The sequence below is a fragment of the Pimephales promelas genome, chromosome 10, assembly GCF_988280905.1.
Source record: "Pimephales promelas chromosome 10, fPimPro1.hap1.1, whole genome shotgun sequence".
Lineage (NCBI taxonomy): Eukaryota > Metazoa > Chordata > Actinopteri > Cypriniformes > Leuciscidae > Pimephales > Pimephales promelas.
In genome coordinates, this window is record NC_142778.1 from 9,686,789 (window position 1) to 9,808,684 (window position 121,896).

The 121,896-nt window shown below is 37.1% G+C and overlaps 2 protein-coding genes across 5 annotated transcripts; one reads left to right on the forward strand and one right to left on the reverse strand.

The window, feature by feature from the left end:
* Window positions 1–13,155: 13,155 nt before the first annotated feature.
* drc9 (dynein regulatory complex subunit 9) lies at window positions 13,156–35,280 on the reverse strand. 3 transcript variants are annotated; one of them, XM_039681651.2, is made up of 10 exons: window positions 35,177–35,280; window positions 34,994–35,099; window positions 26,807–26,961; window positions 26,491–26,619; window positions 26,315–26,396; window positions 24,256–24,417; window positions 20,498–20,572; window positions 18,040–18,171; window positions 17,817–17,918; window positions 13,157–14,230 (listed from the first exon to the last, which is right to left on the reverse strand). In XM_039681651.2, the coding sequence occupies exons 2-10, from the start codon at window positions 35,087–35,089 to the stop codon at window positions 14,120–14,122; spliced, it is 1,044 nt and encodes a 347-aa protein (XP_039537585.2). In that variant the 5' UTR covers window positions 35,090–35,099; window positions 35,177–35,280; the 3' UTR covers window positions 13,157–14,119. The 3 variants fall into 3 exon arrangements, with proteins under 3 accessions (XP_039537582.2, XP_039537580.2, XP_039537585.2); XM_039681648.2 differs by lacking the exon at window positions 35,177–35,280 and having other exon boundaries at window positions 13,156–14,230; window positions 26,807–26,958; window positions 34,994–35,170; XM_039681646.2 differs by lacking the exon at window positions 35,177–35,280 and having other exon boundaries at window positions 13,156–14,230; window positions 34,994–35,170.
* A 5,628-nt stretch (window positions 35,281–40,908) lies between these two features.
* hipk3b (homeodomain interacting protein kinase 3b) lies at window positions 40,909–121,214 on the forward strand. 2 transcript variants are annotated; one of them, XM_039681652.2, is made up of 16 exons: window positions 40,909–41,242; window positions 53,831–55,094; window positions 77,340–77,463; window positions 90,500–90,619; window positions 93,898–93,984; window positions 94,585–94,769; window positions 94,875–95,037; window positions 103,518–103,635; window positions 103,968–104,089; window positions 104,925–105,043; window positions 105,195–105,359; window positions 106,501–106,794; window positions 107,423–107,569; window positions 113,619–113,848; window positions 115,780–115,925; window positions 119,251–121,214. In XM_039681652.2, the coding sequence occupies exons 2-16, from the start codon at window positions 53,833–53,835 to the stop codon at window positions 119,725–119,727; spliced, it is 3,759 nt and encodes a 1,252-aa protein (XP_039537586.2). In that variant the 5' UTR covers window positions 40,909–41,242; window positions 53,831–53,832; the 3' UTR covers window positions 119,728–121,214. The 2 variants fall into 2 exon arrangements, with proteins under 2 accessions (XP_039537586.2, XP_039537587.2); XM_039681653.2 differs by having other exon boundaries at window positions 104,928–105,043.
* Window positions 121,215–121,896: the final 682 nt, after the last annotated feature.

Consider the following 121,896-nt stretch of genomic DNA (forward strand, 5'->3'; position numbering starts at 1 on the left):
CTTGACCAATTTCATATTCTGAAACCCACGTTAACTAAATGGCAGAATAAATGTACCCCAATAGTAATTTTATAAGATTTATAAACATCAGTTATTGTGTAATCTGTAAAGAATAGACTATAACATTCATGTTATAACCTGTTTATACTGGCACACACCTTAAGGCACGCCACTTTAGAGTTAAACGTGCGCGCACACACACACACAATCATTGTACAACAGCTGGTGGGCTCAGAATGGGACTGATATGAAATCTCTGCAAACAAGTGGTTGGACTGTGTTATTTAGCAAATGATCCTTAAACAATACAAACACATATATTAACCATTAGGGCCTCTCAGAGGCTCCTTCACACTTAATAGGCTTGCTTCATTTAGTGCTTATCATATTAGGATTTCCAGGTTATGTTCACCAGGCCTTGAGATAACAGGCATGAAGCATGAGCACTATGTCAACAAGCTCATAGTGGCCTTATCATTACAGCTTAGTGGCACCTTAATAGGGACAGTAAATGATCAGGTACTTCAGCGTTGCATTGAAACACCAAATCTGTAGTAGAATGAAGGGGCTTTTCCAATAGTGGTGTGAATGGAGCTATTGGGCAGTCTCATGTGGGTTAGATTCCTGCTCATATCATTCTTCTCGACATCCTTTTCTGTCCATTATCTAAAAGGCCAAAAAATAAAATAAAATCAATATAATTTTCAGAATTACCGGTATTTGGATTGTTTTGCATAACCATTTGCTCTTGGTATCATACATTTACCTGATAGATTAAGCACAATTATTTCACTTCCAATGTCTAGATTAGTCCATCTTCTTCCAAGTGCACTGGATGAGTAAGGATCACATGCACATGTTCACCGTCTGGGGTCCGTTTCATCAAAAATAAAATGAATGGAACTGCGAGAAGGAGACCTGGTGACAGCGGCTCGTAAATTAGGAGTCCAGACCAGGACAGCGTGACCTGAGAATCTGTCACCAAGAGGGACGGATGGCAAGAGGTGCACATATATTCTGCTGAAGGCCTTGTTTAGGTTCTCACTGACCTTGTGTTTGTGTTTGGGTCTGACACTTTTATTGATTAGTGCATGGCACTGAGGTTCTGCTCAAAAGACCCTTACAAACAAATCGTGGAATAGATTCCCTTTAGAATGAGTGGCGTTATATGTACAGTACCATTTTCACAGACTGTGATGACACGTTTTCACAGTTAAATAAAGCAAAACATTTCATATTTTCACTTTTACAAAAGAAAGTTTACAACTCCGTACTATTCTACCTTTCTACTTTTTTACCTTTTAGAAAACCAAAAAAAAATAAAAAATAAAAAATACTGATATAGTGATGATAAATTTGGCATATTTCTCTTTTCTGACCAATGTAATCAGTCTCTCTATATGTTTTCATCTTTTGGAAAGTCTATCATGGATTTCTTTTCTTTTTTTTTTTTTTTTTTTTTGCTACTGGAGAAAATAGGAACACAATATGGACAAAAGTATTGGGACACCTGACCATTGCATTATAAATACATAGATATAAATATAAAAAATTTTCTCTATCAATTTGACACATTGGTGACACTTTACAATAAGGTTCATTAGTTAACATTTGATAATGAATTAACTAACATGAACTAACCATGAGAAATAAATCTGTTGCAGTATTTATTAATCTTTGTAATAGGTTACGCATAGGTTACGACTATCAGCTGCGCCAACACAGTCTCATGAAGATGCGTATCTATACCACGAGTGTCATTTCTCGTGGCATTTATACGCCAAAAATGTTTTTTTCGTGTATATGGTACGCACTAAAAAACCTTGGGTTAGGTTTAGTGGGGAGGGGGTGGGGAGTTTGTGCATATTGTACGCGAAAATCGCGTGCCATATATACGCAAAAACTGTTTTTGGCGTATAAATGCCACGAGAAATGACATTCGTGCCATAGATATGAACTTTCATGAGATCGGGCTGGCTGCGCGCGCGCCCTTCCGAGAGAAGTGCCCTTAGGACCATATAAGGAAATTCCGGCGTATCTGACGTCATACGAGCCCATACTCTAAAAAAACGACGACCAGGAAGGAGTATTTTGAGAACAGAAATACTCAATCAAACGTGCAACTTAATTTTTGAAACTTTGTCCATGTTTAGCATGGAAATCCAACTCTTTAACATTGTAAAAAAAACTCACTATGCATGAAATAGCACCCCCCCCCCCCAAACCACCGCCGCCACCTGATTTTTAAACAGCTTTATTACAAAAAAATAATAACAATAAAAAACAATAAAAACAATCAAAAATACAAACTTCCCTGGGAAAAAAACAAACAAACAAAAAACAACAATGAAGTAATCAGTGTGTCAATTAGCTCAAAAAATGCCTTTAAATTAGAAAGCTAACAACCTGTCACATTTATTCAGAGATATGTGTGCTCACTTAGATAGAGAAGTGGTGGGGGTGCTAAGAAATAAAATAAGAGGAGGACAGATGGTTTTGCTTCCTGTGGTCAGAGAACACTGGATCACTGAACAGAACACAGGTCACATGTTCCCATTATGGCACTCTGGCACATGCCTGACATAATGGAACTAACTAACAGTTTGGCTTTGGTAAAGAAGACAAAATGGCAAAGACAGCCTCAGTGAGTACGGCCGTTGTGAAATGTGACCCTGGATCACAAAACCAGTCACAAGTAGCACAGGTATATTTGTGGCAATAGCCAACAATACATTGCATGAGTCAAAATGATTGATTTTTCTTTTATGGCAAAAATCATTAGGATCTGCATAAATCATGTTCAATGAAGATATTTAGTAAATTTACTATCATAAATATATGAAGAGTTCAGATGCAAAAGCCTCTAAGTGCCATTTGAAATTTTCTTCTAAAATGATCATTTTTATCAAGCTTGTATATTTAAGTTCAGTAATTTCACTTAAATGACAATTAATAGGTAATCTTCATTGCCATTTAAGTGAAATCACTGAACCTAAATATACAAGCTTGATAAAAAATGACCATTCTAGAAGAAAATTTCAAATGGCATTTAGAGGCTTTTGCATCTGAACTCTTCATATAAAACCTTTATTTTTGTGAATGAATGCAGTACAATCGAGAACATACTGTAAATGGACAAATTTAAAGGCGATTTTCCTCAATGTTTTGATTTTTTTGCACCCTCAGATTCCAGATTTTTAAATAGTTGTATCTCGGATATTGTCATATCCTAACAAATCAGTCATCAGTGGAAAGCTTATTTATTCAACTTTCAGATTAAAAAAAAATTGACCCACGTGACTGGTTTTGTCCAGGGTCACAAAAAGATAAATAATTCCAGCCCATTCTCACCCCCAAGGCGTCACTTAACTGACGCCTTGGGAAGCATTTGGACATGCTTCAATATCTGACGCTTTAGGCGCCCTTTAGCGTCAGTAAATGACGCCCTAGGATCGCGTGTACCCTACCCCCACCCCACACCTAAACCTAACCGCGTCCTCTAACTGACGCTTTCCTTTAGTAAGTGACGCTAAAGGGCGCCTAAAACGTCAAATATTGAAGCATGGTCAAAGGTGACGCCTTGGGGTGAGAATGCGTTGATAATTCTAAAAAAGTAAAAAAACAAAACAAAAAGTCATTATTTTACACATACCGTACATTATTGTTGTTCCTCTTTGCCCCGTCTTTCTGAAACGCATCGATTTTTACAAAGCTCATCGTTCTGAAAAGTGTGGTGTGCTCTGATTGGCCAGCGATCCAACGCATTGTGATTGGCCCGAATACCTGTGTCATGCCCCTTACCATATCTGGAACTTCAGCTCCAAAAGCCATAATGGCAGGTGATAATGTCGGTAATACATCTATCAATTCGAGCCCAAATCTGATCAGGAAAATGCAAATGACCAAGCTGATCGACCAGAACATATCAGATTGGTAAGATATTAATTCATTCATTACGCGTTCCGTAAAAAGACAGTATGAGTACTAAAAAAATCCATAATAAAAATTACAAGCAGACTCAACAACAAAAAACACATTTTTGTTGTTGATTCTGCTTGTAATTTTTATTTAGTTTTTTGTTTATTTTGTTTTTGTTGTTATTTTGTTTGTTGTAATCTTTGTATTTTTTGTTATTTGTCTAGGGACTACGGATGTAAATTAGCCCTGTGGCTATAATCCGGCATGTTTACGTCTGTTTTGTTGTCTCAATTCAGAAGTTCATTAATGTGCATTGTACCTATCAAATAAATAAAAAAAAGAAAAATAAATAAATTTTCATCATAGGGACACTTTAACTATGAGAGACAAAATTAGGGGAGAAAAAATCCAGGAAATCACATTGTAGGATTTTTAAAGAATTTTTTTGTAAATTATGGTGGGAAATAAGTATTTGGTCAAAAACAAAAGTTCAACTCAATACTTTGTAACATAACCTTTGTTGGCAATGACAGAGGCCAAACGTTTCCTGTAAGTCTTCACCAGGTTTGCACACATTGTAGCTGGTATTTTGGCCCATTCCTCCATGCAGATCTCCTCTAGAGCAATGATTTTTCTGGGCTGTCACTGGCCAACATTCTTCCCTCAACACGGATCAGTTTTCCTGTCCCCTTTGCAGAAAAACAGCCCCAAAGCATGATGTTTCCACCCCCATGCTTCACAGTAGGTATGGTGTTCTTGGGATGCAACTCTGCATTCTTCTTCCTCCAAACACGACGAGTTCTCCAAAAAGTTCTAATTTAATTTTCATCTGACCACATGATATTCTCCCAATCCTCTTCTGGATCATCCATATGCTCTCTGGCAAACTTCAGACGGGCCTGGACATGTGCTGGCTTAAGCAGGGGGACACGCCTGGCACTGCAGGATTTGAGTCCCTCTCGGTGTAGTGTGTTACTTATGGTAGCCTTTGTTACTTGGTCCCAGCTCTCTGTAGGTCATTCATCAGGTCGCTCCATGTAGTTCTGGGATTTTTGCTCACCGTTCTGAGAATCATTTTGACCCCATGGGATGAGATCTTGCGTGGAGCCCCAGATCGAGGGAGATTATCAGTGATCTTGTATGTCTTCCATTTTCTTACAATTGCTCCCACAGTTGATTTTTTCGCACCAAGCTGCTTGCCTATTCACTCTTCCCAGCCTGATGCAGGTCTACAATTTTCTTCCTGTTGTCCTTCGACAGCTCTTTGGTCTTTGCCATGGTTGGGTTTGGAGTGTGACTGTTTGAGGCTGTGAACAGGTGTCTTTTATACAGATAACGGGTTCAAACAGGCGCCAATAATACAGGTAACGGGTGGAGGACAGAAGAGCTTCTTAAAGAAGAAGTTACAGGTCTGTGAAAGCCAGAAATTTTGCTGGTTTGTGGGTGACCAAATACTTATTTTCCACCATAATTTACAAATAAATTCTTTAAAAATCCTACAATGTGATTTCCTGGATTTTTTTTTTCTCATTTTGTCTCTCATAGTTGAAGTGATGAAAATTACAAACCTCTCTCATTATTCTAAGTATGAGAACTTGCACAATCAGTGGCTGACTAAATACTTTTTGGCCCCACAGTACTTACAAAATCAGGTCCAAAATGTTTGTACGCATTTGACACACGAAATAGCATAACTAAGTGGCTACTGAAGCCAGCAATTGTTTACGTCCTTAATAAAACTAAAACATTACGTCTGAAATTATACATGCAAATACATTTAAAAGATTAAGCTACTTACAGGTTCTGGCCCAACAACTGCTGCCTCTGGTTTTAAAGTTGGAACTGCTTCATGTTTTGCAGTTTCTTGTTGAATCCGGCATTGAATTCATGGAGATTCCGGAAGCTGTCTTCCGTAAAATGCGCAGCACTAACACAGTCTCATCCCAAAAAGTCATATAACTGACGTCTTGGGACGTTTTTTGACCGTACGTCAATATCCGCCTTTTTAGGGCCCCCTTAAACGTCGGTAGATGGCGATCCCGGGCCGTCATACAACTGACGCTTTACCTTTAAAGGAGAACTCCGGCGCAAAATGAACCTTTGGTCTAATTACACATTGTTACCTAGTCAACCGTTATCTGAGATTTGTTTTCATGATTGCCGAATGTAAATAGTTTTATCTCTAAAAACAGTTTAGCCTATAACACTAGTATAATGCTAGTATATAGGGCATAGAGTAATGACAAATAAAAATCGCTTGTTATTACCACCAACAAGGCTCAAAATAGCCCCATACCAACACGACAGCATAACAAGGGTCCGTACATTCAAACCGAAGCATTGAGAACTTTGTCAGTGTCCAAACAGTTTAATAAGAAGATATTTTATACACACAGTCAACTTCGCGAATACAGGAAGAAGCCATCTTTGAAAAATAGTCTCTACCAGTCGATCTACGAGCGCCGATCCAAGTGCGCTGAACTGTGCAGAATCTCATATGGTCCGTTGTTTCCAGAAGAAACACAAACACAAACCGTTTATTTGTCTTCAATATGTACACGTAGCCTACTGTTCGCGCTCACTTTATCACCTTATTCACATCTCACCAGCGCACTTGGATCGGCGTTTGTAGATCTACTGGTAGAGACTATTTTTCCAAGATGGCTTCTTCCTGTATTCGCGAAATTTACTGTGTGTATAAAATATCTTCTTATTAAACTGTATGGACACTGACAAAGTTCTCAATGCTTCGTTTTGAATGTAGGGACCCTTATTATGGTGTCGTGTTGGTATGGGGCTATTTTGAGCCTTTTTAGGGGTAATAACAAGCGATTTTTATTTGTCATTACTCTATGCCCTATATACTAGCATTATACTAGCGTTATAGGCTAAACTGTTTTTAGAGATAAAACTATTTACATTCGGCAATCATGAAAACAAATCTCAGATAACGGTTGACTAGGTAACAATGTGTAATTAGACTAAAGGTTCATTTTGCGCCGGAGTTGTCCTTTAACGTCAGTTAGGTGACGGGTTAGGTTTAGGGTTAAGTTTAGGTCTGGGGTAGAGTTAGGATCCCATAACCTCATCTACCGACGTTTAAGGGGGCCCTAAAAAGGCGAATATTGACGTATGGTCAAAAGACGTCCCAAAACGTCAGTTATATGACGTCTTGGGATGAGACCGGGTTGGCAGCACAGAGAGCTAAATTACAACATAATCAAACAGCTGGGTAAAAATAACACATTTTCGACGGCATACAGCTCTCCACTATAACTCTTCCTCTTCGATAAAGCTGCAGAAATATGGCCATGCCCCCTTTTTGCATATTCCGGTAAATTTATTGGGTTAGTTACGTATGAAACCCAGGAAGTATCTCATTGTAGTTCCATTCGCGTTCATTCGTTTTTGTAGGCAAATTTCAATCAATCAATCAATCAATCAAATATCTTTTTAATCAGTCATGATGTTATTATAGACACAACAATAATCTCCACAACAACAAAATAATAACATTCATTACTGAATAGGAGCATAAAGAAGACATAGTCTTATAAATTAATGCCCCTTTTTTCAATAATCTAAGCTTATACAGAACAGATGGCTCGCCATTTTTTCCCCTTCCTTTATATATATATATATATATATATTACTTCAGTATTACTTCACATCTAAGGAATTAAATTCCTGATTTTTTTAAAGACGATATGTCTGCTTACGTTGAACTTTCAGCGCAGCAACTTTGCAAATACTGTTCATCCACCAACAGCAACATTACACTATTTAAAATGGAAAAAGTGAAATCGCAATTAACCCCCCCTTTAAAATAGTACCAAAGCGAATAAATAAACTGTATTAATACAAAATCTATTGGACATTTTCAGTCTAATGAACAATCCACACCAGCGGTTTTCAAAGTCAAAGACAGTGGGCCTCACTTCTGACAAAACACACACAATGGCACCATCCCCCCTGCCCCCTGCACAGTTCAAACTGCATAGATTATTAATAAAGCTATTACAGATATACAGTCAAAGAGAAGTGAATGATTTTATCTTTCTTTTGTTTTGTTTCGTTTGATTAACGTTAACGGCAGGCCTATATGAGGCTGCTGTCACTTTAAGACCTTATGCATGGATCCAATATAATGATAATATAGTCTACTACTTTAACTTTAGACATAACTGATTGTGTTTAGGTGACTACTCAATAGTGCAACACTATGAAACACTAAACCGCGGGTTTAAGTGATGATGGACCGAAACAGAACAGGTGTGTAAGACTAATTAAAGAGTAACTAAACACTTAACCAACTTTTTTTAGTTAATTATCTGTAAGAATGGATCTTCATTAATACCAGTCATTGATTCGAAGAACTTTTTTGGCATTTGTTTATAAAGTGTTCTATTTTTACAATATATGGTGTAAAAACGTCTTAGTGCTGCCCTCTTCAGGTTGAACGGTGGCTACTGCAGTTGAATTTTCCTATTGGATGTTTGCGGTGGTACGTGACACAGCGGTTGTTGGTGACATAGGCAAGTTTCATACAAAGAGATGGGTCTCAGGTGCACGCCCCCCTCCGCTGGGCTCTGCCCACTTTTCCAGCATTTTTCAAATATTGCCAGTGGGTGGAGTCAGGCTCTGACCAGGGGTTTAGTTACCCTTCAATATAACTGTCACATGTTTTGTTTTTGTTTTCTCTGTGTTCTGTTTCTTTTTTGCCTGCCTGGTTTAGTTTTCTTGTTTGTTAAAGGGTAACTAAACCCCTGGTCAGAGCCTGACTCCACCCACTGGCAATATTTGAAAAATGCTGGAAAAGTGGGCAGAGCCCAGCGGAGGGGGGCGTGCACCTGAGACCCATCTCTTTGTATGAAACTTGCCTATGTCACCAACAACCGCTGTGTCACTTACCACCGCAAACATCCAATAGGAAAATTATCCTGCAGTAGCCACCGTTCAACCTGAAGAGGGCAGCACTAAGACGTTTTTACACCATATATTGTAAAAATAGAACACTTTATAAACAAATGCCAAAAAAGTTCCTCGAATCAATGACTGGTATTAATAAAGATCCATTCTTACAGATAATTAACTAAAAAAAGTTGGTTAAGTGTTTAGTTACTCTTTAACATTTAAATTGATTCAACTGCTGATTTCCCTGATTCTCACATGTAACCCCAAATCAAGAAAAGTAGGGAAATAGCATTTCAAATACCTTGCATTCACGTGCTATGGTATTTATGGTAAATACCAAAATCTGATGTGGAAAATGCACATTGATGCTGCGTTCACGTGCTATGGAAAAGATGATATTTTCTACTTGTGAACTGGTATTTACCAGTGTGTTGCGTTCAAGTGCTTTTGTTGCCGTTATGTGGTAAAAAGATGGAGATCCAGACCTGTTAAAACTATTTTAAATTGCTTAAGTCATCTGCAACAGCAAGAAAGTGATTTATCAAAACTCAAAACGTAAATAATATGCTGTATATTTTCTAGATCATGAATAGTATATATATTTTTTTACCATTCACGACTCTCGCGGTGATCTCCGCCATTTTGAAATGGTCAAAGGTTATCTCATCTCGGCAACTCGGCCATCAAAATATTCTACGAGTTGCCCAGTGGAAAATACCACATGAGGGGGTGTTCATGTGCATTTTCCACGTCGGCTTTTGGTATTTACCATAATTACCATAGCACATGAACGCACCAGAACACTCCCTCATGGTATTTTCCACTGGGCAGCTTGTAGAATATTTTGATGCACGAGTTGCCGAGATGAGATAACCTTTGACCTTTTCAAAATGGCAACGCGAGAGTCGTGAATGGTAAAAATACGTACTGTTCATGATCTAGAAAATATATACAGCATAGTTTTGAGTTTGAGTTTTGATAAATCATTTTCATGCTTTAGCAGAGGACTTAAGCAATCTAAAATAGTTTTAGACCTTTTTTCTAAAAAAGTTTTAGACCTTTAGATCTAAAACAACAGGTCTGGATCTCCATCTTATTACCACATTACAACAACAAAAGCCCTTGAACACAACACTGGTAAATACCAGTTCACAGGTGGAAAATATCATATTTTTCATATCACGTGAACGCACCATTATTTCCACACTGCTGTTGTAAAACACAATAGACTCTAAGGTAAAGTGTTAGCAGGGGTTTTCAAAGTGTGGAGTGCGCCTCCCCTGACACGTCTATTGTATTTTACAACAGCAGTGTGGAGACAAGTCAAAAGGTATCTGAAATCTGTGATGTAGGATGGTGTTTGTGTGCCACCTAGTGACACAGTGCATCTGGCGTCTTTCCCAATACACAAATAAAAAGTTTTGACATTTTGTAAAATGCAATAAAGCTTGTTTATATTTACAAAATACAATTTGCCCAGTAAAGAAAAGTCCCCTAATATGGGACTTTTCTTCCCATATTAGACTATGGTGACTTGATATATGAATGCTTCTGCCCAATGTTTGAGAAAACTGGATGTAGTGTATCATTGTGCATTACGATTTTTCACTGGTTGTGGTTATAGGACACATCATTGTATTCTTTATTATAAAGCTAAATGGCTCTCTCTTTATGCAAGAAGGTACACTCACTGGCTGTTTCATTTACAGTATAAGGTACTTCTTGGTCTAGCTCCTACCTATTTGAGTGTCCTTTTAACAAAAAATCACAGCCATTATGGATTACGTTTAAATGATGTATTACACTTGGTGGTCCCCCGTGTCAAAACTGAATTAGGCAAAAAAGCCTTTATGTTTGCAGCACCTTCAGCCTGGAACCTTCTTCAGAAATCATTAAAAATGACTACTTTTACTTCTTATAAACAGTTTGTTTCAAGTTTTTTCAGCACAGGGTCTTTGTGATATTTATGTGTATTTGATGTGTTTTTATTTGTTTTTATATATATGTTGAAATGTGTCTTTTTATGTATTTTATGCTGCATCTTGGCCAGGTCTCTCTTGTAAAAGTTTTTACCTGGTTAAATAAAAGATAAATAAAAAATAAATAAACTGTTCTGCGTTTTCCCCCATCCACAAATCAAGAAAAGTTGGAAAATTTTGTAAAATGCAATAAAGTTGGTTTATATTTACAAGTTGTTCGGTGAAATAATTGGAAACTTTTTTTTTTGTTGTACTTTTGACAGTTGAATACATTTGTAAGAGAATTTACAAATCACAGGAATTTCTGTGATTTGTATTGCATTTTACAAAAATGTCCCAACTTTTCTTTATTTGGGGTTACAGGGAAATCAGCAGTTGAAATAATTTTTAGAAATGATGCTACAATATAACTGTCACATGTTTTGTTTTTGTTTTCTCTGCATTCTGTTTCTGTTTTGCCTGCCTGATTCAGTTTCCTCATTTGTAAATTAGTCTTACACACCTCTCCTGTTTCAGTCAATCATTTAGTGTTTCACTGTTGTTCGACCTCGTCGATGTTTAGTGGTACCACTATTAACTTTGAGAAGTCTGTTTATAGTATGAAAGAGATGACTAGGATTACTTTGATTGTTATCTACTGTATATTCTGAGAAAAATAAACAGATCTGGCAGACTCAATTGCAGAACTATATACCCCCAGGTGGTCTTTCCAAGCTTGATAATTCAGACCTGAGTCACATCACTTGTGCTACAGTACACAAGCTACTTTCCTAAAGCTCAGGTCACAAGTATACCAAGGGGCAGAACGAGTAAAAGAGACGGAAGGGAGAAAAATAATCTAAATTAGAGCAAGAACAGTATTCAAGTGTAAAATCCTATATTCAAGAGCTGATGGAATCTGATGGATCGATTGATTTACATTTACGGAAATTAACAGTGCGTGAGGAAGATACGGAAGAGGCTGTTCCAGGTTAACCCTCTTGGGTCGGTGGTCATGACGGCGATACCAGCTGGCTTTTTTTTCTTATCAGTGTAAAATAGACTCAAAATTCTCTGTTGATTTTGATCTTACATATAAGTGTTATACATCATTCAAAATTGTTAAATTTGGTTTGTGGTTTTGTTAGCTAATAAAATATTAAAACTCAAATCAATATTTTGTTTACAGTTATTTAATTATGTCATCAGGTATTGCGTACTTGCTCTCTACTTTCATACAAATGTATCTTCTGCTGCCATTTTTTTGAAAGTTGTTTTGTAAACTGATGAATTAAGATAAATAACAGAGGGTTATTTTAACCCTCTGGGGTTGTTCGTTTTAGAGTCACACTCGGGGTGGGATTCATTATCATTTTATATTTAAAAAAAAAATCATGATTTTTTTTTCTACTCGTTTTTTTATAATATTTTTTCTTTTCTTTTTTGGTGTTTTGAGAAAATTTCAAAAATAAAACAAATTTATAATTAGTATTAATGCAATAATTATGACAAAATTTCCCCCCATTGAACATAATACAAAAAAAATATTGAAAAAAAAAAATATTAAAAAAAAAAAAAAATTTTAAAGCTGTATTTCATTTTAGAGTCAAGCCTAGGCCTCATAAAAGCAATTTTTGAAATGAGATGGATACCATCTGGTGGACAAACTGAGCATTTTAAAAATGCAAAACACATGTATAGTCTGAATTTTTGGTGCGTTTGTGTGTGTGTCTGTGTGTCTGGATGTGTCTGTTTTGCACTCTTGATGTTTTATAGATTCACCCTTTCACTGTTGTGTGCTTTTTTTTAAGATCGTGGATGATTTGTAGATCATACGCACAAAAAAGCTCAGTATTTTCACATTTTTGCCAATTTCCCATTCATTTTCCATGGACCCGAACAGCCCAAGTGTGACTATTTTTTTTACAACCACTTAGACTATTCACATCCTGTCCCAAATTTTTTTGGGTGTTCAAATACCAAATACCAACAAAGTCACCAAATTTCGGACCATTCTGAGGAAGCTGTGATTTAAAAAAAAAAAAAAAATTAAATTCTTCGGGTCCATTTGGGCCGAACAGGACCGAACCCCAAAGGGTTAAAACAGTTTCTTTTCAAATCAGTATTATATTATTACTATATTATCCCCATAGGCTGCTTTATTAATGTGGTGAAATACTGTGTAATAAGTGGTATGACGGTACTGTATCTCTGTATTGTAAATGTCTGTCTAGTTTGGACTCTGCGCTTGCTAGCAACTGCTTTCTCTGTGGAAGCTTTGTGTTTAAATAGCTGATAAAATATTTCAGATCAATATTTTATGTCTAATTATTTACTTATGCGGCAAGTAGAGCATGATGACAATTTTGCGATAGCAACCGGCTGAATGTACATTATCCCTTACAAAAATAAGGGGGTTCATGTTTTCTATAATGTATAGCCTATATCTAAATGTAAATAGTTAAATTTAATATATTTTCATAGTAATTGTGATGTTCATAAAACAAAACTAAATAGTCCATACTTTATTTATTGTTTCAGTTTTCTGCAAATATTTTGCTGTATATGATTGTGAGCACCACAGCCAAAATAATGCTGTTGAAGCATGACATTCTGACCACCAGATGTCGCCATTCAGATAGCAATTCCCAAACACTAATTACAGAACATTTAAAGTTTAGAATTTAGAATGGAATCAGGTCAGTGTGCATCCACAATATAGACTGTGTGTAAGATGCAACAGTAGGCGATAAAACTGAGCATACTGGATCAGGGTTTGTTTGTTAGGGTGGACCAAGCTCATTATAAGACTGGCCTTGATTCAAGTACTATCATCATTCAACTAGCATCATTCTGCACCCTTTGTGTATTTAACTAGTCTGACCATCTCATTGTAATCCTGATTTGATCCACTTTTTATTTTCTATAAAGGCCATCTCACACAAGTTTACAGGTTCCAGATAATTTCATCAATTTTATTTTCATTGTTTGTCTTCTTAATAAAGATATTTTTTTATTATTTTAAACTCACATCTCTCTTCGGAACACACCGAGGAAACTTAGTTGGCCGATGCACAAAAAGTGCCCCATGGGCCGACCGTCGGCTTGGTGTGTTTCGGGCTTAACTGTTTGTACTAATATGCTTGACTTTTTAGTGTTAGTTTTCACCTATAATCCGGTTAGAATTCCCATTTCTCATAAACCGTCTCTCAGAACATGACGTAAAAATCTTAAAATTACATTTCTGATCATCAAATTGTCACTCTGCTGATTCTCTAGCAATCACTTCAATTGTCTATTGTTTGTTTAAATGTATTTTGTGACAGTCATCATTTCTTCTTCTTTTTGCCTTTTTTGCCACCTTTAGACTTGGATTTGGTTGCTTTCTTAGGTGATCCCAGTCCTCTGCGTACGAGAGTCCCCCGCCACCAGGCCTGGATCTGAAAAGAGATACATGAAACAAAAGAGAATTAAGTATATTAGGGATTAGACATACCTATGTTTTAAAATTTTGTGTGGATGATTCTGTTTTTAGCTTGCACCAAAAGTGAGTAGGCAACTATTGTGGCAAAGGTTTTTTTTTCTTTATTGTTATTAGTTTTCTGATTGAAGTATAAATGCTTTTTGAAATGTTAAAAGCATTGTTGAGTAACATGTCAACAGCTTAATGTGCTGACATGAAATTTAATATCTTTACTTATCACAAAAGGATTTGACTGAATTCAGAATTTACAAAAAAAGAAAGCCTTAAAAATGAGCTGAAATCTGAGTGTCAAATATAGGAAATAATAAAAATAGAAAAATGTTTTACTGAAGTAAGGAAATAAATACCACAATAAGGCAATAAAAAAAAAGATTTCTTAGTCTAAAGGCTTGTTTACACCATGAACGATAATGATAATCATAACCATAACCATAAAGTTTTAAAAACAAACAGCCTAACTCTAAGGCCGTGCCCACCAAAAAAATTTTTTTTCACGCGGCTGTTATATTTTTTCAATTGTTTTCAATGGGAGTGCCGCGTTTTTAAAACACCACGAGCATAACGAGGTGCTGAGCATTTTTTTCAATAAAAAAAAAATTAATGTTGAAGGTGCAAAATGCAAGTCTCTGATTTTTTGGAGAACTACGCCCCCTCTGGCAACAAGCGAAACTGCAACCAGAGGTGTGCACGCTCATGGATCACACACGCACGCTTGCATGAGCTGTTCATAACCAAAGGAGCATCAGCCGCACACATCTTTTGTTACAGTCATAATGAGGTAATAAAGTTATAAATCTGCAAGTCATTTAAATGATATGAAAGGAAAGGCATTTGAGTAAATTACACACTTATGTGTGTGTGAGGGCAAAACGGGGGTAGTAGAAAACTTTAGGATGGATAGTATGCACATTACGACACAGCTAGAGTGTGACTTTTATTTTAACTTATATAAACGAATATAATTTATTTTACAGGACAGTTTAAAGCTCATAACCATATTGTGTTGTTACTTGAAGTACTTAGAGTGCAGTGTTATGTTGCATCATGCAGTATTTGTCATTTTAAGAGTAAATGCATATTTTATTTGTGTACATTTTAATCATTAACATTAAAAGCAACATTAAAAGCTCTTTTTACAACTAAAATAACAGTAAAAGGTAAAAAAAAAAAAATGAATTCCCAAAAATTAAAACGGAAAAAAACGGAATTTGCAAAAATTAAAACGGAAAAAACGGAATTTGGGAAAAAATAAAACGGATTTTATAGGGCCCTATTAAATGAATAACTTCAGCTAAGCTTTAATAAGCATAAATCTATCTATCTATCTTTTGATTACTTTATTATAATTCTTTTTAGGCCATACATGAATAATGTTAGTAGACCTTCCTGAAATTAAAGCACTGTGTAGGCCTGTATAATGTGTATCTTTGTTTAATTGTCTATCTATTGTTTTTATAGTATATATATATATATATATATATATATTGACATACATATGTACATATCATCCTTGCCTGTAGAGACGAGTTTATTTCAGCATCATATAAAATCAACAATAACGATAAATAATATTAAAGCAAAAACAGCTCTGGTATCGGAAAAGTATCGGTATCGGTCGATATCCAAAGACAGGTATCGGATTAGAAGTGAAAAAATGTGGATCGGTGCATCCCTAATATATATATATATATATATATATATATATATACATACATATATATATATATATATATATATATATATATATATATATATTAGGGTTGTGCAAAGCAGCCGGTATTTGTATCTGTATTTGTATTTGTTGAGGGGGGACAAGTATTTGTATTCGAGTATGGCCACGCCCCCTTGTTGGGTTCTGACATGTAATGACATAGGGCTAGCTCATTGGTCGCACGTCAGAGGCGCCCAGCCAGATGCTCAATGTGCTAGCTGTGCAGCTGCAAATGCATTTTACATAAAAGCTTCCTTTTCCTCGATTTACAGAAGCCTAAGGAGTTCAGAGTTTACTGAAAAGCCGTGTGTCCACCAAAGCGTTTTTCCACGCGCCTGGCGTACGTTTTCAATTGTTTTCAATGGGAGCGCCGCGTTTTTTAAACGCCATGTCCGCAACGAGGCACTGAGCGTTTTTGTCACGCTGAAGCGGCAAGCGCCGGGCATTTTTTTACTGGTCGCCGAGTGTTGAAAAATGTTCAACTTTGGATAAAACGCAGCGCTCATCACTGTCACTTCTTACCCAGCCGTCCAATCACAGTGGAGGAGGGGCGGGACTAATACCACACCGACCAACTGTCACAGCATTCTTTCAGTACAACGACATCAACCAACAGAGCTAACCCAACAAAATGGATGAAAAATAAATTTTTGGTATGAAACAAATTATCTGCGAAATCAGTTACAAGTAAACTGTGCTGCGGATATTCTGTATCATAGTAACGACATGTCTCAATGGAAAAAAAAACAGCAGAGCAGTCTTCAGCGGAGCGTCTGGTGTTTTCAGCTGGCTAAAAACACTTTGGTGGACACATGGCCTAAGTGTAAAACACATTTGCAGCTGCACAGCTAGCACATTGGGGCACCTCTGACATGCGAACATGGAATAATCTCCCGATCAAACTCCGCTTCCCAAAAGTTATAAACTGCCTCCGGAACCCATTTAAGGTACAAAAATCTATTCAACAAAAATAGTGATGCAGTTAAGTGTTTTTTTTTGTTTGTTTGTTTTTTTCGCTCAGCCAAGCCCTCTCTGTTGCTATGTAGTCACTTCTTCCTGAACGTCACTCACTTACGCACTGCGGTCTTGTGAGGAAACACAGATTTTTTAAATAAAGTTGTTCTTGTTTACGAATATAAGTATTTTTAAAGTACTTTGTATTTGTTCTAAATAAGTATTTGTAAAAAAAAAAAAGTTATATATATATATATAGAGAGAGAGAGATATTGTCTATGTGTGTGTGTGTGTATATATATATTGTGATCGGTTCATGAGCAGCTTTAACTGAGCGAATCTGTCATGGCACATTAAAGAGCCACAAAACGGTATTTATTGTTAAAATTTCTATATAAAATTAAACAATTGAGACTTTGTTTCATATCAAAAGTAACCTGCTCTGTCCTGTCTGACAGTGCATTTTTAGTGTCCTATTTGCTCTGCGATGTATTTTTTCATGTGTGAGAACATGGTTTGGCATGAGAGCTGCGTGGCCTGTTAGGCACAGCTTGCAACAGTAAATAAAGGGGGCGGGTCTTTGCGAATGGTCAATTGTGTTTGCTCTTACCCATACCTATACCTCAATTCAAATTAAACTCAAATTCAGGGATTAAAATTGGAATTCTCGTTTAAACTCTGAATTATACTCATTGAAGTTGCACAAAAAAAAAAAAACCACAAAAAAAACACCAAACACAAAGTGCATTTAAGTATCAGTTCCATTAAGGCCCTGAAAATAAAAGCCCCTGCTTCAAAAGTAATGAGTTAATAAAATTATACATCTTCTCATAGTTATCATTTTACCTACTTTTCCTAGAATGAAGCTATACGTTACCTTAGTTGCTGCATCTATCTCCTTCTGCTCTTTCTCCAGCTGTGCACGCAAACGTTCCTTCTCCATCCTGTCCTCAGTGATAACCTCTTCCATGTTTCTGCACTGAGGTATAACAAGTTTTTTGCAGCTTATTGATATTGACTCTCTCAAAAGGAATTTTAAAAGGAATGCAAATCAGGTTACAGTTAACATGTAATGTAATGGTAACTTTTCATATAAAAACCTTTTTGGACAGCTCGTCAATTCGTGCCAGGCAGTTGTTTCTTTTATTCTTTAGAGCAGTGATCTCTTGCTCCTTCTCCTTCATGTCTTTTTCATACCGCTGGATCCAAAACTGGAACTTTTCCCCTAAGTTCTTTTAGGCACACAGTTTAGTGACAGCAATTAATCCTGATGTATTTGCATCAGAATAGGCTTAAACAAAACATTTTTTTGATGAACATCGTACATCTTCTTTTAAAAGTGACACATATCTGAAATCTGCATTTACACCCCACATAGCAACATTGTTTCGGCCCAGATCCGGCCCACATCTAGCACTTTTGGCATGCAGATCTGGTCCACATGCAGCAATGACTGACGGCGCTTGGGTGGCCCAATCCTGTTTGCCAGATCTGGGCCACAAGCAGGCCATAGCAATGCCACATGTCACCCAAGAGCAAGCCAAGAGCCAGAACTGGACTTAATCTGAGCCACAAAATCGGTGTATATTAAACATGGAGTAATCTCAACCTTAATAAGCCTGTTAACAAACAGAATCACTGAAGGAAAGAACAGAATGGAAAAAGAGACGAGCAGAACAACTACTAATGACTTTAGACACAGTCTTAGATTAAATCACCTGAAGAGAAAAGAAGACATTAAATCTGAAGATCTCAGCAGAGGAGGATTAAACAACTCCACAAACAGCATTACTTATTACTAACCAGACTGCCTTTTTTTCTGTCAGACTTCTACAGAAGATTTTATTGAGAATTAACAGAGGTTAATTAACTCTGAAGTCACCATAACATCAGAATCACTGAAGGAGAAAATCGTAATTGGTTACCATTATGGAGATCAGTGTTTGCTTTAGTTGGGCTCTTGAGCCTTAAGTCATTTAATTTCGAATTTGTTCGGCTATTGTACTTCTGTTATAACAGCCAAATGAACAAAGAGAAAAGGTGATTTGATGGTGTTGAGTGTGTTATAACATAATCAATAATTGGCCTGAGTCACTGAGTGTATAATTTCAGAGTTAAGCTTTGTATCTTATGGATATTATTGCAGCACTGTTGTGGATGCCTTTTCTATTAAATCCAAATGATCAAATCAATTGCAAAAAAACCCTTAAAAATATTTCAGATAGGCACATACAGACATCAAGAATTAGCCTATGAATCTCAACAATGGTGACAAAAAGATTAACTCTGAACATAAGCTCATTAATTATTCATACATCAATGCATGATGGGAGCCATGAATGAGGTTTGATTGGTGGCATCCAGAATACACTGCAAAATGCTTTATAATTGTCACCATTATTGAGATTCACTGCGAACACCATCAAATTACCTTTTCTCTTTGTTCAATTGGCTGTTATAACAGAAGTACAATAGCCGAACAAATTCTAAAATAAATGACTTAAGGCTCAAGAGCCCAACTAAAGCAAACACTGATCTCCATAATGGCAACCAATTATGATTTTCTCCTTCAGAGATTCTGATGTTATGGTGACTTCAAATGAAACACAGAATTAAACCTCTGTTAATTCTCAATAAAATCTTCTGTAGAAGTCTGACAGAAATAAAGTCAGTCTGGTTAGTAATAAGTGAAGCTGGTAATGCTGTTTGTGGAGTTGTTTAATCCTCCTCTGCTGAGATCTTCATAGATTTAATGTCTTCTTTTCTCTTCAGGTGATTTAATCTAAGACTGTGTCTAAAGTCAGTTGTAGTTGTTCTGCTCGTGTCTTTTTCTATTCTCTTCTTTCCTTCAGTGATTCTGTTTGTTAACAGACTTATTAAGGTTGAGATGACTCCATGTTTAATATACACAGATTTTGTGGCTCAGATAAAGTCCAGTTGTGGTTTATTTCTTTGCTCTTGGCTGACATGTGGCATTGCTATGGCCTGCTTGTGGCCCAGATCTGGCAAATAGGAGTGGGCCACCCAAGCGCCGTCAGTCATTGCTGCATGTGGGCCAGATCTGCATGCCAAAAGAGCCAGATGTGGACCGGATCTGGGCCGAAACAATGTTGCTATGTGGGACAATATACTGGTGAAACAACCCAAGGTAGACATTCTGATCCAGAAAAAGGAAGTAAAAACGGTGTGATTTGCAATGAATATAATGGATATTTTAACATCTTTAAAAATCATCAATACATTGAGTTGAGCCTTCATTCTGCATTGTGCCATTGAAAAGTTTCATGTGATCGTAAGTTGACGTCATTTGCCATCATCGCTTTTTCATTTATGTATGACTCGCATTTACGGGAATATCCTGAAGACCTTGATTTACTTGATTAGGCTTGGAGCTAAACTCTGCAGGACAGTGGCCCTCCAGGAGCAAGACTGGACACCCTACTCTATACCAATTGGGGCACAATCAGTTCTTAGAGGTGCACATCCCTGCAAGTACAAATCTAGTTTGTTTTACACAGCTTTATGAATAAAGTTACAATTAAGTTGTGCTTCACTCACTGTATGTTGTCTTTTTAGGAAGATCTCCATCTCCATGTGAACATTCTTTTCCTCCTCAATTCTCTCTTGCAGCATCTGGGAGTGCAACCAAAAGTGGAAGATATAAATCAAAATAATGGTATGCTTTTTACAGTATGTTTGGGTGGTTTTACAGTATGCTTGGATATCAGAATTATTGGAATTCAAAAGGGGGGGGGGTACAATGGTGTTTCATGTATTCAGAGTTGTTTACAGTGCTAAAGAGATGGATTATCATGCTAAACATGGTCAAAGTTATATATATTTTGGACGAATAATGGTGAATTTTTGTGCCGAAAATCTTACTTCCAGATTGGTACAAGTTTGTGCTGTTTTATTTTATTTTATTTTAATCGTGAATCTAATGACGTAGACGAGAGTGGAACGGAAAAGTGCTCCCGCGCACACATTGACCAGAGGAGAGCGAGACCGCGCACATCAACGCACTTCAACAGGGAATCATCGGCAGCGCTGCATAGGATTTGTTAAAGAATGTCTTTAAATACATTTGTTTAGCTGACCACTGTAGGTGAGCCGGTCGGCCATGATGGTAGGAGACGCTATCGGTTGCCAGAGGCAACGCCTTCACAGAGGATACAGAATCAGAATCCTACCAACATGGCGGAGAGGGGAGGGCTCTGTACCATGACGTCAACTTCTCAATCTCAATACAGTTCCAGTACACACCACAGAGACATCCTGCTGTAGTCGTTGCTGCTGCTCGTCTTCAATTTCAGCCGCGGCATCTGATCGAATCGGGATCAAAAATGTATGGCTAAATCTGATTGTTAGCCAAGGTTTGTTTTGGGATGTCCAGACGCTCTCAACGCAAAAGCTTTGTGCGCTCGTGATTATTTAGCTCCGCCCACACAGCACGCCTCCAACCGTTCGTTTTTTTATTTTATTTTTTCGGAAAGACTCGGTCCTTTCTTTTATAAATATAATACAACTAAAGACTTTTGGAGATATGAGCAATAGGTACTCAAGATTAACACGAAATTGACTGAAATTGCGTGTTCGATCTGTCATTAGACAGTATTGACGTAAAAATGATCAAAATGGCAGTGGCAGTTAAAATAGTTGGGTAGCTACCGAAAACGGCATTGTTCCTAAATGAACTTTCTTTGTTCCTCAATATTTAGTAAAAGCATAAAGAGGAGTAGCTCAAATGCACTACATTCAACCACACAACCCTGCATAAACATTATTAATTAAATGTTGGCTTGTCTGAAAGTCTAAAAAATTACATTGGTAGCACTTTATTTTACAGTCCTGTTACGCATATTATAGCAATTACAATTACAACTGGGTTAACTAGCTCTGAACCTATCCATAAACCTAACCTTAAAGGGGTACTTCACGTTTTTTTTTTTTTTTTTTTTTTTTGGAAATAGGCTCACTTTACAACTCCCCCAGAGTTAAACTGTTGAGTTTTACCGCTTTTGAATCCATTCAGCCGATCTCCAGTTCTGGCGGTACTACTTTTAGCATAGTTTAGCATACATCATTGAAGTTCACAAGACCATTTCTAAAAAAAAAAATGACCAAAGTGTTTCGATATTTTTCCTATTTAAAACTTGACTCTTCTGTAGTTATATCATGCATTAAAGGGTTAGTTCACCCAAAAATGAAAATTCTGCCAGTATTTACTCACCCTCAGTGGGGAATGAGATCTGTTTGATTAAAACATTCTTCCAAATATCTTCCTTTGTGTTCAGTAGAACAAATAAACACATAGAGGTTTGGAAAAACATAAGGGTGAGTAAATACTGACAGAATTTTCATTTTTGGGTGAACTAACCCTTTAAGACCGATGGAAAATGTAAAGTCGATTTTCTAGGCTAATATGACTAGGAACCATTCTCTCATTCCTGTGTAATAATCAGGAAACTTCACTGCCGTACAATGAGTGCAGCAGGCGCAATGTTATGACACAGCGCCTGAAAATAGTGCCCAGCTTCCAACGTGACCGGGACTAAGTTTGTGTAGTCATCGCGTCTGCTGCACTTATGGTAAGGCAGTAAAGTTTCTTGATTATTACGCAGGAATGAGAGTATAGTTCCCTGCATATCAGCCTAGAAAATCGCAACTTTACATTTTCCGTCTGTCTTAGTGCACGATGTAACAACAGAAGAGTCAAGTTTTAAATAGGAAAAATATCGAAACACTTTGGTAATTTTTTACGGAGAACTGCTAATGGTCTTGTGCACTTCAATGATGTATGCTAAGCTATGCTAAAAGTGCTGGAGTTGTAAAATGGGGGAGTTGTAAAATGAAAAAAAAAAGTGGAGTATCCCTTTAACAGGTGTAGTTAGCCTACCTTATAATACCAGTACACATACTGTAAAATAAAGTGTAGATGTTTAGAAAGTGTGATATTTTATATTCTAAAGGGATAGTTAACTTTAAAATTAAGACGTTCTAAAAAATACCTGTGCTTTTTGTCCATAAAATTAAAGTAAGTGGGGTCAGATGTTGTCTGTACACCAACATTCTTCATTTGTGTTACAACTTAAAGGGTACATATCATGCTTTTAAATCAATCATTTTTACTTATAAATCATACATTTGTGGTCTATATAAAGCATAACTGCAATGCTTGGGTCTGAATTCCTCATTATTATAGCTCCACAGGCCCATTTTCTACCCCTTTACTGATGTGCGTCTGTGAGCGACTCGTTTCAAAGCGGCCCCTTTAAATAAAATGGAGTTGCGTCTTTCCCCGCCCACTCTCCAGGTCGCTGAGTTCACACTCGGTTCAACTCCCCGCGTTCGGCCATTATTGTAGTTTGATAAGAGATATACGATTATATAGCTTCAAAGAACATTTTTAGTCACTCGTTAACAAAATGTCAACAACGGAAGACTTGTCCATCAAGCCTTACATATTCAAGCCAGAGCGAGCGATTTGAAAAAGACGACGACGAAAAAGATGACGACGAACCTGTAGAATGTCTTCATATGGATGCAGGGGTATGTAACGTTAAGTTAACTATGTTGTGTTATTAGTGAAAGTCGACTATTTCTCTTGTTAAAACAAGCACACTGACAAGATAAATGACTACGGTCCAATCTTACCACTAAAAATCTGTATTAATAATAATATAATAACTTACGTGTAGAAAAGCATAAGAAAACACAGCAGCTAAATGATAGAAGGAATTTACCCCTCATTCAGACGGAGTCGATCGGCAAACCCTTCTTTATACTGGCGGAGGTTGTTGGGAATCCTTGAAGTGCTTCAGGTCTCTACATCCAAGAACCGAACATTTTGACTTGCCCTCTTGTAACTTCTGCATCATTGAGCTTGGACTACAAAATCGGAGCGAGAAATAATAATGGCGGATTGCTCGAAGTGTTGGGCCGGTAGTCAATGTCCTTACTTGTCAGTTCCGCTGCAAATACGGTGACGTGATAGTTCAAAAAACGTCATAGAGAACAGAAAAATCTGAACAGGTTGAAAAATATGACCAAAACAGAATATAAAGATCTAAACGAAGCACCTGAAGAGAATAATTCCATTCTTTTCTGTACTTATAAACACTCCAAATATACAACAAAATGCATTTAAGGGCTAAAAAAAGTGGATTTTGCATGATATGTCCCCTTTAAAATGATGGATAAATATTCTGGTTTATCACTAGGACTTTGATAAGTAGTTGCCTGCTAGTGGTATGTGGATTCTAGTATGTAAAAATGATGCAACAAAGTGGTTGCAGAACAAGTTGTCAAACACACACCCCAATTTCATCTTCCAGTTCTTTCTCTTTGTGACTGTTGAGATTCAGCCCTTGGCAGACTAGCTGTTCGGCACATCTCTTCACAAATTTCTCTTGTCGGTTTGTCCTCACCCTCATGTTCTCTACCTGCATCCTCAGGTATTCCAACAACTCATTAAGCTTCTGGGAAGAAAATATATATATATTTTTTTTTAGCCAGACTGCAAGTCACATGTGTATTTGTCCAACATTTCAGACCAAAGTTCCAAAGTAAAGATGACACAGTACTTTTGTGTAACAATTAAGATTCTTTGCATTGTGACATTAGCTATGTTTCCATCCAAAGGTTGTGAATTTAACTTAAATTGGAATATTGCATAAAACATTTGCTTTTGCTGATAAACTGGCAAAAAAATGTCATTACCTAGCTGCGGCTCAACATTCAAATAAATACCGGTAGTGTTGCTGATAGCAGTCTGCAGCGCGCTTTCAGAATGCATCTGGAATCAACATTTAAAGGTGGGATAGGTAAAAATTTTCTAAAAAAAACTATTCCCAAATTTGTTTAAACTGTCTATGTATACCAATACATAATTACAATTTAAGTACTCTGAAAAAGAAAGTATAGAAATTGAGTGTCTGTAGTCCTCTCAGTGCTGCAATAAACACAGCTCATTATTTCCACAGCACATCATTATCTACAAAGCACAGCTGATTGGTTGTTGTTGCATCAGTGGCCAATGAGCTGCGACTCAACATTCAAACAAATATCGGTAGTATTGCTGTTAGAAATCTGCAGCGCACTTTCAAAAACCACCCACCTTTCCCAGCTCCACCTGTATAGTCAAGATCTGCTATGAGGTTAAACATTGTATGTTACATATGCAGCAGCAGCATGAGCATTTTTAGTATTTATGCGCATCTTGGCGTTTTCATCCAGCAGTTTTGGATACAATATCCCAAAATGTGCATTAAAAATAGGTGGATGGAAACATAGCTTTTGTTGTCATGAAACTTAAAGGACAACTCCGGCGCAAAATGAACCTTTGGTCTAATTGCATTGTTACCTATTCAACCGTTATCTGAGATTTTTTTTCATGATTGCCAAATCTAAATAGTTTTATCTATTAAAACAGTTTAGCCTATAATGCTAGTATAACGCTAGTCCATAGGGCATAGAGTAATGACAAATAAAAATCGCTTTTTATTACCACTAACAAGGCTCAAAATAGCCCCACAGTAACACGGTAGCACAATAAGGATCCCTACATGCAAAACCGAAGCATTGGGAACTTTGTCAGTGTCCATACAGTTTAATGAGAAGATATTTTATACACACAGTCAACTTCACGAATACAGGAAGAAGCCATCTTTAAAATATAGTCTCTACCAGTCGATCTACGAACGCTGATCCAAGTGCGCTGAACTGTGCAGAATCTTATATGGTCCATTGTTTCCGGAAGAAACACAAACACGAACCATTTTCTTCTCTTTAATATGTACATGTTGCCTATACTGTTCGCGCTCACATTATCACTTTATTCACATCTCACCAGCGCACTTGGATCGGCGTTCGTAGATCGACTGGTAGAGACTATTTTTCAAAGATGGCTTCTTCCTGTATTCGCAAAGTTGACTGTGTGTATAAAATATCTTCTTATTAAACGGTATGGACACTGGCAAAGTTCTCAATGCTTCGGTTTGAATGTATGGATCCTTATTGTGCTACCGTGTTACTGTGGGGCTATTTTGAGCCTTGTTAGTGGTAATAAAAAGCGATTTTTATTTGTCATTACTCTATGCCCTATAGACTAGCGTTATACTAGCATTATAGGCTAAACTGTTTTTATAGATAAAACTATTTACATTCGGCAATCATGAAAAAAAATCTCAGATAACGGTTGACTAGGTAACAATGTGTAATTAGACCAAAGGTTCATTTTGCGCCGGAGTTGTCCTTTAAGCACACTTCATGCTTTACAAACACCAGTGAAATATGCACAGTAAAATCAAAACTTGAGTAAAATTAAATATGAATTAATAAAAAAAACATTCTATGGAAAATGACACAGATGATTACCTCGCACTCCTCTATTTTTTGCTTGCGAATGTCAAGTAACTGTTTTTGCAGTGCTTTATTCCTGAGACGACCCTCTTCCTCCCTACAGGTGTAGTGTAAAATGTGGTGTATGTTCACTGTTTGAGGTACAGTACATGATATTTTAGGGAAAATAATTTGTCAGTTCCTGTTAAGACCTGTTTATTATGTCCAGAAGTTGGACTTTCTTCTTCCGGTCCTCTCCTACTGCTGACAAGAGACTTTGAAAAGTGTTTTTCTTCTGCAGCTCGACCATTAACTCATTATTCACGTCTGACATAAACTGCCTATGGGATCAAACATGATGTTGAAATGGTTTATGAAACATTAAGAAATGCTCAAATCAGTAAAGCAATATACAATGATACATTTACAATTTTTAAAACTAGCTAAAACTGTTAATTTCATATAATACATCCCTGTAACATTTATAACAAATAACATCCTATACTTTAGAGAAGTGTGCATGCATACCTGTCTCTCTGCACTTTGGCCAAGATATCAGAAGTAAGTAGACTGTTCTGAATACTTATTTGCTTTTGGGATTTGTGTAATTTTCCTGTGAAATCAGACAAACTGCTCCCAACCATCTGTTGAGCTGTTTTTAGGTGCAGTTCGGTCCTTTGCTGCTAAAAACGGAGAAAAACATGATTGGAAGATAAAACAGCAATGATGGCATGCGGACAATGAAGTGTTTTAACTATCGTGTGGTGATCTGACAATAAAACCATACAAGGAACTCCATACTCCATTGATCAAGTCAAGTGATCAATACACTTGACTTCAAATTGCACAAGGTGAAATGTGCAACAAGTTGGGTAAATCTCATGAAACATCTCAAGAACATGTCTAGGTTAACATCATATTAAATAAATAATTTCCATGACAATTTAACACATTTTACCACCAATAGTTGCAGTATTGTTTGCTGTAATTTTGATATATTAAATGCATTACTTTATTATCTATGGGGTAAAATGTGACCTGGACATATTTTTTTAAAATGTAACCAGTCAGTTATACAACTATTATAAAAAGTCTTACCAAAAGTATGTACAACAAGTTGAAATCTAATTCAAAGTTTAAACTAACAATTATGTTACAACTTTAACAACTTTGCTGTTTAAAAATAAGCAGACTAAAATTTTAAAGACAATTTTGATTTGTTGCTACTTTAAACCAGTGGCGGGGGCAGAATTGCAAAGTGAGTGGACCTTGGTGAAATAGGGTGGACCAATGCCTATACTTTCAAATCATTTTAAAAATACATGGGATACAAATACTTTGACAATTTAGATTAGTTTAATTGTGATTTATTGTCAGCCAACAGTTTCATTAAAACAAAAAAATAAATTAATATAAATAATCATATGTGAAGCATGTGTTGGGCTGGGCGAGGCTTAGCCTTCACCTCACTTGAGACAAGCGTTGAATTGACCTATGGCTAAGCCACACCCCCAAACGCGATGAGCCAATCACAGTGCGCATAGCTAACCCAATACACTCGGAAATTCTCGGCTTCACGTCCATTGGAATGCATTGCAGTTAGTCAGTTTTCATTCGTTTTTCTTGTCATTTTAAGTTTAAAATGGTCAAACGGTGTGCATGGGGTACATACAACTCCGACACTAGGTTCCCTAGAGGCTGGGCGACAGTGTGTATTTTTTTACCCTTTCCCAAACCGCATCTCAAGCGAGATAAGTGTCTGCTCTAGATTAAGTAATGCGATTAAGCTATACAGTTGACCACAACACCAACAAGGATGTCTACATCTGTTCTAAGTTAAGTCAACAACACATTTGAACGTTACCTTTAACATCTCTAATGTAACGTTAGGCTAACGTTAGCCCACATTACAAAATGTTAACGTTAGCTTCTAGCTGCGTTGTACATCATGTCACTTAGCTTCATTAACGAATCAGTTGAGATAACTAAATGTTATCAATGTTGTGCTGAATGATTCATGTAAATACTGTAGCACCAAACGGTGATGGCAATGATATGCGGTTTATCACGTTTACACTGTGACCTGTAAATTCTTGCCTGGAACTGAAGCTTTTCATCTGCCTTCTCAACAATAAAATTATTAATATAACCCCCCAATGCATAGTTAAGGCCCTTTAGGTGACTTGGAGATGATATATAATCTTTCTATCTCCAAAAATCATTGATTGCCTCCTGTAAAATATCTCCTACTGTGACAGCTGCCATAGCGCCTGTGCCCGAATATTGACTGTGTGTCCGAGTGAGTGGAGGGGGCGTGGCTTAGCCATAGGTCAATAGCTTGTTTTCATATGACGTCACGCCACTGCATTGCCATGGCGCGAAATACAAATGGAGGGTAGGAAGTGATTTGCTGCATTTAGAAAGCACTATATCAAACTCAAAATGCCTGTTTTGCGTCGTTTATGGTTACTTGAATCGATCAAACCATAAGGAGTTTTTATCGTGTACCAAAAGTTGTTGTAAGAAAAACGCAAGAAATTGACCGAAAATCTCTGAAAAAATAACACAGTCTCATCCCAAAAAGTCATATAACTGACGTTTTGGGACGTCTTTTGACCATACGTCAATATCCGCCTTTTTAGGGCCCCCTTAAACGTCGGTAGATGGCGATCCCGGGCCGTCATACAACTGACGCTTTACCTTTAACGTCAGTTAGGTGACGGGTTAGGTTTAGGTCTGGGGTAGAGTTAGGATCCCATAACCTCATCTACCGACGTTTAAGGGGGCCCTAAAAAGGCGAATATTGACGTATGGTCAAAAGACGTCCCAAAACGTCAGTTATATGACGTCTTGGGATGAGACCGGGTTGGAAAAAACGGCTTGCAAACATACGTCTGTGGTCGGGAGGGGCCGAATGGGAAAATGCTCGTGTGTGCAGTGATCACATCGTAAAAGATGAGTTAATACAACTTAAGTGGCTATGTTTGTGTAACGTGTAACATTTCCAAACTTTGTAAAGTCAAAGTATGCCTGTAAAACGAGGTAGTTACTGATATCTACCGCCTCAATGGCAGGAAAATATTTATTCAGTTGAAAAATCGCTCCTCTTCATAACGTAAGAATCACGTCCAACATATGTTTGATTTTTTGTTTATATCTTTCTCTAATAGCGTGTAAAGTAGTACAGAACGAACTTTCCTCCATCTCATCCATTGCGCTCTTCACTCCCTGCCCTCCATCTGAATTCCGTGCGTCAGACTGAAACCCAGCTATTGTCTCAGTCAAATCACTGTCTGCTGCTGCTTTGGATTGTTTTTTAGAGGAAAAAGTGTTATAATAGCATATTGGCGGTTTGGCAAAAGGTCCTGTCCGTATATGTGTTTGTGCTCTGAAGAACGTCAAAGGTTTCCATGTACAATGGTGTTTTTACAATGTTGAGCAAATCTCTTGAACGCAATTGCCGATCAGGGGTGTTTAAGTTAGAACCTACTCACCGCTCAAAACGCCAGAGTTTTATGTTCAGTGCTGAGTTCTGCATGCTCACAGCAGTGTAGACAGCTTCACTGATTATAATGGAACTTGCTGAGATCGCGATATTTGGTTACTCAGTTTGGTTAATTATTTGTATTATAAGAACACAACACCTTTCTTTTTTTATCACAGGTACATCAGGTGTGCCATTTTGTGTTCTCAAGTTCAATGTGGCAGTCCAAAACAGTGGAATCTAATAACTATGCAATGAGATCCAGGCAAGCAATGATTAATGTCAAAGATCGAATTTGAATAAGGAATAGCACATCTATTAAAGTCCCCGTGAAATCAAAATTGAACCTATTTACTTTGTTAGCGCATATTACTAGTCTTGTGGTGAACAATTAATCCGTGCAAGTAAAAATATATTAAAAAAATGTTTTACCGTAGTAATCTTTAATCAAAATCTGAAAAGTTACTTCCGGTCTGGAACGGTTTCTTTTTCTGATGACGTAGGTTTCACAGTTTGGGTGGGGAAACGCTTAACCACTCCCCTCAAACCGTTAGTTTGCTATGAGGGAGAGATGGAGAGGAGGAGCGCTAGAGTCAAACCCTGCCCTCTGTTCAATATTCCGTTTCACTTGGAAATACGTCACAGCACTGGAGAAAAATCGTTTGCAACTTCCGGTTCACGGGGACTTTAAGCAAAAATATAAAATTACAAAGACAACAAATGAATAAGGCCAAGCCAATATGAAAACTGTAATGGCAAATAGGTTTAAACAAAAATATATTTATCGTATTCAATACTTTATAAATAAATCCAAAGTATTGTATCTAAAAGATGAATATTGGGATTGTGGACCCAAAAGAAATAAGATATGAAATTTGAGGTAAAAGACAAATGCAGACGAATAATAAGAAGTAAAGAGCAAAATAAGAGCAACGAATATGCTACATGTACAATAGAGCACACTTCCTCCTAAACTAATGTAGGTCTGATAAGAAAAGGTCAAACTGACTTATCTATTGTGTCATAGTTGGTGTAACGGCTAGGTCCGTATAACCAGTTAGATGTCGAAAATAGATTATAATAGATACGAGGTGTGGTTTTGACACCTTTAGAACAAAGACAGTGACGTAAGCACTTTCAGATATCATATCTTGTCGTAAAACACTGTTTCTGGAAGTACACAAGTACTGTAACTAAGATATTAATGTACATGAACATGTGAAGGCCTACAATCTTGGACACACAAGACAAACAGGGGGTCAGGTTGCCATTACAGCAGAAGCAATGTGGAAGGGAGGGAAGCCAAACCAGTGTAGGGACAGTACAGGGATCTCTGATTAGTCCACATGAATTTAAAAAAGAAAAAGAAAAAAAAAACACAATAATAATGTAATCTTACATGCTACTTTATCTCCAACACGTTCTCATCCTAGAGCATCATATGGCGACGCTTTTGAAATTGCATCTAAATCCAACACACATGGCACCCATTAACGTCAATTTAACACGTACAGAGCTTTGTTCGGTTATGGGTAGGTTTAGTTCTGGGGTAGGGTTAGGGTTAGACCACTAGGAGGCGCCTTCTGGCCCATATATATCTCCGTCTGAAACGTCAAAAGCGTCAGTATATGACGCCTTGAGATGAGAATGGGCTGTTTATCTCTGTGTCTGATTGAAAGCAGACAGAATGCTAAATCTAACAAACCCTGACTGATGAAAATAACCATCAATGTTACCCTCCCGGTCAAATATTGCAGGGCAAACATCAATTTGTCAATTGTCAATGCTGGCAAATGACCATGGTATAATTGGGATAATCCACAGCTAGCTGTGCATTAAACGATTTTAACGCACGAACATGCATTAAAATCGTATCATTCACAGCTAGCCATGGATTATCCCTTACGCATGTGCCAAATTCAAAAAGGGATTGTATTGAAATAGAAACATATCGGATGATGGTGCAAGTACTGGCCTCCCTGGGACCACATGAACAGTGACTCAAACGAATGAGCCATCACTTTTAAGATTTATCTAGCCTCTGCTTTTTGATTTGAATAAATTATTGGATATTGAGTTCTTGAGCTTCTTTTTCTCATGTTGAAACAAGATGGCATTTCATAAGTGTTTGCCGCTGTGTCCTCATTTTATTACAAAACATAAGTGTGTCATGTGCATAGGAATTAACTGCTCATCAAATTGGCCTCAATAACCATTTTAAAATGAAAGTGCTTTGCTCAAGAATTACTTTAAAGAAAAGGCCTCCAACACTCTTGTATTCTGGTTGCTGGGGTGCTTCATGAGCCAATATCTTGGGAATTCAATGTGGAGCTTTAAGCTATGGAGAGCGAGCAGATGGATTTCTCCCTTTCTTTTCTCGTTCTATCTCAAAAGAGCTCATGAAGTGGAGTCCCCAAAGCTCATAATGCGATCTCACTTGATGATGTTTTCTCCACTGGCCAGAGCCAGTTCAGTCACACATGCATTCTAAATGAGTTGCTTGTTGCACCATCTTCCTTGGAAGTTGTGGCCTATATTGCCATCTAAGGCCTGCAGGATAACATTCAGCAGTCAACAGTTGATTCCCAGATGGGTATATGTTTAAATCAAGGACACTGGCGAGTCCGTCTTCTTATTAATCTGCAATGTGTTTGTATCAGTCTAATGTTTGTGCAATGAAGTCTTCTGTTGCATGAAGCACTTTTTAACAAAGGTTAGTGCTTGCAGCTGAGCTGTACCCTCACTAACACGGCGGGATTTAATAAGATCCCCATAGAGTCAGCTACTGATGCAATGTCGAGTGAACCAAATTCAAAAGAGAAAATCTCTGGTTACCAAACGTAACCTCGGTACCGAAGGGCATGAGACATTGTGTAAGCTACTGTGTTACAAAGATCAGAGACGTTGCCAGCTGCTTAAGTCCAAAGAGTCTGAGGGAATGACGTTCAGCACAACCTTATAGGCGAATTCTTGTCTGCGAGAATAAATAGGTCTTCAGTATTCTCTGAAAAAAGGTGTTTACACATTTTGTCAGACACAATGTCTCGTTCGCTCCACTCAGGGAACCAAGGTTACATGAGGTAACCAGAGATCATTTCTACTCTGAGTCATCTTCTTTGTGCGTGCATGTTGGCTAGCAACCACACCACCAAACATGTGTGGGGCCAGGGTAAATTAAGTGCAATTTGCTTTGACATCACAATTGTGTTGCATAGTGGTATATTGAGCTGCCTGAAGTGTAAATGAGTAGACTCAAACCCTTAGTCAAAAAGGAGGGGTCGAGGGTCTGTCCATATGAACTTTTCCTAGTCCACTTACAAACACACTTCAAACTGGTGATGGAGATTCTGCCGAGGGGAAGGGGGGGCAGCCCTGTTTGTGTGATATTACTTAACTATTGTGTTATGAATATAAACAGCAACTCATTTTTGGGGTGTTTTTGCCCCATAGCATATTTTGGGAGCATGTTTTGTTAATTTGCTGACATTTATGCCACAAGCCATTAATTTCAGACCCTTGCATGTGCTATTTAAGATCCAATAGAAATTAAATAAAAGAAAACCATGTAAAATACAAAATTTTAACAATTTAATGAGAGCATTTAATTTAAAAACCTGTTCTGCACCACTAGCTACATCATTCACTCTTGTCATCATGCAAAACAAAAATGCTCATCACCAACACACACATGTGGCACATGATGTGGCCCTGCTATGTACGGTATGTGACCTGCCTGTGAACACCAGGACATCAAGCAACCAAACACAATCTAGGAATACTTAGCCTACAATTACCACACTTAACACACTCCGGAGACCCTGACGATTATCCAATAATGTTAATGTTACAGTCTTAATTACAAGCTTTTTTTCATTGTTTGGTTGTGTACTTTATTTTATAGCCAGATGAACATTTATAGTTAAAAGTTGATGATGATATCTAGCAATGCACGTACTTCAGAAAATATAACGAATAAAGGAGGCATAACTACTTATTATAATTTTTCATGTTTTTCACAGTCATTAAATGAGTAGTTCACTTTTAAAACAACTTTTGCTGATAATTGACTCACGCCCATGTCATTCTTTCTTCAGTCAAAAAGAAATTAAGGTTTTTGATGAAAATATTCCAGGATTTTTCTCCATATAGCCTAATGCACTTTACTAGTAACCAGACAGTTCAAGGTCCAAAAGACAGTTTCAGTGCAAACTGCAAACTGTTCAAAGGGCTTTAAACGATTCCAGACTATGAATAAGGCTCTTATCAAGCAAAACGATTGCTCATTTAAAAAAAAAAAAGTTTAAGTTTTATAAGCTCAATGGTCGCCTCGCCTTGCTATGTTCTGTGCTCTGTTCGAACCCGTTCATCAAAATTAACAAATCTTTTTCCGAGTCAATTCGTTCATTTCGTTTGTTGAATGAACCAAATGACACGAAAAAAGATTTGTTAATTTTGATAAACGAGTTCAAACAGGAGAATCACAAACGCAATTTGTTTGTTCTACATTTGTTTGTTCGTTGTGTCAAGTTGCTGTTCATTTAAATAACAAACCTGTTCACCTTAAGTAACACCCGACGAAGTGCTATCAGAAGACATCCTGTCATAATGGCTACATAGGTGCAACACGCATTTGAAAAAGCGAGGCGCTGGAGAGCACAATTCGTTTGAATCCAAAATACATTTTCAACACTAGATCTGAGAAATTCTTACACATTGTCCCTTTAACACAACACAAATTAAAATAACACCTTGGTCAATAAATCCTTGATTACCCATAAACTGCTTAATTGGTACAATTCACCTAAAATATAGGTAAATAAACTGACCATACTGCAGCAAGATAAGAATTACGCCTATCAAACAAACTAACTTACACTGTAAGAAATAAAATGTGCAATAATAACTGTAAGGGTACAACAGCATCAACTGGGGCCGCAACTTTGTTCCCCTAAAAGGTGCGTTTTAGTACCATAGTAATATGTACTTTTGAGTTACTACTAGTATGACTTTTTTTAGGTAAATAAGATACAAATGTCCCTTAAGGGTAACATTACTGCAGCGACAAGCTGATTGTATCACGCTACTTTTGCCTTTTCATGCAGGTATTAAACATAGCAACAAATACATTTAACACAAACACAAATTATACAGTAGTAACATTACAAATGATGTGTCTGAAAACTGAAAACAATTCTGAGATTTCAATAACTGAAGATGTTAACGTTACTCACAGTCTCCGCTCCCGTTATAATGTTTCCTAACACTGACAGCTGATCAGCGTGGTCCTGCAGCACAGCACATGCTACGAGCACATCCAAAGACATCATACTGCTTATTCTGACGAAACATATGGGGAAATTAAGACAATAACAAGTAACTTTGGAGAACTCGACCATTAAAAAAAGGACTCTTACAGGTGCTGCCGTTGGAAAGGGCATCCGTTGTCATGACAGCACGTCTTGTACACAGATCCTTTCCTTTTGCTGGCTATTTTTATTTATTTATTCATTTATTTATTATGTTATACCAGATTTAATTAATTTTAGCGTTAATGCACAGCATCTGTAATACTATAGCCTATGGTAAAAACTGTATGTTTCTCTCACAGGTAACGTCATGCGGTGACGTCATCGACTAGTATTTTTATGGAAATGTACATTATGTAACTTGTACAAAATACATTTGACATTATTAAAATTGTGTTATATGTAATTTATGTTAATTGTTTTCAGCCTTATTACGACTCTATTATATAATGCTATTTATTCATGTTTTCAATGCTAGGGTATTAGCCTATTTTTGTTATCTATTTTTTTCTGTTTTTCTTTATATTATATGATTTCATGTAAAGAGTAATTTACAGCTTTTTAGAGGGCCTATTTTCTCACTCAACTCAACTCAACTTTATTTATAGAGCACTTTCAAGACCACAAGTGGAACCAAAGTGCTGTACAAAATGAATAAAATAGAAAGTAAAATAAAGAAATAAAAAACAATACAAACACATGACATAAAAAATATATATATATATATATATATATATATATATTTTATTCCTTTATTTTATTTTATTTTTAATTTATTTAATTTTCTCATTCTCATTTCCATCATTTTTGCATTCTCAATTTAGAACCAAAAAAATAAAAAGTGACTAAAGAGCTGTGGGAAATTGTAAGGGATCTGGGAGCTTTAAACAACTTTTTTTTCTTCCTTTTTTTTTTTTTAATGAATAAGGTCGGTCGTAAATATCAGAACAGTTTTCATGACTCTTCCTTTTTCGAACAGCAGAGGGCAGCAGATCGCGCAATAAAGGTCCGCCCATGTCAGGCTGTACTAAAAGAACCCAGAGTTCCTCAGAAGACGAGCAGTAGCACGTGTGGCTGGCTGGGTTGAAAACTGCACACCAAATAATTGGATGAAAACAAGTGTACTCTAAGCAAGTTGAGCTCTTAATTATTGTGAATAAACTACTTTCTTCCAATTCTTAAAATTGTCCTCTAAATTTGATTGGATGATGTGTTTAATCACCATGCTGTCCAAGTTTCTGACAGGCTAGACCAGAACCCTAGCCTAGGCCACCACAGTCGAATCACAGCTGTGCTGATACTGAACAGAACTCTTGTGCCTCTTCAAATGCAAATGCCTCTAACATCTTTACAATTTGCAAAGCTGCCAGAACACCTAACAAACCATTTATAGGTTAAATACCACTCACCTGTTAAAAGCAGATATATCCATTTCCTCACCACAGGAACCTGGTTAACAGCATGAGGCTAAATAGTAAATTAATCCTGACTACCAGTTTTGATCATTGCAGAAGTTTAAGAAGGGGGTTAGAATATCCCGGTTAAGAGAATATGGGAATAGCCGGCTTTGACAGCAACATAGTGTCGGCTAAGATCCGATACATGTGGATTCCACCCGTACCAGATGTGGGCCGCATCTGGGCCATATAGCTGGCTATGAGGTCACTGCACCGGTCATTTTTTTTTTTTTTTTTTTTTACATTCACCTCTGAATGATCTCTGGATGATTAATTAGCCATTTAAACCAACTCATATAAGTGTTTGCAATTCATGTTGCTGAGAGAAGCTAGCACAGTGAACAGGGCTTGAGAGCGCATTGTGAATGAAGGCGCAGGTACAGCCTCGGTGTTGCCAGATCCACCTAATGGAAGGTGGCAGTTGTAGTCTTTTGGACCTGTTTTTCAGGTTTAATGTGACACTTTAGAAAGTTATCAAAGTGGAAAGTTGCATGTTGGATTAGTGATATATCTTACTTCCAAAACACAAGCTTTGAACTTATTTTGTGTTACTTGCCAAATCAGAAAGTCATCATAAAAACATTAAAGCAGTGTTTATCAACTAGCAATCTATTCAGTCAGCATATTTGTGTCTGTTCTGTGTGAATTATGGAAATATAAGAGTTGCTAGACCTACTTTATTTCAATATTTCTTTACACAAAACTCTCCTGAAAGTGCCATTTAATATATTTTTTGTTAACAGTGTAGGCTACAATTAGGCCTTGTAGTACTTCAAATCTTAAAAAGAATGGACTATATTTAAATAACACTTTTCTTGAGGCTATAATATTAATGAAAAAACCCAATGAGTTTTCTTAATTAATCACTTGTGTTCAATAAGCTCGGAACACGGGCCCAGGTATCCTTTCTTTAAATTCCTCTCTATCGGCTTTGTCTCTCGCTTACGGCCATACCACCCTGAACACGCCCGATCTCGTCGGATCTCGGAAGCCAAGCAGGGTCGGGCCTGGTTAGTACTTGGATGGGAGACGGCCTGGGAATGGCCCATGACCCCTCCAAGTCCTTGTCCTGGGTCCTGATCACCTTGGGAAAAAAAAATCAAAACAGATAGAGAGGGGAGGAGACCAATGTTTTCACACTTCAGGACATCAAGTCTTGTTTACTGTTCTTTTTTATGTTTTTGTGAATAAGACCATTAAGACTAGAATCTCTGACTTTATCTTTTATTAAGTATAATATGTCTGTCACGTAATGTAACAAACATAATGCTTCAATTAAAGCAATAAAAAACAAGTAATGTAACAAATGTGTTTGCTCTTATCTGTTTGAAGTATGAATGGATGCACTTTACAAATAAACTTGAGACTTTTAGTTACAGTGTTTACAAGATCACTGAAAAAATCTAAGAAACTATATTAAGCTTCTTGAACAAAGTGTAATTTGCGGGAATACCAGGTGCTGTAAGCTTTTGCTTTATCTTCAATAATTTACTTCTAGCTCGAAAACACGTTTGTTCCTTTATCCTTTTATATTCAATTGTTTTAAATGTTTTTTTTTTAGCTTTTTCTCTGGCTTTTGTGTGCTTATGCTGTGGCGAAGGACAGCTCAACCCCATCATTCGTTCTTTCTCCTCCAGGGGGCGATCGACAGGCTTCTATGTCTACAAGCAACAGAACTCTGAGCGCTTGCTTGTTCTTTTGTTACCCGTTTTTGTTTTTGTCAACCGAACGATAATGTTTTTCTGAAGTTGGGTATATAACATAAACAAGTCATTCAATGCATATGGCAGTATTGTACAATTTCAACCGAGTGATTTAGATACCACCTCCATACCCCATGTTACATCCAGAGACAAGCCAGCATGCACTACAGGAGGGAAAGACATCCCAGTAGCCAGCTGATCAAACATGACTGGCCAAACTGTTCTTACACACACACACACACACACACACACACACACACACACACACACACACACACACACACACACACACACACACACACACACAGAAGAAGAAGCTGCTTATGTCATCTCACTGATACTAAAAGCAAATTGAAGTAGGCCCTACCCTTATAAAAGAATTGCAGCTGTTCTGTTTCTCTTCGGCTGCTTTAAACGTATACAAATACTGTGTCAGCAACAGGTTTAAACCAATTAGTGTCTTTTGTGAAAGCATGAAAACACTATCCAGTGTGATTCATAATTTCAGGTCATCAACAATCATTCAAACAGCTTCTCTGCAGTGGGCGGCTGTCATTTTGAAACAACAAACAAGCATTCAGGCAGACAAGGCATTTGCTTAATTCAGCTTGAACCACTTAACATAGGTTACAGTGTTTTATTTTTTGAAGATTATAATTTTAAAATCTCCCATAAACTGGAAAATTCACTGTACAACAGACACTGAACAATATTCATTGTGCACAATAAACTGTGCACAAAGAGTTGACTGCTGCCTTTTATGTCACAGCTCAGGATAGTGAGATTTAAAGTATTCATTTATTGTCTGTATTCAACATGCTTCAAAAAAGCATTTCATTGAAATGTGAACTTAACTACAGTCACTATACCAAATAAATAAATACACATTTAAAAAAAAAATATTAGACACTTTTTGTGGAAACTTGATATATTAGCCATTGCTGTCTTGTGATAAAGGACTAGCATCATTAAAAAAAAAAGAAAGTAGCAAATTACTGCAAAAATAATATAGGTCTACTTTACTGTAAGCGCAAATTAAATGTAATGTTTTCAGACACTTAACTGCATGTTATTTACAATTAAATAAAAACATATTATAGTTTAAATATTAAATATAATTAGTCAAACTTGAGTGCTTTTCGATCCACTTAAATAGGACTTAAAGGGTTAGTTCACCAAAATGTCATTAATGACTCACCCTCATGTTGTTCCAAGCCCGTAAGATCTCGGTTCATCTTCGGAACACAGTTTAAGATATTTTAGATTTAGTCCGAAAGTTTTCTATCCCTCCATTAAAAATGTGTACGTTTTACTGTCCTTGTCCAGAAAGGAAATGAAGACATCATCAAAGTAGTCCATGTGACATCAGTGGGTTAGTTAGAATGTTTTGCATAAAAAATACATTTTGGTTCAAAAAATAACAAAAACTACAACTTTATTGTCTTCTGGTTCTGTCCGCAGTTAACCAGAAACCATAGAACACCTCAGTAGTGTCTTACATCATCAGCGTTGTCTGTATTCAATTTTATTAAAAATGCTTTTTTGAAGCGTGTTGAATGCAGACAAATGAATAATTTTAAATCATACTATCCTGAGCTGTGACATAAAAGGCAGCAGTCAACTCTTTGTGCACAGTTAGTGCACAATGAATATTATACAGTGTCTGTTGTACAGTGAATTTTCCAGTCTATGGGAGATTTTAAAATTATAATCTTAAAAAAAAAAAAAAAAAAAAGGTCTTACGGGCTTGTAACGACATGACATGAGGGTGAGTCATTAATTACATAATTTTCATTTTTTGGGTGAACTAACTCTTTAAGTTCATCTTTATTTGTAATTTTATAATCTTCATGGAAATATTATTTCTTTGAAATACGGTGTACTGCCGAATGTACTGACAAGCATGTTAAAATATATATGAAGCCTAATTTATGGAAACTTGTGTAAAGTATTTAATATTTATATATTTGTAATTACACATTGGTTATGATAATGTCCCAATTTAAAATATTAACTTTAAAATGTGTCAAACAAATAGCTACCACTGTCTAATTCCACTTTGACGCTTCAAAAAGTTCATTTAAAGAGATTGTAAAACAAATCCAAATAAATTGAGCGGTTTAGTCTGAAGACTCAATCGTTTTATACTATAATGAACAGATTTAAAAACTTTTATTCAAACATTAATCAAAGCACACACCAGTTGTAGTAAATGGAAGCTCAAGCATGTTAACTTTTTTTTTTAACCATAACTAATAAGGCATATTATATTCTTGTGTGGTACATTCTCGTTACGCTGCACGTTTGAGCTTCCGCAAGAACCAACAAGGTTTGTTATTGCACGTCAAGCAGTTTGTAGGCCAAGGCCTAGCATTTAAATAAAATAAGACTTTTAAGAATTGAAGTACACATCCAGTTAAGCACCTTTCTTTTATAGACGTGTTTCAGATCAGAATTACTCTAAAAGTCATAATTAGGCTATTTGCGTAAATGGAGATTATTCTAATTATTAGAATAATTAATGGTAATTATTCTAAGGAGATATGTTATATTTTTACATCAGCAACAAGGTTACAGTTGGGTTTTAATGTTGTTATTTTTTTTAAACAGCATTGCCGTCATGTCTACATCGAGTGTTTTGTTTCTTTCCTCGCTCGATTAGTTCGGCCTGACGCAGTGACATAAGCAGCAAACATTCCTCGCGCAGCCAGCTGAGAGTGTGGAGGGACATGATATCGACTGTCAGTGCTGCTCTTCCCCGCACACAACATGGGCTCCACCGCCCATACCACCAAACCCAGAGCTCGAGCATCACCGCAATGCCCCGGACTTGGTTTTGTGTCGTGGATCGCGTGTATTGTTGAGATTTTTGAGGTGTAAAATGTGGGTGATGGTGCTGTGGACAAGATGGCAGCAGTATGAGACACACACATCTACATGCTGTGAGTTCAGTTGAAGTGTGTAAAATGATCGGAGAAGAACTGGATTATATCTTTTGTTACTTCGTGTGAAAGGTGAGTCTTTTTTTAATCGGACTGTTTTTCTTTTTTTTATTCTATTGATCGTGAACTAACTCGGGTTGTTTGTTTATGGAGCACAATCAAACGAAAACGGATGATCGCATCGTTTTGTGTCAAATCCTACTGAGTTGCCTACATAGACAGCATTTCTGGTTTCATAGGCGGTTTGGGCATTCTCGATTCTGTCTGATTAGTAACAGGAACGTTTTTGTTTGTTTGTTTGTTTGTTTATTCGATTTTAATTATAGGTATCATTCATGTGTCTACGTAGACGGCTCACTAGGATTTGACACATAGCCTAGTCAACTGATGTTCGTTCTAACTCTTGAATGTGACTATTAAAAAATGAACATCAGCTAATTTATCTCTTGCTTTAATTATTGATGTTAATTAGTATGGTATGGTCCTCTACGTCATAGAATAAGTAAAACCTCCAATTAAGTTGGATAAACTTAAGAAAGAGAGATTTATTTGTGTACATTTTTTTGAGAGAGAGAGAGATGGTCGATAGATCTGTGGATATTAATCAGTTGCGAATGTTTTTTTAATGGTTTGATTTGTGCATTTTGCGGATTTTAAACAAGTATAACTTTAAGTAAACAGTGCTATGTTAACTTGAATGTAAATACGTTTCAGTAGAGAGCAACTGTTCCAGCAGTTTAACCTTTACACACACACACACACACACACACGTTGTCGACCAATTAGACCCAAACCAGTCTGCAACGTGATTTACTTAAGATGTATACTTTGTGCATACAATGGAAATAAATATATACAACCAAACAAGGAGGGAAGCTAATTGAGTTCCTGAGATAAAGCCTACAACAGGAGGCATGATATTTTTTAAAAGGGCTAATTGAGGTTGTTTTTAGGCAGCATGCTGCTGTGGTATAGGTCAAGTGTTAAATAAAAATAGACTCATTTACTATGCATGAGAAAAAAAAACTCTTGTGGGGTGTTGCTAATATTACCCACAGTGCTTTGCCAGATACTTTTAAGATCTGATTAAAGTGAGGGCTGTTTGTCTTGTCCAAATAAAACAAAAGATGATATGATAATGCTTATTTTGACACAAGAAATAAAGCAATAGACCACCCTAAAAGGAAAAACTTATGTAATTCATGTCATATACCAAAACCAAATGACACTAACACAAACATGGAATATTTGAAAAATTTTCTATTTATTTATTTTTTGTAATGAAAGTGAGTAAGGATGGGGGACATTTAAAGGGATATCACCCCCCTGAAATGGAAGCAATTTACTCAACCTCAAGTTAAATTAAATTAATTTCTATATTCTGTTGAGAACACAACAAATTATTTTGAAAAATGTTGGTAAACAAACAGTTGATGGGGCCCCTATTTTTTTCCCTACTATGGAAACCATCAGAAAAGTCACAACATCAGATTTAGAAGTCTGGGGCTGTATCCTGAAACATTTTATCTTACCACTAAGTTCTCCTAAATGGCAGTCAAAGTTCTTCGTTAAAAGTTTTCTCTTAAATCCTGTTCACAAAGCACTGCTGAGACCAACTTTCACAGAGGAATAGTAGAGAGTATATATATATATATATATATATATATATATATATATATATATATAAGTCAATACTCACTAAGCATGACCGCAGTGATTGGCTGATGGGGGAGGAGTCTCTGTCAGTGATTTAACCATAGAAATATTGTAGAATTCTAATAGAAGTTTTAAAATGAAAATGCTGCCATATTCAAATAAAGATTTTTAAATAAAAATGTTTTTATATTCAAATAAAAGTTTTAAAAAGTAGGCTAAGTAACTAGTTTTACTAGTATATGTTCAGCTAATTCTCAGCCTCTTACATGTCTGCATCTCAAAACAAATGAGCACGTACCTGAAGTACAACTATGCAATGTGAAAATAATTCTGTAACCGGTGCCCACTACTCTTCAAAATGCACATTAAAGTCCCCGTGAACCGGAAGTTGCAAACGATATTTCTCCAGTGCTGTGACGTATTTCCAAGTGAAACGGAATATTGAACAGAGGGCAGGGTTTTACTCTAGCGCTCCTCCTCTCCATCTCTCGCTCATAGCAAACTAAAGGTTTGAGGGGAGTGGTTAAGCGTTTCCCCACCCAAACTGTGAAACCTACGTCATCAGAAAAAGAAACCGTTCCAGACCGGAAGTAACTTTTCAGATTTTGATTAAAGATTACTAAGGTAAAACATTTTTTTAATATATATTCACTTGCACGTATTAATTGTTCACCACAAGACTAGTAATATGCGCTAACAAAGTAAATAGGTTCAATTTTGATTTCACGGGGACTTTAAACTCGTCGTGAAGCTGATCACATGCTGATCCCGTGAGTGAAGTGCATGCTTCTCTTTGCGCAGGTCAAACAGTCTTTTGATACGGACAAAGCCCGTTTGGATTTTAGTTTGTTTGCAAGCAATGGCGCAAAACATGTCATTTAAAGAGCATGTTATGCTTTTATGAGAGGTTTAAATATGTTTGGACCGCTACAGTCCAGTTAATGAATGGGAAGCACTGAAATCATTTGTGGGGGTAAATGTTGATCTTGTGGTGGGCCGTCCCATACATTTTACATTGTATGGGAAACACTCGATTACCATGACTTTTTTTTTTTTTTTTTACTTTTTTTTGCATATTAACTTGCACAGATTAATTGTTCACCACAAGACTAGTAATTTGCTCTAATTAAATAGGGTCAATTTTGATTTCACAAGGAATTTTAAAAAATGACTCATAGACACAAAAGTTGAAGAGACAGTTTACCCAAAAATAAAAATGATGTCATCATTTACTCATCCTCGCATCGTCACAAGACTTTCTTCCGTGTTCCACAAAAGAACGAAAAAGTACAGGTTTGGAATGTAAATGATGACAGAATTTTCATTTTTGTGTGAACTATGTATAACAGCCCAATTTACTAATAACTTTATGGGTTAGTTCACCCAAAAATGAAAATTAAGTCATTCATTACTCACCCCCATGCTGTTCCAACCCCGTAAGACCTTCGTTCATCTTCGGAACACAAATAAAGATATTTTTGATTGAATCTGCGAGCTGGATCAGTCCTACATAGACTGCCTAAGGGACTGGCTCTTGACGGCTCATAAAGTCATTAAAGAAAAGGTTTAAATATTCCATGTGCCTACAGCGGCTCAATTATAAGTTTATCAAGCGACGAGACTACTTTTTGTGCGAAAAAAAACATAAATAACGACTTAATTCGACTATTCTGTTACTTCCTTATGGGTGCATGCGCGAGAACTGAGACGAGGACGTTCTCATTCGTCTACTTCTTGTTACCGGCTGCTCACCGCTTAGGAGTTTTACCGCCCCCTACCGTATAAGATGATGTGCTGATATATCTTTCTGTTTACAAGCAGAGGAAGATGCGCGCTGTACATACGCTTTTCAATTAGCGTATTTTCCGCACTATAAGGTGCACTTAAAAGCCTTTAATCTTCTCAAAAAACGACAGTGTTCCTTATTATCCGGAGCGTCTTATATATGGATCATCATTTTATACGGTAGGTGGTGGTAATACTCCTAAGCGGTGAGCAGCCGGTAACAAGAAGTAGACGAAGGAGAACGTCCTCGTCTCAGTTCTCGCGCATGCACCCATAAGGAAGTAATGGAATAGTCGAATAAAGTCGTTATTTATGTTTTTTTCACACAAAAAGTAGTCTCGTCGCTTGATAATCTTATAATTGAGCCGCTGTAGGCACATGGAATATTTAAACCTTTTCTTTAATGACTTTATGAGCCGTCAAGAGCCAGTCCCTTAGGCAGTCTATGTAGGACTGATCCAGCTCTCAGATTCAATCAAAAATATCTTTATTTGTGTTCCGAAGATGAACGAAGGTCTTACGGGGTTGGAACAGCATGGGGGTGAGTAATTAATGACTTAATTTTCATTTTTGGGTGAACTAACCCTTTAAGAGGCTACCTGGTGCTTGACAACATCAGTGCTGCGTATGTTCCACAGATGAAAGGAATATCAGTTTAAAACGACATGACTATAAATAAATAATGACATTTTAGGGGTGAATTACGCCTGAGTTTTTGTGTTCAGATATTTTTTGTTTTAAGGCAACTCCAGGTGATAGAGCAAGTGTTGTATGTTCCTTGTTGTATTGTGGGTAAGGCTGTTTTCATCAGCAGGGCTTTGCTTTTTCTGAAAAATGAGCTCATTTAGTGGCAGGGGAAGTTCAATAGAGGAGTCACACGATAGCCTGACTGCCATTTGAGTTCTGCTGAGTGCAGAGACATGTCCACACCAAACGGCCCACTCCGGCCTGTGTTACTCACTGTGGTGAAGCTTGCGACCAAAATAGACCTGACTACAGTACATGCAATGATTTCATGGAATTTACATTTCAAGGGATGTTTCAGAAATTACCTTCTTTGTTGTTTGTCTCCAGGCCCATCTATACTGTATTGTTTTGTTTTTTTTGTTTTTTTTAAATGAAAGTATGGGGAAAGATGTTGTTTTATGGCCTTGCATTCTTATGTGTTCAGTTTAGATTACTGATCGCCTTGCTTTTTGACCCTTGGTATGGGATTCAGCCCCTCCCACTATACAGTTACAAACATGGTGTTAGCAGAGTTTCTTGTCTGATATTAAAGGAATAGTTCACACAAAAATTACAATTCTTTCATCATTTACACACCCTCATGTTGATCCAAACCTGGATTACTTTCTCTTTCCTGTGGAAAACATGTTTCATCTTTTTTGACCCTGCAATGGTTTCAATGGGCTGCAAACAGACTGACTTTAATTGTAGAGAAAAAAGCACTAAACGTTTTTCATTTTCAGATATCTGTTATCTACAGGACTCCCTTCAAGTTTTAGCCCTAAACTTTCAGACTTCTTAATCCCGCCCCAACGTTTCTGATTGGTGCCACGATTTCTGCGGACTGGAAATGAATATGAATGAGCTCTTTGCCAGACTAACTTTTAGAGCAAATCTAAATCTGCCGGAAGTTGTCTGGGTTTTCCCAGGCTAGGTTATGGATAGAAATGTAGTGGAGTTTCTCTCTCAAATGTACTTGAGTAAAGTAATGAGTACTCCCCAAAAACGATACTCCAGTAAAGTGCAGATTCCTCAAAATTGTAAGTACTGTACTGTCTGGCTCTGCTTATACTTAGGGTGAGGAATTTGAAGAAAGCCCCTAATATTATCCATGATAAAGTAGTTATGCTGTGGACTTTTAGTGATTTAAAGAAAAAAAATTTCATGAAATGAAAAATCGTGAAGCTTGAGGAGAGATGTGCCATTATTCTGACCAATTGGATGATGATTCACCTGTTAGGTGATATAAAACATATTTAGCTTACACGTTTTAAATATGTATTTGTCTACTAGTATTATAATCATTAAAATGATTATTTTTTTATTATTAATCATTAAAAATGAACTATAATGCAAAAGGTAATATAAGAAAGAAAAATCTTAAAGGTTCTCTAAGCGATCCTGGGTGTTGACGTTCGGAATATTTTCAAACAAATCGGAGGCTAGCTAGACCCTCCCTCCGCCGCATCTCATCTCCTCCCCCTCCCTTCCGTGCTTCTTGAAATAATTGTGAACGTGCATTTCTAGCAAATTATATCCTTGTGTGGGTTTGGCGAACATAAGCGTCAATTTAGAAGAAAAAAACAATTTAACGTTACCCACCTGTCCAGCAAAAACAGAGCAACCTGAATGTCGGACTGGAAGCCTTTCTGCCGCCGGAGTTCTCGCCATCGTTCAAAAGCTTTGCTACCGATGTAAATTCGGAACTTCGCACGTTCTTTATCCGACTCCTTCTTTTTAATTTGTTCTTCAGAACGACGTCTCTTTGGTCGTGTCGGCCATTTTTCAAACTTCCCTCTGATGCTTCTATCTCCTTCACACACACACCCCCTTCATGTGCACGCGCACTAACCCCCCAGACCCACCCTCAAATACTTCTTGCCAGTGATTGGCTGGAAAACTGTTTGTTAGGTTTCGTCGTCCGGGTGAGACATGATTGTTTTTGTTGCCGTTTTCGGAGCCTGTGGTGTCTACAGAGACCGCGTTTTTTTACAGTGTGTTTAGGGGACAGGCAGCTAGCCAATAGTGAGGAGACGTTTGATGTATGTGACAAAAAATGTTTTGGCCCCACATCGCTTAGAGAACCTTTCAAGGGGAAGTTCACCTGAAAAGGAAAATAACCACTGTCTGGGACATTTCTTTTATGAACATATGGGCTATATTCAGTTTAAAGCCTGGCATTCACAATCGTGATGTTCCTCTGTATTCTCCGAACTCTCATAAAAAAGTCTTTAACAGAGTTGATCATGTGTCAAGTTAAATTGTAAACATTTAGTTGATTATTGTTTAGTAAGTGTTTGGAACAGACCTACAGAAGTACTGTACAGGTGGGAATTGTAAATTATTGTCAAAGGAACAACTAGTGATTGGTTACACAGTATCCTAACCAGGCGCACTGTGACGCAAGATGAAAGATTTTTTTTTTTTTTTTCTGTGCTAATCAGAGTTTTTGTCCTAAACAACCATGGCAGCGATAAGTGACGTGCGACAGGGGATTCTATTTTTAGAATGATTTCTATTCAAGAGCGTACAAACCATGTCTCCAGTGTCACTGATAATCTCAGGTTCTGATTATTGTTTTGTGTATCATCTTTGACCGGTTCAAGACTTTACGTTTTCTTTCATTCCACTGCTTCTCATGTTTTTAAAAACAAAAAGTATTGGCGCTTCAGCTCTTTGTGTAAAACTATACATAAATACATGATATTGTTTTGTTCATCCAGCCAGTCACCCAGCCCTCCTCCTCACTTATTTTTCCCAAATAACTTGTTTACTTGAATTGTGGAGTTTTGTCCTGCGTTTTTGGACTTCCTTGAAAACAGGGGACTTCAATATAACTTCCTCTTCCCTTTTCTGTGGCATTTTTTTTTGTTTCAAGTAGGAATCTCCCCTCCCCCATACTGAAAGGCCATCAACAAATAAGATGCATTTCCTTACTACTAAGTACGCACTTGACGGCTGTCGCCACCATAATCAAAACCTTCTTTACAAGTGATCACATAGGCCTACTTTATTATCATTGTTAAAAACATGAACGTATCTAGACTATGAGATTTTATTATTTGTATTTTTTTCTTTGTTCCACTGTCCTGCATCTCCTGCTTATAACAGCTTAAACACGTTCTGTGTGAACCGGCCCTAAAACATGCATTTTATTTCTTAACTATTTACGTTTCACTTAAGACATTACCGACTATGTTTACGAGGATACCGGATATAGGCATTTTAACAATTTTGTGTGAATGTGTCCATTCAAGCTCAAAATCACGTGAAAGCTTAATTCAGTATTTTTGCGCTGTCTGAGACGTGGCTTTCTGGACGCTCTTCGGATGTGTGTTGCGCACATAATTTCTCAAACTGCGAGTACCGAATTTACTACTCTTTTGTGTGTTTATTTTATGCTGTCCAACTGCATAGACCTGTTAAACCAATAGGCCTAGGTTTCTTCTTCTGTATTTTTTACAGTAAAAACTCCAAAATCCCTTCCTCACATGGTACAAAAAAATAAAGACAATAGAAAACATGGTATTTCCATGGTACTTTTTGCAATGCGTCATTCTTCCTAAAAAATTCCAGTATCGTTGTATGTTTAATAAATATAAACCAGGATCCTGATCAGTTCATAATTCTGTAATTAAAAGTATAGCCAACATAAATTAGATTGAAACTAACTAAGTTAACAATATGATGATTGTCAAATAAATAATAGCTAGAAATTATAGTTGAATTAGTGTATTTTAGACGACTGAAACTAAAAACATTCAGTGATCATCTATATGATGTGTTAACCGCAAGATTCATTTTGGATAATATTTGTTTTTGTTTTGATTTTCTCACATTACCCAGACAGCAAACTGACATTGAATCAACGTGGAAACGACGTCTCTCATGACATTGAAACAACGTTGATTTTGCTCATCGAATTAACGTTGAACCAACGTCAGACGCGGCATTCTTCAAAGCTAAATGAAAATCGAAAATTGGTTTGCTTTCATAACGTTGAAACAACGCGTTGATTTCAAGTTCATTTTCCGTTAGTTTTGAAAGAATGACGCGTCTGACGTTGGTTCAACGTTAATTCGATGAGCAAAACAATGTCAGATCAACGTTGTTTCGATGTCATATTTCCACGTTGATTCAATGTCAGTTTGCTATCTGGGTACACTTTTGAACCTTGCTACGCCTCTGTTAGCTGATTGCACTCTATAGAAAAGTTGCTTTTTAAAGAAAAGTTGCAATTACGTAAAATCACTGGCAGTCTGAATGAACCAAAATCAAACAATCCCGGGACAAATTATCAGTGTATTTTCTAGAATCTACAGTATGTGTTGCCACAAATAGATTTCAGTGCTCCCCATTCATTAACTGGACTCTTAATTTTGAACTCTCAAAGTGCACTAGATTGATTAATTTAAATTTAAAAAGAACAAAATGGGACTAAGGTCCACCAACCACAGTTTCACACAATCCTGTGGGAAGCACTGGAATTGGACAAGCCACAAAGTTTGCACAGGATGTCAGCCAAATGAATGTGAAATTGGCAATGTCTTTTCAAAATTGTGGTCATGTTTTGGTATGCTGCTGAAAATACTCTTATCTTGTTCCCTTTTCTTAACATTAAGTACAATTCAAAGGTAGGTTTGACCCCAGAGCAGAATTCAGCATAAACAGAGTTTGAATAGTATACCACAACTTTTGACTTAAAGACAGTAGTTAGCTTTGCGTAATGCGTTTTTGCATTGGCATTAAGTCAAAGTGGATAACTTATTATTGGTGTTTGTTTGCTAAGGAAAGCATCATTATTACTGTTTGGACCTTTATAGGACAGTAGGCTGCTTCCTAAATTTGTCATTTATTGAGAATAGCCAAGACATGGAAGCACAGATGACGCTGTTCAGTGTCTCTTTCCCCCCCCTCTAAGTAATGCTCATTTAGAAACAGCTGTTGCCTAGAGACCTTGATACATGGAAATCGATATGAAACGTCATTTGAACCTGTAAAGAGTTAGTTGTTTCCCTTTACAGTGTTAATGTAAAGAATTTTGGTGGGTGTTGGTTGGATGCAGGAACTCAACTCTTTTTGTATATTGTTTTATTGTGTATTATTATGTAAGTTGAAAACTGTCCTAGTAACTATATGCTTAAATTCTAGACTATAATTTGGGGACGGGTTTTGAAATGAACAAAGATTTATTAAAGGGGTCATAACCTGTAATTTTCACTTTTCCACGAGAATCAATGTATGTTATGATTTCCTAAAGATTATACATTGGCCGGGAAGCCGATATTCAAAAGTGAAGCGTTTGTTTACCCCAGGGTTCGTAAACCAGCCCACGTGCAAGTGCACTCAAATACTACTTTTTAATTTCTCCCCCGACTTGACGTCAAGACGGGGCAGGGTATACCATATATGGACACCGCAGACATATGCTGCAGGAAGCCCGCCCTGCCCCTTTCCCCCTCACACCGTGTCCTAACTACACGCGACGCCGCGACACGACACGCGATAAAAGGTATCTTTTCCATGTTAATCAGAGTTTTTGTCCTAACCAGACGCGACGGCGACACACGAAGTTTCTAATTTAGAAACGGTTCCTATTTCTGCAACGTCGCGGCTGACAGAATGAAGAAATTACACTGGTTATGAGTACACATTATTTATTTTTAGTTAAAAATAGGTCACTTTGCCACAAGCGATAACGGATAATTTACCTCAGATTTTAAAAGCATGTAATATAACGTTCAAAATGAATTCTATGCAAACATACAACTGTACTTCATAACAAAATTAGTCAATGAGTATACAGTATTTTGTTAATGTTTTGATTTTTAATAATGCTATTTCTTAATTTGATTATGTCCTTATCCATTTCCAATGCAAGTGTGGGCCAACAGTGCGCTTTCACAGAGAGACTCCAGTCCGCTCACACGCTGTTCTGAATGTGTGGCATCTCACAGTCGCGTCGCGTCTAGTGTGGACAGACACACGTGCTGTCGCTGGAATTTTATCGCGTCGCGTGTAGTTAGGACACGGTATCATATTCAGTCAAGAAAGATGCAGAAATGTAGTGCACACGTGAGTTGCTCTGTAGTTGACTGCCAGAATCAACATTCAAATGTGTTTTCTCTACCAAAAACGGACCAAACTACCAGGGACCAGTCGATGAAATTCATTTTTAATGACGCTGTTCCAACAACCCTATCAATTGGCTCAACGTTAGGTGTATATTGAATGTCTAAAAAAACCACAACGTGAAACAAGGTAAAAACAAACAACACATGACAGCAAACGTTGATCTCTATAACCACTGTAAGCTGATAAAAAAGGACTACATCTCCGTTAATGTAATCTACATTAAATAAAAGGTAAACCTATGTGGGAGAAAATATTAGCAACAAACTTTTTAGCTCGTTACTGATGTTAATGTATGTCTCAGTCAAAATGATTGTTACCATTCAGAGACATGTTGATGTAGACGTCCTTCCATTGACTCTATGACCCCATTTACACCTGGTATTAAAATGCGATCTGTATCCAGATAAGTTATCCGGATAATAAAAAACGCATGTTAATGCAAGGTATATGTTGTGATTGGATCTGCCTGACCACATCTGGAGGTAGTCTGGCATTGTGTTTGGATCTTTAGGTGTTAACGCAATCTGGTTGTTGAAACCACATATGTATATTTTACTCCTCCCAAAAATGCTAAAAAATAAACGAGTGAGAGCGTGTTATATAGGCTATATGTCATGTTACAGTCAGATAGGACTGTATTAATTTAATTTTTTATTGTCAATTCTTACTCCATGTACAGAACATAAAGAAGATTGAAATGCTGTTTCCCTCAGACCCATGGTGTTAAGATCCCCCAACACAAACACTAGACAATTAATAAAAAATAAAATATAAAATCACAATAAAAAAACATTCGGCACATAAATGTTTCAATAAATTATAAGTATAAAAGCAGCAAAATGTTTGCATGCGTGTGTGCATTCAAATGCAATCGGTAAGATCACTTATTATCCGGATAACTTATCTGGATACAGATCTCATTTTAATACCAGGTGTAAATGGGGTCTCTATATCTTCAGTTTCCAGCTCTGGTTCAGAGTCTGGCTCATATATGACACTAGGGCTGCAGCTATCGATTCTTTTTGTAATCGATTAATCTAGCACTTGATCGATCGATTAATCGAGTAATCGGATAATTTGTTTATGTGTGTTTTTAAGCAACCAAAACAAATAATGTATTATGAAAATGATAAGGTGTTTGGCTTAAAAAAAATTTTTAGGTATTTATTCCAACTCCAACATTTGGCTCCACAGTTAATTATTGCACTTTTACCCATTTAGTGTTTATAAGTGCCAGTGCCAACAATTATATTACAATACAGTTAAACCAATTTACTGTAAAACCTGTTACATGTAGCCCATAACATGTAAAATTTTGAATACAAACTTAAATAGTAAAGCCCATTTGGCCTTATTTTTGTCTTCTTAATACAACATTACAAAAAAAGGATTGCACCTTCTGCAAATTACCCACCTGGAAACAAAAATAAATTAATATAAAATATCAACCCAAACAGGTACACAAATGTATACAATTTATAAAAAAAAAATGGAAATAAAACAATTATAAATAAGAATCAGACTTTTTCAACTGTAATCTCAAGACAAACATCAGAGTGAGTGTGTGTGTCTCACAATATTTGTTCCTCCATCACGTCCTGGTGAATGTATGTTAAAATTTTTGTTGAGTGACTACATAAAAGTTTTAAGCATATGATATGATGAATTGCCGCAATTGGTCTGACTGGCGCATGAGAGAGACATGGGTGCACGCGGTCGCTTACCTCTCTGCCGTCGTGCGCGAGCCGCAGTTAGGAGCTCAACATCTTGCATGCGCGCTCGCACTAGATTTAGACTTGCTAATTAATATGCAGCGGTAAAACTAGTCGATCACGAGTGGCTCAACAGGTAGATCTATAGACAAACTCATCTTTCAGGCATTTGACCGAAGGGATTGACACTTCAGCGTGAGAAATCGAATTGCGCGAGTCTCACGCTGAATGCGTGAGAGTTGGCAGCCCTGCCAGGTATACTTTGCAGTCACATTGCATCTTGTTCTCTCCCTTTATAAACATATAATGATTCCAAACTTTAGACATTGTCTGCCATTTATGAAGTCAAATGTATCATGTGCTATGGTGTGCTTCCTGAACAACGGTCCGTGTGAAACAATCAGATCCCTGCATGCGCGTAAAGTGCGCGTCATAGGAATTTAACGAGGCTTCGAGGCAGATTTTTTGCCTCGAGGAATTTTTGTAATCGAGTAACTCGAGGAATCGTTTCAGCCCTAGTCTCACACATCCCTCCCACGGCATTCTAAAAACACGGCGCTCAAGTTAAAGCAGCAGAAATGCATTCTGTGTGAACCCAGTCCTAAAACTGTAGCATGATCTGTATCTGGTTTTCTTGTGTTCACAGGTATGGCCTCACAAGTCTTGGTCTACCCACCACATGTTTTTCAAACTCAGACAAGTGCCTTTTGTAGTGTGAAGAAACTCAAAGTCGAGCCCAGGAACTGTGTTTACCATGAGAGGGCCTACCCACAGACTTACTTGAATGGTAGAACCGTTGGCATTGCTTACCCGACAAAACTCACCGGTTCTCTGAAGACACAAGATTCTGTGATTGGCAGACACCACGGGCAGGATTTCCCATTGCAGACGGCTGCAGTACGCGGCGTGCGACGTCAGCATACAACCACAGCGACCCAGCAGCAAAAAGGGGGCATCTCCTCTCAGGAAAAAGGGCCAGAGCACAAGGACAAAGGAAGGGGTTGCAGCAGTGGAGCTACAGGGGCAGTTGGAAGGGGTAGGGGAGAGGGAAGCGGCAGTCAAGAAGGAAGTGGAGGACAGGGTGGAGGTGACGGTAAAGGTGGTGGAGGAGAGGACAAGGGTGAACAGAAAGACTGTGGAGGTTTTAACTTGCAAGACAGCTCCCACAGATGCGGGCTGAAACGTAAGAGTGGGGAGCTTGAGAACTTGGGCAGCGCCATGCAGATTGTAGAGGACCTGTCAATGTTACCTGCTATGTTGCAATCAAACGTGGGAAACCCACCGGTTGCTGTGCCAGCGGCGGCCGGTGGAGGGCCTTCAAAGCAAGGTGGAAATTCCAGAAATGGGGATGGAGACTACCAGTTGGTGCAGCATGAGTTGCTTTGCTCGTTGAAGAACACCTATGAGGTATTGGACTTCCTCGGCCGTGGTACTTTCGGCCAGGTTGTGAAATGCTGGAAACGAGGCACCAACGATATTGTGGCAGTGAAGATCCTGAAAAATCATCCATCATATGCACGACAGGGCCAGATTGAGGTGGGCATTCTGGCCCGTCTCAGCAGTGAGAATGCAGACGAGCATAATCTTGTGCGAGCTTTCGAGTGTTTCCAGCACCGCAGCCACACCTGCCTTGTGTTTGAGATGCTGGAGCAGAACCTGTACGACTTCCTCAAGCAAAACAAATTCAGCCCGCTACCTCTGAAGGTAATCCGTCCCATTCTTCAGCAGGTGGCCACGGCACTAAAAAAACTGAAGGCCATGGGACTGATTCACGCGGACCTAAAGCCTGAGAACATAATGCTGGTGGACCCTGTACGGCAGCCCTACCGAGTGAAAGTCATAGACTTTGGCTCAGCCAGTCATGTCTCCAAAGCAGTCTGCTCAACGTACCTCCAGTCACGGTACTACAGGTATGTACAAACAAAAGACTCAAATAGTCCTCAGCTTGAATTTATGATGGTTGCCTCACAATGGCCAATTAATTGCACTTATTGCATTAATATTTTGGTCACTATACTGAATGTTATGTGTCTTGTGTTTGGCGGAGTTGTTCTGTTTGGGCATTGATCTGTATTTTCTGTAAAAAAATATTTGTATTCTGAAGCACATCCTTCTTTCTCACCAATAGATCATTGAAAGCATTCTAAAATCTCTAGCTGTCTGTGTATGTTATACAACTGAAGTCCTTGTGGAATTGCCAGTCAGGAAACACCACTGATGTAAAACAATTTCCCTTGTGTTCTAAAGCTACGCTGACCCTGTAGAACTATTTGACCCCACAATGCAATAGGCAGAGACTAAACCATTCTTCTCACATCGCCATGGGAAAGGAAGTGATGTTTTTAAAGTAGGCTGGTTTGTACAATAGGATAAAAACAACTGGTAATAGCTAGATGTATTTTTTTCCTAGAGCCCTGTTGCATATGTAATCAAATAATACCTTTTGAATGCAAGGAACCTTTGTAAATATTGTCAACCTCAGTTTGAATGTTAAAATAATGGTAAAATTTGTTTATTTTTATTGTAAGATCATCATGCTCCATCTTGTTTCCTGACTGTATCAAAGGAAATGCCTTGAATGTCACATTGATGTACTGGCAAAATTAAAAACCATTTTTCAATAATTATTATAATAAAATAATAATAATATAACACAATAACAATTCATAAAAATAATTAATTTTGTCTAACTAAAACAAAATATTTGTAAATGCTTGTAGTGGATAAAAAATCTGCTATAATATTAAGTCAAGTCACCTTCATTTATAATGCGCTTTTAACAGATGGCTTTACAGGTATAATTGAAATTACCGTAACAGATTCTTTAGGCTTTACAACAGCATTAGGATGAAGTAATTGTCCAGCTAAAGTTATTTTTGATTGATTCACTACCGTTGCGAATATCATTAGTTATTAACTTAGGGGCCGCTTTGATGCGTTATTGATGTGAATCGAAATTATCCCAACAACGTGTTATCTGTAGAAGTAAAGGGAGCGTGGCCTTCACAGGGGAGAGACTAGTTGACTCTTCTGGACTGCGTTGCCGTCGTGTCCAGGCACTGGTCCTTTATCAGATCTGGATACAGTGGACTGCGGTAAAACCTCGGGATAAACAGAGAGACTAATATTAGTGCAGACACCATGCTTCTTATGATTTACCAAGTATATCAGGGTTTATGGGAAGTGTTCCCTATTCTGGCTGATCTAAACTATGCAGCCTAACATTGAATTATAGAAGTCTATTATGTGCTGTGTATGCTAGGCCAAAGAGATGTGTTATTAGTCTAGATTTGAACCGACAGACTGTGTCTGCATCCCAGACAATGTTAGGAAGATTGTTCCAAAGTTTTGGTGCTAAATAGGAAAGAATCTACCACCAGCAGTCGATTTTGATATTCTAGGTATTTTCAACTGACCGAAATTTTAAGGTCGCAATCGAAGTGAAGGACTATATTGCGTTAAGAGCTCACTCAAGTAATGGAGAGCTAAATCATTTAGTGCTATGTAAGTAATCAGCAATATTTCAAAATACATTTATTAGGTAACCAATGCAGTTTTGACAGAACTGGGCTAATATGGTCATACTTCCTGGTTCTGGTAAGAACTATAGCGGCTGCATTTTGGGTAATATATTTATTTATTTTGTTATGAGGAAACCTCCTGTCACAAACTTCAATCAATGTAAATTTTTGTCCTCCATTAGATCTGTTTGTTTCTTCACCTTATTTATTCGACTATCCTGCGCTTTAAATAAAGAACAAACGCTGGAACGTACATCTAGAGGTTTAAAGTATTGCTGCTGCTACTAGGAGTACATTCTGCAAGTAGTGTGAATTTATCATCTCAAAATTGAAACATTTTTGTGTAGAAGCATTCAGCACTACTGTTATGGCAGGGAAAACTTTTCATGTTTCTGATGAGCCATTCTCATTTTAATCAGTACACAGAAGCTAGTGCTTTGAGAATGCGCATTTGATTAGCTGTCGGTTCGGCCTGTGTCCTGCTTGATGACTGGTGTAATCGCATAGGTGTGGTTTACTAATGCACTCAAGCCTCTGCTATTGCCTGGCGGATTACATCTTAAATCACAATCTGTGAGGCAGTTTACTTCACCCCCACAGCTGACTACGACCAAGTGAATTGTGAATTTTACACTCCCACCTCCTTTTTAGTAACTTATGCTCTTATAAGTGTTATCTTTGAGTCAATATTAGAATGCCTAATGGAAATTGACTTAAACTGTATTCGCATCTGGAGACTAGTATAAAGCCACTGTATGATTGCATCACATTCTGCTATCTTGGTGTAGGTTGCCATCTTTGGAATCTTATTTTCAGCCATTTTTCCAAGTGTAAACATGCCATGCTTCTGGAAATCATGTCCATCTCAGATGTTTGATTAAACTCTCACACATTTGTGTGAGATTTCATGTGTACGTTTGTTCTTCATGCAGTTATTTGCTCCAAATTAATTTTACATTGTAACTTTTCCATGGAAATCAACAAAATATAGAGAAAATCACTCACTGCTCTTGACTGACTCATTTCAGTAGCTTTTAGAATCAATATATGTTTAATTCCTTTAGTAAAATCTATCTATATATATATATTTTTTCCATTCCCCCCACCCCAAGCCAAAAGTACTATATTTTATTGGTATCTGCTTATTGCAGTTAAATTAGGCCAAATATTTTATTTATGATCAGGGTTCCAATCATATTCCAAGTTGGCTACCAAATTAAGTAAACGCCCGTTCAGAAGTTATATTAGCCAAAACAAAAATATCAGGTGCAACTTAGATTTAAATCTATATGAAATCTGATTATGAATCATTGAATCAATTTTAGATTTATTTAATCACTGCAGATAACATTAAAATAAAATGGAAAACAAAATAAAAACAAAATTCTCTTTGACTTTTCTTAAAAGTGTACCAGTTTTTTATTTGATTTTTATTTGTTTTTTAAATCTAAATATAGCTCTAATACATTAGCTGAACTGTCTATTTTACACTTTATTTTCAACAAACCATAATATAGATGTCGTCAGATTTAAGGTGTACCGCAGAGCAAGTGCGTGGCAAACCATTAAAAATGAGAACTATTTGGATAGGATTATAAATATAATATAAACATGAAATTGCCAAAACACAAGTTCAATACATTTTCTCCACTCTCTAAACCCAAACCTGCTACCCATGTCACGTGAAAGTGATCCAATCTCACCCCCGGTTCTACTGCTCTAGGGAGAGTTCTCTCAAACTCACTGCGGGGGCTGCACTCTGGAAACTACTACCTAAAATTAGCTGATGGGAGGATGGCCAACACAGTTTGACTTCTATAGATGGTGAAGTTTGCTGGCAGTCAAAGTGAAAGGAGGCAGAGCAAAATACTAGTGATCACTTTAGCGCTCAGTCAAGGTCACTGTCTTCCAGCGTCAGCTGTTTTGTTGCTTTTAGAAGCGGGAATATAGATAGACAGGAATTTAAAAAGGGGGTTCCATCAATGTTCCATCAATCCCAGAAATTTAGTCCCAAAACTAAAAATGCAATCAGAATTTTTTATGATAATGGCAAGCAATTCAATTAAATTTAAATTATTAAAGGGGTGATGAACTGAGAAATCAAATTTTCCTTGAGCTTTTGACATCTAAGATGTCATCATATTATAAGAATATCCTGTTTAGTTTCAGAACTGAAAACATCCTTGTAAGTCCAATAAATGCTTTTATTGACGCCAGCCCCAGCAAACGACTCGCGTTTAAAAGTGGGGAACTATGACGTCAAAGAGGATAAAACACCACCCCCGCAGAAGAAGATCAACACCTATTTTAACACGGCCAGTTTAGCCCCGCCCACCGATTCTCGCATATCCAATAATGCATGCATGCTCGTGATGACAAACCGGATCGAGCTACCGAGCAATACAAAATATTGTGCAATGCCGTACGCAAAGGTCTAATGGAAATAAAATCGCCATAAATCTTCTTTTTTTTTTTTTTTTGGTTCGTTCCAGTGGTCAGAAATTTATGTATCATTCAGAGTCCAGAGGGAAAAATTCTCCCTACTTCAGATTCCTTTTAGTGTGAACATCCATACACAGCACAAAAATACATGAATTCGAAGTACAGGCGGAGATGGCAATGTTACCTAGCTACTTACTATGACAAGACCCCTGTTCCAAGATGGCGGCGGTGTTGACGCATGCTTAGAACCCCAAAACGGTATCTGGTGTATATATCTATTGGCGCTTTTCCACTGCATAGTACGGTACGGTTCGGCCCAGTACGCTTTCGACTCGGCGCGGAACAGTTCGGCTCGCTTTGCGTTTCCACTGCAGTAGTACCCCTTCAAAGTGTGTGGGACTGATCGTTATTTGCGCGCGCCACTACTGCCATGACATCATCTTAAAAGCGACACATTTTCAAACCCACAACACAGGAACAATGGAGACTATCGAGGGGATGGTGTTCCTGATTCTCGGTATGTGGTTGTTTTTAACTGCTAGACGGAAAAATGTGTTTAAAATGAGGCTGATGGCAGCAAAACAAAAATACTGATAAAAAAGTGTCTCGTGTCGCAAATCCAATGACGCTAGTAGTGACGCTGGTAGTGACGATTCTGTCTGACCAATCAGTGATCTGCAGTGTTTCACGTCACATTTTAGTACCGGTACGGTACGCTTGGAACCTCAACAGACCAGGTACCATTTAAAGCGACCTGAAGCGAACCGTACTGTACCGTACCATGCAGTGGAAAAGCACCACAAGTGAGCCGTACCGAACCGTACCGTACTAAGCAGTGGAAAAGTGCCATATGGTCCGTGTGACTTATAATTTGGATATGCCACGTTAACCCCCTGGGGACCAAAAACGCGTCTCCGCATTTTGATCGTTTTTTTACATAGCTGCAACATAGACTTAAAATACTCTGTCATTAATGGTCATTTAAATAAAATCAATACATGATTATAAACTATAGTGGGTCTTTTTTTTGTGTACACTCTTATTAACATCAAAACCTTGTGTTTTTGTAAAATAAACAGGGTGCGCTTTGAGTTCACTCTGTCTCCGCAAAAATCTTTCTGAAATGCGTCCGAAAAATGAACTGTAACTCATTAAATACTTGTCACAGAGGCGCGAAAGATTTCTCTTTATGAAGCTGAAATTCTCTTCTTTTAAATGAAGTAATTTATTTAAAAAGCAACTATTCTCAGTTGATGTAATCTGTATGAAAAGAGAGATATATTTTTCTTTTCACCTAATTATAGCATATGACATGTTAATGTGACCCCGCCCACTGAGAGTGTACGTTATTCAAACGCTAATGTTAAGGCAAGCCATGAAAACGCCTATATCAGCTCGATAAAACATCTAGTTTATCACAAATCTAACCTTTACCTCGTGTTGCTGTGCTGTGAGGAATAATACCGTCATAATAATCTTGGCAAAGTTACCTCAGTTACCTGTTTCATTTCGAGGAGGAGCACTTTTGCTCCTACATTAGTAACACTATATAGACTACTAAGATTTGTTCTATACCTATTTGTAAAACCAAAAAGACTTTAAATATGAATCGGGTGTGTGAACGAACGCACAGATGCATAGCCTACTGTTACAGATGAAATGGATTATAAAGTTTTTACTATAAAATAGACATCAAATAAGCTTTAGTTTCTGCGCATATGTTAATAGTATGTTTCGTCTAAAATAAACTAATCAACTGTTGTACAATGCAAGCTAATGCAATGCACATATCAAAATAACGAATCCTTATCTTTGAAATATGTATGATAAACCGTTAGGGATGCTTTAAAAATAAATAAATTGAGAAGCTTAATTATATCAAGTGCTGTGAGAAAAGGCTATAAATCTCCACCTCCAACATCCTCACACACGCAACATAACCTACTAGCCGAGACTACTTCTTTAAGTACAGATGTGATGTAATGACTCAAGAACATGCTTGACCACTGGAATAAAAAAATAAAAAAAAACATTATTATAAGCTTACCGTTTTGAATTGAGCTGAGGCAAGGAGATAGTTTTGAACACTGGCTGGTTATGTAATTCTCATGTATTTTGGATAATTTTTAACTCAGATTGTTGCTTTAAGTGATGAAAAAGAACTTCTGGAGCCAGTGTATGAGAAATGGGTTCTTCTCATTTTTTTCCCCATGATAATTTGGCATGAATAGCCATTGACTTTATCTCTTTGACCATGTTCTGTTTGAGTTGGAAACTTTAGCCTACCTCATTAATCATTTATCTGCTAACGTTGGCAACATGGCAAACAAGGGCAATCAAATTTGTCCCGTAAGATGAACTAAGTAAATTGTCTTATAAATTTAATAATAGTGGGGGGAAATAATCTATTTCATCTTGGGTATTCTCCTTTATTCTGACATCATCTGCTCTCCTCTTTGAGCTTATAGGTGAAGTAGTACTTGCAAGTTATTGGGTGTTTAGGCTATAAACAACTGAAATGACTGTTTATAAAACATATTTTTTTTACATTCTGTACATTGATCCTCTATTCCTAGTCTGCACCGATTTATGCATATTGATTGCGACTCTTTGATGCCCGCAAATTAGTTAAAATCTCCTGGAATCTAGAGTGAGCGAGCAAGAGCATGCATCCGAGACCAAAAAAAGACTGTGCTCCGAACTGTATAGCGCGCGCACGGTAGAGAGTGAGAGACCTTGCATGTGTGCTTCATGAAGCGCATTTAAGCCTGATTGGCCTGTTTCGGCTTTAAAAAATAAAAAATAAATAAAAATTGAGAAACAAACCGTGACCTTAGAATTGAAAATTTAATCGAATCGAGGATTTGGAGAATCGTGACGCCCCCAGTAATAATAATGTTGTTTGTTTTACCGTGTTAGTTTAAGCCCGAGTCGGATTCTGAAAATGCGGATGATCAAGCCGATCGATCGCAACTAACTTTGCAAGCACGACTTAAGCAGAACGTTTTTGATCAAGGCTTTTTAGGCAGGTCTAAATCAGTGTTCTCTGTTACCCCTTTTCCACTAAAGCATTTTGATAGCCGGTTCGGAGCCGATGCCTACTCGTGAACCAGTTCTTTGTGTTTCGACAGCCAAAGAACCGATTCTCGGCCAGGAAAATTGGTTCCGAAGCGGCACCAACTCTTTGCTGTTGCTGTAACTGATAGCCGGTTCGGAGCCGATGCCTACTAGTGAACCAGTTCTTTGTGTTTCGACAGCCAAAGAACCGGTTCTTGGCCAGGAAAATTGGTTCCGAAGCGGCACCAACTCTTTGCTGTTGCTGTATCTGATAGCCAGTTCGGAGCCGGTGCCTACTCGTGAATCAGTTCTTTGTGTTTCGACAGCCAAAGAACCGGTTCTTGGCCAGGAAAATTGGTTCCAAAGCGGCACCAACTCTTTGCGGTTGCTGTAACTGATAGCCGGTTCGGAGCCGGTGCCTACTCGTGAACCAGTTCTTTGTGTTTCGACAGCCAAAGAACCGGTTCTTGGCCAGGAAAATTGGTTCCGAAGCGGCACCAACTCTTTCCTGTTGCTGTAACTGATAGCCGGTTCGGAGCCGGTGCCTACTCGTGAATCAGTTCTTTGTGTTTCGACAGCCAAAGAACCGGTTCTTGGCCAGGAAAATTGGTTCCAAAGCGGCACCAACTCTTTGCGGTTGCTGTAACTGATAGCCGGTTCGGAGCCGGTGCCTACTCGTGAACCAGTTCTTTGTGTTTCGACAGCCAAAGAACCGGTTCTTGGCCAGGAAAATTGGTTCCGAAGCGGCACCAACTCTTTGCTGTTGCTGTAACTGATAGCCGGTTCGGAGCCGGTGCCTACTCGTGAACCAGTTCTTTGTGTTTCGACAGCCAAAGAATCGATTCTCGGCCAGGAAAATTGGTTCCAAAGCGGCACCAACTCTTTCCTGTTGCTGTAACTGATAGCCGGTTCGGAGCCGGTGCCTACTCGTGAACCAGTTCTTTGTGTTTCGACAGCCAAAGAACCGGTTCTTGGCCAGGAAAATTGGTTCCAAAGCGGCACCAACTCTTTCCTGTTGCTGTAACTGATAGCCGGTTCGGAGCCGGTGCCTACTCGTGAACCAGTTCTTTGTGTTTCGACAGCCAAAGAATCGATTCTCGGCCAGGAAAATTGGTTCCGAAGCGGCACCAACTCTTTGCTGTTGCTGTAACTGATAGCCGGTTCGGAGCCGGTGCCTACTTGTGAACCAGTTCTTTGTGTTTTGACAGCCAAAGAACCGGTTCTTGGCCAGGAAAATTGGTTCCGAAGTGGCACCAACTCTTTGCTGTTGCTGTAACTGATAGCTGGTTTGGAGCCGGTGCCTACTCGTGAACCAGTTCTTTGTGTTTCGACAGCCAAAGAATCGATTCTCGGCCAGGAAAATTGGTTCCGAAGCGGCACCAACTCTTTGCTGTTGCAGTAACTCCAATTTAACATTCGTAAGTAAAATCCTTGACAAGATTGTTGCTTCGCAATTACAATCTTATTTGGATATAAATGGTCTTTCTTTTTGAACCTTTTCAGTCAGGTTTTCACCCATCTCACAGCACTGAAACTGCTCTTCTACGTGTGGTTAACGACATTCTTCTGTCTATCGATTCGGGTTGATAAACATCTTGATGCTCCTTGATCTAAACGCTGCTTTTGACAAAGTCTGCCACGAATGTCTTATTTCTTGGCTTTCTAATTTCCGCATCACTGGTTCTGCTCTTTCCCGGCTCATTTCCGATATCAGCCACAGAAAGTATTATATCAGCATACAGGGTCATAGTTCTGCCACTGCTTCACTTACACAGGGTTCAGTCCTAAGGTTCAGTCCTTGTTCATCCAGTATTGGTCCACTATTGTTCATCATCTGCATGCATCCACTTGGTAACATCATACACAGACATGGACTTCAATTCCATTGCTATGCTGATGACATTCAAATTTAACTCACCACCAGCTCTGATGGGCCATCCCTGCCTGACTTACTCACTGCATGTATCAAGGACATTACACACTGTATGTCCCTTAATTTCCTCAAATTAAATGATACAAAAACTGAGATATTAGTGATCGGCTTTGCTGCCTCTAAAGGATGGACTAGTCCTTTTATATTGATCTAGTTCATGGTAAGCCTTCATTTGTTGATGAGCAACTTTGGCGTCTTATTTAACTCAACTCTATCTTCTCTTGTCAAAAACTCTTTCTTTCATCTTCGCAATATTGCTCGTTTACGATCTTCTCTCAATTTAGCTGACGCTGAAGCCTTAATTCATGCTCTAATCAGATCACGGAGCATTATTGCAATGCTTTATTTCTTAGTCTTCCCAAAAGAAGTATTGCATGATTACTGTGCTTTCAAAACTCAACAGCAAGAGTTCTGACCTCCACCAGGCGTTCTGCTCGCATTACTCCTTTACTTCATGACCTCCAGTGGCTATCCGGGGCATCACTTATCCACTTCTAGGTTTTGCTTCTAACGTTTAAGGCTTTAAATGGTCTTGCACCCCCATATTTGTCTTATATACTTTACACCTAACCCCCTGCACGGTCTCTCAGATCAGCTGAACTTGGTTTATTGTCCATCCCTTGTTTCTGGTTGTGTACAGTAGGTGGAAGGTCATTTAGTGTCAATGCTCCAAAATCATGGAATTCATTACCCCTTACACTTCAAAATATCTCATATGTGGCTACATTCAAAACTCAGTTAAAAAGATTTTAACATGTATTTTGTTTAATGTGACTAAAGTTGTCTTTTCACTCAGCTAATCTTGTTTGACTTCTACCAACTCAACAGGGAACAGTAACAGTTTTCAACATATTTTTAGACTTACAGTATCCTTTAATTCAGCATAATGAAAGTAAACCACAGATGTTAGGGTTTTATGGGAATCCCTCTCACAAGGTCACAGAGTTAAGAATTCACCCCCTCCTTTTGGGATCAGATTCTGTATTAGTCTTTGTTTTGTTGCACTTCCCGGAACTAGTATGTGACTCAGAAAAATACTGCTTATCTTCTTCCACCATGGTAGCTGTGAGCTAGAATAAGGACATAAAGTGGGTGAATTAATGGATTAAGGTTTTTATACAGTTTTAGGCCTTTTGTTTTCCAAACTCATAGGGTGTTTTGATGACAGTAAAATATTACTGCAAAATGTTAGTTAGGCCCAGGCTAAATCTTAGTGATGCACCATGACTTCAGATTACAGTCCTGTAATGAAAGGGTATTCTGCCTGTTTGCTTGATCTGGGCAGCAATGTTCCCTCTAATTTTTTTTTTTTTGTCTTGCTGAGCAAAACTTTTTTTCTATTGGATGGACATGTTTCGCCACCTGACCAAAAATATTCTTTATACCTCCTGTACAGCATATGTAGAAACACAATGGTTTCAATATTCAGTTGTAACTTTTAACTTGAATGTGCCATTTTTTTTTTGACCCTTAATGTAACTTATTGGTATTAAATCATATTTTTGGAAAAAACAAGCAGTTCATTAAAAAGTCACAAAATGAAGCACATTTTTAGGTTACCTGATATTTTTTTACAGTGCTGTTAACTGTACAGTCTTTACCAAGAAATTCTATAAAAAATAATTTACAAAATCTTCTGGAGGACCGTTCAATTCTTTACAATAATAGAATATAGTATGAAAGAAAAGTAAGCTGTTACACCAAGATGGTTTGGGAAGACCATAAAGTGTTTTTGTACAGTCAATAAGTTGTGTTTATTGCTTATGAATTTCCAATATTTTCAAACTTTTTAATGGCAATGAGCCCTAAAAAATACCCTAGTGAGATTCTTTATTTAGCCTCATAATATAATAAAATAAAGGCCTAATATTACCTAAACAATACCTTTGTGAGATTCTTTATTTACTCTTCTAATATAATAAAATATAGGCCTAATGTAATATAATATAAAATAAAAATATTAATATTAATAAATATTATTAATAATATAAAAAATAATATAAAATTTGCAGCACACACTATAGTTTAGATCATCGACTGTTTACATGTGTTTGAGGTTGATGGCAAACCAACCTTCCAGAGCCTGAGTCTAGCCCTGGCAGCATCGCAGGGAAACATATTCAACGCACTTGGACTTTTGCACCACGAAAACAAACACTTACGTCCCATGATTGCCTCTGTCATCCACTACGCGATCACAGTTTGACATGTCTGTCGTTGGAAAGATCCACGTGGTGTCATGAATAATTAAGAGACAGTGTCTTCTCATAGGATATGAATACTCGGTCTCATTAATAATTTTGAGACACCGATGACAGTGCACCGCTACGTCACAGCGTGTGATGTGGACACAATGAAGATTTTAAATCCCAGAAGACTAAATAAGCTGAAAAAAACCCCTAAAATTTAACCATTTTAACCCTACTATTAAATCTAACAGATGCTAACATTGTCTTTAATGGTGTTCAACACGCATACCTCTGTTAAAATCTCAGAAAATTTGGTTTGGGGTTTCATTACCCTTTAAAATGCAACTTCGACGGCTAATGATACAAGTGACCAGCTGGATATGAACTAATTCAAATAGATTGCAACATTCACAATTTGGCCCAGGTTTCCGTTTGTTTTTGTCACATTGTTTCATCCGCTCGAGGTACTAATGTTAGAGTCCTCAAAGCCTAGTCAGCAAATTAATTAATGATATGGCAATATGTACTTTAGTGATCCAATGTATTGCTTGGCCTCTTTCTGATGAAATGGTGTCTATGTTGAGCCATGCTGGAACATGAAGGGTATGTTTGTCTTGGATCTGCTCAGAATGCAGTAAATCTGGCTTTGGTTTGAGTTTGAAGAAGATGCTCCGGTTCTTTTTTGTTTCGTTTTTGTTTGCTGCTTTGTTTGGTTTTCTTAATCTTCGTATAAAGATCTACCTGCTTTTTTCTGGAAACTTTACCATAATACTCTGGAGGGAGTCTAGTTTAGTGTCCTATACACTTCCACGTGACAGAGTACCTGGGTATTTCCTTCGGTCTCTGCGGATTACTTTCCCGGCAGGGCTGCCATCTAGTTTCAACCTGTCTCTGAGACTTACTGTATTATTATCAACCGATAGCCTAGGTTTCACATTGCATTTGTGTAAACAAAACATTTTCAACCTCCTAAGAATTGTATGGTGTCTGTCTCACTGCGATAATGGTTATTAGGTTGATCTTTATAGAACTTTGAACATGACAATCTGTGCGTTTTGTTTCTTTAAGGTCTTTATTATCCTCGGGTACCACACCTCCTTTTTCCTCTAAAAATATATTGTTGTAGCTTTGTGGAAAACTAGTCTACTCTTATGATGTTTTCATTTGAAAGAGCTTCTGTGGTTGCTGGTTACTGTCAGCCTGAGCCTTGGTGACATTGATAGATTTATTTTTGTTTGCATTCATCTGAAAGCTCTCTACAAAGAGAAAACTTAACATTAGTATGATCATGGACATTTCCTTAAAGTTTATACACCCACACAAGGTCCATGCCACCTAGCTACTTATAATGGATCATGTTGAAGTAACGCATGGGCGTCTGTTTTCACAGATTGCACGTTAAGACCTCAAAATACCAGTGGTGGAATGTAACGAAGTACAAATACTTTGTTACTTTACTTAAGTACATTTTTCACGTATCTTTACTTTACTTAAGTACAATAAATAGTGCATACTTTTTACTTTTACTTCGTTACATTTTGCAGCAATTATTCTACTTTCTACTCCACTACATTTCTACAACTTCTGTTACATTTTCGTTACATTTTCTGATCAGTTTTCCCCCTGCCAAAACGTAATCTGACCGTCCGTTCGTTGCACGTTTGTCTCACCAGTGACGTTTGGTTGCCATAGATACAGTATATCAACCCGGTCACACTAAATGCTTCTCACACGCAGTGTGTTTATCGTGCAACTCATACGCGAAAATTTGTTTTTACGTGCATAGGAAACACACCGTGTGTAATATATGTTTGGTTTGGTTAGGATTATGGCAAGCCAAGAGGTTCAGAATTACACCATAAATTAATCTCGTTTACTGCCAAACATAGTTATTAACATATAGTAAGGATAAGCATGATGTGTATATTGCCTAATTGCAAGCTTGTTTCAGAAATGGTGACATTTTTTTCCATCATTATTGAACATCATTATAGGAGTAGGCTATTAGGTTGAATGAGTTAGAATTAAATGTTTAATTAATCATTAGAAAATAGACATTAAGATAATAAATTGTTATGCAAGTACTTCTACTTTTAATACTTAAAGTACATTTAAAATAAAGTACTTTTTACTTAAGTATGGTTGTCATTGTGTTACTTCTACTTTTACTAAAGTAAATATTTATCTGGGTATTTGTACTTTTACTTAAGTACTGAGATTCAGTACTTCCTCCACCACTGCAAAATACTGAGTTTCACAATCATGCGAGAGGGCCGAAACAAGTGAGACCAATGATTGACCTGTTTACAAACCAATGATTTTGCAAAGAAAAGGTTATATAAGGTTCATTTTACGGTTCACTTTTGAAGTGTTAGTTCTGACAAAAATGCAAATTGCAAGTTTTCCATATTTTCCGCTGAACAGACTCCATGGACTTTGAGTCTTATTATTACTCATTTATTACTTTGACTTTGGTTTTCATTACCAGACTTTGGTAAATATTCTGGGAACAGGCCCACAGGTGCTGTATAGCTACTGTATGATAGGGTAGGAGCATGTTCCCTTGCGTGTCTCACTGTTGGGTTTGTGGAAAGTAATCCTGTGAGGCAAGAGGATATTTTGAATGCCAATACAAAAATAGTTGGGCACTGATGGCATCATATTGGCCATACTATGCATGGAGCTGATTTTAGATCCAGCATCTAGTTTGAGCTTTCTCTCTCATGACACAAATGTTCTTCATTTTATCTAATGTTATTTCTGGTTTAAAAAATGTAGCTGTTGTTAATTTAATAATTTATCACATTTGTTTGTATTTTAAAACGTTCCATGATTAATATTTTTTACTGCTTCTTTATAGTCTGATTGGTTGGCTGAGACAGCAGTTAGACATTTGTATGTGGACACAATGTGTGTGTTCATTTAAACTGCAATGTGTGGCCAATGACTAGGGCTGGGTATTGAGACAAATTTCACAATTCGATTCGATTTCGATTCACAAGCATTCGATTCGATTTCGATTACGATTCGATTCAATATCGATTATTTTGGATATCAGTAACAACAAATGGCAATTTTTCTCAAGGGAATCAAATCCCTTTAATGCTGTAAACTATGGTCTATATATGAAGAGTTCAGATGCAAAAGCCTCTAAATGCCATTTGAAATTTTCTTCTTTAATGATGATTTTTATCAAGCTTGTATATTCAAGTTCAGTAATTTCACTTAAATAACAATTAATAGGTAATTATCATTGCCATTTAAGTGAAATTACTGAACTTAAATATACAAGTTTGATAAAAATTATCATTAAAGAAGAAAATTTCAAATGGCATTTAGAGGCTTTTGCATCTGAACTCTTCATATATATTGTCTAGTTGTAGCCTACTAGGCTTCATTAGCCTAATATGAAGGTAATAATTAACTGTTTTGTAGCTATACAAACACTTAAATTACACTTATTTATTTTTATAATAAGAAGATTGTATGAAATATAAACATTTAAATGGTGGCTGTCATAAAAACTTGCCAGATTTATTCAAATATGCATTAAATATTGAAGAACACTAACGAGTGTGGACTACGAGTTTATGTGGAGGTAAATATGACGATACATTGATTACAAGCTGTTTAATTGACGTCTTTCCACGGTTAAAACGCAGATTGAGCGAATTAATGTGACATGATAGGGATTTGTAGTTGTTTTTGTATCTTTTGACACACTTTCAGATGCTCATTCATGTTTATTTGGCGCTGTAACTGGTATTATTAAGCCGGAAGAGAGATCAGCGCTGCTGCTTCTCTGGAGCTGCGCCAGAGCGATCTCACGCCACAGCGCCAAAACGGCAAAACACAATTTATGTTTCTGAATTTCTAAAGAAAATGGACGTAATTTGAAAATTGAGCCTTTGTTTCATACCAATAGTAACAAAGGACAAAGATTATTGCGATTTGTTGGATGCGCACAGCCGCGATACAATGTCTCATTCATTCAAATGAAACAGGATGACTAATCGATTCTTGATATTCATTTAAGAATCGATATCGGTTTGTAAAAATGAGAATCGATTAATATCGAGAAATCGATATTTATTACCCAGCCCTACCAATGACGAATAATGATTTTTTTTTCAGTAAATTATAATTATTAGGCTATATTTTATTTTTAACCGCTTCCTCATCCTTGAAAAACACTGACACTGCTTGAAAGAGCTTGGAAAGTGCTGTACGAACCCTGTGTCTAGCTTTTCCCAGGATTCTTACTGTTGTTGTTCATTTGAACCTGCAACTTTCAAGACTTTTTTTTTTTTCAGACACGATAAAAATCTGATAAAATCAGATCAAAATCTGTATCCCGGTGCTTGCACACACAGTTGAGTTGAACAGCAGTACGCGAGACAAAGCGTAACGTAGAAAAAGAAATAAACCCGGGCCTTAATTTTATGGCTCTCCTTTGACTATATTCTCTTTCCTCACAACAACTTATTTTCATTAAATCTTTAAGTGAAGGGTTGTGAGATCACAAAAGTCAACCACAACCATGTATTGTGCCCTCCAAAAATACACGTTTTCATTACTGTATGCAGATATTTTCCACTACCGTGATTTAGTGCAGCCCCTCAGAGACAGATCAGATATATGGATGGAGATGGCGTTAATAGATTGACTCTCACCTGTTTATGAGGGAGAGACGATATATGAGAACTGCAGTGGATCATCACCCTGCGGCTGGTGGAGTTTGAGCTGCTTTATGCATGGAGACGTCGGGAAGCTCTCTGAATTTTTTTTTCATTTGATGTAAGGATCTTATAGTAGGAGGCTTAATGCAGTTTTTTTTTTTTTTTTTAACTGAGTGTTATGCATTTCTAACATTGATGCACATTAGTCCCCACATACAGTAAAATTATAGCTCGGGATGAATCTTACAATGCGTTCTCCCTTTTTTATTCAAACTTTAGTTGGATGCCATGCTACAAAGGCCGCCACGTTTCTAGGCAGCATCCAAACTGAAATTGATCCTCATGAATGAACGTGTTGAAACTGTTCTAGGTCAGTTAATGGTAGTGTTGGGCGATATGCTCCATTTTCATATCGTCCTATCGTCAGCCTGTGAGATCGGCGATACACGATATTATCGTGAGGGGGCGGGGCTAACTTATTTGATTATTAACTTGATTATTGAGCCTACTCATTAATTTGCTTGTTTTATTAGCCTACTTCGTTTTATATACGAGAATCTTTTTTCTATTTTGCTAGCAAAGGTGGAGTGTTTATTAATAGGATCAGGTTATTTCCTGGTATAGTGAAGTAAAAAAAAGAGATCCTAATCCTTTTGTTTGTCAACGGGAAATTTACGGACACATTAGCCTATCCTCATGCCGTTACATGCAGCATTTTGACTAGGGTCTATTTCTGCACGAGATGAAAACACGTTTTAATAATTTCTTGGGTCAGAAAAAGTCGGAGTTTGCGATATGTGCCCCCCTACCAGTGCGCTCTCTGCGCACTTCACATGCGCACAGTAAGCACGAAGTACGCGGGTTAATGTGTTTTAAATGCCGATAGAAGAGCAAGGGCCAAACGTCTAGCTGAGTCGATCGGTTTATACTTATACTTATGACTTGACTCTGATAAAGGAAACGTTTACATGACCACATGCATTGTCAAGTTTATTCAACATAATCAGGTTAAGAACGTCGTCGCATGTAAACGCGCTCAATCTCTGAAAGTGAAAGTAAAAACGGACTGCTTTCGGCATCTGCATTAACGCCGCGTTCCCTCAGAGACGACGATGATAACGGTAACTATAATACTATTTTAGTGATATTATTATTAATACTATTTAGTAATTGTATTGTTTTTAGTGTTAGTGTCATTAAACGTTTTGTTAATGTGTTACGGAAACTAATACTGACGAACAACGATGCCGTTTTCATCTTGGATCTGTAGGAAATTGAATTTTGCGTCTGTTAAAACGAGCACACTTGATAATTTGTGAATGGATCGCCTTGCAATTAAATTTTGATGTGGTATGTTTTTTAGTCTGTTTTAAAAACATTCTCTTAGAGGAGTCCTCATTAGTGCGTGTGTTGTTGCAATTGTTATGAGATGATGTCGTTGTAAATTTAGGCAAGGCAAATTAATTGTAGTTCCTAATATTCATTTAATAACAATACTAGCTTTATAATAATAATAATAATAGGCCTAATAATAATAATTTAATACATTATGGTAAAACGAGCCAATTATCGTATTGATATCGTCAAAGGCATCTGCCATCGGCGATATGTCAGACTATCGTCGATACACGATACTATCGTCTATCGGCACAACCCTAGTTAATGGGTACTGATTCACACCACACAAGTGGAAAAACTAAAACTACTTTTTTTTTAATTTTTTTTTTACATGTATACCTATACAGTGCATGTGAAATTTCATTATCAGTAAAGATGGTGTACTATGCCTGCACAGTCCGAATTCTCTAATGTCTCTGAGCTGATTGTCCAGATTATGCACAAGTTAGTTTGTTCACAAGCAAATCTCAACAGTGCAAGCTTTTTGCTTGCTTTTGCCACAAAAAAAATCTGAAATTTAAGATAATAAATTCTTACATTTATTAAATGGTATAATGTCTTAATGATCATTTTAAGACGTCTTAAAGGGTGGTAAATATTTATTTTTGCGAACAAAGCACTCAGTCACATGGATTATTTTAATGATGTCATTCCTATCATTCTGGGCCTTGAATGTGTAAGTTGTGTTGGATCTCTAAGGAGAGACTGAAAGCTCTCGGATTGCATTTAAAAATATCTTTATTTGTGTTCCGAAGATCTTACAGATGTGAGTAGTTACATAATTTTTATTTTTGGGTGAACTAAGCCTTTAAAAGAATATGCTATGCCAAAAATGAAACTTTTGAAGATAATTTTAAAGGATTAGTTCACTTTTGAAAAAACTTTTGCTGATAATTTACTCACCACCATGTCATCCAAGATGTCCATGTCTTTCTTTCCTCAGAAATTAAGGTTTTTGATTAAAACATTCCAGGATTTTTCTCCATATAATGGACTTACATGGGAACCAGACAGTCCAAGGTCCAAAAGACAGTTAATAACAGTTTCAGATGCAGCTTCAAATGTCTTTAAACAACACCAGACGATGAATAAGGGTCTTATCATGCGAAACGATTGCTTATTTCAAAACTTATTCCAAAAATGTAACTTTTCTAAGGACAAATGCTAGCCTTGCTCTATTCTGTGAGGCGCGTTTGTAACGTTACGTAATTACGTTCAAAAGGTCACGGGCTACTTCCGGCTACGCCGCCTGTGACCTTTTGAACGTAATTACGTATTACGTGACGTTACGTATTACGTGACGTTACGTGAAGTTTTTTTCAAAAGTGAACTAATCCTTTAAGAATGTTGGTAAACAGACATTAAACAGCACCCATTGACTTCCATAGTAGGAAAAAAATATGGAAGACAATGAGTGCTGTCAGTTGTCTGATTACTGACATTCTTCAAAATATCTTTTGTGTTCAACAGAAGAAATAAACACATACAGTTTTGGAACAACATGAGGGTGTGTAAATGATGCCGATTTATTTGGGTGATCTATGCCTTTAAATTTGGGGGTGGGAAAAACGGGAATCGTGATGCAACCTAATATGATTAATCTACAAAAACCTATATTATATTGATATTGTATTAAATGAGTTCTGGACAGTAGAAACAATGTTTAGCCCTCAGCTGTACGCATGAACTTAGCATTCATGCCATAACTGATTTTTTCGGGCTTAATGTCGGCATGACGTGAAAATTTACCCCATTTACTTTGTTAGTGCACATACTTAAGTAGTCTTGTGGTGAACAATTCATCTGTGCAAGTTTCACACACACACAAAAATATTTTTTAAGCTTTAAAAAAAAAACCTGAAAATGTACTCCCCTGTAGTTTCTGGTGTTCCGGACATCAGTTTGACGGCTTGGGAGAACTTAAAGCAAACTTTATTGATATTAGCATTTTGCTAAACTAATGTATTGGTTTTCCTGTTTTGATGCATAAAAATGTTGCCCATGTTGTCAGGTCACTGTTTTTAGACGGACAGCATAAGGACAAACACTTCTATTATTGAAATATATGCTCTGAGCAACAGTAATCTGTCAGACTTACTGAGGTGAGTGATGACTGGAGCAGCGTCTCGATCTCACACGGAGAGACCTTAATGCCATTCAATGAGATCATGTGGTGATTGGTTGCTAAGGAGTCACTGGGCTTCCTATGTCACCATGTCTACACTATCTGACCTGGTAACCCATGTGAGAACTATCCTACCCTAAACTAACATACCTTGCCTTACATACCAACATACATTGTCTTAGCCTTTACAAAAGCAAAATGCTTTTAGATATATAGTTGCATTTTTTTTAAACAGGCTCTTTGGTGTGCTGGTGTCTGGAATGGTGTAGGTTTAAAGTTGATGAATTGAAGTCTAATCTCTTATCTATTTAAATTCTCATGTTTTGTTTACTCATATTTTTCCTTTATATTGTGCATCCCTTTTTGGGCTGGGTAAAAATATCTATTTGAATGATTTTATATTGATCCAAGATTGATCTAGTAAATTATGACCTTAGTACAGTTAACATGCCAATATTTGCTAAAAGAGTATTTGTAGTGCGAGCTCCTGTCCTGATGATGTCAGAGTCTGTACTGAATAGGCTCATGAACCTCTGTCACTCATCGCATCAGATTTATGGTCTTGCGCTGTACAAATGGGAAAGAGTCTTCTAAATTTCATAACTGTGTGTGTGCATCTCACGTTAAAATTAAGTGGAATTAATGGAAAAGGTTACTATGTACTTTTTGTTTCTCTGCCCAGTGCTGTAGAGTACATTTTGTTAAATTAAAGGGATAGTTCACCCAAAAATTAAAATTCTATCATCGTTTACTCATCCTCAAGTTGTTCCAAACCTCTGTTTATCTGTTCTGCTGTACACAAAGGAAGATACTTGGAAGAATGTTTTAATCAAACAGATTTTGCTTTAGTAGAATTTTCCAGACAATCAAGGCCGATTTCGGGATTCGGGACAATAGCTTAGATTTGGGACTGTCCCGAATTTTTCAGTTTTTCAAATATCATGTTAACAACAAACCTTTAGAAAACATAATTCCTTTGTGGATCCTCTTGATCTGCTTTCTCCATGTTTCTTTGACAAATCTCAGTGTCTCAGGCCCCGTCCACACTACTGTGTTTTCGTTAAAAAACGGATAAATAAAACGAATACACACCAGCGTTTTATCTGCTTATTAGAAATGATCTCCGTCCACATTAAAGTGTACCTATTATGGATTTTTGAAAATTGCCCTTCATGTAGCGTTTAACATAGATCTAAGTGAACGAAAACATCCTGCAAAGTTTTAAACATGAAAGTTCATCGTATACAAAGTTATTGTCTCTCAAAAGTAAGAGTCGACTCTGAGTCGCTGATATGAATCGTTCGAAGAACGATGCTTTTCCTTTGTCTAGTTGACGTCAACTTCACAAGTTATTTGAATAAGAAACGCCCACTTATTGCGCTCGGAGATGCCAGGGAAAACCGGAAAACAATCATGTCGACGAGACGCTGTGTTTTGAAGTGCGACGCAAAAGTGAACTTTTTTCACCTGCCAAGTGAGGAGCATTTGAAGACTAAGTGGCTGCCTGCAGTTCATATATATACCACACAAGTATAGCCCAAACCTTGTTCTGTGTTCGCGTCATTTTGAAGATGATTGCTTCACAAAAACCTAAACGCTATAAAGTATGGATTCGTGAGCCGGCTCTAACGAGCTGGGGATCTGAATCAGGTGTGTTGAATAAGGGAGACATACACAATATGCAGAGCAGTGGGTCGCGAGGACTGGAGTTGAGAACCCATTTAAGGTGATGGGCGTTCCGTTTTCGACAATCTCTGCACAGAGAATACCAATCACAACTGACTAGGTCATCTGACCAATCACCGCAGATTAGCGTCACGCAAAGGCGGGTTTTGGAAAAAGGACTCGCTAAACGATTCATATGGGAGTCGGTGAGCAAATCAGGTAAAAATAAATGCATATTATAAGACAACAAAAGTGTTTTTTGTCATTGCATGCTTGTAAAACTGTTGTTGGGGACTCCCAGAACAATATTAGGAACATTTTAAATGCCATAATAGGTACCCTTTAAAACGACTGAAAACGCGGATCACGTGACCATTCACCAACACTGGGCATGCGCGTGCCGGTGTAAACAGTGATTGACGAATCAGGGAAGGATACGTCATGAATGATAACACCCAATCATGGAGCCAAGCGCCAGCCCCTGCGTCAGCGTTTCTGAAGTCCTACGTTTTGTCTCGTCCACACTAAAACGCCCTCCGGAGATTCAAAACGCAAAACGGAGCTGCAGCGTTTCTAAACTTCTCCGTTTTAGGTCTTCGTTTTTCCCGTTTTAGTCTGGACGGGAGGTGCAAACGTAGCAAAAGGTCTCCGTTTTTAAACGAAAAGGCAGTAGTGTGGACGGGGCCTCAGTCTCGCACACGCTGCACGGGAGTTAACCACGCCCACTTACTGTACATGTCAAAGTATACACAGAATTTAAAAAAAAAACAGAATATATGAAATTTAGCTCTGTAGCGAATTCTGGGACAGTTCTTTACTGTCCATTGTCCCTGATGAAATAAATACAATTATTTTACGGTTGACATTTTCTTCCGCGGTAACGATATATACCGTCATACCGCCCAGCACTAGTTACGATCGAGCAATAATTTATGAAGTAATAATTAAGACGGGTTCATGGGGATTGTAATTGAGAAGTAACAAAACTCATCCAATTGAGAGTTTGTGTAATGGAAACAAATTGAATTATGAATTCCATACTGATTCAGAGGCCTTGATCTCACTGTTTGTAGTCAAAGGGTGAAATGAAGGAAGAATTGTTTTTGTGTGTTTTATGTTGCTCATATTTGTGTTTGTCATCTTCAGGGCTCCTGAGATTATTCTTGGCCTGCCTTTTTGTGAAGCCATAGACATGTGGTCGCTGGGATGTGTGATTGCTGAGCTCTTCTTGGGCTGGCCCCTCTACCCTGGAGCCCTCGAGTTTGACCAGGTAATTTCTCTAAAACGCCTCTTTCTTCCTGCATCCACCTTTCTTTTAGCATGTTTCTTCTCCTGTTTAAACAAATTTCATGAAACCTGCCACATATTTCACCAAAACAAAAAATCACACACACATACTCATACACACACAGAATGTATCTTCTTGACGTAATCTGTTTAGCACAGAGCCATGGTATGTGCTGTCAGGCCCAAACAATCTCCAGAAGAATTTTCACGGCCGCTTCTTAGCGTCTGTGTTGGCGTACAAGTGTCAGCATGTGGGTGTTATTTTGTGTGCACTCCTGCTGCTTCTGTCTGAGCGTGCATGGTTTATGATCTGAGTGTTTTCTAGTTTTCGGGCCGCACTCCTCCTGCTTTTGGGCCCCTGAATGCCCCGGGGTGAAACTGAGAGGAGGGGTCATTACCAAGTCTCGGTGTGTCTGCGTATGTGATTGATACACTGAAACAAGCCTAGATTAGAACAGTGTTTCTGGGTAGGGTTTGGAAAGGAGAGTCCCAGCAGCTCCTGACTTGACACAGCGGTTTATAGCAGTAGCTGGGGGTTTGATGGGTTTTCCTCCTCTTCTTGGCAGGGCTGTTATCGCAGCTGGGTTATGGATTTCAAGATACCAACAAGTGCTATGAGCTCAAGTTGGTCTTAAAGCCCCTTACTTCCCATATAACCCTGCATTATGCCTGAATGTCTTTTTAAGCCTCTGAGAATTTGGTCTGCTGGGCATAATTCATCTCCGTTATCACAACACTCTAACTTTAATTATGTGAGAAGAATATCAGAATTTGCCCCATATTTTTTTTCCAGAAATGGCGATGAGAAGGTAAACATTCCTGATGTCAGATTCCTCTCCTCAATGTTTCTAGATCCATTTGGATGCACCCCTTTAATTTCCCCTTAATTTTAATTTCCTGATCTGCTAACTGTAGGATGGCGGCAATGTTTCTCAGGGCGTGTTTGTTTTTTTTTGTTTTTCTGTATAGAAAGAAATAGTTTCGCTCAAATGAAATATCCAAACCCCTATGCTGTACTGTGCTCGGTCTTGACCAGCTGTCAAGCTCCAAAAGCGTTATAAAAACACCATTTGTGAACTATATTTATATTCATCTGTATTTTGATATAATACTGTAGCTTTAGGATGAATTAATTAATTTGTCATTTCGTGCCATTTATACGGCAAAAATATGTTTTGCGTGCATATATACGCACTGTAAACCCTTTGGGTAGGATTAGGGGCGTGGAGTATTGTGTGTACACGCCATAAAGTGCGTATCATATGCACACAAAAACAATTTTTGGCGTAAATGGCACGAGAAATAAAATTTTTGCAATAGATACGCACTTTCGTGAGATTGTGGCGGGCTTTAACTACACTGTAAAAAATAAAACATAATTTTTACAGTAAAATACCGGCAGCTGTGGTTGCCAGAACTTTACAGTCAAAAATATGGTAGCAACGTTATTGGTTTTACAGACTTAAATACAATTTACCATATTTCATTACCTCGTATAATGTATATTTACAGACATATTGGAGTATTAATATCTGTTTTGTACCATTGTAATACACTGAAAATCACCAATCACAGCAGTGATGAAAGTCACATGATCAATCAAAGCTCATCACAAGCAGCTCTTCCACAAGAAAGATAATACTATTGTATTTAAGCAAATCTCATTCGCAAAAACATTAAACACCATCATGGCAACACATGAAATTTAAAAAAATGCCATAAACCGTAATTTAACGACATTACATGCATCATAAAACCCTAATGTACATAAATGATTAGAAAAAAACGAAGAAAACTATGAAGAAACATAGTTATTTCAACAAAAATACATCAAATGTGAAGTGTTGGAACAATTTACGTTTTTTTCACTGTAAATTATACAATGAATTGTTCTTTTTTGCTTCCACAAACTGCAAATCTAACGGTATTTAACAGTAAAATTACATTAAATGTACCATTACTGTAGATCTATCACAGTTATTTTACCGTATGGTAAGAAAACTTTCTGTTAACCAATTAACGGTCTTTTACCGTTAAAATCGCGATAATTTTTTACAGTGTAGGGTGACTATATATTCTCTTTTTCCCGGACATATGCTCTTTTTAGACCTTACAAAATGTGAGGATGCCGGGATCTATTTCTAGTTCGCCCAAAATCTCAGGGATTCTGCTTTTGCTTTCTACAGTCACCATTCATTGTTTACATGCACACCTTTTGTTTCAATCAGACTCAATTCATTCAGATTGATGAATCTGAATGTATTGTTTACATGAACGATAAACAAGTGATCAGGGTGATGTGCGTTATTGCATTTCTTTAGGTCCTACCTTCTCGGACGGTACCATTGGTCAGTCGGTCATGTACGTAACGCAAACATTGGTTGCATCTCAATCATTACCCTCAGCACCACAGCAACAGATTATTTGCAGAGAAAATTACTGTTTAAGTTTATGAAACCTTTGTTTGTGAAAGTAAAACTTTGCCAAAAGGATAAGGAAGTTAACAGTAGTTTCTAAAGATTTGTTTGGGTTTTCAAAAAGACAAATGACCTCCTTAATGCGTAGATTACCGTTCATATTAACTTTAAGAGCTCGAATCATTCCATAAAATTGCTGAAAACATTACAAGAGAAAAACGAATGATGTTTTGTGACAGATGTTTTCATTTTCATTCTTACAGAATGTGCATATATCTGCTAAATCACAGTATTTGGACATAAGTGAGTTACAAGGGTATATATTATGCAGTCCTTTAAAATGCACTTCTCTCATTTTATTGTGTATCCAATATTTAAATGGTAGTAACAATGTTTTCCTCCTTTGAATACATTTATTATTACAATCTTTACTTAAAAGTGAAACACCTCCCAAACATAACAAGGATAGTTGTTTAGAACATGACTCATGGCTAAGGGAAGACATATCAAACAACTTGGAATAGCCTGTGGTTGTAAAGCAATTTCTAGGCTAACATAGCTTATTGATGAAATCTAATTTAAAGGGTAATTTACCATTAATTTACCCTACCTACTCTTTTAAATGTACTGTATTATTAGGGATAAAATACCACATGGAATCTGATCCAAGCAAGCATCTCTTCAACCAATTAATTTTGAATTTGTATCATAAAAGTTCAGGACTTCAAGAAATTTTTTTTTTTTTTTTTTTTTTTTGTTGCTAGATGTCTTCAATTTGTGAGATTTATTATTCCAAATAAAAACCATCTGGTTTGGATGAAAAGACTCTGCCTAAAATTGACAGATCTCTTTGTAGCCAACAATTAAAAATATATTTAGTTTTTTGGATAGTCATGGAGAAAAATTCAGAAACTGTCTACTAATTACATGAATCCCCCAATATTTCACTTCATTTTTTAATAGGTATATTTTCTATTTCAGTTTCTACATTATCAAATAAGCAAATATCTTTTCACTTGGATAAATTAAGTTTGAGTCCATAAGCATTAGAGAAAGCATTAATTGTAGTTAAGACTGGAGAAACTTGCTATTAATATTGTAAGAATAAAGTGGTATCATCTGCTAATTGTGAGATTTAAATCTCTCTGTTAAAGACACTAAGGCAAACAAAGTTATTAGTGTGCTGTTTGTCAATAATAATAATAATAATAATGTTTTCTACAACCAATAAAAATAAAAATGGGTTTAAAGGGCAACCCTGTCTTATTCCACTAAGAATAGGAAATCTTGGTGATGTTTGTGATTTAAAATTATACAGTTATCTATATCTTTGTACAACATTTGGACAACATTAATAAAATTGGACTGGAATCTAAAAGCCTTTAAGAGCTTATAAGGAACTGGTGCTCTACAGTATCGAAGGCCTTATAAAAATCAAGGAATAAGATAATTGACTTAATTTCTTCTTTATAATCAATAAGATCCAGAACAAGTCAAGTAGTACAACTAATATGACGTCCTTTCATAAAGCCGGTCTGTGTTTAATTAATGATATGATGTAAATGTTGTTTTAATCTCTTGGCAAATATAGAGGCAGTTAATTCATAATCAAAATTTAGAAGTGTGATAGGGCACCAATTATAGTTGTATCGTTCTCTGGTTTGGGAATAAGAGATCTCGTTCCTTGTTTCATAGTGGGAATCATCGTTCCAGTTTTTATACATTCTTGAAGCATTAAGAAAAAGGCTTGCTCTAAAATTTCTCAGAACTGTATAAAGAATTCTAAAGTAAGGCCATTGCAGTCAGGCAACTTCCTTTTGTTTCATCAATTTCATTGCATGTCTAATTTTAATTAAAGAAACCGGAGCCTCACATTCCCAACTAGCACCAACAATGCTCAACAATATCTCCTTTAAACTTGTTGATCAAAATGAGAACACCAGCGGAGTGGTTCATGACTAAAGTAAACCTTATCACCCCATTGTGATTTCCAAAAACAAACATCCCTCTCACAAGGTGGGGTGGGTGATAAGGTTTACTTTAGTCATGAATCTAACCACTCCGCTGGTGTTCTCATTTTGATCAACAAGTTTAAAGGAGATATTGTTGACTCTAGGGAAGTAAGATGGGTTATTGTCTCTGAACTTGAAAATACTACTTTTATAATATGAAATGTTTATGGCCACAATTTAAGTTTTGCCAACAAGTGTCTTGCTTCATCATTAAGAGTTTCTTGTAAGAATATTAAGTCAGCATTTGTTCTTCTACTTTATAAGAATAAAGCCTTTCTTTTAGTGAGATCTCTCAACTCACGAGTGTTTTGCGAAATAACATTCAACGAGTTAAAGTACAAAGTCTTGCATTTACATATAAGGAAAGAGAAAATAAAAATAAAGCAAAAAACACAGACCAGGAAAGAGTATTACTTGGATAATAAGAATTAGGGCTGAACGATTATGGAAAATAATCTAATTGTGATTTATTTTATTTTTATTTTTTTAGTTCTTTATCTTCTGTATTAGTCGACAAAGACAAGCAATAAATCATTGTGCAGTAGGGATGGGAATATTTAGGCAGCTCATGATCTGATCTACTTTTTTTCTTATTAATTAACTTTAATAACGCTTAAAATATGTATTTAATTACATGTGTAAACACATACTTCAACTTAAGAATTTTAAATAGGCTATATAAACTAATATAGCTTCAAAATACAAAAGCTAGTAAATAAAGAGAAACAAAAAAAGCATTTCAAGCAATAAACAAAGAGTGGTCTCAGTATTTAAAGGTAGACTGTCTGAATGTTTTTCATTCAAGAGGTGGAGTGATTTCCCCCTCTCAGTAGATACGATAAGCTGCATTCACACTAATGCACATATCTCTTTTAAAATTGTAAATGTGGTTTGTCCTGTTGGTTTAAAATATAACTGACCGTGTTTACATTAATTTCACGTCAAAAGCATTTTCACTTGCAAGTACATTTAACCAATGAGTCGCTCACAGCCACATGCACGAGCGCTCTTCACAAAGCGCATATTAGTATTTTAAAATAAGAGTAGCCTTCTCAGTGATTTTCATATTTTTAATATATAAGCCAACTGCATTTCAAAAGACATAAATAATGCCTCTGTGAAGCATTTATAAGGAAAATTCCCGCGGGAGAGACCGCGCACTGCAAGAGTAGCGTTATAACATCAAGCAAAGCGGCAAAACCTGTGCAATCAAGCCCGCGAATGTCCTTGTAATTCGGTAAAATCCCATGTAAAACCCCGAACTTTATGAAATACTATGTTTCGGAAGGTTCGAGAGGTGTCGTGTGTGTGTGTGTGTGTGAGTGAGAGAGAGCGAGAAAATAGAAGCAAGCAGAAGACGGTTGTTTCTAAAGCACGCGCAGCGTCATCACGCATCCGTGTTTAAAAACTAAGCTCAGACTCGATTCTGAAATTCTCTGAATCGATCCAGAATTGTTGGAGAGAAATAACACAATATCACATACATTAAAAATAAACTTTTCTTTTCTGTATGCCAGACCAGACCTATATGCATAGCATGCCAAGTTGATGCTTGATCTTGCAGACTGATTTTCTCTCGCGAGTCACGTGACCAGTGTAATCGCAGCTTTTGCGATTACAAAATTGCGTTTCATCATATCGCGACATTATCGCAAATGCAATTAATCGTTCAGCCCTAAACCCAGAAAAATAACGAACGCACAAGGTTTGAAGCTTGCCATATTTTTGCATGTACTGTAGTGTAGGCCTGTATGTCACTCAGATCTGTTTTGAAATATGTTGGACATTGATTTATAATGGAACGAAAGTACTCCGTATTTGCAGTGTTGGGAGAAGGCGTTGACGTAAACCGTCATCGTCTATAGGCAGTTTTCTCTTTCAGGTCAACTACTGTCATGACTGAGCAACAGTTTGAAAGAGACTTTAGCTGGAAAGTAAAGAAAAAAGTTTGCTAGATACTTGGCATTTGACACCGACACCATCACCCCCTTGAGGTTCGTTACCGCCAAAGTATAGCAATGCAAAAGCACATTAATTATGTTTAACAGGACGCCGCTTCATCGCCTCTGAACAATTATATATCTGGGGTGTCACCTAACCAGTGTTGTGCAAGTTACTTCCAAATTGTAATACATTAGGTATTACTTGTTACTGTTATTTAAAAGTAATTCATTACCTTACAATATTACTGTCTCAGAATTGTAATGCGTTACATTACTCATGTATTACTTTTGAGTTACTTTCACCAAAATAACTAAGTAGAACTTAACTTTTGGGCTGTAACGATATGCAATATGAAACCGAAATCGCGATTCGCCACACGACTCAGATCCACGAACTTACAGAATCGCGACACACCTCTTCCAACTCCAGCGTTATTCTCCTTACCGTCCAGATCCAATGCTGCCTTATCTTTAAATTAGGCTATTAGTATTATTTGAAGTTAACATTATAAAATACGTAGACCTACACCACAAAACTAGTTGAGGATAAATTATTTAAAATTGGGGAAGTCCAGCATTATGGACATGACATTTGCAGTCAAAACTTGAAATAAAAATTCTCAGAAAATTCATGTATTGAAACGTATATAGGCTACTTCCTTAAAGGACTCCAGACATTAGACAAATATCAGTCTATGTTTTATTTTTAATATTAGGGAAAAGACACACATTCATGCGTGACAAAAAAATAGGAGGCAAAATCGATTTTTTGTAATTCTGTTCATTACACTGCGCAAATCGGATGAGGAAGGGTTGGCATTTTAGTTTTCGTGTTCGTATTTATGAGGAAAAAACAATGTTACAGACGCGACCGCTCTGAACTGGCACTAAAAGACTGCTTTAAAACTTTCACATCTGTTGTCTTTAAGAAGTAAAAGCAGACAATACACTGTAATACAACTGTAATACAAGCCTCACTGAACATGTAACAAGTAAAATATTACTGAAAATTGATTAGTAATGCCTTTCACTACTGCGTTACAGCAAAAAGTAATATGTTACTGTAATGTATTACTTTTGTAATGCGTTACTCCCAACACTGCACCTAACTGCCTAAGGTGTGATTCCAGTCTAGGGACTAAAATGGCTTGTGGGGGGTCACACTCCTAATATACGCACATCCTTCACTGGGGTGTTCAATTTAATCTCGCACAGCAAAAGATATTTATAGCATAGATGAACGCCCACTTACGGCACCAATCGTAGGGCCTCATCTCGCAGGCATGCGGAGACTTTCGTTTGACTCTGCCACTAGCAAGTGGCTATTAGACCTCTTGAATGTAGACGAAATGCAGGTTAGAAGACTGTGGGCCTGGGTGAAGTTTTGGACATGTAGCCATATTCTTCTAGTATGAAGTGATACATCCCTGTTTGAAAATAAAGCTGTTACTCTTAGAGGCTGAAACACCAAGAACACACTCAGGGTGCAGAATTACTATAGCACTCACTAAGTGCCAAATGTGTGTAAAAATAAAACGGGCTTACTAGCCAGTTGGCTGATAACATCCTTTTTTAAAGTTAATTAAAAGAATAATGTTAATGTCAATGAAAGAATAACAATAACAATATTACTTGAGGGTTGGGAATTTCTTCTTCTAATAACTTTTACCGTAATTGAAAGGTTACCATTAGAAATCTAGCTAGGAAGCCATAGCCAAAGGTTACAGCTTTTATTGCCGTTACTCCTGTGTTAGAGTTTTGCCACTGACAGACAGCATTGACAAAACCTGATGATCGTGCTATCTAGCATTTGTTTATTTGAGAACGTTCCAAAGAGCACCCTCTGCTTCAATGAAAGGTTTGGCAACTTTTGTCAATGTTCATTTGTCAACAGGGTCAATGTCACAAATCAGACTGACCTAAAAAATAGTGCTGAATCGAATTTTACGTTACAAATTTGCTTTTGTAACTTTTGCTTATGATCGTTAATTATTTATAAACTGTTTATTTTCAAATTTCTTCACTCTTACCACAACAAGAAAAAATAAATTAAATAAAACAGCAAATAATAACAAATAAATCATTATTACAGGTCTACTACATCGACATTGTCATTTTCTTCATGTATACACGGGTATCGTACATAAATATCACACGGGAATCCAAAAAATGTACATCTTGTTTTCAATCCATATTAATACGTTATTGCTTGCCATTCATGTCCAAAATAGTATTTAAAGGGAAGACCAATCATTTACAAAAGTATCCAGAGTTCCATCCAGTACATCATGCCGTCTTTAGTATGGTAAGAGTGACGAGAGTTTTTCACGCCAAAGAGTTAAAGTAGGGGAGTGTTCTTTAATCCTAACATGAAGTGTGGAAAGGCGAGCAGCATACAACATTATGGATATATTTTTTTTTTTTTTCCAAGGATGCACAATCTAGGATCCATTGGCAATTTAATCTCTACCAATTTCCTGAACAACCGAAGACCAGAATGATGTAATTAGAGGACAGGTCCATATTAAGTGGAAATAAGTACTTCTACTTTTACACTTCAAGCTAAATTTTGTGCATGTGTCATATTTACTTTGTATTAACGGAGTCGCATGCAGCTTGTTAATAATTAGAGCCAGACCGCTATATCGGCCGGCCGATATTATCGGCCGATATTAGGCATTTTCCAAACTATCGGTATCGGCAGTTATAATGGCCGATAAATGAATATTTCAAAAATAAAATAAAAACGGACGAAACACGCTTCAATCATCTCTCCTTGGCCTGTTATATTGAAAATGTATGTTTTGCAGTATGAAAAACTCATTTGCAGTATGACGTTATCTAGTGCTAAATTATGGCTCATAGACTAGCTAACCTGACATTGTAATTATAAGGTAGCTTATAAGGCAATGTAGGGACTAATTATTATTTTATTTATCAGAACTTTAATATATTTTGATGTTCAGTTGTGACAATAAAAGAAACAAGTTTCTTTTAAAATGCTTTATCATATTATTTTAGTTAAAACTCATAAATAACTACAAATAACTATGTTAGGGAAATCTGTTAATGTTTTGTTGCACGTTTCTGAAAAAAAATATATATATATATATATAAAAAAAATATCGGCCGATATATCGGCATATCGGATTTTAAAACCCCAAAATATTTGTATCGGTATCGGCCTTCAAAATCCTTTATCGGTCGGGCTCTATTAATAATTCTATATTGTATTTCATATGATTTGTTTGATTTAGTAATTTGTCTAGCATGTTCTAATACTTTGCCCCATATCTGGAAAGACTTAAGAGTTTTATCTGCATAAATATCTAATGTTCTTATGATACCAGCTTCTCTCCACTCATTAAAACCAGCATCAATACAGGTACCGGTATGTCTAAAATCTGGATTATTAGCGATGGGCGGAGCCAACAATGAATATTTGTCAAGCCCAAAATATATTTATGAACAGCACTAAGAGATCTACAGATATTTTGCAATATATAATTTTTCTTAATCTTGGTATGTTTTTGTGCAAGATACAAACGGAAAGTGTTCTAATTGAACCCTAATTAGATAGTTATTTATAATAGATCTGCCACTCTATGTAAAAAAGTGTCATGCGTTTCTCTTTCTTAAAGAACTTTTAAGAAAATGTTTGTAGGAATATTGCACTTTTTGAATAATTGTATTTTTTTTACTTACTTTTATTTTGGAACCTTTAATTACATAGGCCTAAGATTTTGAAATGATCCTTGTTTGTTCATTGAGTAAAATGCAGTTAAGTAGTCACTATTTCTTTATTATTATTATTTTACTAGTGAGGATTTTGCTGTAAGCGATTTGTATGTATTCTACTTAGTAACTAACAATAGCCCTTCTATCCAGATTGGGCCTTTTTCATGGGGGCAAAAAAAGATCACATTAAAAATGTTTTTTTGAGCAAAGGCAAAAATATTAATGCATCAATCACCAAATTTTGAAAAAAAAAAAAATATAGAGATATCATTTTAAGTCTCTATATACTTTTATTTGTATCACCCACCCCTACTATACTATAAAATGAGCCTGTTGAGGTAGCTTAGCCATCTGGTCAGGCCGCTCAAGCTCCTTCCTGTTGGGGTGTTCTGTGCATGTCTAATTGGGAAGAGACCCAGGGCACGCTGGAGAGACTTTATCTCCCAGGTGGTCCGGGAATGCCTTGGGAACCCCCAGGAGGAGTTGAAGGAAGTTGTCGGGGGGGGAAAGGGACATGTCACATCTACTTAGCCTGCTGTCACAGCGAGCTGGTCCCAGATAAGCTGCTGGAGAATGGATGGATGGATGGATTACTGGAAGTCAGCTGTGCTGAAGCACTTATAACCCAAACCACTGAAAGATATAACCACAACAGGAATTTCTATATTTATCATTACGGACTGCAATGCAATGTGGTGTGTAATTAGATGTGTATCACTCTGATAGACTTTGGAAAGCAATTTTCAACTGTCTCATCAGATCTTGCATAGCTCTGTTAAACTATAGCTTCTTTCTTCCTGTCCTCTGTGCTGTTCCAAAACATGTTTTCCCCCAGTCATATCCACATTAAATTTGTTGACTTCCTCTCCAAATGTCTTCATTTATCCCCATATCTATAAATGTTTTGCCCCACATAAGAAAGGCATTAGTAAATAGTTACAGATTTGTCATTATTGGCTAAACTACACTTTTAAAGGGTTAGTTCACCCAAAAATGAAAATTAAGTCATTAATTACTCACCCCCATGCTGTTCCAACCCCGTAAGACCTTCGTTCATCTTCGGAACACAAATAAAGATATTTTTGATTGAATCTGAGAGCTGGATCAGTCCTACATAGAGTGCCTAAGGGACTGGCTCTTGACGGCCCATAAAGTCATTAAAGAAAAGGTTTAAATATTCCATGTGCCTACAGCGGCTCAATTATAAGTTAATCAAGTGACGAGACTACTTTTTGTGCGAAAAAAACATAAATAACGACTTAATTAGACTATTCTATTACTTCCTTATGGGCGCATGCGCGAGAACTGAGACGAGGGCGTTCTCCTTCGACTACTTTTTGTTACCGGCTGCTCACCGCTTAGGAGTATTTCCGCCACCTACCGTATAAGATGATGTGCTGATATAGCTGGAAGCGCAAAATTTTCTGTTTACAAGCAGAGGAAGATGCGCGCTGTACGTACGCTTTTCAATTAGCGTATTTTCCGCACTACAAGGTGCACTTAAAAGCCTTTAATCTTCTCAAATACGACAGTGTTCCTTATAATCCGGAGCGTCTTATATATGGATCATCATTTTATACGGTAGGTGGCGGTAATACTCCTAAGCGGTGAGCAGCCGGTAACAAGTCGAAGGAGAACGTCCTCGTCTCAGTTCTCGCGCATGCGCCCATAAGGAGGTAATAGAATAGTCGAATTAAGTCGTTATTTATGTTTTTTTCGCACAAAAAGTAGTCTCGTCGCTTGATAAACGTATAATTGAGCCGCTGTAGGCACATGGAATATTTAAACCTTTTCTTTAATGACTTTATGGGCCGTCAAGAGCCAGTCCCTTAGGCAGTCTATGACAGTCCAGCTCTCAGATTCAATCAAAAATATCTTTATTTGTGTTCCGAAGATGAACGAAGGTCTTACGGGGTTGGTACAGCATGGGGGTGAGTAATGAATGACTTAATTTTCATTTTTGGGTGAAATAACCCTTTAAGTGTGAAGTTTCGGTCTAAAGAGCGTGGCCAAATCGGCATCAAAAACTACCAAAGTAGTGATGTCACCTTTTTCTGCACCAAAAAAAAAAAACATGAACACACCACAAAGACTACAGTCAACAACCAAATGGTGCGTATATTCTGCGCCTGTTTGAGAGAAAATAACTGTCTATATCAGCAAGTGGTTGTAGTAGTTTATACTCTTTACTCCAAAAAGAAAAACAAAAACTATGACTACAGAAATACAAATTAACAAAGCAGCGCTTGCTTAAGTTCTCTTTCTTCATTCCAGACATGTCGAAAATATTTGCGTATTGGAATGCTCAGGTAACATGTTAAATTTGTTTGTCTGTGTTCCCCTTTGACTCAATCATTTGCTTGACAGACACTCAACTTTGACCGACGGCTGACCTTTGTCTTGGTGTGTCATGGCCTTGAAACTGATTTGGTGCAACTTTTATTGTGTTGAATTACTTTGGATCAGTTCATCCTTCCCTGACGTTTTCCAGCATGGCGTGCTGTTTAGAACAAAAAAAATATGTTCAAAGTCTGGGTTGAGAGGTCATGTAATCTGATTTTAAAATGTACCACTGCAGCACTTGCACCTCTGCAAGTCCCCATGTGACACTGAGCATCTAATAGGCCTTTCTCTCGCACCACAGTGCCGTTGACGTAAGAACACACACAAAACGGCCACACACACCCTCCTATAGGTTTCACACAAGCATGACTCCATAAATCCACCCATTTCTCTGTGTTGCTCAAAACACGTGCTGCTTCAGATGCCTGGAAACGGCATGTGATCTCAATAACACGTTCAGTACGTCTTTTGTTGACGTATCCATTTACATTGGACTGTGTTAAAACATAAACAATGATTGAGTTCAACTAGCTCGGTTACACTCTTTCCCATCTGTCTCTCCTCAGATTCGCTACATTTCTCAGACGCAGGGTATGCCAGGAGAGCATCTGTTAAATGTGGGGACGAAGACCTCTCGCTTCTTTTGCCGGGAGTCAGACTCACCGTATGCTGGCTGGAGACTTAAAGTGAGACACACACACACGCCAGAACACCTGTATCATGTTCACGATATAAGCATGTTAAAGGGATAACATGAATTGTAATTCACACTTCCAATATGTGATCTAATATTCAGTGCAGTGGGGCTGGAATTTATTTTATCTATCAGGATTTTGTTGGATTGTGAAAACTTGTCTGTTTCATTTGATGGTTAGTATTATTTTTACCCACCCATGTTTCGGAGATAATGACCAGAAAGTATTTTAGCCTTTTTTATGATTTTAGCCAAGATTTTATGCATTTTCATGTCATTACTGTGAGGTGAAAATTATATATTTAAAGGGGTGGTTTGGAATTTTGGACATCGGGCCTCATTTCCAAGTTAGCCTTAGTGTTATTTATCAGTGGAGACAGTTTTAAAAAATGTTCATCCAGTCGTCCTAGTTGCATAGTTCGCCAAGCTAGGCTAGCATGAGTCAACGGTATCTTTTAGCATGCCATTAACCCTCTGGGCTTCTTCGTAAATGGGTTACACTTAGCTTCCTCCCGGTCAAAAACGGACGAAGCCTTAAAATTTAACTTTACTTTTTCCCAGGATAACCGTTCAAAAATATTTTTGTTCTATAATATTTTCTGATTATTATTTAGAATTTTCAGAGTTTTCTATGATACTTTGCATTAATTATATAATTTTTAAGAGCTATTTTTTCCATTGTAATTAATATATATAGTTTTATTTTTATATATTTTTTTTTCAATAAATGCAACAATTCACATCAAAATAGAGTGCCAGCTTTATAAAAAAAAAGCTCAAGTAGAAGAGCGCCACCTTGTGGCTTTAAAAAATAGTTACATGTGTGCAATGTCCTGTACAGCCTGTAGGCTGCCTATAGCTTCCTATATAAATACATAGGGATGCTTTTTGATTTCTGTTGTTGTTTTAGACATGATTTCTCTATCTTATTCGTTTTTTTTTATTTAGATATAGATTTAGATATTCTAAAAGACAACTAATTATTTTTTTTAACAATTTTTTTTAGGTAAGTATCAGGTTTTGCATTATGATTACAAACAATAAATAGCATTTGGTTAGAAAGGGAACACAATGCAAACATTTTTGTTACTCAGTATTTGATCATTCAAATAAATGAACAAAAGAAGGGATGGTTAGTGATAATTCAAAACACTTTACAGACATTTTGCAATAAATTGGTATTTTTTTATTAATTTTTTATTCAATAAGTAATAAAACTTCATAAGGGAACAGCAATAATGATCGAACAGGAATAAACATAAAATAATACTAATTAAAAAAAGTTTTAACCACTCCACAGTACACCAAAAGCAAATCAATTATAACGCCAGACTATCGATGTAAGTGTCTGTTTAGAGAATAATGTTAGACATCAAACTACCCTTTCATCGCATTGCAAGTTATATTGTTTTACCTATATTTATTAGCACGGTCTACAGCAGCGGCGGAGTGATAAGAAGTTACCTAGGCAACCTAGAGAGCCCGTCCACATGACAATCACGCAAGTGTATTTACCTGCCGCTGACACTCGTCACTACAGAAAGAGTATAATTTATTATATATGTAATAAAAAGGACTGGTACAGTGCAAATCTCCTTTATTTCCTTTGTAGACAACAACAATAACATATATAAATATATTGCTACACACAACAACATAAAGACGAAGTAAACAACTTTAGTGGATTGTAAAGACAATATGACTACTATGTTTGACAGACTGTTTGACCAATTAAAAAAAATAACTATACTCTTAGTTACACTATTATTGTAACTCTACTCAATGCATTGAACTTTTACGTATTCTCCACTAACGTTGTCAGTGTCGATCTATCAGTTATGAATGGGCTAGCTTCTTTAGCTAGCTGGAGTAGCCTAACAAAACATTACCTGGCCGTTTTGATTAAATAATTTTTTAAAGGTGCCCTCTGGCATTTAAAATCAAATCATACACCATATTCCATACCAGATGGGGGCAGTATACCTCCAGAAATACCTTTGCGGCCGCGCGCACTCTCATGTCTTCAAACAACACGGGCGAGCGCTGTGTTGCTCTGTCTCCCTCGTGCATATTAATCAAATCAGCGACTTACTCGTCTATTGCAGTTTGGCTGGTGGTAATGTTGCCTGCCCGCATACCGCCTCCCATGGCCGAAACTGGTATTACGACACCTGCCGGGCCGGGGCTAGTAATTTAGCATGCTAATTCAGGTTAATATCTCGGCACCACTATAACTTGTCATTTTTTTAAATGACATCATCAACCTTATTTCTTCTCATTCTTTTGATGCGTGTAGTTAGGATATTTTAACCTCAATTTTTACAGATGGCACCTTTAAAGTCGTCTAGTCTAAAATGATCACTGCAAATCCTCAATTTTTTTAGAGTCTCTGCCGGTGTCTCCTTGTCCAAGCCCACAGAAATAATCCAAAGTTGAATCCTTTCTGGATCTTCAAAAGGAAATTTGTGAACTTTGCGTTTAACATTTATTAGGTTTGTTCTTGCAATTGCGAAATGCACACCGAATCACCATGTTGCCCTTGTTTACCTCAGCAATTATTACTAAAATTCCGCCATTGCTGAGAAACTAGTTCCTGTAAATGTAATGCAATCATTGAGATGAAAAGGATAGTTTGATTTCTAACATTATTTTCTCAACAGACACTTATATCGATAGTCTGGTGTTATGATTTGCTTTTGATGTACTGTGGAGTGGGTAAACCGTTTTTAATGACATGCTAAAAGTTACCGTTGACACGCGCTAGCCTAGCACCGGCGAACTATCCAACTGGGACGACTGGATGAACATTTTTTTAAAACTGTCTCCACTGATAAATAACAATAAGGCTCACTTGGAAATGAGGCCCAATGTCCAAAATTCCGAACCACCCCTTTAAATTGTATTTTACAAATATAAGTATGTCATGAAAGTATGTTTTTAGGATCATAAAAATCATTATGCCATAATATATTTTAATTGTCATAAAATAATTTGTTTTTTTTTGTGTTTTGTTTTTGTTTTTTTTCTCTCAAAAATATGTATCTTTGGATTTTATTGTGGGGTTATGTGCCAGACATTTCTTCTTGAAATCCATCCATTATTGCTTTTTAATGAAATTAAATTACTTTTAACAATTAACAAATATGACTATTGACTATTAACAAATATGTTGGTGCACAATAATGAGTCATGCATTGTAAGATCAGGGACATGTATCAAAGTATAGCGGATTTATTTGATTTTGTGTCATCTTTAATATACATTTTTCAGTCCACAGAAGAGCACGAGACCGAGACGGGGCTGAAATCAAAAGAGGCCAGGAAGTACATCTTCAGCTGTTTGGATGACATAGCGCATGTACGTATCATTGGATCAGGATCAAAACACAGAAAATCCCACTTTTACCACATCAGTCTTCAGAATCAATCACAATTCATTCTCTCCCAGTGGAAAATTCCCACAAGGAGAGCTGCGGTTACTTTACAAATACGAATAGAAATCTCATTTTGTGCTGTGCAAGTTAAAAATGTAACATGAACAAATCACGTCTATTTCCCAGCAGGCACCTTTCAATTCACTAATGACAGAAAATGTGTGTCAATCCTCTATTTTATCCACTAGGACCACATGGAATATATTCCAAGCTTTATGCAAGTCAAATCTGTGGAATGGTTTAGGTGTAATGTTTCCTAATAAAAAATGAAAATTGTATTGAGTTGTGATGATCAGTGAAACACGGTCAATATTTTTTTTTCTTTTACTCTAACACTCCCCAAGGCTGCTGAAATAGAGTACAAAGAATTTGTGAAATATTACCAAAACTAAAAACTTTTGCACTATTATGCATCCCTCAATATGACTAACCTAAGTGAGTAACTATTTGTTGTTTTGTGTGTGTGTGTGTATATATATATATATATATATATATATATATTTATTTATTTATTTTTTTCCCAGGTGAATCTAGTGATGAATCTGGAAGGCTGTGATTTGTTGGCAGAGAAGGTCGATCGTGCAGAATTTGTGGGTTTGCTGAAGAAGATGTTGTTGATAGATGCTGAGGAAAGAATCGCCCCAAGTGACGCCCTTAGCCATCCGTTTGTTACCATGCAGCACATACTAGACTTCCCCCACAGCAACCAGTGAGCAGCTTTTCATTTCTCAGCCTTGTTTGTGATTCATTCCTTAGACTTTTTCAGAAAAAAGTACAAAACTGAGGTTTCGTGTTCTGAATTATCTCTTTACAGTGTCAAATCCTGTTTTCACATCATGGACGTGTGCTGCTCACGACCAGGCGGTTATGAGTCCCTCAGCCGGACCAAGACTCAGTTTGTCAGGACTGTCCCGAGCACTGGAGCAGCGCCCAACCTTACCCTGCCGTTCTGCAAGGTGACTGGCATTCACACTCAGGTACTGAAAGCATCGCCATTACAATGCTTGTTGGAAGTTTTTTGTTGTTGTTGTTTTTTACATCAAGCTCATATCAGCTCCTATTTCTGTTTAAAAGTAAAATGAAAATTGCTATGCAATTTTCAAGAGATTTTTGATGTTTGCTTTGTCCAATTCACGCTTTGTTACCTAGCAACCTTGTAAAATAGTTTTTGGTGATGTTATCTTCAACACTTTTCATGTGGAGGTCAAGGCTTTGCATGACGCATGTGCTGAAGGCCACAAAGTTCTGCATTCCTCTTGCTAAAACAGCAGAGCATGGAGTCCATGATCTGTTGAATTGAATATCTTTAGTGTAGAGCTATCATGATGTCATGTTTTAACTACACGATTACGATAATAATATTATCATGTGCTTAAAGTACTTGAATTTGACTTTTTGAAATTTAAGACTTGGAAATCCCTTGAAAACAGCCATATTTTTGAAGAGGTGCTTGAATTATTAAAAATAGGGATAAACCGATACGGAGTTCATGTACTCGTACTCGTAAAAATGAGCCTGTACCAACAACCGATAGGCCTACCAGGCAGCGTGTGTATAGTGGTGCACGAGCCGATAAGAGAAAAACACGCAGTGGATTGAGACGCGGATGTCAATGGCAAAGAAAATAAAACGATGCATGTGCAACATTTTCTATAATCAGACTGTGAAACTATTGTTTCCCTCCAATTGCCCTTTTACCAATAAAAGTGTGTGCGTACTGACTTCATCCCTTAGTCATCCCTAAAAGAAAAAAAAAACGTTTTGTTGTATCGCTAAAAAATAAAAAATCTACCCTCGAGTGGTTTCCTTACGTAATTTAGCGTAAATTCCAGATTATATTTTATCTTTCGCATCCCAAATTTGAAAAAATTCGCATTCGCAACTTAAATTTGACTTTAAAAAAAGTGTGCAGAAACCATGTATGTGTCAGAATAACTTTAACTTAAGATAATTCAAATATCCAAGTTGTCGCATAATACAACTTCACATTTTAAAATTCAGGGCACAGTTGAGACGGAATAAAAAGATAAGTTGTCTCTCGCCATTGACTACCATACATATTTTTTAAGGTCCCAAGTTGACTTAAAATGTTCAGGTAGCTTGAACACTATGTTGAAATAACATTATTTCGTTACACTTTACTTTAAAGTGAATTTAAGGTGACATAAAGCCATATTCGGGCAGTAATTGTTTCTCATGGGGATGTAAGGCGTTATCAACAGGGGTTAGTCTTGATTTTATTGCTGTCTGTATCCAGAATGTAAGTGTTTTTTTTCTCCCACCACCCGCGTAAAAATCCCCAGCTGAATTACCTACTGTTTTTTTGACAAACCAAGTTTGTGTGGTAATTTAATTGCCATCCGAATCCAAATGGGCCGTTATTGTGACAGCTAAATATGTTTAAAATATGTATTAGCTGTATACAATTACAGGCATTAAAAATATAAACCAAGTAGCTTTGTTTACCTCATGTAAAAAGAGGCTGCTTCAACTTATTTCCGGTAATTTAGTTATTTTTAAGTGACATCCATCCATTAGATAAAATGCAAGACAGAAAACTATTTCAAATATAGTGTTTAAATAGGAAAATAATGTCCTATTTATTATTTAATTGTTATTAAATCAATAAAAATGTATTTGTATTATTCCAAGCATATGACATTTTATTTACAGCAGACAATCATGTGACTGACCATATGAGCAGAGAGTTCCCCGGTTCATAGGATCACAAAACTCGCTCATCACTGTGAATAAAGCACCAACTGAACTCATGAGTTTTGGTCACTGAGGTGCCAGGCAAATGTATTTTTAAAGACATCCACATGAGAAACAATTACTGTCCAAATAGGGCTATAGTTACATTGCACTTAGCCAGATAAGTACTGAGTAATATAATTAACTACAGTACTATAGAGTTACAGTTAGGGTTTGATTTATGGTCAGTTACCATTATTACTATAGTAAGTACATAGTAACATGTTACTAAGTCACCTAAAATGAAAGTGTTTCCACGTTTTCATCTTCAGAACGAAACGAAAAAAATAAAAAATAAAACATCAATTTAATCAATAAAACATTAGCCAAAATTACAAAAATAAGGATGATGTTTGAGAGGTTGTATTTTTACCAATAGCAATAAAATAATTTTATATACAATTTAACAATATGAAAGCTGTATCGGTAAACCTTATGATGCTCTAAACTGTTTTTCGCCAAAGTTAAAATTTCACTGTGACTTTTGCATTGATGACATATATCTAAAAAGTATGCTTTCCAGCAAATACTTATTAAATTTGCAGTCATACATGCATCAAGTCTATTATACATAATTTGGATAAACGTAAAAGTAGCTACTGTGTTGTCTTTCTCTTTTTCTTTTCTTCATTTTTTGCAATGTGGTGTGTGTGTGTATATATTTTTTATATATATATATATATATATATATATATATATATGTATGTATACTGTATATGTGTATATATATATATATATATATATATATATATGTATGTATATATATATATGTATGTATATATGTGTGTGTATATATATATATTACATATACATACATATAATATACATATTATATACTGTATATATATGTATATATATTATTTTTATTTATATGTATATATGCTTGTGTGTGTGTGTGTGTGTGTGTGTGTATATATATATATATATATATATATATATATATATATATATATATATATATATGTGTGTGTGTGTATATATATATGTATATATGTGTGTGTGTGTGTGTGTGTGTGTGTGTGTGTGTGTGTGTGTGTGTGTGTGTATATATATATATATATATATATATACACATATAAAATATATATATAATTATAATATGTATATATTTAATTTTTTTATTGATTTTTTTTATATATATTATAATTATTATTATTAATTATTATATAATAATTATATTTATATATATAAATATATATATATATATATATATATATACACACATGTATAAAAAAATATATATATATGTGTGTATATATTTTATTTTTTTATTGTATGCCATATTAAAGGGATACTTCAAGATTTAGCATTAAAGCAAACTCCAAATTCAAAAACAATTTTATATTTCTACTACATAAATGACCCATTTTAAAAACACATTCATCTTTCCAGAGTTGAAGTATCCCTTTAAATGTGGTTACCCGATTATACTCTCGCTACATTTGATAAAAAGTAATGCATTAGTTACTTTTTCTCACAGTTAATTAGCTTTTTCTTATAGATGTTTGATCTATTAGTATGAAAAAAAAAAAACTGCTGGAAAGGAAAAAAGTATATCTCATAGTCCAGACACAAAAGTATGTTTGTTTTTTTCCCAAAAATATATAATAAATACAGTTAATGTGTAAAACGTGTAGGAGAATCTGGTGTTTTGCAGGAGCAAAACGTGCTTTAAATAAATTAAAAAATGCCCTGACTTGATTATTTTTTTTATCTGTATGATTGCTTTTATGTTTTGCACACTTTGATTTTCATCTGCTGTATCATTTGCCCGACAGATACGGTATTACATCATCTATCCTTTAGTATTTTCCTTTTGCTCTGTCTTGCACTCCTGTCACTTTGTTCCTTCATTGTGACTTCTGTTTCTTGCGTTTTTTTTAACATGAAGAGTCACGTTGACTCATCCCACTTGACATGCTCCATTCAGCGCAGGTGATAACAGGCTGTCAAAACAGGGCTGTCACAGCACAAGCTGCTTAACTACAGTCATAAAAAGCCTCAATGGCCACATACACACTGTAAATTTCAGTAGTGACAACCGCATTTAAGTAGGTCCCTTAAATTATTGTTCCATACTGTATGTGTAGAACATGACTCGCTCCCAAAACTGCAATGATTGACACCATTCTGGCGTCTCACGTGTTCGGTATCCACTATTCTGACCAAAAAAATATTACAGTGACAAAAGACTTTGTTCAGCAATTTTAACTAAAGCACAGTCGACAGAGGCATCGTGTTTTGTTTGTGCTTAAAGGCGCAGTATGTAATTTTCACTGTTAGAGGTCGCATATTCAAAACTATAACAAAGGCGTAGCTTGATGGTGTGAAGGAGCATGGAATGATGGGAGTTGTCCTATTCATCTCCACTGCCGATGGAAACCAGCCTAATGGGACATTGTTCATGGATGAGGCAAATTACAAAGAATAGGAGAAATATCATAGATGCACATTAAATAAACTAGGTTTTTCAGGTACAGTAGGTTTATTTAACATGTATAGATTTATTTAACATCTTTGGTTGTTTGATTAACATGAATGACACCGATAGGTAGTTCAGGCCATCCAATTTTTACCAAACCATTGTTTACAGTCATTTAAGCCATAACCGACTGTATTTACTTAAGATAATCCACATAATGTGTCTGTATTTGAACATTTAAGTGCAAAGAGAACTGTATTCTGGATCGTGTGCTGTTGAAGAGAGCGTTTCTGGTGCGTGTCATTCAGTGCGATACTTTGAGTTTTTTTTTTTTCTTACTGCGCATAATAACTTGATAAACTGTTTTTGAAGATCCTCATTAAATGTACACACGTTTCTTTGACATCTTTGCATCTTTATTATATCCCGCCGTATCTAACTTCAAGTTAATGGATAACGAATTGTGATTGGATGGCTGTTTTGTTCTCCAAAATATGACTAGGTTGGCCACCTTTGATTAGGCTATTCACGTAGCAAAGATACTTTTTCATAATATGTCTGTTAATAAATTTCAAGTGACTGTCCTGGGGAAAAGGGGGCTTCTGGTCACCCTACTTTAATGGCTGCTTCACAGAGTGTGCTCTTGCATTGTTGCCATGCCCACTTATTTTAAGTGTTATTGGGATTGTAGTTTAAGCTTGGCTTATACAGCGATCAAGTTTCTGGAGTTATTAAAGTGAGCAGTTGCAGCTTGCGATATTTTATTCTTATTTTCAGCTTAAATCAAGTCCATTTCTTTATTTATTATTTTTTTTATGGGCTTTTTTCTTTTTTGGTGATTTGCTTTTAAGATATGGCAGCACGTATGAGTCAGGCTTGTACTGCTTTCCCTGTGATTTCAGTGATAAATCCTAAAATATGCATCAGAGAAGTATCTTTCATCCGTCATCTTTCATATCCCTGGTCGGATGTCATTAACAACTAGTTGATCAGTTCGCTTCCGTACACACTAGATAGAATTTTTGTAAGTGTGGTTGTCACTACCTGAATTTTTCAGAAGTAAATTCGGAACAGGATTATGCACTAAATGGTGAAATGACAACCAAATTTAGCTGCAGTGTGTTCATGGCCAATATAAACTTTCCTATTAAAGACAGGCTTTTAGAAACAAGCATTTGTGCAAGCTGTGTGTTGTTGTAGTCTTTAATGCTGGCCATATAAAGACACTTGTCAGTTCTGAATTCTGGTCTTATCTCACAAACTTGAACCCTTATTGCCGTTGTCACGGCAACATTGCTGACATCATGGCAACATGGAAAGGACATTTGGTTTCCAAGGAGAGACACGGCAGAAAAAAACTTTTAAACACCAAACTGACCTAAGATGACATGCTGATTATTGATGATATTTTGATGATATTTTAAGCGTGGTAGTTTGGTTTTTACGACCTAATGTGGCTATCCTTGCATTTTGTAACTTTCGATTTTGAAAACTGGTCAATTTAATTAAAATATGAAGAGTTCAGATGCAAAAGCCTCTAAATGCCATTTGAAATTTTCTTCTTTAATGATGATTTTTATCAAACTTGTATATTTAAGTTCAGTAATTTCACTTAAATAACAATTAATAGGTAATTATCATTGCCATTTAAGTGAAATTACTGAACTTAAATATACAAGCTTGATTAAAATTATCATTCTAGAAGAAAATTTCAAATGGCACTTAGAGGCTTTTGCATCTGAACTCTTCATATGTAAATACAGTCAGCCGTTCACAGTTAGCTGAAAAAGAAAAACATTGATTGTGTGGCTACAGAAGGAGTTGCCTTGGTTACGTTCACACACTGCGAACACACTGTTTGTTTTGTTTCTTTACGTCCAGGAGTTATGGCTATGTTGCTTGGGAGTATGTGAACTTTGATCTAAAGGCCTGTAAATATAAAAAGTGTTCTAAAATAAACACTTAAATGTGTGTATTATGTTTACTTTCCACTATTTTGCAGACTAGACCAAAATCTCAGAATTGTCCTGTGCTTGAAAAAAAAAAAAAAAAAAAAAAAAAAAAACAGGTGATTTGCCTATTGTGCTATGCGTCAAGTACAGTTGTAATCGATTTTGCTGTTATGACCAGCTTCAAATTAGATCATTTGACATCAGCTTCTGGCAGCATTTCTGAGGAACATTCCTCATGAGCAAGGGCCTCCATTAATATTCTTGGGTTTGTGTGCTGAAACGCTCTTCTGCAAATCCCACTGGCGATTTTCTGTGGGGTTCAAGTCAGGTGACTGTAATGGCCACTATAGAATCTTCTAGGACAACTTCTGCAACCAAGCCTTGGTGGAATTTGAGGTATGCTTGGGATCATTGTCCTGCTGGAAGGTCCAATTACGCCCAAGCTTCAGCTTCCTCAATGACTGCATGACGTTTTCCCCTTGGATTTCCTGATACTTCAATGAATCCATCTTGCCTTCCACACGCTGCAGGTTTCCCGTGCCAGAGGATGCGAAGCAATCCCAGTGCATCGCTGAGCCACCACCAACACGCTGATTTGACACTTTCATGTGGCTTAAAAGTTCCAGTTTTGTTTCATCACTCCACAGAACATAATCTCAAAACTTCTGTGGCTTATTTATATGATTTTGAACAAATTGGAGCTAACTTTTCTTGTGCTTTTGGGTCAGCAGTGGTGTACGTCTTGGAGTGGCGTACGCGTTTGATACGCGCCTCACTGTGAAAGCTGAAAGTTCAGTGTCTGTTGCCACCAAGTCTTGCTGTAGGTCTTTTACAGTCATTCAGGGGTTTATCTGAACCTGCCTTCTCAGAAATCTGGTTGCAGCCGTTGATAGCTTTCTTTTTTTGCCCCATCTACGTAGTGTAACCACTGTCCCTTTATCTTTGAACTTCCCAGCTATGCTTTCTCTAGGAACATTTAGTGCCTTCGACATCTTTTTGTATCCTGTTCCTTGTTTGTGAAGGGCGACGCTATCTTCTCTTAACTGTTTGGACCATTCTTTTGTGAAGGGCGATGATATCTTCTCTTAACTGTTTGGACCATTCTTTTGACTTAGTCAATGCACAATAAAGACATCAAAAAATAACGTTATTATAACGCATTATCCTGTTCAAAAGTTGTTTCTTCCTTTTACATTAGTGACTGCTTGCAGCCATTTGTAATTGTATTATTCTCTTGTAATATTAAGAACCAAGCATGTCAAATTTTGAACTGGAAGATTTATATTCAAATATTTTAGGTCTTGTGGTGTATACAAAAATTATGTAATGTCAAATAGTTTCATCAGGCTAATACTGATGTTCTGTCTATTAATACTATGTCGCCCTCTATTGGACAATAAAAACTTTTACGTTTTTAGGCATCCATATTTCAGACTCCCTTCTATGGTCTGATCATATCACATGTACCATTAAGAAGGCACATCAGAGGCTTTATTTCTTGAGGTGTCTCAAGAAATATGGTATGTCACGCAATATTTAAAAAAAAAATTACCGCTGTACAATTGAGAGCATTTTGACAGGTAATATTACAGTGTGGTTTGGCAGGGCTACCTCACGTGAATTGAATCTACTGACAAAGGTGGTTAAAACTGCATCCAAAATTATTGGGGTTCCACTTGAATCGCTCCAAAACATCTATTGGGAACGCAGCATAAAGAAGGCACTAGGCATTATACAGGATGTCAAGTCATCCGGCACACAATCTCTTCTCCCAACTTCCATCAGGGAGACGTTTGCGGAGCATCCCAACGCGCACATCACGTTTTAGGGACGGTTTTTACCCACAGGTTGTTAGGTTACTGAACGACAGTATAAGAGGAAGGAGGGCTGAGGTTTGAGTAGAGGTTTAAATTTTAAATTTTAATTTTATTTTAATGGACTGGTGTTGAGAGAGTGCTAAGGCACTTTGTATTTCATTGCTGTGGTATTCTGTACTAATATGCATATGACAAGAAACTTGAACTTGAACTTGATTACTGGACATTAATTCACTTTAATGTGTGTCCACAGAAACATTTGATGAAATTTGATGAAAGGAAAAAAAATAATAAAACTATAGCATGAAGTTGAAATTTATTTTACAGCATGTGCACTTGTAGTGCATGCAAGAATGTACTGACTACATTGGTTAAGGTTGGGTTTAGGCAATTAGTACAGTTTTTACCCAGTTGTTACATAGTAATTGCATAGTTTATACTTGCTTAAGAGGACTTTGAATATGACCCCTTTAATCTTTGTCATTCAGACTGTATGTTGTGTTTTTTCATAGGCTTTAGGCTCATCTGCCCCATCAGTGATGCATCCTGGAATCCCTCTCCAGACAGGAAGTGCACAGTTTGGTGACTCTTTCCAGCAGGCCCTTATTCTCTGTCCCCCAACCATTCAAGGTACTTAACCTTCAGTCATCAGATTCACGCTAGCTAGATTAATACAACTGTCACCTCAGATGCCAACTACTCAGAATGTGTAATTCCTGTTGTGAACTTGTTCTTCCTGAAACAATGCTGCAAGTACACCCAATAAATTTACTATGATGAATTTACAAATATTTACAAAGGTTTTATTAATAGAGAATGTGAAAATGGCAATAACGTATTGTTAAAATGTGCTCATTTCCCCAGCACAAATCATGTATGTCTTTAGTTTTTAGTTAATTTTAGAATTTCAACTTAAACTAAATGAAAATAGTTAACAATAATAAACATGCCTCGTGTCACAGGTCTCCCACCTAACCCAAATAAGCCAGCAGGATTTTCCGTGCGTATGGAGAGCACAGTACCACTGGTAACACAAGCCTCTGCCATCCAGCCTCTACAGATCAGACCAGGGGTCATTACACAGGTAAACACAAATACAGATTGATTGATTGATAAATAAACAAACTTTGATCAATGATCACACTCTTAAACAGTCCACTCTCCACTTAATCAGTTGTTTAATATCAGGCTTACAGGAAAAGGAACTTATTTAATGTGTTGTTTGCATATATTTTATTGACATGGTTACTGGACACACAAATACGTTTCAGTATATTAAAGTGATAGTTCACCTGAAAAAGAAAATTCTTGTCATTCCAAAACAGTAAGACATTCGTTCATCTTCAGAACACAAATGAAGATATTTTAATGAAATCTGAGAGCTTTCTGTCCCTCCATTGACATCCTACACAACCACCAGTTTCAAGCCCTCCAGAAAGTTACTGTAGGTAGTAAAGACATCATTAAAGTAATCCATGTGATGCAAAAAAACATATAATAAAGTAGTAAATCATAAGTATTAGGCTTTGACGCACATTAATGCAACAACGCCTTTTGTATCAACACAACACGCATACATTGTGGTGCAAGTGGTAAGTTATGTTTTTTTTGCACAAACAAAGCACTCCAGTCAAATGGATTACTTTAATGATGTATTTAATACCTGTGGCTTGAAATTGGTAGTTGCTTCAATGGACGAACAGAAAGTGCTCAGATTTCACTAAAAAGATCTTAATTTGTGTTCCGAAGATTCATTTGTGGCCATGAGGGTGAGTAATTAATGACAGAATGTTCATTTTTGGGTTAACTATACCTTTAGTCTTTAAATGCTACTTTAAGGAGGGGACAAGGACGCAATTTGAATTATTTTATCCATGTCAGGAAGTTAGTATACCCTTTTTTTGTTTTGTTTTTTATAGCAGGCGTGGTCAAATCGTCCTCAGCAGATCCTGGTGCCCACCTGGCCTCAGGTGGCCCCTTCAGCAGCGACATTGGCCTCAGACACAGTGGCAGGTCCACAGAGACTAGCAGAATGGGGGTGGGTGAAACAAGCCTCTCTGTCATTGTACTTGCACTGCTCTATTTATTTTTTTCCATTATTAAAATTCTTTTCAATCTCTTGTGTGAGTCATCTTTCTTTGTGCACTTTCCTCCACACTGAAAGGCTTTGTTTCTCGCATCTTTTGCAGGAAAGTTCATTCCCATGGCAACCATTACAGCTCCATGATGCCCCACCAGCCGCTGTTAACAAACCCAATGGCCATGTCTGCTCACCAGCCTATCAGCATAGGGATAGCTCATGTGGTGTGGCCACAGCCAGCTGCTAACAAGAGAAATAAACCATCTTCAAACAGGTTAATCCACATGCCATATCTGGACATGCTGTCAGTGTATGGAGGGCTAGGAGTGCCACTTAAAAAAAAAAAATATATGAAGGAACCGATTATAAATCAGTTCATTAAATAATATTTTTTTGTGTAAATATACAGTTAATTATAAAAAAAATAATGCAGTAGTTATTTTATTTCTTAGTTTTTTTAGGCCCATGACAAAACATCAACATTAATCAATATGTTTTTCGGTAAGAAACAAAAAGTATTGATTTATTTTTTTATTATTTATTCCATTTTCAATTAAAAAGAAATAAAAGATTATCAGTTTATTGCACAATAAAAAATGAAACGGTCAGTAAGTGGACACTGATAATGTTACATTTAGTGTAAAAAAAAATTACATTTTCATTTTGCAATTTTACATATTACATTTGAAACAGAACTTTGCCAGTGTTGTGCTTGCATATAAAATTGTTATGATAAAGCATAACTTTTTAAATAAATTTAACTTTTAACTGATCATTTTTAACTATTAAATTGCAAAGGTAAATGTTGTTAAACACAATCATGAATTTAACTGATTTATAAAGTCAGAAAATAATAATCCCTAGAAATTGACCAATAAATAAAGATGTTTTTCTAAATGTTTAAAATTATAATTGCATTATAATGTTAAATAAATATCAGTTCATTTTTTGGACACCTTTTTGACAAACGTTGCACTTGTATTCATTAATCAGCATTTTTCAGATATGTTTTTTTATTGGTCAATTTCTTAAAGCAAATTAATACAGTGAAATGTTTGTTTATTTTCAAATATAATGAAATTAAACAAAAATACATCAAAGATAAATAATCGTTTAAATAAAAAAAAAAAATCAATATTTGTTTAAAGAATCATTTTACATGCGACTTTTACTTTTGATAAATGTTACTGAAGATTTCAGACCCCTTTTTTGCTCTTTTGTAAACACTTTATTGAAGTGACACACTTTGCATTCCATACTGTTGGATATATATGTGTATGTGTGTATGTATGTATATGTATAATTTATATACATAATTATATACATCTTGATTAGGTAGCTCAAATGTAGTTGACATTGGTTATTACATTTTTGTCATGCCTACCTATCTAACTCATCAATATCATCCCGCGTAGAAGTAACAACTTCATGCACAGCACCAATTCCCAAAACTCATCATGCCAGTCCCCAAAGATGGTAGACGGTGCCAAAAACACAGAGGAAGAGGCAGCAGAATGTGTAGTAGAGGCGGTGCCAGAGGAGGAGCCTACATACTGTAAGGCGAAACAAGAGTACGAGGAATCGACTGTGTCTCAGAAGCAGAGGCAGACCATTGTGATCGCTGACTCTCCCAGTCCTGCTGGCAGCGTCATCAGTATCAGCAGTGGTACAGATGAGGAGGGGTCGGACTCTCAGAAACATTCACTAGAGTGAGTTACCTGTTTAATACATAGGATTGTTCACCCTAAGAAAAATTCAGTCAATTTACTCGCCCTACTGTTGCTCAAGAAAAAAAAAACTTTAATGGAGCACAAGGTGGAAGTAAGCATTGAAGATTTGTACACACTGAATTACTCGAAACTTGTCCTCAAACATCTGGCCATACATCATATCTCTTTCAGTGTACCATGGAAGGAAGGAGACAGGGCGATAGGGTGAAGAAGAGAACATTGCAGCATAGCTTATGACACGGAGCTATGTTATATTTGGAAAACCTCAGCTGAATTAGATGACCTGGTCCTCACTGCAGAACACAGAATCCAGGGGGTGGAGTTGGATCCAAATCCAACTCCTCCCACCTGGCATATACCCACACATCTCCGCCCCCTGATCCCTAACCCCACCCCTAATCCTACCCATCTCCACCCCTTAAATGTGGATCCAACTCCGCCCCCTGGATCTTGTGTACTGTAATGAGGTGCTACTGAATTTGACAAATTGAGGCTTATATTTTCAATACAAATCATTAAAGGGATGGTTTTAATGTAGCTGAGCTGCATATGTGATAAACGGCTTGTTTAAGGCAGTGTTAGAGTGTGTGCACCCTCTGCGTTTCAGGTGTAAAGGTAGTCCGGAGTGTGAGGCATGTAAGAGCACCCTCAATATGGAGCGGGTTTGTTCCCTGAGCAGTCCCGATTCAACCCTTAGTACCAGTTCATCAGCTTCAGAGCAGTCCAGCTCCTCTCCCTGCAAGAGACCCAACAGGTCTGTATTTCATGCACTCACGTTTACTACTGTCTGAATGAGGATTTGATCACAAAGTAATTCCTTTCTCACGTAAGTTTAAAATATTCTAGCTCAGCCCCCAGCGTGAGTTTAAAGGTTTAACATTTATTTTAGAACGCATCACCTTATTATTTCCGTGGCGACGCGTCATGCTTGTCACGTGACGCACCACAGCCACAATAGCCTCTATGCACTAGGGCTGTGTATTGGCAAGAATCTGGCGATACGATACGCATCACGATTCATGGGTCACGATTCAATATTGCAATATATTCCGATACTGTCCATAAGGCGATATATTGGGATTTTTTTTTTTTTTTTAAGTAGGACTATAATTAAAAAAAAAGTAATATTTAAAAAAAAAAAACACACACATGATGTGAATTAAAGTCAAACAAGTTTACTGAAACAATTCATTACTCAGAAAATCAAACTACCAGTTTGGGATTGTGGTTCACAGGTTCATTACAAAAACTTTGGTTAAATGTGTTTTTAGAAGTTGGTCATAAACTTTAGGGGGTCGCACACTGGACAAGCGCAGCGCCGCGCCATAGGAAAACTAGGTATCGCACACCAGACGCGCACTTTCACATCAGTGTTTGGCCAGCAATATTGCTATGTTTAATGACATGAAATGAAGATAATGTCTGTTCTATGTTATGATTGTACTGTACAATTAAATACAATCGTTGCTGAGTCTGCAGTCTGAAAACTTTACCTCAGAGCATCCGTTAACCAGTCCTTCCAGAAAAACACTGAGTTTTTTTGTGATTGTTGCGGGCAAAAATCCTTGATTACGCGGCCCGTTTTCTTTAAAAATGCGATGGAATATGCGGGATATTTATGCAATTTTATGCGATGAAATTGCGGGAACTTGCAAAAATTGCGGGAACTTGCAAAAATTGCGGGAACTTGCAAAAACTGCGGTTTGATGAAAAAGAGAAAAAAAGTGATTCCCCCAACACCCTGTTCTCACTAGGCTACTACCTAAATGTAAAGAGTCATTTCTTATTACTTTCTATGATGTAGCAAGCATACTACATCATAGAAAGTGCTGGGAATATTTAATTTCTCATCTTGTTTTGTTTTTATTAAATGTTCAAAATCACAGAGTTTGATATCAAGTTCTTGACATTTCTTTTAGACATTTTCTGATAAGTAAATGTTTAAATTAAAGTTTAATTTAAAAATATTATAATATTTTAATTTTTAACATGAAAAATAATTTGGAAAAAAAAAAACAAGAAAAAAATAAAGAAAAAAAATAAAGATAGAGGGCATCACAGACATATTAAATTCCTTTAGCAGAGATACAGATCTTTTGGGCTTTTCGATTTTTTTTTTTTTTTTTTTTTTTTTTTTTTTAATTTTAAAGACTCAAAATACATTTTAAAGGCTGTTTTGAAATGAGCAAAGTTGGGTTTTGAGTTACTCCACTTAGTTTGATGAATATGAAATTTTCCTAATAATAGAAAAAAATCGATAACATACATTTTTCTTATAGGAAAGTCAAAATCATTTGTATGAAGATGACAAATTTAAGACAAGGTTGCAATTCATTTTAAAACCTAGAAATTGAGACATCTCATTCCAAAAGATTGAAAAATAGGGACATTCAAACAATAAGTGCACAATAGACTCTCTTTCACAATTACAAAATCAGCAATGTTTTATTTCAGACTGTAACGAGTGTAAATAAGGTGTGGCCCCTTTAAGAGCTGCGCGCTGAACTGTCTGCAGTGTGTGCGCCTCAAACACCCCATGTGTGCGGGTAATTTCTGTTTGATGCTTATTCTTTTATCTTATTTTGTTTATTAAGTAACGATGTGATGGTAGAACGTGTGACAGACAGTTATACGAGTTCGATTTGTGAGATGTCAATCGCCTCCGTGAGTCTTTCTGGCCTCTGCAATAACTTCAGCTGTGAGCTATCCCGTCGCGTAATTGCGTCACTTCATAACGTTCCCATGGAAACAGGAGGAAATGGCTGCTCTTGTATGAAGCAAACGCAACATTTTTCAACTTTCTGCGAAGATATATGTGACTTTTTTTGCAACGAAAATGCGAGGATTATGAAATTATGCAAACCCCGCATATTTTGCATGGAAATCGGCATTTTATGCGGCGAAAGTGCGGCTTATTTGAAAAAATGCGGCCCCCGCATAAATATGCGGACTTTGGCTGATTTTGCATTGAATTCAGCGATCGCATAATCGCGTTTTTCTGGAGGGACTGGTTAACTGAATGAATTGAGAATCTCACCTGAAAAATCCAATAACATCAGCAATTGTCATTCAAGCAGCATACATTAGCAACGATTTGAGACAAAAAAAAATAAAATTTTATATAAAACTATGTAAATTGCGCTCTGTGGCGCAGCAGGATTTTGAACATGGTCCTGGGCCGTTGCTGGGCGCAGCAGACTGTCACAGACGCCGAATGGCGCCGCCGGTGTGTGTAGACTTATAGAGAATAATGTGTTCAAATTTTAAAGATGTGGCGCTGAGCTTCTCGTCTGGTGTGCGACGCCCGCCGAAACCCCCGTTTCACTGTTGCTCACGCGACGGTCCTGCTTGACGCTTATGCGCGGCTACTGCTCGCGGCGTGAATGAACGCACTCATTGATTAACATGCACAACGAAAAAATACCCCGCTGCTCACGCGCCGAACTTGTAAAGACAGTTCACAACTGCATGGTTCCTGTCGATATCGTTAGTGCCCTTTTTACTCTGGAAACCAAAATGATTCCACACTTCCAAACGGAATAGAGCGGGAGCCAGTCTTTACACGGGGTTCAGCCATAGCTATGTTGTTTCTAGCAAAACGTTAGGCTAGTGGTGCGTCTATGCATAAAAAATCGATATTTCGTTTCTGAAAATCGATACATTATTGCAAAATAAAATATCGCGATACTCAAGTGTATCGATTTTTTTTTCTTTTTTTTTTTTTTTTTTTTTTCTTACATCCCTACTATGCACGTACCCTGCTGACCGAAAGTGTGTCCGAAAGAATCTCAGTCAGCGTCTTTACTTCCGGAAGCGCGTTCTGCAGGCCAAGTGTATAGAGGCAAAACTTTAATAAAATAAGTTTTCTCAGAAACGGAGATAGCGATTTTAGAAACGCTGATTCACTAGTCGAATTTCGTACGATATGAGAGAATACTAACCCTCAAAGTTGTTGTTGTAGCTCGAAATATATAATTTAAATAACTTCTCTTTTTTACTTCTATAAAAAAAATGTACGCCATTTAGATGGATTTGCGTTAACGCCGTTAATAAACTTCTCTTTTTTCACAGTGTTGTTGACATCATTCACGTTAACCGCAGGACGTTTTTTTATAAACAGCAAGTGTAATTTGACACTATCTCCACCTAACGCAAAACTGGCTTCTGACCATAGACTGACGCAGCACCGGATGTAACTGGGCGTGCTGAGACAAACCCGGAAACGATCGTGCATAGAGGCTATAGTGTTGTATGAGAGATGTTTTGCTTTTTATTTAGGTTTTCCCTTTTTAGTCAAATATTCACAAACTTATTAACTATATGTGATGCGATCTGGGAAAACCCACCACATGGTGAAATTTGACACATTACAGGTTTTGATACCATATCAAATACCATATACCATATTTGATACCATAAAGCTGGGTTCAAGCACTTTCCAAATCTGTTTTTATTTATTTTATCGTTTTTCTGTAACAAAAGTTATGGTGATCTGAAGTCGGTTGATCGCTATGATTTTCAGAAACGGAATCAGTGAATTTTAAGATGTATTCAGAGATGATAAACAAGATGTTATAGAATAATAATTTAATAATAACCCAGTTTTCACAAAAAAAAACTGACATTCAATCTATATTTAGACCTTACTGAAAACGTACCATCGTGACATTTGACGGGTTTTCCCAGATCGCATCACATATCATTCACTATCTGAAATTCTTATTCTCAAATGCGTGTAAGCGAATGTTTTTTTTTTTTTTTCATTTAAAAACCTTTATAATGATAATGTTAGCTGATCTATGATGTGCGCCGCCATTTTAGTTTGCACCGCGATTCATAGAATCGGATCCGTCAGATTTACATCACATAAATTCACCAACTTCTCCCGAAATACATGACCGCTGAACTGGGAGAAGAATAGAGTAAATGCTATAGTTACCTCTACAATTTAAAAAAACGTCCTCAAATTATAATGGAATGGAATATTAAAGCCAATTCCATAGACATCAGTGTGTATTTTACAAACTATGTATTGTTTGCATTGTTTTGCTCGTACTTGCGGGTATTTAAATGTCTGAAAGACTAGCGCTGAGCACATCTGGGACTAGCCTAGACTGATCACACCATTGTGATTGTGCACGTCATAGGGTTAAGAATGATACACGAGTGTTGTGTTGACATGAGAGCGTAAACGTGCGTTATTTAGTCAGGGGCAGTGAGTTATTGTCTCTTTCTGTTGTTGTTTGATTATTAATGACGGATAGCAGGGGGTTTATTAGGCTGCTGTCACTTTAAGACCTTCCGTAACGCCCGTTTCACACATACTCCGTTTGCAGTGCGTATGCAGTCCGTATTTTTTTCCGTACCCATGTTAACAGGTTAGAGCTTTCACACTGCACGCGGATGCAGTCCGTCGATCCGTTCCAGTTGCGGTGCGTATACAGCAGTGCAGAGATCGTTTCCGTACCGAGTCTATTTCTGCTGTGCTGCAAACGCAGAAATAAAGTGACAGCGCACGGTTCGTGGTCAAAATGAACTCAGATTGACCTCGAAATGTAGTAGTTTCACTATAAAAAAAAAATTAATTCAATAAAATGTAGTAATCTCTCCATAAAGGTATTTAATTGTTTCATATTTTTACTTTAAGACATCTTAATATATAAGTAATGCATGGAATTGTATGCATTCGTTGTTTAAATCGTGTTTAAACGAGCATGCGTCCATTCAAGTTTGTAAAAGAGAATCGCAAAGCCATGGCAAAACTTTTATTTTAATAAAAGTTGCTGCATATGGAGAACATATTTTGATTACCAAAAACCAGGACACATGGCCCAGAAAACAAATGATACTCGAAGTTTACTCAAAGATGCCTTATTAATTTCAATACAATTAAAATAGGCTATGCCCCCTCTGTGGATAGAAAATTGTTGTATTAAGACACAAATTCAGATAGGCTTCTCAGAGTATACTCAACATGCTTTATTGTGACAGGTTGGTTTAAAAAATAATGAATGAAATAATGATTTAAAAATAATGTCTCTTCTGTATTAGAAAAATAAATATATAAATATTAATTAACTAAAAGAAATACCTTCAAATTGAACAAAAATACCTCTCACAAACGTGCAAAAACGAACTAGTTTTCTTCCTCTTTATCCTGTTTTTCTTCCTCATCCTCCTTGTTTGCTCATCTCCTATATTTTGCTGTAAAGCTGATCTTTTCCAGCGTTTTTTTTTTTTTTTTTTTTGAAAACCAGGACATCACTTTATAAAAAACGGCCAGGACAGGACGTGAAAACAGGAATGGGATAAAAGGACTGTTGGTCACTGGTCACGCTATTGCCGCATAACTTCTGATTTTGAAATAAAAATAGCGAGTGTTTGTGGTACAGCTCACGCACTGCAAACGCAGAATATGTGAAAGCACTTTAGCGCGTGGGGCTCCTGTACCGGATACGCACTGCAACACTCACCGCATACGCACTGCAAACGGAGTATGTGTGAAACGGGCGTAAGACACCGATCTGATGCATCACAATTTCATAGCTCTTTGTTCATTTAAGACTTTATTTAACTAATTTAAGTCTGTGCTAACAATAATACTTGACAAAACTGGCATTTTGGCATAATTTTGATTTATTTTTTACCAAGTTGAGGATTTTCCTTGAAATTAACTAGGCCTTGGGCAAAAATTACAATTAATGACTTAATCAGTTCATAGTGTTCCATTCTGAACATTGTTTATCAGTGAGTATGTTCTTTGCTCTGTGTGTCTGAGAGTGATTGATTTGGTCTGTGTTCAGTATGTCAGATGATGAGCGCGAAAGTGGATGTGATACGGTGGATGGCTCGCCTGCGTCGGTATCCTCCAGTCGAGCCGACAGCCCCTTCCTCGAGGCCACCTATATTAATGACAACAACCAGAACTGCAAAGCCAATGGAACTACAGAGACCGAGTCTGCCAAGCTGCCCATCCGCACCATGGTGGTGCCGCCCATGCGGGTTCAGAATAATGAGCTGATGGGCCGCAAAGGTAACCAATCCCACCAAAATTTTTAAAGTACATCACTGACAAACCCAGTTCAAATTCATATTGTATGAAAAAAAAAAATAGTTTGCGAGTGTCAACCATAAGACGGACAGGGGAAAAATGTCCCAACTCCTAAAGGGAGACAAGCAGCCCTAGTTTGAAGCAGTAGCCCCTGGTTTGAATAATATACTGTAGTAAACCTTAATTATTCTTTAAAGAGGTTTAACAATTTATGGAGGACAGAGGGCAAGTCACCACACAGGATTTTAGAGAAAATATATATTTTTATTGACAATCTGATTTAGAAAAATAGTACCATCACATCAATACACACTGAAAGAGGCTCTAGCCCACATTAACTCAGCACGCGCGCACTAGGACAATCGCGATCCCCAAGTGAACACTTCAAACGTCACTACACTCCAGTGGTTACTCCCCAGCCCAACACAGCACACTAGAACTCGTGATCACTACAATCCTTTATCAAGTGGAAGAATCATCGTCCTTGGTCCCGCGTACACACAGCAATGGGCGTACACACTCTAACATACGCAACTCTCACATACACATTCACACCCACACATAACTCATGAAATGGTTAAAATATAAAACACTTCCCCGATTTCCAGGCAAATAAGACCCCGCCCAGAGGTCTCGGGGAACGGAATCAGCCGTGATGAAGTCCACAGAGGCAGCACGCGTTGTTTGTCCGCGTTTGTCCGTCCCAGCCACAGCAGTCACAATAATGGCATTAATTAGTCCTCTTCGCGCTAGGTTCTCTTTAAGGATCACTGGTGATGCACGAGTTCTTTATTTTATGCGAGACGCAGCTCTTTTAATCGCTCCAGGAACACGTGGCCAGCGCTCCTATACCCCCGTCCCACTATTACTAACTACACCGATGTCTCTCTAGCTAGCTATCTTCGTTGCCGGACAAACCCTAATGGTCTCGAGCAACACAAAGCGTCCCCGTTTCCCTCCGAGCGCGAGAAGCCAATCACGTCCTGCCGAACTTCCCCTCTGCTCTCTTAAATGTCCTCCAGTCCAGGTGAGATCGATCATCAATAAGCACATACTACGAAATGGTTCAGACGGGCGGAACCAACGCCAAACAACACAAAAAGATACACCCCCACGCCATTCATCACAATACTTACAACAGCAGTTATAATCATACACTGACAAAAACAATCATCATGGACAACAGTCTCCATTTGCAATAAAACATTTGGACCAGATCACATTTGTCACATTGCTTGTCAGTTTTTTTTTTGTTTTTGTTTTTTTTTCTTCTGTGTCCTGGAGATGAGGGGCTCACAGAAGCCATGAGGCCACCCTACCAACTGCCAACGATTATGTTTATTAGAGATTCCCATTTTGGTCAGCCAAATCTTGAAATAAAAAGTTAATATTTCAATAATAACACATTTGCATGGACACGGTTCTCTCAGCTAATGGTCGCATGATATAGGTAAACAAAAAGTGGTTTTTAGCAAGTGATTTTATTTATATTTATTTATTCACTTGAATTGTACATTATGATTTAATTCATTATTATCTTTTTATAAACTCTTAAACCCCATGCAGTTTGGCAATTCCTGATGTATATGACGCTAATGACTGAAAATCTGTGTTTTTGTGTTGTTGTTTTACTGCTGTTAGGGGTGAATTCTTTAGATAGGAATCAGTTTAGCTTCAAATTAAATTTCTATTTTTAAATACTAGGTTTACTCCAAACTAATGCCTCTGATGTAAATATTAGAAAAAAGGGCAAGTTTGACTGATGTGGTTCTTTTTTGGATTTTTTGTTTTTTTTCATTTTGCCATTTGTTGTTCTGAATACCTCTTGCAAGAAGTGTAAACCTATCTAGCACTACTTTATGAGGTTTTCAAGTAGTGATGGCTAATTTTGCCTGCTCTTTCTTCTATTGTAGTTATAGAGCCATCATGCCCACCCAAAGGCCGCAGTGGTTCGAACAGACAGCCGCCCTACTCAACATTACTGGTGAACCACCAACGGAAGACCACACAGGCTTTCCCACCACTGCAGCACTCTCAACAGCAGCTCTCCTTTGGACAGGTCAGTTCCTCTGCATCTATTTCTAAACCTGCTGCACTTCTTATTTTATTGGTTGTTAAGTGAGATTATTATATTTAGATAGCACTTCTATGTACTAACGCAAATAATATATACAAAAATAAAAGCGGAGATGTCTTGAGTTCGAATTGGTCGAATTTGAATCGAATTGGTGTTCAAAAACTTCTTGAGGCCTTTTGATATGGAGCATTTTGCCACAATTTTTACCGCCACAATTATTTTAAGTTTTTGAACACCAATTCGATTCAAATTGGAAAAAAAATAAAAAATTGATGGCAAAATAATATTGTTAAGTTATAATCTTTAGCAGATTTCACTATTTTCTATTTGGCCGGCTCGCAAGCCGAAACGAGTGTGTGCGGCACAAAACGTCCTCGTGCTGCGCTCTGAATCCATTCATTTCAATGGCTTTCCCTGTGCGAGGACGTTTTGTTGCTTCTTCGACCAAAGCGCAAGCGGATCTAGCTTGCGAGCCGGCTTTGAGTGGATGACGAGCGCGAGACGCTGAAATGGATCAGGACGTATGCCGCGTCCTGTTGCAAAAGCATGTGAAAAAACTACAAAGTTTGCTAGGACAAAAAGACTGTTAATCGCGCGATAAAAAAATGTACGCCATTTAGATGGGTTTGCGTTAACGCCGTTAATAACGCGTTAAACTAACAGCCCTAATATATATATATATATATATTTATTATATATATATTTATTATATTTTATTATTGCATTAATTTGGAAAAATTTGAATTATATTTATTATTATATACATTATATTATTATATATTATATTTTTTTACATTCATTTAATTATCTTCCTTGAGGTTCACTGACACTGGTGTTCTTCTGACGACTGTACAGACACTAGGGGTGGGGAAAAAATCGATTCTTTGATGCATCGCGATGCGGACGATCCTAAATCGATTGTCAAAAAATCGATTAATCGAAAAAATAAAATTTTATAAATATTTATAATAACGCAATATTGACGGAACGTGAAACGGAACGGAACGCTGAAGTGCAGTGGCCGGACCGTCTGTGGCGTGCACACAACAGAGACACTGTGATGGCGCGCAAGATCCAAACACTCTCCTTGTTAGGTTAAAAGCTGACATGTTGAAATATTTTGGCTTCTGAAGTTGAAGGGGGAAAGGAGCTGGAAAAGAGCCACACTAGTTGTATGATTTGTAAAACTAACGATGGAAACATGACGAATATGAGAAGCCACATGACACGTTTCCACCCAGAGGAGGAAAAACACTCGGCTGTACCGGTCATTATAATATTAATTTACTACAAGTAAGCTCCTAGTTCAGGCACACATTTATTTTCCTGTTGGTTCTTTGCAATTTTAATAAAATATATTGTACGTTAATTCTTTATGGCTACTTTGTACATTTAAAGCAAAGTATTTATAGTCACACACACACAAACGATTCAGATTATCGTTTGTAACAAAAGTATAGATTTCTTTTTTCTTGCGCCCAAAAAATTAAATAAAAATTCGTACCGACTCCAAACTTTTGAACGGTATTGTTTAATGTTACAAAAGCTTTCCATTTCAGATAAATGCTGTTCTTTTGAATTTCTGGGCGATTCTCTGAATTGGGTGCCCTTCAAGATTTTCAATTGAATGCAATCACAAAATGCATTTCAATGCTGTCAATTAATAGAACCAGGTGCCTTTGCATTATAATGCAACACAATTGCTTTTGAAAAAAAAAAAAAAAACATATTTAAAGAGAATGGGTTGCCTAAGTAGTAGACAACAAGCATGTTTGCATGTCCTCACTAACCATCATTACATTTTCATTGAATATCAAACAAATAAAAAGTGCAATTAATACCAAAATGTTGCTGCTGCTAATCTAATCATATGTTGGTCTAGTGTATTTTCGTTTACTGTTGTGAAATGGAAAATCAATAATCGCTAATCGAGAATCGTTAATAATCGAAAATCGTCTGTAATCGAATCGGGACTTCAATAATCGTAATCGAATCAAATCGGGAAATCAGACAGATTAACCACCCCTAACAGACACTAATGCCTTGTTCACACTACATGATTTTAAAACGTCGGGCTGAACTGTGCGGTTCACACTACATGACTTGCTCTCAGTGAAATCTGGAGTGTTCAAGTTGTTAACTGTTCACACCACACAACACAACGTGATTAATCCACAACAGGAGGTAACTCACTACACGAGTTGACAACGCACTGCATAGAGATACAACCACGATCGGATGATAAGAGCAAATCATTTGTGACTCAATGAGAGCTGTTTCAGTACTATGTTACGGTCTAAATCCTGAAAATAATCAAATAAATAACAAGTTGACAACAACTCTGTCACCCAACGATTCTATCTTGTCAACAAACCACGTTTTGTCACGAAAAAAACACGCAATAAATAAATAAATATTGCGCCAATACCCAGCGAAAAAGAGAACACAACACGTGAATATGGACGTCAGACAGAAACTAGTGCTGCACACTGTTTGCTCGACGATCTGCTCTGAGGGAAAAAAATGCAAAAAAAGAGAGAAAAACAAAGATTTACCTGGTGTCCTCAACCCATGCGTTGCTATGATTGGCTGTACTCATGACATCACTGAGTTTGAGTCGCGCGACTGCTCTGGATATCTAGCAGGCTAGATATTTTTCTGGGCTCGGCGACACGTCTGCGAGGCGTCTGCGAGCGTTTTCGCTGCGTTGTTGGCTCTTTCATACCAACAGATTGGCAAGCGTTCATCGTCCGCTAATCTCCCGCGATTTGCACGCGATAACACCCTGACCTGTCAGCGACTCAACGATTTGCAAATCGGGCATAAATCGGGCTTAAAATCATGTAGTGTGAACTTGGCTTAACACGCTGTTTAAACAGGATGCATCAAAGCGAATTTTCTTTTACTCTTCTATTTGTCCTGTTTTTGGGGAGTAGCTCAAGCATGTTGAGTAAATCACAAATTGAACGGGCATCTGTATATGGTATCCACTGTAGACAGCGTCACTGATTATAATGATTTATAGTTGATTTTAATGCGACTCTATGCTTGTGTCCGGTGTCAACCATTGGCCTTGGCCAAATGGTATGATAATGTAAAAACATTTGATGATGCCTTGCTCTACAGGCAGTCATTTGCTAACGTATTTGCACGTGTGACCATTTATTGCTTCTCGGCTATAACAAAAATAATTATTGGCTGATTGGTTTCCACATTGGTGCGTCCTTACTTTCAACAACCCAGTCTTAGTTATGACTTGATTGCCATTTGTTCTTTCTTGGAATAAACTGATTGGTTCATGCTTTAGGTCCAGCATTATGGCTCATCCCACCAGGAGTGGAACGGGAACTACAGCCACCGCCGCCCTCAAGCATTCATCCCGCCCACCGTACATGGCCACACCTTCACTCTGCCTCACGCTAGTCCTACCCACACAGCCCACCCTCCTCAATCACACCTGGGCATCCACCCTCACACCCAGCCAACTTTACTGTCCTACCCCCCTTCAGGCCCCCTGGTGACAAATGCCCCCATGGCCCACCTCTTGGCTTCACCAGGGTCCACACGGAATCACGTCTTTCAGACGGCATATGGCCTCTCCCATCCGGCAGGCCACCTCGTGCACCAGGTCACTGTGGGGCTCAACCGCCTCTTGCCCTCGCCCACCCTCCACCCTCAAGGCCAATTCAAGCCCCTGTTCCCTCCACACTCCTTCATCGCATCACCCGCATTTGCAGGCTTCCCCCTCAGTCCCACCAAACTAAACCAATACCCATACATCTAAAGACCCAATGGCAGACGTGATGCCAGGCTCTCTGTTGAAACCACCCGAAGCCACGGCACAAGAAAGAAAGGAAGCAGTTTCTCTGAATCACAGACTTGAGTGCAATTAAAATTAGCTTTAAAAAGGAAATGTTTGGAAAGTCTTTAGCATGTGGATAAAGAATGTGCACGGTTGAGAAGCAAGAGATCGGATGAATAAGAAAAACAAAACTGTTTTGCACATTTAATCACCTTATCGGATTTTCAGATCTTCAGATTTGAACGCTCCTCTAACGAATTTCAACGATGGATGGTGTCCAAAATCATGTGATCGTCAACTTATTTTTATACATTGCCTTTACCTTGTATACAACACATGTTTGTTTGTAAAGACAGCCCAGTGTGGTGTTCACAACTGATAATGTGTCCACTTTCCGTGTTTTCTTGCGTTCCAAGTATTTGTACTTTTCTCGGTGTCTTTGGTGTCGTTTGGAATGGAGTCTCCTAAAAGAGTCGTTCATCACATTCTGCATGTGTTGCATGATGTTGATCAGAGAGAAGCCTATAGGGGCTCTTTGTTTCGAGAAGCTCGCTGCATTGGTGTCCCCAGCCATAGTGCCTTATATATATCGGCAGTTGTTTGTTCTACTAACTACACTCTCTCTGTGTGTATACAATGTGTTTGTGCGTACATGTCCTGGACTGCAGCACTTGCAATTCGAATCAGTCCATGCATTCTTTTTGTGTGAGTGTGTTTGTGTGTAATATGTATATACACACTGGTGTATTATTTCATGCATAGATAGGCATCAATGTACTGCATTGCACAAACTGCAGTGCTTATTTTTGGATCCAATGTATATTTGAGATGTAGTGAGTTACTTTTCGTTACTTCATAGGAGAACGGCCAGCTTTTGCTGCTGCGAATGCTTGCTGTTGATTTTGTTGTTTTAATCAAATTTTTGTTGTTGTTATCTTGGATTTATTAGTTGTGTAGAGAATTCTTTGAATTTCTATCGAGAAAAATCTAACAGTATTTGTACTGTTTAGTAAAACTGCAATACAATCTATATAGTTAAAGGTTTGTTTTTCTTTTTGTATGTGTATTTAGTTCATCGGGTTTGTGTGTGTTTGTGTTTTGTGTGGTGGGCATGGCTTCGACTAGATGAAGACACAAATGCAACTATCGGTCTTTGATTCAGGGTCATGAATTCATCTTAGCCTGAGCAGACCATGCAGTATTTGATGTATAGACACATATGAGTATGTATATATATATATATATATATATATATATATATATATATATATATATATACATATAATAGAGCTAGTATTTTTAGTGCTGAAGCTTGACACGGTTTAAGGTGTGAAATAATAATTTATGCATGTGTGAATTGATTTTTTTTTTCTTAATTATACCATTATATCATATGTTGAAAGCTTGTTGGTGTCAACTGCATTTTATACATTCCGTCAGGGAGAATAAATATATTGTGTGTTTTTATCTTTTTAAACCATATATATATATATATATATATATATATATATATATATATATATATATATATATGGTTTTTGTATTGAGTTTGTTCTGCTTGGTTTGTGTTTTTGCCTCTCAAATGAAGTTTGCTTGTGCACCACCAAAGACTGTAATTTGAAGGCTCTGTTCCAGAACTTAGCGATATTTCAAGGCATCATATTTCATCTCCTGATGCAAAGGCTGTCAGATTCTCTTAAACAAAGAATCATCCTCCTTGGCTCTACCATTGCAAAAATCCTAACGGTCAATGGTGCCTCTTAAACCAATCATATTATAGGCTTGCCATCATTGAATCACTGTCAGAGTTGTATGATGGCAGGGTTGCCAAGTTGGTGTGGGTCGATCATATATTATTGCATTCATTTAAATTTTGCATTCATATTTTTTTCTATTAATGATAAAACTGCTAGATGTTAAGTGTTTTGAAGGAGGGCCACTGGGAAGGGAGCCTTTTGAGCTGTTTACGATCACTATGGTATAGTGGGTTTCAATTTGCTTAACAGTAACTTTAAAATATGTATTTTAGGTATGGGAATGGCATAATTTGAGTTTTGATATTTGGGGTATCGTAACTGGGCTATTTTTGATTGGCGATTGGGCTAGTTTTATTCGCAGACCTGGCAACCCTGTACAACGGTCAATCGTTGT

What these genes read in the sequence shown, in the direction of transcription:
- hipk3b (XM_039681652.2), top strand. Translation starts at nt 53,833, where the DNA reads ATGGCCTCACAAGTCTTGGTCTACCCACCACATGTTTTTCAAACTCAG. An exon ending in GAGCCCTCGAGTTTGACCAG is followed by an intron (nt 77,464 to 90,499) that starts GTAATTTCTCTA and finishes GTCTCTCCTCAG; the next exon opens with ATTCGCTACATTTCTCAGAC. An exon ending in CCCTGCAAGAGACCCAACAG is followed by an intron (nt 107,570 to 113,618) that starts GTCTGTATTTCA and finishes GTCTGTGTTCAG; the next exon opens with TATGTCAGATGATGAGCGCG.
- drc9 (XM_039681646.2), bottom strand. Translation starts at nt 35,158, where the DNA reads ATGGTCGAGTTCTCCAAAGTTACTTGTTATTGTCTTAATTTCCCCATA. An exon ending in TTGACGAGCTGTCCAAAAAG is followed by an intron (nt 17,919 to 18,039) that starts GTTTTTATATGA and finishes GTTATACCTCAG; the next exon opens with TGCAGAAACATGGAAGAGGT. An exon ending in AGATAGATGCAGCAACTAAG is followed by an intron (nt 14,231 to 17,816) that starts GTAACGTATAGC and finishes ATCTCTTTTCAG; the next exon opens with ATCCAGGCCTGGTGGCGGGG.